The sequence below is a fragment of the Canis lupus genome, chromosome 21 (genome assembly GCF_011100685.1).
Source record: "Canis lupus familiaris isolate Mischka breed German Shepherd chromosome 21, alternate assembly UU_Cfam_GSD_1.0, whole genome shotgun sequence".
Taxonomy (NCBI): Eukaryota; Metazoa; Chordata; class Mammalia; order Carnivora; family Canidae; genus Canis; species Canis lupus.
Genome location: NC_049242.1, coordinates 4195252 through 4339430, shown reverse-complemented (window position 1 = coordinate 4339430; position 144179 = coordinate 4195252). Strand labels below are relative to the sequence as shown.

General features: G+C 35.8%; 1 long non-coding RNA gene across 1 annotated transcript; it reads right to left on the bottom strand.

Annotated features, from left to right (window-relative positions):
* Nucleotides 1-39153: 39153 nt before the first annotated feature.
* On the bottom strand, nucleotides 39154-141403 carry LOC111091515. The gene is made up of 3 exons (XR_005375341.1): nucleotides 141288-141403; nucleotides 51645-51781; nucleotides 39154-39280 (listed from the first exon to the last, which is right to left on the bottom strand). It is a non-coding gene; the product is annotated as an uncharacterized LOC111091515 (long non-coding RNA).
* Nucleotides 141404-144179: the final 2776 nt, after the last annotated feature.

Below are 144179 nucleotides of genomic sequence, written 5' to 3'. Positions count from 1 at the left end.
AACTTGTATTGGGAAAAAGAGAAAAAGAGAGGAGAGAAAGAAGGAAAGAAAAGAGAAAGAGAAAAAAAAGGGAAGAGAAAAAAAAAGAAGAAGAAAAAGAGAGAAAAAGAAAGGAGAAAAAAGGTGGGTGGGGGAAGGAAACAAATCAAAAAGCAAAACAAAACAAAACAAAACAAAACAAAACAAAAAAAGAACCACCGGGGAGTATCTTCTGATTCTTTGTACTTTAAGTCCCTTGGCTTCTCCTGGAAGTTGTCAGTCTAGCTGGTGTTCTGGGGGAGGGGCCTGTTGTGCTGATTTCCAGGTGTTAGCAGTTGGGGGAGCTGCTGTGCCCCTGCCTGGTGCAGGGCTCAGTGGGGTTGTTTACCCCGTGAGGCCGCAGGAGGAACAGCCCCAGTGGCGGGGCCAGCTCTGCAGCCCTGGAGTCAGCCCCCCGCAGTAGCTCCAGAGCTCTCCGTCTGCAGGGCCTGGAGGCTCCGGGCGGGGCCGCTGATCTGCTCAGCTGGGGCAGGAGCGTCCTCGCTGTCCTGGGCCCTTCCGGCCTCTGCCTGTCCCGGGGGAGGCCGGATCCTGGGCTGTGTCCCGGCGCCCTGTGCTCTGGGGCCTGCGCTGTTGGATTCGCGCTCCCGGGACGCAGCCCCCTCCGCGGAGCCGCCCCCAAGCCCCCCAGAGCTGCTCCGGGTCCCCCATGCGCGCTGCAGCCCTTAGGGAGCTCGGCGCACTCTCCTGGGGCGCAGGTGTCTGTTAGTGTCCCCGGGAGCCCGAGGGCATCCCCGTCCTCCTGGGTCCTGCTCCACCTCCCCGCGAGCCCCTTTCCCCCGGGAAGGTCGGTGCAGCTCCTGCTCCTCCGGGACGGGGCTCTCCTGTCCTGGGGACACTCGCCCCGGCCCCTCCCCCTTGGAGGCCTTTTGTGTCTTTATTTCTTTTTCCCCGTCTTCCTACCTTGATAGAAGCGCGAACTCTTCTCACTGTTGCATTCCAGGTGTTCTCTCTTTAATTCTCAGGCCGAATCCATAGATTTTCAGGATAATTTGAAGGTTTTCTAGGTAATTTGGTGGAGACAGGTGATTTGGAGACCCTACTCTTCCGCCGTCTTGCTCCTCCCCCCCACCTCTATTTTCTTTGTCAGAATTGGGAAACAATTAGGATACAGATACTGAGGACAGACACTTAAAGATAAAATATTTAACTACTGATAATGATTTTTAGACAATGTACTTTAAAAATGCTGATGTAGATCCGGTTAACTCGTGACCCTGGATTAGGCACCCCAAGACTATCCACCTACCCTGTAATAGCTTTATGTCTTTAACAATGCAATGTGTGCCCTTTGCACCCTAGCAGTGCCCCAGGAGAACACAGAAGAGAGCAAGGCATGTATACTTATTTATATGAGTCAGGAATTCAAGAAATTCAGGAAAAGTCACTATTACTACCCTGAGAAGTCAGGAAGTTTACTAGATAGAAATTCTTTCTCACAGAAACATGAGGTCAATGGAAAAGGAAAGGTAGGTGTAGTAGATGGAATGTAGTCCTCTAAAGATACTTAAATCCTAATCCCTGGAATCTGTGAATGTGTTATGTTACACACACACACACACAAATGGAATTAAGGTCCACGTGGAATCAAATTGCTTATCAGATGATCTTGAGATGAGATAAGTATCCTAGATTATCTATGTGGGCCCAATGTAAAAAAAAAGGCAGGAAAGCAAGAATCAGAATGAAATAAATGTGAGAAAGACCAGACTGATCATTGCTGGCCTCAAAAACAGAAAGGGGACACTAGCCCAGGGAAGTGGAAGCCAAAGAATATGGGCAGGCTCTAGAAGATGGAAAAGACAAGAAAGTAAATTTTCCTCTAGAGCCTCCAGAAAGGAATGCAGCCTATTAACACCTTAATTTTAGCCCAGTGAGACACATTTTGAACTTCTGTGCTTCAAAACTGCAAGATAATAAATGAGTATTGTTTTAAGCTGCTAAATTTGGGTAATTTATTGCAGCAACAATACAAAACTAATTCAGTATCCGCAATATCCAGCAGTGCAGTCACAGAAACCATTCATCCTCAAGCAGCAAGAAATGTAATGTAAGATTTTGGTGATTGTAAAAATGTTGGAAGGATGAGAAAAACTGAATAAAGTGATATCATTAGACTATTGGTTTCAAAATGACACGATGTGAACTTTCACTATCGCCAATACCACCCTGCACTGAGGATGTAATAGCTGTGCAAAATATTCATTGTTTTTTACTTTGGTGGGTGATGTCAACATCCTCAGGCAACTAACATGGAGGTAACACTTTGTGGGGTTTACCTCTCATTCCCTAGCATATGGATATGTGCATACATAGGCATTTAGAGCATTTCTGCTTACCAAATTCAGCCCACACAATGTTATCAGTGCAGTGAGCCATCCACTGTAGGCTAGTGAGATGGTCAAGATGCTTGAAGCCAGTTTATGCAGAAAAGCAGAGGTAGGGCAGCAAAGATGTACTGATGACCTTACAGCAAACTGCATCTGCTTGATAAGACAGAGGAAGAAAAAAGAATTTTCATGCTGGAAACTGCTTACCAGTTGTTAGAAAAATGTTGATTAGCTGGAATAAAGAGACACAAGGGCAACAGCAATTCCAATTGCATTTAATTCCCTGATCAAATTTCAAATAATTCACTGTCACTCTCTAAGACTAACATATCTTCTCTTTTCCTCACTAATCCATCTTCTGCTACTTAAATGGAGGCATGATAAAAATCATCACCTTTCTATCCTTCAGAACTTCTGGTGGCATGAATATCTGCAATGCACCAGGGCTCTAGGATTGAATTTGATTTATTATTTTGGTATAGAGGGGAAGTTGGAGGGTTTTTACTTAGGCCTTAACAAGCAAAATAATCCTCATTCTGTAAGTGAGGGAACCAATGTGGAAATTCTTTAGTGGCTGAGTTTGTTCCAGTTATGTAATCAAAAATGGCAGGAAATAAATAGAGGTTTGTTTTTACAGACCTGCCACAGGAGCTGTGCTCAAACCAAACTCCATTTATCACCCTGTTTATTCTGACTGGTAAACCTCAGTCACATAAGAGACCCCAGATATTACGTTTACTGGAAACAACAAATAGTAATCCTTGAAAAGTCATGATTGTTCTCTTTCCTCAGTGTGAAATGTATTTTCATCTTGGTAAAAGGCCACAGATCCCTTTCGGAAGCCTAGACTAATATTCGATAGACTCCCAGGATGATACACGCACAGGGGATGGATGAGCATGTCACACATGAAAAACACCCCGGTATTCCTATTCCAGCAATGTATTTCTTCCATTATATTATTTAAGGAATTTCTAATATCTCAACTTTATTTAATTCTGGCTACTGCTGAATCCAAGTTTCACTGAAATACTGAGACAAACTGTTAGTTGTCTCTAGCTGCCCAGGTCCTTTTTATTTGTTAGCACTCTTGTATCTACTATATTCTGAATACTTATCTAAGTAGATACATTATAAATTTAATTTTCACAATAATAACATGAAGTAAACAATCATTATCCTCATTTTACAGATGAGCAAAATTAAGCAAAGAGCAGTTAAGCATCTTGTCTAAGTTCACAGAGCTTGTAAGTGGTAGAGTTGGAATTGAATCCAAAATTTCTGCTACATTCATCTTAATGATAAATTTGGCTTCTCTAATGTTGTATTTATTATTCCCTATCAGAAGCTGTAGAATCCATTTCCATACATATTCTGTTGGTTTTTTACAATATAAATCAGAAAAATCTTATGGCTACATTTTCTGATATGTAAACCATCTCCTCTCAAGTCAGCTTTTACATTTGTCTTCCTTAAGTATGTTAGGATATGACTCTGGTTATGGATGTGTAAACCATGGGGGGCGGGGTGATAGGAACAGGGCATGAGGACAATAGGCAAGTGCTCTTGAGGTTACTGTCTAACATGACGTGCCAGTGCCCTTCTAACCTGTTTGTGATGCTGGAATTCTGTTGCTGCAGATACATTTCTGCTTGGCCAACTGGCTCTATTTTAGAATCTGCAATAAAGAGTACTAGGAGACTGTAAGGCTAGAGAAGAAGCTTCTTGATTCTTCCAGATTTTTCCTTGTGAGTTTTCTTTTAGCTTCTAGTTTTTATCAGGGTAACCTCATTAATCCTTCCAGTAACAGTAACTGAATCAAATTTGCAATTTTTCCAACACTGGCACAACCAGCCTTAACAAGCACCTGCCTCAACACACAGCCCCAGCTAGATAGTGTCCCCTCTTCAGAGGTCTGGACTCCAGATTCTCAGGACCCTCCTAAGGTCTCTAAATTTTAATAATTCCAACCTCTTCATTTTCCCTGAACATTTAAGGAGAGTAACTGTGTCCTTTGCTAGAATTCTCTTTTATCTTTTTACTTATTTGGCTAACAACCTTATTTTTAGTTAACATTTTTCCTTTTTTTTCTTTTTTTTTGTTAGCATTTTTTCATATAAATTCTCCCTGTTCAAATAACTGCTATCATTTCAGTGTTTTCAAGCAAGTTATGGCTTTCTTCCCAACAAGGTAAAAATTAGTTACTTCTATAGGCATGGGAACATTAATGGGATTTGGAGGTTTACCAGGCTTATATTTATTGTAATTTACTCAAATGTTCAAATGTTCCCATTATGATTCTGCAAGCCTAATTCTTCCCCCATAAGTCCCTGACTTTCACATGAGAGACTGGCATAGTTGGGGACTCAAATTAATTTGTATTTCTATGACTTTTTGAATTGATTTCTATGTCTGATTTTTTAAAGATTTATTTATTTATTTATTCATGAGAGACACCAAGAGAGAGGCAGAGACATAGGCAGAGGGAGAAGCAGGCTACTCGATCCTGGGACTCTGAGACCATGCCCTCAGCTGAAGGCAGATGCTCAACCGCTGAGCCACCTAGGAGTCCCTCTATGTCTGATTTATTGTCGTCTCAGTCAGTGACTGTCAGTTATAAGAGATACTGTTAGAGACTCAAAGAAGTCTAAACCTATTGGTGCAGGTGAGTTTGGGAAGTTGAGTAGAAGGTGAAAGGAAGAGGTAAAGCCAAGTATTTAAGACTCTGTACTGTAATAACATTGTTTATGCTATCCAGTTTAATTAGAAGAGGCCAGCCAGACTCACAGTCTTTGTATTCCTCATTTGCAATTGGTGATCATTTGCAGCAGCCGCTTGAATTCCAAATCCCACCAAGTGCTAAGAAGTGCATGTTATAATGACCCCATGTCATGGGCCATCTACAATCCACTTTTCCTAGTATGAGGTAATCACTCCTTTTTTACCAAGGTTACATAAGGAATACAAAATGTCCTTCAGGGTCTTTCCTTGGAACCGCTCTTAGTTCTATATATTTAATTAATTATAATTTACTCTGAGAAACAAATACCACTCTAGATAATTTCAGTACAATGTGACTTAATACTAGAAATTGAGTTCAAGGAATGCCTGGATGGCTCAGTGGTTGATCCTCTGCTTTCAGCTCAGGGTATGATTCCCGGGTCCTGGGATCGAGTCTCACATTGGGCTCCCCTTGAGGAGTCTGCTTCTCCTTCTGCCTATGTCTCTGCCTCTCTCTCTCTCTCTCTCTCTCTCTCTCTGTCTCTCATGAATAAATAAATAAAATCTTAAAGAAGTAAAATAAAAGTTGAGTTCAAGATCCAGGGACTTTACATCTACACATGAGCATCCTTTACTCAGGAACTCTAAGAACATTAATTTTCTATATTTGCTGATAGCTCTTCCCTACTACCATTAGCCCAATGTATAAACATAAATTTCAACATCTGACAATTGATATATCATACTAAAACTTATAGACTCTGTTTTCAGTTTTGTTTGCTTTATTTTATTTTCCTGGATGCCTTTCTTATGGGGGTATAGTGAGTCAATTTGAGATAGGAAAACTGAGGGACTCCATAAAAATCTGATTTTTGCTCCTTTTCTCACTTCTATTCTTGCTAGGACCTGCACCCCCACTTTACACATACTTCATAGTGCATAGTGTATGTCTTCTTTGTAAGGGACAAGGAGTAATGATTTCTTTAGAGTCTTCCAGCATAATAGATAACATCGAGAAAGGACCAGGTGAGAATGACTAAAGTCATTATATGCACATCCAGACCACCTGCACTAGACATCTCCATGCTGAGATCCCCAAAGGCTCCAAAGAATAATTGAGTTATAAAGGACCTCTGAGTCCTTGTTTGTTCTAACCAGTCTCTGGTTGCCTGGGAGGACATGTATGACAGAGCACAATCCTCAGTAAAAACCTCAGATCCCAAGCAAAGACAAGACTTTCTCTCTTTTCCTTTCTGAGTCTCCCAGATGCTCTATCTACACCCGCACTCTCTCTATACCTTCAGCAAACTGCTCTCACTTCCGGTTTGCTCACATTTGATTTCTATCCTGTGCATAGCCACTGACCTTCTTGGCTAGTCCTGTGGGACCTCCTCTGGGTCCTCAGCCCTGGCCCACCTGCATCAGGTTCTTCCCTCTCTTACACTGGATCACGTAACAGTTAAAGATATCAATTTGGAGTCAACATAAACTTGAATGTGAATTCTACTTTTAACACATACTGGCTATGTGATATTAGAGGTTACTTAGCCTCCCTGAGCCCTAAATCATTCATTTGATGAAAGATTGATATTTATTTAGAAGTTTGACATGAGGACTACCTAAGACATTTAGCACAATGCTTAGCACATAAATGCTAGTTATTAAAATGAGGGAACACTTTTTTTAAGCATTTTTTTTTTCAGAAGCAACTGAAAACTACTTTTTATACTTAAAAAAATATATTTTTAAACTTGTTGCTTTGAATGCACCATCCTTCAGAGAAGAGGCAGGGAAGAAAGGAGTGAAGCAAGCCATTCATCTGTGCTTTTATTTCCCAATTCTGCCTTACTAACAGCTACTACATAAAAGCTGCTTTCCCATGGTGTAGTCTCCTCTGGGAGAATCTTCTCACTTGTCCCTGGGCCAGTCCGGTGTGGCGTATGAGTGATTATAGGGAAAAAGAGATTGGTCAATCTAAGACAGTGCTCCTGGCTTTCCATGGCCCACTGGAACTCACAGAAAACCCTGGAGTTTTTTCCTGTTCCTGTGGAGAACACAGATATGCTAAGTAGACTTATAAACTGATAAGCCTGGAGTGAGGCTTTGGTAGATTACAGTGAATAAAAACTTTGTGGCCAAAAGGAGAAAAGTTGAGGATTCATAACACTGATTAAGACATGAAGCATCTCAAAAGACATTAATTAAGGGTTCAAAAATTGGCAGACATGGCTGCCTACACACTCTGCTTGGGAAAACAGAACAAGGACCTACAGTAAGAACCTTAAGTCTTCTTTGGCCTCCCTGCCATTTGCCCTCCTCATTCTTCCCCAATTGTTAGTTTCCCACCATAAACACTTAGAAGTCTTATACAGGGACTCGTGGGCAGGGAAATTAAATCTGAAAGCCTGAGCATGTACCCACACTCCTAAGTCAATTAGAAAGTATTTGAAACCAAGAGAAATAGAGGATATTAGATGGAAAGTTTGAAGATTTTTAAATTTAAATTTAAAACATCATTCTACAGCAAGTTAAGAGCTTGTGCAAACCATTTGATCAGTTATAGAAAAGAAACTTTTGTAGACATCTGAGTTATAGCATCTCTAAATAATATGAAACTGACATTAACTATATTATTTCACTAAAGAGTATGGGATATTTTTTTAGTGTCACTTATGTGAACTGAAATCATGTGTAGAATGACAATGTTCCCACAAAAGCAGAAAGGATAGGTTCCAAAGCACAGGATGGATATACATACAATTTGGAAAGTACAACAAATATATATATATTTAAAAATAACTACATATATTCAATCTAGGGAATAAAACAAAGTAGAACCATTCATGCATTTACTGTAAGAAATTGACTGAATCATTCCTTATGGGCATAATACTTTGCAAAGCATTCTTGGAAGAATGCAAGTTATCTAAAAGAAGCCAGCATTCCATTGTCTTCAATAACTTCTCATTGTAGTCCTCTACAACCTTCAGCTTTACTTTATTTGTGTTTGCTCTTTTTTGGTTCTTAAAATAGACTCTGGTTAAGCCAGCTGTTCATGAAACTGAGGAGAAAGAAAAGCAAGCTCAGGAAAGCATAGTGTCTGGCTTACATTTTGCATAGTTGCTATACTAATCAATATCACAGTAATTAAAATCACCCATGATTAATGGGCTAGCATTTTCTTAGGGCTTTGTTGTCTACAAAAGCATTTCACAGTCTATTTTTGAACTGCTTAGTAGGAGCAAACCCCAAATCTCCAGGCTACTTTTTGTCCTTAATTTTCATCTGAACTATTCCTGTCTAAGGGAATACCTTGCCTGAGGATGTAGCTGTGGGTTCCCCCTCTCTGTATGAGAGGAAAAAGACCTTTTCTCTCAAAAGCAAAGACTGAAGCTGGAAATTAGGGATTTCCAGTGACTTTAATTTTCATTCACTGAATTCACCTTCTCTCCACACAAAGCCCCGTGGGACACGAGGATTCTGACAGGCCAAATGGATTGGTTGCTACCATAAGGCTGTACCTATTTGCATTATTTCTCTCTATAAGACAGAGTAGTCAATGCTATTATTCTTCTCTTGTCTAATCAATCCTAGGCTGAGACTCTAAATCTTGAGTTCCAATCCTGGCACTAAGATTAATGTTATTGTGGAAAATTGACATCTTAACTTCGCATTAAAACATTAGCTTATATTTTTAGGGAAGTAATTGCCTTAAGTAAACAGTAATACAGGCTGTTACTTGCAGTTATTTAAAAAGGCTAAAATGCCTAAAATAACTATTCCTTGCATCGGGTTATATTTCTGATACCTCTTTATCTTGAATGAATTTCAACAAGGGTTTTTGTACTTAATAGCTGGTGAGGAAAAAATGATTGCACAAAAGCTTTTGAAGATTGACTATACTTCATCAGAAAATACTTCATAAAGAATTTAAATTTGTAATACTAGATACAATGCTTCTCATCAGGTATCAATGAATAGTCAAATTGGTTAATCTTAACTCCATTCTTTGTCTGCAAATGATTTGCACATTGCATTCCAGATTGTGCATACCATCCCCTTCAGCTTTTAAATGTTCATTAAGAAAACAAATAATTTGGGAATGGGATAGCCTCTAGAGCTTTATTAACATAATTTTTGATAATTTGCTACAGAATTTTTATAGTGCAGTACTATAAAATGCGATCTATTCTGAATCTGAATGAACCTGTAATTCATTCATCTATTAATCCAACATGTATATGCAGACATTCCATATTTGAATTGCAGTGGTAAACTCTCTCATGGCTTTTGAATTCTGGTTCCATGAAAATGTCACTGAAACATCTCCTGAGTAAAAGCTGGTAAGAGAGATTATTACTTTGACAGTTATTGGCATCCCTAAATTGGCGGGGGGGGGGGGGGGGGGGGGCACAAATTCAGGACAGTCACAAGGTTTTGGGCAATGAGTTTTATTTATTTTTTCTGTTTGTATTTAAATTACAGTTAGTTAGCATACAGAGTAATATTAGTTTCCATTGTACAAACAATACCCACTTATTACATCAAGTGCATTCCTTAATCTCTATTACCTATTTAACCCATTCCTCGGCCCACCTCCCCTCTGGCAACCAACAGTTTGTTCTCTATAGTTAAAAATCTGTTTCTTGGTTTGCAACTCTGTCTCTTTATTTTCCCTATGCTCATTTGTTTTGTTTCTTAGATTCCACATATGAGTGAAATCATGTCGTATTTGTATTGCTCTGACTGACTTATTTCACTTAACATTATACTCTCTAGCTCCATCCATGCCATTGCAAATGGAAAGATTTCATTTTTATTGCTGAATAATATTCCATTGTGTGTGTGTGTGTATATATATACACACACACACACAATGGAATATTATATATATATATATATATATATATATATATATATATATGCTGCATCTTCTTTATTCATTCATCAGTTGATGGACATTTGGACTGTTTCCATATATTTGCTATTATAGATAATGCTGCTATAAATATCAGGGTACATGTATCACTTTGAATTAGTATTTTTGTACTTTTGGGGTAAATACCTACTAGTACCATTGCTGGATCATAGAGTAGTTCTATTTTTTAGCTCTTTGAGGCAACTCCACACTGTTTTGCCAATTAGTTTTAGGTGGATCTTTCAAGACAAGGGCTTGATTAGGATTGGGGAAAGATCATGAATGCTAGTTGAGGATTGGTGGACATAGCAAGATGAGAGACATAGCAAGATTAGAGTTTGGACCAAGAGTGTAAGCAGTCTTGGAATCCTGGGAAATAAGCTCTTCTTTGATGCTGTTGAAATGTTGAACAGTTTGATATCCATTAAATGGTTTCCTGGGGAGTTCCTGAAATGGACAATAAAGCCATTGGCAGTGTTTGTCTTCTTGGGCAAGAATTCCCTGGAAAAGACATATTAGTGAGGGGTAGGGGAGTTCAATTATAAAGTCACATCACTGTTATCTATAAGCTATATGGACAAAGACAACAAAAATGACCAAAGAATCACAAAAAAATATGCACTACATAATTTATAGAACATAAGAAATAATATTAAAGATAAAGACTAAGAAACACAGCAATTTGGACTATTCATCTAAATAGCATAAAAGGCATAATAGCTACTATATGGGAATGCTTTCAACCAGTTATTACTTTTAACACTTTTCCATAAAAGTAGAAACTTAAACATTTTAATTCCATTTAGTTTTAGTCTACATTTTGAATTCTGTCTATCTTTCAATTCTAAATATTTTAAGTACCATTTTCAGTACAGCTTATTAGCCACTTGGCCCCATGCTGCCTATGAATTTGAAAATGAACAATATGGGAAATGTAACATAGAATGTAGGGCTCATTTCAATGCATTTGCCTTCTCTCTGAGATTCTGGATGACTAGAAATAGAAATCCATGATCTGAATAGATTATCTCCCTACCCCACTATCTAATATGCATGAAAGCTAAATACATTGATTATTTAGTGCTATATCCCAGTGCCTAGTACACTGTTTGGCTCATGGACAGTTGTCAATAAAACATTTGATTCATGAGAAAATCCACGATTCTGCTGCCCAACCTTCATTAAATCTAATTTAAGAAATTGTACCCTGAAGTTTCTGCACTTTTCCCTTACTCTCTCTTATGTGTTTCATGTTACTAGACGTGGAACAGGTAAATTGGGTTTAAGTCAATGTATTTCATTCATTGGGCAATTGTTGCTAGTTTAGGGATGAACATAGAGCCCAATTCAGGCCCTTTATGCCCTTGAGATCTAGGCTGAAGATGTTATATTTTGCCACGTCCTGAGCAGGCAGAATGTTGAGCAGATGGGCCATAGTACATGTCACCCTGAAGGGAAACACTCTTCTGAAAAATGAAAGCGATGCATGGAAGAACAGAATTCATGGATCAATACAACTGGATCCTCAAGCTGTTTTTAGATCCTGAGTCAGCCATGCCTGAAGGACTTTCCAACTTTATAAGCCAATGTATTTATTTGAATGCTTACGTCGGTTTTAATGGAATATTTTTGAGGGTAAAATGAAATAATATGACTAAAATCACCATAAGTAATACATAACATAAACTAGGCATGCAATGAATGTTTTTTTTCCTTTTTAAAAATTCCTTCTTTAATACTGTCTTTTACCCTCATCCTAGAACACTAGTATTTTCTCAAAATTAATTTAGACCACTGAAATAATTACACAGACAACATAAAATGTTGCTTCTCTAAGGAATTAAATTATTGGGCACAGCCTGAAATCCCTTTTCCCCAACTCTCTTGTTTACATTAAAGAAACTGAAGATCAGAAAATAAAAAAAGAGACTGGAGATCAGAGAATAACTTGATAATAGATTCCTAAGCAACTGACTCAGGAATTGAATCTTGGTCTCCTACCTCATTGAATGAAAGCCCCTTCCACTATATCATACTGATACTATTTTTTATTTTGCAGACTTTTAAAAATATACTTTTCTCCCAGCCCCTCACCATAGACAAAGATTAAATTGTAATATCCTTCTCTAATAACCTACCAACAATAATATATTAATCATCTATTGCAGACCTGAACTCTGTTAGGCCCTGAGGATGAACATGAAACATTCCTATTAAGTAAGAGTCAGTACTTACAGGAAAACTAGCAAATAATTAAAACAAACAAATATATTATGGATTTGGTTTTTGTATGGTAGCATAGTATCCATCATAGTTTTTGCCTCTGAACATATATCTTTCTCATCTCCCATATTAAGGCCTCTGGTGAAGGTGAAGTGACCATATTGGTAATGAGTAATCCCAGCTTTTTGTTCACAGCTTACTGGACCAAGAGTGTTCATCTAACCCAAGCTAGGCCAATCATATTCTCTCTTTCTCAGGAAATTGAACTCAAGGATACCTAGAGATTGGACCCATTTAGTGATCTGAAACTGGTCCTCTAAATCATATGTTGATTAGCTAGAATAGTTTTTCTTCTGGCTACTTGCTCAAAGTACTGGTATATTCACTTTTTTTGATGAGAAATTGTCTTTGGATACATTTGGGCATTCAAAAACCATAACACTCTTTGAGTTAAAATTTGTGACATATGAACTAGACCAAGGATTACTTTCTTTTGTGATTAATGACTAAGAAATTATTCCATTTTTGCTCATTTGAGCACTTAGAAATAGGTCACTCATACACAAGGCATTTTTGAGTAGGGGCAGAACTCTATTTCCCATGGGAAGAAGGTTCACACTCAGAGCCAATCATATTAACAAATTTAAATTTATTGATGTTTAAGATGCTTAATTGTCACATGGAAGTTTTAATTTTAGATTATACTGTGGATTTTAATGGGCTAAATAAACTAATTTTCATCTAGAAAACAAGGATTGTATATTTTATTTTCAGAACATTATGGATGTTAATTTGCTTTTATTTTCAGAACATTAAGGATGAAAGTTGACCTACTTTATGTGCAGGAGAATTCTTTGCACTGCATGTTGAAACTTTATGTATATTGGAAGGGAAGGGAAGAGAACTACTTTTATCACTGAGAAACTGCCTTAACCAGGAAAGTAATTCTTTATTTAGTTTAAATCCACTACTTAGTCAAAATTTAACAAAGTTCCCAGTGGTCCCTGGGGTTTTCCTCCAATTCCAGTGGATACAATGTGATCTCTGATAATATTTATTCCCCAATGGAAAAGGTTAAAATATTACAAGGATGGCTGCTAAATCAAAGCCTTATATAAAACAAAATTATGGGAAAGTCAAGACACAATATAAAAAAGCAGATCTGCAACAATAAAGATGAGTGTTCTGACACCAAGTGGTATAATGCAATTCAACACTGGCACTAACCAACTGGTATTAGCACAAATCTCATGAATTAAGGGCAAGACTGCCCTCCCTTCAGACACCAGCTACATTATAGAAGTTTCCAGAATGCCCACTCTTCTTATCAACTGTTTACAAATTTGAGGATTCCCAAGATCCTCTCAGATTCAGTAATTCACTGGAGAAACTTACGACTCAGGAAATCGCTATTCTCTTGACGGTCTTATTATAAAGGGTGCATAACAAGACCAGCCAAATAAAGAAGCATAGAGGGCAAGGTCTGTGAAGGTCCAGAATGCAGAGCTTCTGTGCCCTTTCCCCATGGAATCTGGGTGCATCACCCTCCTAACACATCAATGTGTTCAACTAGGTATGATTGATTGACTGTTTGGCCATGTGATTGGAGTCACCCTCCAGCTCACTATCTTCCCCAGACGTTGGGAAATTGGACTGATATCAAGTGACTCAAAGCCCCAACCTTCTCACCTTATGATTTGCCTTTCTGGCATAACCAAATCTCATCCTGATTAATCTCTTTAACATAAACTCAGGTGTGGTTCAAGGGCTCACCATGAATAATAACACTGATGTAATTCAGGAAATTCCAAGGATTTAGAGGTTATCTCCCAGGAACCAGAGGTGAAAACCAGATAAAGTCTATCTTATACAACAAAGAGAGTATGTAGATTTTCAGATACATCAGAAAAGATTCCATTAGAGAAAAACTGATAGTCTCACGAGAATCTGTTATTTTTTGATATTAAATATCTACAAGGTCAAAAACTTCTCTACTTAGTTTCCACTCCTTGCAATCAAGTGATTCTTTTCATTTAGTAGAAGTTTATAGAAAAACAAACAAGACTCAGCTGACTCAAATAATTTATAGGGATTTTAACTTTTATAAGGTTTTTTGTTTTGTTTTGTTTTTTTTACAATGTTTACCTTTAATTTTCAAGTATTTGTCCTGGAATACCTCCTTCTTTTGAACACCTATTTAATTATGACATGCAGCTCAAAATCTTGACACTAGAATAATTTCCTACTCATGGCCCCATCAAGCATCAATATTTCAGCTAAATATGTAAATTATAATGATCTTCCAACAGCAATGAAGAAAAGCGAACACTCCTCAAGACAAATAACACAGCAGATTATTAGAGATCTCTGTGTGTAATACATAAGAAATAGCAAAATAAAATGGTAACTCTGCAGTTAGGGAAAAAATAGGAAAAAACCATCAGTCACAAATATTTGACATTAGATTCCTAACTAAAGAGAGGATCCAGAATGTTTCCCCATCGCATTTGACATCATCTCATTAGAATGTGGGAATTGCATTAAGCACATAGCCTTGAGTAAAAACAATGAGAAGAAAGCATTTCAGGAAATAATAGAAAACAGATGAAAATTACAGGTGGAGTAGACTATAGAAACTTTGAAGGCCAGCCAGATGATTTAAACCTGGTATGATGCATGTAAAATAGTTTTTCCCAGAGTAACTAATTAGAGTAATTTTAGGATCAGCCTGGAATGAATATGAAGGATAGATTAAAAGGGAAGGCAGAAGATAGCAACAGGTTAAATGGTTGCAGAAGGCTGGATAAAATTGTGGAAATGTATTCTAGGAAGATATAGCAATGATGTAGTTCAGCATATAGGAGAAGGAGGTGATTTTAATAAAGAATGATATCTTTTTCTCTGAGTAGTAATTACCATAATTATTAGTAACAATTATTTCCCCATAAATCTAGTTTTCTCTGGATACTTCTGTCTGCTGAGACTCCTCTGGTTCCTTAATGCTGCTTCTCTAGGAAAAATAATTTATGCAGTAGCTAAAAGGCGTTTTCAGCATGTTCAGGTTATAGGGCAAGTATAAGCAGTTTGTGAAGGCAGTTAGGCATGATGGACATATTCCAATACTTTTTTCTTCAATCATCTGCCTAATGAGATGGCAATCTTGTTTTCCTTCTACTGCCTGTCTTTTTTGCTCTCCATTTTCTTTCAGGACAAACTCAAAGGTAGGGAATTTTGGAATTGCTTATTTCTTAGACTATAGGATAACCTGGATGCACCAAGAGAGGAAAAGTAGATTATTTATAACTCTAATACCCTGAGAATTTAAATATATACTATAAGTACCCTATGTAAGAACTTTCTGCATTCCTATTATAATTCTTAAATATTAATCAAGATGACTATAGTCCAGAATCCAAGGAGACCAACTATTGTAGCTCAGGTTGCAAATAAAGAAGATTTTCTGTTTGTTTGTTTTTTTTTTTATTTTCTCCCTTTAAATTTACTTTGACCTTTCTTCCTTCCATTAATTATTGTAATTTCTGTTTCTGCCTATAATATTAAAATGTTACTATTTTCTAATTGGCACCTTTCTTGCTGTCTGGAATTTTTTAGAATCGTGAATACCACAATTCTCTTATACATATGCATGTAAGTATAAAAATTAGACCTGTAAATAGAACATTATACTCCAGTTTAGACTGGTAAAATAGCATGCATTTACTTATCAGGTATCTGTAGTGTTTTGTCGGCTTTTATATTATACATTAACTCCATACTATTTTAACAATCATTTCTTCAATATATCTGTATGTGTGTCTGTGCAAGTCTTTCTACAGCCTTCTTGGAATTTGTAGAATATGGAATATTTTGTCATGGAACATATGCCCCAATCCATTTACCCAAGATTAATGCTTACTGGTGTGGTTCTGTACCCTGAAGAAATTTTAGAAAAAAAAAAATTGGCTGGGAGGGGTTGGAAATTTCTGACAGGAATATGTTCCCGATAATCAAGGATTATTGTTCCCAATAATCAAGAGGGAATATTAGATGGAGACTTAAGAAAACTAACTATCAATGTGCAGACAATCCCTAAATGTAGAATATGCCAATGTCTTCATAATTTTCAAGTGTCCCTCTGGAAATTTTGAGAATGAAATTCTTGTTTATCATTACTAATCCTGCAATCTAACTCTGTTTTATTCATCCAGAGCATTTTTGTACAGTTTTAACATACATTGAATTTTTTTAAAAAAGTAACTACTGTGTCATTTGAAGAAAGAATGCCTTTTTTTAATTCAGAATTTCCCCAAGTTTTAGGTACATGTTAAAAATTTGTGTTTATAAAAGCAATAGCATTTGTGGTATTTGAACACCTCCACACAATTCATTTGTATCAGCTTATTATCCATCGCTACTGCATCCATAGTAATTCTATGAATAGGTTCAAATATCTGAATATTCTATTTTGTTTTTAAGTGTAATTGTACCTCAGAATTTATATATTAAATGTGTGTTATATTATTATAATTATAAATTTCTTTCTGCTGGCTGCTCCTTTGCCCATATTTTCTTTCTGTGGCCTATGCTCTCATACTCTTGCTGCCATGGAAGTTGGCTGCTAACTGCTTAAAGATGCCCTTTTAGAGATTGCTCTTAGCTAAAATGGGAGATCCTTCAACCTCTGCTATAGTCTGAATGTTTGTGTTACCCTGAAATTCACATGTTGAAATATCAGTACCATGTGATGGTCTTAGAAGGTAAACCCTTTTGGTGATTCTTAGATTCTAAGGCTGAAGCCCTCATGAATGGGTGTAGTGCTTGCATAAAAGAGAGAACTTCTTCACCTTTCTACCATGTCAGGACAAGTTGAGAAGTCTGCAACCCTGAAGAGAACCCTCATCTGGTCTTGCTCTAATTCTGATCTTGGACTCCCAGCCCCCAGAACTGTAAGAAATAAATTTCTATTTATAAGCTACCTATCAATGGTATTTTGTTACAGATACCTGAACTGTATAAGATGAGCCCCCAGAGAAAGTTCTCAGCCAATGACTGACTGCCACTGAGGTTAAAAAAACCCAACCTCTTTTCTTTATGTATGACCAGTTCTGTTGTGCCATGCATGCTTTGACTATATTGCTTAAGATGGTAGCCACTGGCCATATATGGTTATTTAAACTCACTAAACTTAAGCTAAATAAATTATTATAATTTCAGATCCCTGGTCTTACTGACTACATTTCATGGGCTCAAGAGCCACATTTAGCCAATGGCGACTGTATTGCACACTCTAGATATGGGGCATTTCCATCATAACATAAAGCTCTATTGCTCAGTGTTACTTTAGAACATTGTTGTATAATAAAAATATAATGCAAGCTATACCTGAAATTTAAAATTTTCTAGTAGCCACATGGAAAAATTTTAAAAAGGAAACAGGTAAAACCAATTTGAAAAATATTTTTATTTATGCAATATATCCCAAACATTACCATTTTAACATGTAATCAATATTAAAATCGTTGTTGATTCATTTCAAATTATTTTTTCATACTAAGCCTTAAAACTGGTTTGCATTTTAAACGTATAGCATATGTTAATTTGCAGCTATAGTTTCATCAGAAATACTTGATCTGTATTTATAGTTCATAAAATTTACAGATGAAAAGTAGACTGACATACTCCAGTTTTTCCAAACATGCTTAAAAATTTTTTACTAATTGAATGGAGACAATTTTTAAATAGAAGTTAAAATAAAATCAAAGAAAAATTCAATTCCTCAGTCACATCAGCCATACCCAAGTGTGCAACCGACACAAATGACTGGTGGCTGTTGAATCTTAAAATACAGGTCCAGAACTCCTCTTAGTATGGGGCTGATGCCTGATTCCGGCTGAGATGATATCTTAATTTAGCTCCTACTTTTTCCCTATCATGCTTCCCTCACTTCTCTGCAAGCACTCCCTCACTAAATTACATGTGCCTGAGTCCCCATGCCAGAATCTGTTTCTAAGGAACCTGACCTAAGACATTAATTTTTTATTCAACTCATATTATTGTTAACGTATGACATTATATTTTATATTAGCTACATACTTCATTTCAAGAAATAAAAGGGAAAATTTCAAAACAATTTTATTTTCTTAGAAGCCATTAGGTCTGACTCTTAGATATTTGTTACAAATATAAATGTGAGTTTATACGCTTACATTTTTACTGCAGTATATTTTATCTGCAGATCAAATCAATTAGGAAATCTTCAGGTATTTACTAAAATATATAGATTATTACTATTAAAACATAAAATTTCTAGAAATAATATTTTGCTACTGTCAGAGGCATTAAATACACAAAGGCACTACTAACCATTTTTTTGAGCAATCAGACCATAAATTAATTCCAATGATCAAAAGTAAGGGTTCAGCATTGCTTAGGTCTTCCCCCAACTAACAAGCTCAAAATCAAATTATAACAATAGTTGATGTGGCACTTTATAAGCAATTTACAATAACTGAAAAAAGGACATTTTTATTGTTGGTAATCATACTCCTCCCAAAAGTGCCTGTGCACAGAAGAGAAAAAGGAAGGGGCAGATGATATGGAGAAACAAAATACTGGGCCATTTGGGAGAAAGTAGAATTGGCTCTGACTTGCACTAGTACAGCCCTAGTAACAGTCAAGGCCCCTTTCTGACCTCCTAAATGTTTTTCTTCATCATGGTTTTCTTATGTTCTAACATATCATAAGGAAAATATGTGGGTGCAGTGAACAGAGTTTTGAAACAAATCACTTAAACCTGTTTGTACCTCAGTCTTTTTTTTAAAGTTTTATTTATTTGAGAGAGAGAGATTGAGAAAGAGACAGCACAAGCACATGCACAGAGGTGAGGAGCAAAGGCAGACAGAGGAAGAGCAAATCTTAAGCAGACTCTGCTCTAAGCCGGCGGAGCCCAAAGCAGGGCTCGATCTCACTACCCTGAGATGACAGTCTGAGCTGAAACCAAGAGTTGGCTGTTTAACTAACTTGGCCACCCAGGCAGCCCTCTGCCTTAGTCTCATATTCAAAAGGAGATAATAAGAGCTGTTGTACAGTTGGGTTCTTTAATGTGAGAATAATGTAAAAATTTAGATTAACTTATACTTGCATTGTTACCTAGGGAGTTCACTGAGGAATAATATAGGCATAGCAAGGACTTGGGCTTTCAGGAAAATAGGCTCTACCAAGAAGGGATAGAGATTGTAATGATTTGGCAAGATTTTTGAAATCTCTGTAACTTTCTCTAAGTCTCAGAGATAGGAAAACCTTGAGAAGTAAAATGAGTTGGTATGGCTCTTCAAAAGAACATATTGGTAAACAAGATAGCATAAGTCTGCATGATCTGCTCACTCTGTAGACCTCTGTGAGGTGCTCAGAAGGGAGTAACTCTAGAGATAGAGAAGACATTGCTCAGATATGGATACAATGAGGGGGTGGAAGTGATTGGTACTATTGGAATTCAATGGGTGAGAAGCTGATGAAGGGCATTTAAATGAAAGCATCGACCCAGAGATAGTCAATTTATGGGAGTTAGTGATGATTAAAACTCTTAACTTTCTCTGTCTAATAACAAAATTGACTAATTTCTGATGTTCACGAAAATACTGTATCTCTGAGCTCATCTGAGCTGACCTTTGAGTTATGCCATCACAAAGAGGCTTGCCTGGCCTTTCTATAAGTGTGAATTCAGGAGTGACCATCTGGTCACTGCCAGAAAAGGCTGTGCCAACAGAGCATTTTGAAACTGATGGGGTGTTGCAAATTCAGTCATGATGTGTAGTCACATGGGCAGGCAAGTCATCCTCCAGCAGCATGGTACATCTGCCACTTGGCTCTGGGAATATATTGAAGACACTGATGGGCATATGCAGTTCCAGAACGGGCAGATTCTACAAATAAAGGAACATTTTATGGGATAGGGTTTTTATTTACATTTTATTGAAAGTGTCATGATAAAACACAGTTGGATAAAATCTGCTAGCAGTAAGCTTACAAAAATATTCACCGATGATTGCTCAGAAAATTCCTTTGGTTCTTGTTCTTTTCCTTGACTCTTATTTTTAATCCTGAATCATGTAGTCTAGTAAGAAAATTCCTTTTATGTGCCAATATTTTCACAGCTGAGTAGTAATGATTTTTAATGTCTTATTTTGGGGTAGTTATTAGAAAGTTACATTTCTGCAATTCTGCCAAATTTTACAGATGATAAAAGATGTCACTATTATATCTGAAGAGTAAAAGGTCTGTATAACTATTATCTGCTTTGGCCTATGCAAGCATTTATAGTTTAATAACAGATTTTTTAAAAGCACCATGATAAATGGCTTTATATAGTAACTCATATAATCCTCCTAACAGCCTTACAAGGGAGTGTAGAGTACTATAGGAGTGTAGTATCTGGAGTCCAAGTGTTTGGCTTGAATTTTCAGGCTCTCTTTGCCTTTACTATTCTCTTTTACTGATTTCTCTTCCCCCAAAACCCACATGGCTTCCTGTGTCCTTTCTTCAGATTTCTACTCAAACTTCACTCTACAAGTTTGGGCTTCCCTGATTGTCCTGTACCCATCACACCCCAGTACTCACTCCCCTCACCTCTTTCTATCCAGAGCCCTTACTATCATTTAGTATACTTCATTTTTGTGTGTTTATTTGATTATTGTCTGTCTCCTTTTAATAGATTATAAATTCCACAAGGTCAATGCCTTTTTTTTGATAATTCCATCTTTAGTAGCTAAAATTATGCCTCACTTATATATAGCACACCAGAAGAATTGTTGAGAAAAATAAATGAATAAATGTTTCTCTAGCACTAAAAAATTTCCTATGGAATCATCTCTTTCTCTTATTGCATTATTATAAATACTTACAGAATTGTTTCAATTTAGAGCCACAGACATATATAATTTAGCAAGAATAAAAACACTTTGTATAAAATCAAAAGGTTATTTTCCCAGGCATTCAAATCAACTGCCATTTGAAGAGATGCCATTCTGATTTTAATCTCTGATCCTTCTTTTTTTTTTTTTTAAAGATTTATTTATTTATTCATGAGAGACAGAGAGAGAGGCAGAGGTACAGGCAAAGGGAGAAGCAGGCTCCATGCAGGGAGCCTGTTGTGGGACTCAATCCTGGATCTCCAGTATCAGGCCCTGAGCTGAAGGCGGCGCTAAACTGCTGAGCCACCTGGGCTGCCCTCTGATCCTTCTGATATAGAAATCTGCCAGTCTCCTTTTGCTTTCAGGTGATTGGGTGAGTCCTTTATTTTTCTTCTTAGTTCTCATAGTTTTATATTTTAGTCACAGAAAATTTGCATATATCCATTTCCTAAATAATTCTTTTAATGAAAAATTATCTCTTCCCTATCTGAAGACTTTGAACTATTTTCCTCTTTTTTGACTTTGAACTATTATAAGCCATGTTACACAGTTCCAGAATCATGGACTCCCATCTTCAATAAGCCACTATTTTTTCAGGGTATACTCAATAGGAACAATAGGACAGAAACTTATACAAAAGTATATTAAGAAGTCCATATTCCATGTAGGCATACAAACACATGAAAAACTGAAACAATAGAAAAATGTTTGATGGGAACATATTAGAAGGAGAGATTAGTCAATTATACCTGGGTATAATGGCCATGAAAGAAGGTATGATAGGGTGCAGATTTATAAAATTCTAGAGATGATGACATTTGACTTGTCTATCAAGTTTAGACAATGTCATAGACATATGAAAGAGTGAGCATGGAAAGGCATGGCAGATAAAGAAAACATCACAAGTAAATCATATTTATAGGTTATAGATAATTACAAAATAGTCAATACAATACCTGACACACAGTAATACTGATAATTTTATTAATATAATTATTTCCATCAATGTATTAGCAGTGCATATAACAGAGCTGGGAACTAACTCAGAATATGAGTTCAGGCTGTACTATGATTTCATATCTTCTGGTTTTAACCATCATGCCATTTAGCCTCTTCATCCTAATACGTTAATACATAATGGTATTAACATCCTTGCTACTGAAATCTTGATATTTTCATCAGTATCCTAACTGAACCTAGCCCTGATATCTCTGTATAGTAAGGTTTTTTAAAAGTTATGTTAGGATTTTAAAATGACCAAAGATTTTTTGAGGATGATTGCTACAATGATTGATATACTAATTTGGACATACTTGTTTTCTCATCTGGCAATCTTGTGTAATGAATGATAGGACATTTCAATCCCTCTGTTAGGATGAATAACTTCTTGTTTGTGGTCTATGCTAATGATTGATTCCTATTTAAAGTATGATACTTTCCATATAATACCTTTGATATTTCATTTTTAGCTCAGAGGTATTAATTCACATTGCAGGTTGTGTTTTCACAACTGTGCAAATTTGAGGAACTATCTCAGACTGATTCAGTCTAATCTTGCTCGAGTGTAAGGTTATATGTTTATAGATCTAATAATCTTCAGGGGAGAAAACTTAGCCTTTGATAAAGGAGGAAGTTGTTTGTAAAGGGACAATTTGTCTTGGTCCAAGCAAAGCTTCAGGTCACTGAAAGACTTTGCTCCACCTGGACAAATGAAACTGTGATGTATTGATTGCTTTCCATGAGAAGGTATTTACAAGACAAAAACAAGAAAGATAGGACTCCTGGATGGCTCAGTGGTTGAACATCAGCCTTTGGCTCAGGTAGTGATCCCGGGGTTCTGGGATCAAGTCCTGCAGGGAGCCTGCTTCTCCCTCTGCCTATGTCTCTGCCTCTCTCTGTGTGTCTCTTATGAATAAGTAAGTAACATCTTTTTAAAAAGACAGCTAATAAATGAACTCGTTTCAGGTGATGTGCAGTCCTCACTCAAGTGCTTGATGGTCTCCAGATACCACATGGCTCTTTGCAGCTCTTTGGTCATTGAAGCACACAGTGCTCACTAACATGGGATTTGGGCAGTCCAGCAAAGCTATTCCATTTCTATTTGTGTGGATTTTTAAGTTTGGATTCCATGGACATCTTCCTTTGGAAGGCCTCTTCTTACATTCCCTTCCCAGACCAAAACTCCAAAATCAAAGACAGCAATTTTATTAACCTACCCAACATAGTACTATTGATATAAGGTAAAGGAGGGAAAAGTGGCTTATTACTTTTTTTATAGAAGATGTACAAGTTTATAGTTGTCTTTCTTCTGATTGTTTTTGTGGTCTTCAAACTATAAAACTGTTCTCTTGACTTTTTATTATCTGTATAAATACAGACATAGTTAAAATATATTGTTTTCTGTTATTATTCAAACATACTGGTTTCCTTTCCAGCCTGTAAGAATGATAAGGCCGAGTAAAGGTGAGGATTGGGAGAGCAATTAACATTGATCAAGGAAGAGCAATAGAATGATATTTTCTTCAAGCGTAGCCCTGGCCCAGAGGCACAAAAGCCCTTGGCTCTAGGGGTCCCAGGCACACCAGGTTTGGCCACTCATCACTGACAAAATCCAAAGACAGAGAAATGACTGGTGGCGGAACAAGAAAGGAATTGATTTCAGTGAGGCTAGCACTGGGAAGACAGTAGAATAAGGTCTCCACAGTGCCAAAGAGAATAAGGTCTCCACAGTAGAATAAGATTGTCTCCACAGTGCCAAAAATGCTTCCAGGTTTATATAAGGAAAATGTGGGGTAAAGTGGGTGGTTACAGCTAGGTGGGCAGCAAAGGTCAAATCCATCCATCATTGTCTTGGAGTCAATTGTGGGTGGAGTCCTGCTGGCTCTGAGTACTCCTTCTGCTTGACGAGGTAGTTTCCTGTCTCTTCAGGGGATGCTTTGTCCTCAGGGCTTTCCACCTGAGTCAGAAGACAAGCTAGAGAGAAAAATCCAACTAGAAAGTTTGAGGTCAAAATGGAGGCAGCCAAAGTCCTCTTTCACATGCTCAGGATGGTAAAGAAAAAAATAAAGGAAGGAAAAAATGCATTTTGTCCTATTGTCCTTTCAAGTATTCTTTATCTTGATTTTTTTTTAAATCAAAAGGTCTTTTTCTCAGTTGCTTTTCCATCAACTTGATTTTTATCAAAGATTGGAATACACCTAGATCCTTTCAGTAATTTCTGCTTAATATGTGCAACTGTGAAAACTAGTATACTTCAGTTTGAAAATAATTATAGATAGGAGATATTAATGTGTAAAAAGGAAGAAAAGGTTGATAAAAAGGAGCTTTTTGCAATGCACTTCCTAACATGCAACTAAAATTTAGTTCAGACAAAATAGAGTAACAAATTCTGAGAAACCCTTAAAAAAATGTAAAATTCTGCACCAAACAATCAGTTGCAAATGAATTTGGGAGTTATTACAAAACTATTCCCAATGGCTTGAAGTTCACTATAATTCTACATTGAAAAAGGTAAGCAGAATTCTAGAGAAATACAGTATAAATCAAAGAGATGGTCTTATTGTATCTAACATAGTTAGACTTCACCTGGAGTATCATAAAATATAGTGCACATGATACTTGAAGAAAGATGTAATTGTCTATAAAGGTGTAACACAAAGTAGACTGAATGGGTCCTAAAGATGCCTGTGTGAGGAACATGGGAGTTTTTAGAATAAGGGAGGAATTTGTGCTGATACACAGGGCATATTTCAATTTTAGTCAGCAATTAGTGGAATTGAGTCTAACTAGCTATGTTTCATCAATCTTGATACAGAAGCTAGTTTCTAAAGAGTTTTTTTTTCTTTTTTTTTTTAAAGAGTTTTCTATGTCAATGACAAAAAAAAAAAAAAAAGAAAAGAAAAGAAAGAAAGAAAGAAAGAAAATTGATCTGGAACCTTCCACCAAGACTTTTTAGCAAACCTTCTTTGACTGAACCACACCTTTCAATCTTTGCCTATGATTTTTGCAGTGTGTACCTCCTGCTCTATGAATCATCTTATTGTCTGCATCCTTCTGTAATCTGCCCACTTTAATCAAAACCTAATCCAAAAAGGCCTCATGAGCATAAGAAACCATTTAGGGTATGTTGCAAGGATATTTATACTGAACAATTTTAGTTGGTAATAAAATAAGTTGATAATGAAATAGAACACATTGCCATAAATCTGGGATAGAGTTAAGGCATAGTCATTTGTCTTAATTTGTTAAACTACCTCACCTGATGCAAATACAACAAAGTAATTTACATGTCAATTTCTTTCCCTGTTCCTGGATTCTTTGTGATAACTGCAGTTAATTCTGGTCAATAGCATTTTGATATCACAAATATTTTCAAAAATGGATAAGACTTTAATACCATTTGAAAATTTGGGGGACTTTTTCTATTCCTTTCTTCCTCTGATGTTAGTTATAGACCTACAGTTCTCTTCCAAACTGAGGTAGAGGCTGAAAAAGAAATTTCTGGTAACAAATTGACTACAGCAGCCTGAAGGTGTCAGTGACCATGGATCATCTTTCTTCATCAAGTTCTTGGCGTGTGGAGGGAAGCCATTTAGTCATGGAGATGTTTTCAGGAGCAAGGTTCCATAAATAACAAAACTTTTAGAGTCATTCAAGATGACACAGGCAAAGTCTGCATTAAAGCTCTTGGTAGAAAAACACTTTACTCTTAATAGTTATAGGGCAATACAGCATAAATTCTTTGGTGGGCTTCATCTTAGATTAAAGGGACCTCCCCCCCCCCCCCCCCCCCCGCAAGGATGCCTGAGTGGCTCAGTGATTGAGCATCTGCCTTCAGCTCAGAGCGTGATCCCAGGTCCGGGGATCTAGTCCCACATTGGGATCCCTGCGGGGAGCCTGCTTCTCCCTCTGCTTATGTCTCTGCCTCTCTCTCTGTGTCTCATGAATAAACAAATAAATCTTTTAAAAATAAATAAATAAGTAAAGGAACCCCCTGAAAAACAAGGGAGAGGGCATTGCTACAATATCTCTTCACATTTGAGCATACTCCTATCTCCTGGAAGATGAGTATACATCAATTTTAATATTGACTGCAAAATGGAACTACCTCCTCCAGCAGGCAGACTAATGCTACATCCCAAAGTTGGCTACATCTCAATCTTTAGAACCTGTGAATATATGAGGGAGCAAAGAGAAATTAAGGTTGTAGATGGAAGAATAGATGCCAATCAGCAGACCTTAAAAGAGGGCAAGTATCCTGGATTTTGCAGGGGGGTCCAATGTAATTACAAGTATCCTTAAAAGTCGAAGAGGGATTTGAAAGAGAGAGTTGATAAGATGGCAGAATGAGGACTCAGTCTGAAGTCGTTGGCTTAGCAGACCGAGGAAAGGGCCATGAAGTCAGGGAAGATAAGGAAATGAATTTTCTGCTAGAGCCTCAGGAAGAATGTAGCCCTGCTGATACCTTGAGATTCGCCTATTAAGATCCATGTTGGATGCCTGACCTACAAAACTGTAAGATGATAAATTTGTATTGTTTTAAGGCACTAATTTTGTTACAAATTGTCACAGCAGTGATAGAAAACTAATATATTCTCCAACTTTATCTCTTTGTTTTAATCATTCAGTTAAGCTGAAATTTGAAGGGAAGCCACTTGCCATAGAAATCATTCATTAACAGTCTGGCTGGAGAGTCCTTTTGGAAATTTTGTTCTTTTCTTTAAAACCATATCTTTAAAATTTCTAATAAGCACAACCAATGGTGTGGTATCAGGTTAACATTGATCTATTTTGGTGTGTGTGTATGTGTGTGCCAAACTTAAAAATCTTTTATTAGCAGTAGCTGATCGGCATCTTCGCCAAAATCGAGAGAGTTCTTCCTAGCTTACCCTGTACAAGGTACTCCTCAAAATCCTCAAATAAACTAGCTTACTTAATTGATTAAAGCTCTATCTCTATGAGGCTCTCCTGTTTTTCTCCATCAGAATTGTCCATTTTTACTAATTAATGCATTGGTATTTCTATTACAGTACTTTCCACAATCAGTCTTCTGTTTTGTGGAGCCATTTACTTTCCAAATATCCCAGAGATACTAATGAATGCAACACCACTATGCAGACAGAGAAAGACAGGTAAATGTATTGATCAAGAGGTGCTTGGCTGCATTGTAAGAGACCCCCAAATCTTGGTAAATTACAGATGACAAGGTTTATTTCTCACTCATGGTAAATTTCCATCATGGAAACATTATTCATAGCTATGACAGAGGGAATAGTGAGCACTAGCAAACCATTGTTCATGATGGTTTTTAAATCTGCTGCCCTAACATGACGCACCACATTTGTGATTATTTCATTAGCTAAACAAAATCACATTACCATGTCTGTGCAATAAGGTTAAAGAAATACAATCATCCTTTCAGGTAAGGCAACAAATATTTAAGAACATAGACTCAGTCTTTCACAATGACCCTAGTTTCCCTGGAAGGCTGCATCAAATGAGTACCTGTGTGGACACGTTAGAAATACAGTGTGTTTGGGTAGCCTGATAGAAAAAGAAATGTGGGTAGACGAGCATCATGATTCAAAGGTCCTTGCTGTGTGATATTGATCTATTTGTGCATGGAGAGTAGGATGGAGCCTGTGGGGGAAAAGAGAGAAAGAATAAGAAAATTTTTAGCAGTTTCTATGTCTAGGCATACTTGTGACAGAGGGAGAGATGCCAAAGGGGAAATTTATGAAGTTGTCCAGGGGATTGGTTGTGAAACCACAGTGATGCCCCTATAAAGAAACCAGCTACAAAGAGCCACATTATTTTTCAAGTTCTCTAGAGTTACACTGCTGCTTTCGAATGCATAACCTGCCAATACTTGGCCCAAAGTGGGGCCTACTGTCTGACTTCCATGCATTTTTTTTTGGAGTTAATTGTCATTAAATTGTGAATGCTTGGCAAGTAAGAAAAAAAATCAATAATCAAGTACAATAAGTGGACAATGTGAAATAAAAATGGCAAAATAAGTCCTACTATAACAGTAACTATACATGAGAAAATAAATTTTCTATAGAAGATCCTCTCATTGTGAGTGTTTAAATGGCCAACGGCTTATATGAGATAAAAAATAAGGAAAAAGTCTTAGAAAAGCAGAAAATCATGAAAAAGAAATACCAAGATTATATGAACCAAAATGTAAGCCAAAATAAAGTTGAAATCACAAAATTCCACATTCCACAAAATTCCACATTCTGCAAAGGCATTTGCAAGCAGCTAATGCCTGGTTTTGGTGAAGAAATAAAAAAGAACAATGCAGCAGGAGGAGAATGAATTTCTTTTTGCAGCTGAAAGGATTAACATGTTAACAAGTGGTATAATCCAACATGTTTCTCAAAGCCCGGTTCCCCAAGAATATGCTCTAGTCATGATTTTTAAAAAATCCTCTATATATTGAAGATTTATTTATATCATTGTTATTTCATATTACACTTGGTGAAAGCAGTGGTAAGATTTATTTTTTTCAATCATATGTCCAAGGTGAAATGAGGAAACATAAATCTGAATTAACCATTGAGGCTCAAGCATAAAGCAACCGCATCCGTTTGACAATTGAAATGGAAAGGAAAAAATACACATAAGGATATAGAGAAGAAAAATTCTACTTTTCAGCTGGACTAATAATAAAATTTACATAAAGCTCTAACGGGCTGTAAACAAGATTTTGATACGTGCCTATGGAGGCCCAATAGTGAAATTGAACATGCCACCCTCCCCACGCATGGCTTAAGACGAGTAGTTCTTATGATACACATTTTAGAAAGATAATACATATGTAAGAAATTGTCAGGTTAAAGAAAACAGGTGATTGGAGCTTTAATTACTAGGGAATTCTAAACAGAATTTAGGCTGAGGTAGTAGATTAGAAAAAAGTAACTAAATTTGTTTCTATAGCTTTCTTGGCTTTGAAGTTCCTATCTCTGGTGGTGAGGATGTCTTCTATTTCATACGGGTTGGATATTTTTTATATGAGAGATCTGTTTCCTGATTTCAAGGGGACAGAGGAGGGTTTGGGTGTCCTTGCACTGGCTGTTACTTTCTTTTTTTTTTTTTTTTTTTTTAAGATTTCATTTATTTATTCATGAGAGACACAGAGAGAGAGAGAGGCAGAGACATAGGCAGATGGAGAAGCAGGCTCCCCACAAGGAGCCCGATGTGGGACCTGATCCAGCATCCTGAGATCACGCGCTGGGCCAAAGGCAGATGCTCAACCGCTGAGCCACCCAGGTGTCCCTGGCTGTGACTTAAGAACATTTTTTTAAAGTAATCAATATGTCAAAGTGGCCATCAGTATGCTCTTGGCCCCTATAGGGACAATCCAGAGACTGGGAGTTGAATTAAGAGATAGTCCCAGCATATGGTGAAAAATGCTTGGTTTAGATATGGATAATCCCTGGAATATACAATATTAAAAGTATTTTGTTTTTTATTTTAAGTAGGCTCCAGTATATCTGACTGCTAAAAATGACCTTTAATAGAAGGACTGTCTAGGCAATGGCCAGACATTCTCCACAGGTTTAGGCTTGAGGATTTACTAGTAAGGTAAGTAGTAACTAAATTCTTCCTTTTTTTTTTTTTTTTTCCACCAGGTTCAACATGAATAAACTAATTCTGTTTTCTTTAACCTGTCAGGGAGATATAGATATTAAGGTGAGTGATATTAGGAAACATATTTTTATGATAATAACTGAAAAACCAGTGGATGCTCCACAACTCTCTCTCTCTCTCTTTTATTTTTAACATTCTCAGTGCTAAAGTCTGGAGACTTATCTGTGGGGAAGGTGACTAATCCCAGAACACTGAGATAATGGTATTCAATTTACCTAAATTGTTTCTTCAAGGTGATTCCCCATTGTTTGTATTAGGAGAAGCATTGAAAATTACTCAAAACCTGGTTTTTGGATTTATTACTTGCTTAGAGGATGGTATTCTGGAAAGAGCATATTGTTCTTGAAATTTAAACTGTTCTGAATAACTTTTTTTCATTGTAAAAAAATTCACCTTATGACTTTCCTTTATCTAAAAAATGTTTTATTTTTATACAAAGATTGGTTTCTATCAGTCATTCAAATAGAAAACAGAGACCTTGATGCTTTTCAATTACATTGCTTTTAAAATAGCCTTGTGAGAACCCTGTTGAACTCAACAAGGAAGATCTGAAGTCTGTGCAGAGTTGGTTTTCATCCTTGACTCTGGCACGTGGGGAGTGGGGTGTGTCTCACCATGACTACTTGGTATTTTTAAAAATACCAATGAATGGAATTTGTAACAAGAATTAGCCTTGGCTTACTCACAAGTGTCAGTAAAATAATTCACAGAGAGGCAGTCAAAGAAAAGACAATAGAAAGAGGACAGACAAGCTGTAGCTTTTTTTCAATGTCTCTTTATTTTGCACTTTAGATTTTTTTCACACAACAGAATTTAGCAAGTGTACAAAAGTGATGTGTGTGTGAATGTGTATGTGTATGAGACTGAAGCAAATGGTTTAAAGCAGTGGGGCTGTCTTTCAAAAAAAGTTAAGTTGTAATGCATAAAGTTAAGAAATGACTTTCAGTTTTTAATATTATCATTTTCCATTCAGTGTCTTCACCTGTAGAAAGATAGGAGGCCCTAACTAATAGTCTTAATGTTCTTTGAGGACTTACTAAACTTGTCATATACCAAATACAAAAACAAAGCATTAATTAACATTAAGATTTCTAACATTTTACTTGGCAAGTATTTCAACCTTATAGGAAAGGTTCAAAAATAAGTGCAGTACAGAGAACATCTTTATCCCTTTTATACATATTCACCTACTGCTAGCATTTTACCCTATTTGAATAGTTTGAGTGACAAATGGCCTTTTGCTACCAGATTTTTCTGTGCATTTCCTAAAAATAGGAGTATTACTATAATAAGGATCCAATAGTTCCATGTAACCTATGATCTATAATGCAATTTTTCACTGGAACAAATAACTTCCTTTGTAGGATTTTTTTGTGCCACTATAGGATATAGGTTTTGAGTTGCCTCATCTATTAGTCTCTTTAAAATTTTGGAACATTACCATAGCTTTTGTGTTTTATGACCTTGACATTTTAAAAGAATATAGTTGTGTCTTCCTTTATATTAAAAGTTTCCTCAATCTGTTTTCCTGATTTTTTTTATAATTACATACTCATTATGTATTCATGGCTAGCATAATGTTTCAATCATCAGATGGCACTAAAATATTAACATTCAAATATCTGAAAAGTTCTTTTGCTAAAGGAGCTACTGTGTTAAGAGCTATCACTTCATGTTTGAAAAGTGCATAGGAATACTTGGAATAAATACCCAGGAAAAATTCTATCAAAACATCATACTTCACAAAGTAATATATAAATGTACCTTCTGCACGTGTCCTTATTTATCCTATTCATATTCTTCTTAAAATACTTTTTAAAGTTTCATTTGAATACATGTATGAATACATATACATATTATATGTAATTTTTATGTAAGTTCCACACCGAGCGTGGAGCCCAATGTAGGGCTTAAATGCACAATGCTGAGATCGAGAGATATTGAACTAACAGATCCACCCAGGTGCCCCAGTTTTAATATATTTGAAATAACATTGTATAAATTTAAGATGTATAGCATCTTTGATACATTTATACACTGTAATAGGATTGCCAGGGTAGTGATAATTAGCATCTCTATCACAGCGCCTCCATCACATTAACTTTCAATAAGAGAGCAAATACATTATCTAGAAATTGAAAAATACTTGGGCAATATCTCAGGAAAGGAGGAGGTATATGATATATTTAGAAGATATGTTTTATATTCAATTTCAATCACAAATTTTAAAATATTCACACAGTTGCAATAACTAACCCTTGATCTTATTGGTTTTTGTTTGTTTACATCTTTTTATATGGAAGGTAGATGAAGACAGCTGTGAGATTTCCAAACATGTACGTTTCGAGTATAGACTTAGAAATTATTTTTGGTAAGCCTCTAGAGGTTCATATTGGATATTATGAATTTATATGGTCAGGAAATTTAGAAAAGCCCACATTTCTAACAGCTACTTAACTCCAAACAAATCTCCGTCACATTCAATTCAAGCACTTATGAATTTGGGGAGATTCCCTTGGATTGATCCTGGCCATCAACCTAGATATTAGCATCTAGATTGGAACTCATTAATTCACCTTCAGTCTTACACTGCCTCCCTTATTTACATGTTCATGCTTTGCTTGGCTACATATCCCTGACCTTGCCTTTCAGTCTTGCCTCATGCAACCCTCCCCATCCCCTTTTATTTGAAATGTCCTAAAGAGTCTAGAGGTAAGGTTCTAGCAAGTATTAGTTTGTATCAGACTATGATAAGATAGTATGTGAAAATCTCTGGGACAAGCCCAAGAATAAGAGTTCCAGAATGTGTAACAAACAAGATCTAGTGGAGAAAAAAAGATACGTGGTGAATGGAAAGCAAATCAAGAGGGACTTAAAACATGCTGGTCAAAAGGAAATAAAAGGAAAAATATAAACCCCACGTATGTAAGTAGTAGCACTAAATATACATTGACAAAATAATACCTATAAGAAATGGAGGTTTTTAGACTGATTTAAAAAAACAGCTACATATTTCATATAGGATACATTTCTTACATATAGAGACACAGGAAGTTTGAAAGAAAAAGGATGAAAATATCAAAACACTAAAGGTAATTGGTTATTTATATTGACTTGATCAATTTACATAGTATATAATGTACATATAGTGGTTATTAAATTACATTTAAATTTATATAAAATTGTATTTCCTCAGCTGAACTAGGCATATTTCATATTCTCAAGAGCTGTGCATGAAGTGGCTACTGTGTTTGAATGCTCAGATATAAAATGTTTTCATCATCAGAGCTAAAAATAATTCATATACTCAAGTGATACTAAGCCTAAATGCAAATTTTAATTTTTTAATGTAAGCTATGAGCATTTCCCAAAATTGACCATATGCTAAATCATAAGACAATCCTTAATGAAGTGGTTTCTTCTCCAACCACAATGGAATTAAGATAGAAATTATGGACATAGAGACAACTGAAAATCTCTAACTCCTCTGAAACTGAACAATATCCTTTGAATTCACTCCAGGTGGAAAATGAAATCAAAATGAAAATGAGAAAACAGTTTTAACTGTTGGCTAATGAAGATTTGATGCATCAAAACCAGGGAAATGTAGCAACAGCCGTACTCAGAAAATGTGGTGTTTTAAATGTGCAAAATATAAAAAGAGACTGAAAATTAATGATGTATAATTCTCCTATAAATAGAAAACAACAGCAAATTCAAATCAAACTGTTAACATGGAAAATAAAAAAAATAGGAACAGAAAGCAAAGAAACTAAAAACAGAGCCTAAAACTTCAAATTGGCTCTTTAAAAAGATCAATAGAACTGAATAACATTTGGCGAAACTGACGGTGGGTGGAAGGGGATAGGACAACACAAGAATGACTACCATTGGGAATCAAAAGGGAAACTTTCAAAAGAAAGTACAAACAGTAAATAGATAATAAGAGTATTATGAATAACTTTAAGCTAACGGTTTTGACATTTTTGTTTAAATAGAAAAGCTCATTGAAACAATTTACTTGCACTGACACAAGATGAAAAGAAAATTTGAATATTTATTTAAATACCTTGAATTTATTTTAAAAGCCTTTCTAGAAAAAAAACTCAGATCCCAGGCAGCCTAAAAAATAAGCTTTTCAAAGATTTAAGGATCATAAAAGTTCTCAAAAGTTGAGAAAACTAAAAGACACTTTCACCTTGTTTTATTAGGCTATTATAACCTTCATCCAAATCTTGATGAAGTTATTACTAGAAAACAAAATGTTATACCAGTATTTGTCATTAAGATTCATGTTAAATTGTTAAATGAAATACTGTATCAAATTTTATTATATATAAAAATTACACAAAATTTCGTGACTTGAATCCAGGAAAGCAATCATCACTTAATATAGGGAAAATCTAATATTACAATTCATCACATTACATAATTATATATGATCCTCTCGAAATACACTGAATCCACATTTGATAAAATTCAATAGTCACTCATGCAAAAGCAAAAACAAATTGGCAAACTAAGAATTGAGGAAAATTTTCACAATCTAATATGAAAATTTTCACAATCTAATAATTATATGAATATATTATATATATACATATATATATATCTCCAAGAACAAACATCATGTCTAATGGTGAATTATTGAAAATTTTTGCCTTAATGAGGAAAAAATGCCTGCCATAATCACTTCTCTTCAACATTGTACTGGAGTCCTAACCGGGGCAGTAAGTGGTTATGAGGGCTTCACTCTTGCCTGCTGCCCACACTGGGCCTCAAGAATTCATTAACTATACTAGTGTATTTCTTTTCACCACTCTTTGGTTTTGCCTGCCCCAGGTAAACATGTCCTGCAGTCATTTGTCTTTCTGCAGATTTTGGGTTAGTTATCCCAATACCTCACTTTTTTGATGGATTCAAGAAAAGTGGTGAACTTGCATTTTGTTTAGTTTTACTTGCTACAAGTTTGGGAGTAATGGTATTTCTAGCTTTCTAGATCCCCACACCAAAACTGGACTTTTTTTTTTAAGTGATTGTTGAAACAGTTTTGAAATATTTATTTTTTATATAAATTTATTTTTTATTGGTGTTTAATTTGCCAACATATAGAATAACACCCAGTGCTCATACCATCAAGTGCCCCCTTCAGTGCCCAACACCCACTCATCCCCACCCCCCGACCTCCTCCCCTTCCGCCACCCTTAGTTCGTTTCCCAGAGTTAGGAGTCCTCATTTTCTGTCTCCTTCTGATATTTCCCACTCATTTTCTCTCCTTTCTCCTTTATTCCCTTTCACTATTTTATATTCCCCAAATGAATGAGACCATATAATGTTTGTCCTCTCTGATAGACTTATTTCATTCAGCATAATACCCTCCAGTTCCATCCACCTAGAAGCAAATGGTGGGTATTTGTCATTTCTAATGGCTGAGGAATATTCCGTTGTATACATAGACCACATCTTCTTTATGCATTCATCTTCGATGGACACCGAGGCTCCTTCCACAGTTTTCATATTGTGGACATTGCTGCTAGAAACATCGGGGTGCAGGTATCCCGGCGTTTCACTGTATTGGTATCTTTGGGGTAAATCCCCAAGAGTACAATTGCTGGGTCGTAGGGCAGGTCTATTTTTAACTCTTTGAGGAACCTCCACACAGTTTTCCAGAGTGGCTGCACCAGTTCACATTCCCACCAACAGTGCAGGAGGGTTCCCCTTTCTCCACATCCTCTCCAACATTTGTGGTTTCCTGCCTTGTTAATTTGCCCCATTCTCACTGGTGTGAGGTGGGATCTCATTCTGGTTTTGATTTGTATTTCCCTGATGGCAAGTGAGGCGGAGCATTTTCTCATGTGCATGTTGGCCATGTCTATGTCTTCCTCTGTGAGATTTCTGTTCATGTCTTTTGCCCATTTCATGACTGGATTGTTTGTTTCTTTGCTGTTGAGTTAAATAAGTTCTTTATAGATCTTGGATACTAGCCCTTTATCTGATACATCGTTTGCAAATATCTTCTCCTATTCTGTAGGTTGTCTTTCAGTTTTGTTGACTGAAACTGATGAAGTTTCTTGATGAAGTCCCAATAGTTCACTTTGCTTTTGTTTCTCTTGCCTTCATGGATGTATCTTGCAAGAAGTTACTGTGGCCGAGTTCAAAAAGGGTGTTGCCTGTGTTCTTCTCTAGGATTTTGATGGAATCTTGTCTCACATTTAGATCTTTCATCCATTTTGAGTTTATCTTTGTGTAGAGTAAAAGAGAATGGTCTAGTTTCATTCTTCTGCATGTGGATGTCCAATCTTCCCAGCACCATTTATTGAAGAGACTGTCTTTTTTCCAGTGGATAGTCTTTCCTCCTTTATCGAATATTAGTTGACCATAAAGTTGAGGGTCCACTTCTGGATTCTCTATTCTGTTCCATTGATCTATGTGTCTGATTTGTGCCAGTACCACACTGTCTTGATGACCACAGCTTTGTAGTACAACCTGAAATCTGGCATTGTGATGCCCCCAGCTATGGTTTCCTTTTTTAAAATTCCCGTGGCTATTCGGGGTCTTTTCTGATTCAACACAAATCTTAAAATAATTTGTTCCAACTTTTTGAAGAAAGTCCATGATATTTTGATAGAGATTGCATTAACGTGTAAATTGCCCTGGGTAACATTGACATTTTCACAATATAATTCTTCCAATCCATGAGCATGGAGTGTTTTTCCATCTCTTTGTGTCTTCCTCAATTTCTTTCAGAAGTGTTCTGTAGTTTTTAGGGTATAGATCCTTTACCTCTTTGGTTAGGTTTATTCCTAGGTATCTTATGCCTTTGGGTGCAATTATAAATGGGATTGACTCCTTAAATTCTCTTTCTTCAGTCTCATTGTTAGTGTATAGAAATGCCTCTGACTTCTGGGCATTGATTTTGTATCCTGCCACACTGCCAAATTGCTGTATGAGTTCTAGCAATCTTGGGGTGGAGTCTTTTGGGTTTTCTATGTAGAGTATCATGTCATCAGCGAAGAGGGAGAGTTTGACTTTTTCTTTGCCAATTTGAATGCCTTTAATGTCTTTTTGTTGTCTGATTGCTGAGGCTAGGACTTCCAGTACTATGTTGAATAGCAGTGGTGAGAGTGGACATCCCTCTCATGTTCCTGAACTTAGGGGAAAGGCTCCCAGTGCTTTCCCATTGAGAATGATGTTTGCTGTGGGCTTTTCGTAGATGACTTTTAAGATGTTGAGGAATGTTCCCTCTATCCCTACACTCTGAAGAGTTTTGATCAGGAATGGATGCTGTATTTTGTCAAATGCTTTCCCTGCATCTATTGAGAGGATCCTATGGTTCTTGTTTTTTCTCTTGCTGATAATATGAATCACATTGATTGTTTTACGAGTGTTAAACCAGCCTTGCATCCTGGGGATAAGTCCTACTTGGTCATGGTGAATAATCTTCTTAATGTATTGTTGTATCCTATTTGCTAGTATCTTGTTGAGAATTTTTGCATCCATGTTCATCAGGGAAATTGGTCTATAATTTTCCTTTTAGGTGTGGTCTTTGTCTGGTTTTGGAATGAAGATGATGCTGGCCTCATAGAACGAGTTTGGAAGTACTCCATCTCTTTCTATCTGTCCGAACAGCTTTAGTATAATAGGTATGGTTTCTTCTTTTTTTTTTTTTAATTTTTATTTATTTATGATAGTCACAGAGAGAGAAAGAGAGAGAGGCAGAGGCATAGGCAGAGGGAGCAGGCTCCATGCACCGGGAGCCCGATGTGGGATTCGATCCCGGATCTCCAGGATCAAGCCCTCGGCCAAAGGCAGGCGCCAAACCGCTGCGCCACCCAGGGATCCCTGGTTTCTTCTTTAAAGGTTTGATTGAATTCCCCAGGGAAGCCATCTGGCCCTGGACCTTTGTGTCTTGGGAGGTTTTTGATAATTGCTTCAATTTCCTCCCTGGTTATTGGCCTGTTCAGGTTTTCTATTTCTTCCTGTTCCAGTTTTGGTAGTTTGTGGTTTTCCAGAAATGTGTCCATTCTTCTAGGTTGCCTAATTTATTGGCGTATAGCTGTTCATAATATGTTTTTAAAATCGTTTGTATTTCCTTGGTGTTGGTAGTGATCTCTCCTTTCTCATTCATGATTTTATTAATTTGAGTCTTCTCTCTCTTCTTTTTAATAAGGCTGGCTAATGGTTTATCTATCTTATTAATTCTTTCAAAGAACCAACTCCTGATTTTGTTGATCTGTTCCACAGTTCTCCCGGTCTCTATTTCATTGAGTTCTGCTCGAATCTTTAAAAGTCTTTAAAAATAAATAAATAAAATACCTATTCAGATTTCGTAGATCTGGATGAGACCTGAGAGTGTACATTTTTGATAAGCTCTCAAATGATGTAGATGCTGTTGCCTACTGGGCCACACTTGATTACCTAGGCTCCACATTGCTAGTCATCAAAGAAATTCACATTAAAACCACAAAATGACTCTATTCCCAACCCACCAGAATGTCTAAAAATATAAAGGACTGACAGTGCTACATATTGACAAGGAGGTGGAGGAAAGGAACTTTCATATGGCTTTGGTAGGAGAAAATAATCATTCTAGAGCCTGTTTTGTCAATATCACTAAAGCTAAATAAATGCACATCCAATAGTCTAATAATTCTAGTCTCAGGTATACATTCAAAAAGAAAAGAAGTGGGGGACATATGCTTACCAAAGTATATATGTGAGGTTGTTAATAATAATACTACTGAATTAGCCCTAAAGTAGAGCAACACATATGCCCTTCAATAGCAGAAAGCAACATAAATTGTGGTTTGCTCCCACAGTGGCTTATTCTCCTGCAACCAGACTGAACTACAACCACCCAGAATAGTAGATGAAGCCAGGTAGAAGGTTATATAAGTATGATTCCATGTATAGCAAGTTAAAAAAATGGCAAAATTAACTCACAGTATTAATTCAGGATAATCATCATCCTGAAAGCAGAGGTTGTGCCTCCCTTTTAGAGTACAATTTGGACTTTTAGATTGCTAGAATTTTATGTTCTGATCTGGGAGTTTGGTACCTTCTTTTGGTTTGTTTGCTTTGTTTTTACTTTTTGATGAATTATCTAGCTAAACACTTAAAAGTTGTATTCTTCTTTGTAGTTGTTTAAGTATACTTACTTTAAAATCACCCAATTACTGATAGGTACTGAAACTAAAGAAAAGCAATGAAGCCTCAAAAGAGTAATGTCCCCCTTCCAATATTATTTTAAGAGTACATAAAACAGGATTCAAAAAAGTAATTTTCAGTTTCTGTCTCCTCTGAAAATGCAGTTTTTCAAGATCAGTAAATTCTTTGATTTATTGTTACATTCTCTCTGAATTCATAAATTCTCCTCTTCATGAAAGATTTTAATAGTATTATGTTCAATGTCTGTAGCACTTCACAGGCTTCAAAGCACATTCTTCTATATCCTCTTATTAATCTCTTCAGACTTTGCAATATATCTGTAGGGGAAAAGTGGCAATTATATCAGTTTTACTGTTTTGAAATTGTCCTTCCCCTTGCAGACTCAGGTTCCTTTACAATACGGGAGATAGGGAAGAACCAACCAAGGCAGAGCCTCATGCCCTTCCTCTAGCAACTGCTATTCCTTTCCAGAAGGCCTGCACTATGAGGGAAACTTTCTCAAGACTCTCCTTTGTGTTCCCCGTTCAGAATGGATCTTAGGCTAATCTAATCGTTCTCTAAATTTGGGTCTCATAATCTCTGAGAACAAGTCAGAAAAGACTGGAAACCTGGCAAAGTCATCATTGTCATGATTTTAGAATAATATTTAACATTTATGAACTGTATACCTAAAGAGCTTATGAAATGTTAAGGCTCTGTATCCCCAGGGACAGTGCCTGTCTGCTCTGGAAAGATATTCTTTTTCTCTGAACATACTCAGACACCTTCCTTTCAGGCAACACAATTTTTAGGCCACAGTAATCCTTACAAAAAAATGTTTCTTCTGTCCTGAACTTCCTTGCTATTCTCTCTTCCTAGCTAAGCTTCCTGCATTCTTCAGGTTGCTGCTTAAATGCTGTTCCAGACTGTCTTGCCAGTAAACTCTGAGTAGGAGACCTTCCTATCTATTCTTGCACAGTATTTCAGGATCCAACGGTGTGAATGATGCATAGGAAGTGTCCAGCTACCTTTTTTGAATGGATGAAAAGTAATAGCTTTTCTGAAGAAATTTCCAAACTGCTAGAATATTCTTAAGCTACAATTTGAATTGACAGAAAGATTTAAAAGTCACACTTACCAAAAAATCTCACGGAGATGTTCAATTATTAGCTAACAAATGCATTTTTAGAATAAAAGAAAAAATGGAAAATTTTCCTCAGTGAGGCACAATAAAATTCTAAGTTGGTATCTGCTAAATGGATCTCAGAAAATAATAGCATCCCTCTCCTGAGCACTTAAAAAAATATATCATGGTGTAAGAATCAAGAACTCAGAGCAAAGATTCATTCAGCTTCTTATTTGTCTGAAAATTTTAGAGTCAGAATTGGGGTGAAGAGAATTGTGTGAATTTAACTTTGTAGGTGTTATATGGTACCTGACAAATTTGTAAGGGACTATTCAGGAAAGAAAACTATTGAAATAAAAGTGGGGAGCTGCCCAGTGGGGAGACAATTACTAGCTTCAGCTAACAAGTAATATAATTAGCATGCTTACATGATTTGTTTATTTGGGAATATAATTTTATTAATCAAATATAAGCCATAATGGTGGCTACCTGGTGATTTGTAAATGTATACACCTTGCAGAATAGTAATTTGAAGTCCATTAACTTTTAAAACTGTCAGACAAGTTTCATGATGAGTTTGCAGGAATATACCCAAAATGGAAGCATCAGCTCATTAATGAAAGAATTTGAGAGGAGTTGGCTTCAACTCTGTTTGAAGGTCATAGAGACAGGGTGGGAAACCCAGCAGTGTCATCCTCAGACCACTTTGGTTCACTATTGGGAGGAAGTGATCAGTGTCAATTAATATCTTGCACAGCCAGGAGAAAACAGTCACCTGCAGCTATCAAAAGAAATGATCTTAAACCCAAGACTGCATCTTGCTGCATAAGTTCCAAGTGGGGAAGTGTCACTGCCTTAAAGATAAGGATAACTTGCATGGATTCTTTGGATTATCAGCAATATTTTATTTGAAAAGATGCTGAAGTTACTTTTAGAATATGAATACATGAATATTAAATTTCTCGAGTTTTTAAAGATTAGTTTTAAAATTCATCATTTTATCTACTCTATTTAGTATCATTCCTGCTGCTGAGATTTCAAAATGATTCCCTCTAGTATGAATTAGGGAGAAAGGTCTTTAAGAACTTGGAACTGTTTTAAGGCTCTGGTGGTAATAGTAGCTATTATTTATTGAGCACTTAGCCTGTGTCAGGATTTTTAAAGCCCTTTATATGTATTATTTAATTATCTAAACAATCCAAAATATGTCATCTCCCAGCCCTCTGTAACAGTAGGTATGGGCTTGTGACAAATTCTTGCCAGCAGAATGTGAGAGGAAGGTGTATGTCTAACTTCTAGTCAAAGCCTTGAAGAATTTCGTGTATCTTCTCTAGCACTTTTTCCTTTTGCCAACTGGTATGTAAAGGATGGCCCTCCTGAATGGCAGAGCTACATGTTGGAAGGAACAAGCTTTCTCAGTTATCACAATTAGAACTGTGGTTTACAATCTGCACCTCTGCCCTGGACTACTATGTAAGTGAAAAATGAATTTTTACTGTGCTATGAGCTCTTACACATGTAGGTTGATTTGCTATAACATTTTATTTATTTATTTATTTTTAGTATGACATTTTAGACCAATACTAGAGGATACTATTATTATCACCTTTTTAAAGTGGAGGAAATTGAGGCACAGGAGTTTTAAATCCCTCAATTTGCTAAGTAGCCAAATGGGTTTTTGAATCCACACATTCTGCCACCAGAGGCTGTTTAACTACTTTGCTCTGCTTGCTACTCAATTTTGAGTGGTGTCTGCCTAAATATTTTGCAGAGAATAGTATAACTGTTGGTGGTCTAGAGGGAGTAGCTGGAAGCAGCACAGTTAGCATGTTGTGTAGAAACTAGCGGGCTGTTGTCAGCTGCCTTTGGAACCTACCCTTGTTGCCATGAGGAGGTAGTTGATGGATAGGATATAGGGGTCGATGGGCAATAAAACTGCCCATCAAAGGAAGGACTCAAACTTAATAAGTAACACTATTCTTCTCACCCCTTCTCATTGTGCAGTGCATTAGAGGAGGTAGCCAATTAAGGAGAGGAAGTTGGAGAATTTGTAGAAAGGAGACTTCCAACGCCTCTCAATTTCTGGAGCCACACACAGCTCTACCAGGTTTGAGGGAAGGGAGAACTTTGAATTAATTTTCAGATGAAAGGTTGTTTATCTTTTTATGATGATAAATAGAGAATTTAGATTTGAACTGAATCCATTCCATTAACCAAGTGTGAGGGCAAAGCTATGAAATATGAAATACCATTAAGGAAAATTTAATATAGTGCAGATTAATATATGGTTAGAGAAAACAGCATCCGTTTATATTGACATTAGGATGACCAACCATTTTATTCCTCTGGGACTGTCCCAATTTTACCATTGATATCCTGTGTCCTGGAAACTAAGGCAGTTATTTATTCTGATTTCTATCAGTTAACATTCCTTAATAAACTCTTCATATCTGTATTTTATCTTCTAATTCAACAGTACTTTTTTCCATTATGCTCCCAGCCCTTCCTATTTATTCCTTCATGTTTTCTTGCTCAGCACTTTCATTAACCCTATAGAAATATCATAAATTCACTACATATGCTGCTGTTCCATGACTTTGTGCCATTGTATATTTATCTCACTGCTTCCTTTACCTAGAGTGCTTCCAATCAATCATGCTGTTGGTCTGTCAATACTGTCTCATCTTTCAGAACTTAGCTTAAAAATCAATTTCTCTATTAAACCTTTTCTATCTCCCCAGCCCCAGCTAGAATGAGCAGCTCTTTTCTTTGTGCTCTATACAGCCTTTCATATCAATAGACATGACCAGTATTGCACTTTGTTTTTATATGTCTATATCCCCTTTATCTAATGTCTCTCAAATTGAGATCTGTGGTTAACTACTGAAATCTACAAATATATCTTTAAAACAGTCTGTTTTCTTTGCTTTTTGCATTATTTTTTAATGTGAATAAGTATTTTCATCTATTTAAGAATAAACTTTTCCTTTGCTGTGATAATTTGCGATCGAAATATATTTTCACAGAATAAAAATGTAATTTCTGGATTGGGGGTTTCATAAACCCCCAGTGTGTCTTATGACCCATTTCACTAGTCTCTGGAATTTCTTTTAGCTTTAGAAAGGAGCTGTAAGTCATTAACATACACTTGAATTCCAAATGTGATGATCACAGCAATTTTTACTCACTTTCCACTTCTTTATGGGTTTTCATGAAGCTGACATTTCCTGAATTCTCTCAAGAATTTGCCTGTTAATACTAAAGTGGTATTTTCCCATCAATCACTGGTGTTCTATAGCAGAGATATCAGTGAAATAGTTTATTTGCGAGTTGGACCAGTCATTTAAACTCAAGAGATTCAGCTTCATTACCTTTCATTGAAGATGCCAGGACAGAAGGGCATTAAAGTTCAATCAAGCTCTAAATAGGTTGCTACAAACAGTGAACCCATAAGCCTGCTTGCTTGACTGATATCAATGTTTTGCCCCAGGACTGTAAGGTCACCAGAATAAAGATCCCACATATGCTTAATCTCAAAAACAAGGTGTCATAGATAAGATTATGGTGAGAAATTTAAAATTTTATGGGAGATAGTTTATCTTTAGACTAGTGAGAAGAAAGAACCTACTTCCAAATAAGCTAGATATATAATAAGAAGATTGTGATAATTGCTTATAAGCATTTGGGTAGTATAAATATGGGAGGGAATGAGGAGTCTATCAGGGATATACATAAAAGAAACAGACTAAATTCAGGGTACATAGTTTCTTTTTATATTCAGGATCCTCTTTATAAGAAGGATGTTGATAATGTGGTAGGAGATAGAGAGGTCTTTCTCTTTTATATTTCAAAAGAGGTCTTGCTCCTTTATATTAGTATAAAAATAATATCTCTTGAATATATTGAGGGAATTATATGTATATTAGAACACATTTGTTCTTTAAGTTTGTTGACCATTTGCTGAAAGTTTTCCTACCTGCTTTGCTTCTTAAAAAATCTGTAGTGCCTCTGTAATAACTTGTATTACACAGGATGTAGAAAACAAAGAGCAAACTTTTTCTAGTACATAGACTGTGAATGTGAACAGTTCTGAGAAATCACTATTTTTCTGGTAATTTAATTAAATATTTAGCAAATATAAATATTTGCTATATTTAAATATAAATATTTAAATATTTAAATATTTAGCAATAAGACCATATGCCCAGAAGTCAGTACAAAATAAATACTTTTCCTAGTCCAGTAATTTGTTCTTTACAATTTTAAAAATAGCCTTAATTTCCTTTATCCTTAGAAGCTCACCCTTCATCATGACCATTCTTTCTCATTTTTGTTTTATATGGCGATAGTTTTAAGAACTGTGAAGGTTCTTGGATTTTACCCTATTTCTAGTTTATAAATCAGCTTGCCACAATTTTATAGGTACAGATTATATTACTCATGATACAAAATCAACGTGGGATTTATATACACTTCAGATCCCCTTGTCTCCCAAGTCCCATGCGGGCAAGATAGAGAGGCCCAGGTAGATGCTCAGCACAGCTGGAAAAATGTCAAACTTAGGAAACCTAAATCTTTTATTATTTTCGACTGCAAGCAAATCTATTAAACTTGTCCTTGAGAGTGACATTATCTTTATTATACTAGATAGCATATATATAAAGCAAAAACAAAAGCCAGCCAGAAGGGAAGGTACTCTGCTCTGAGGGAAGGTACTACCTTCATCTTCCAAGGCTGTTAATTATACCAATACCCCTAAATACATACTCTAAAATAAAGGCTACTAGTTCAAATTATCTTCTTATAAGATGTTCAAAATGAGAGAAACCATGAAAAATTGTCTCACTATAGCAACAGAAAAATAATAGTACCTAAAAGAGTATGATTATATAATTATTTGTTTAGAAAAAAACAGAAAGCTATTTGGAACCCATAAATTTCCATTTGTTGCTTTCTAGGCTCTAGTGAGGATGACCAAAATATTATCTCTTCAAAACAAGACACTTCCAGAAAAGAATCTTTTCTTTGTTTTGTCTAAGAAATAATGGAATCCTGAAATACATATTAAACTTGCTTTGACAAAATCTATAGTCCATGAAGTAGGAAACAATTTCATATGTATGAAGGTATTTCTATAGCACGCTGTTTAGTCTACAAATGTAAATTATTAAAGCTGATGAGTATACATTATGACCTATCCATGTTATATAGTATGGTAACTAAAAGATAAGTTCCCAAATGGTATTTAATGACACAGAAAAATTATAAAATATCATCATGCCTAAAATATTTTATTTTTCTAATAAATCTAAGTTTATGTCTATGTGCCCATATACAGAAACAAATATATACATATGTGCACACACAAAGTTAGGAGGAAACACAAGAATAACTTAAAGTAGGCAATTCTAGGTGATATTATGAGTATTTCCTTCCTAGATACCCAACTTCTAAATGTATTATAATAATATAAAAATTAATTTTATTAATACTAAACAATAAAATTATTTAAAAATCAAGTTGGACCACTGATTCTATGTATTCCATTTCTCTTATCTATAGTTTAGGGACATCATTTTTAGGGGCTTGGCCAAGGTTCAGACCACAGTTAGATTCCAATTCTCTTGATTCTTAACCCAGGGATTTTTTTAATTAGTACACTCATATCCTTTTACTGTAGTCTCTTAATATCTATATCCTATGGACTTTACAGATTTCTTTTGGGAGCTAACTTTAATCATGGCTTGGGAGCTCTTTGGAATTTGAATATTTAAGTCTGGTAGTAAATCCATGGAAGGATGCCTGGTATGGGGTTCTGCAGAGAATAGCCCAGACATCCCTGGCAGGCAGAGATGAGTACCTGGAAAGTCTGTGAATGGAGCTTCCAAAGCACCTGAGGAGGCCAGGCTAGGGAGGACAAAAAGACAGATTTAAAAACTGGCTTCACAATAGATAGCAGATGGGAATCTTCAAGGGTGCTGATTCAAGTTGGAAAATTGATAGACTAGAAAGAATGGATTTAATTTGGAGTAACATAAAAATCAGTTTAAATAGCAGCAGGGGGGAATCTTTATAGGAAGAGCTGGTTTTAAGAACCACCAGGGAACAGAATAACCCAAAAGACTGTAGAAACAAATAAAAATACTTCAGCTCTTGATCAAATCAGAGATTAACAAATAGTTTAGCAGCACAAGAATCATTGAAAATTGTGTTGAAAATTAAAACAAATAAATATAGATAAATTGAACTACAAATTAAGTCAGTTTTTATGTATTCATGAATTATATGGGTGGCAAGTTATTTTTGTTCTTTTAGAATATTAGCATACCATTTTTCGAACATGAAGAAAATATGAAAAGACACGAAAATGAACATGTGTATATCCACCAACTAGATTTAAAAATTAAATACTTAAACTCATGAATTTTAGATTTAGAATTCTATATTTAAAAACAAGTATTTTGACATTTTACTTATTATTTTTATTCCTAATCCTTTGCAACAATTTTTGGACATCGTGACACCTCATTTCTAAGTACTTTATCATACATCTAAAAATAAAAACAACTAAGAAATTTAACAATATCACTAACCAAAGTCATCCCTTCTATTTCATTATTTTTCTCTTATTACTTTAGTCAGTCTGCAATTAAATAGCCATTTGGTTATACCTCCATTAGGGGAAAACATGTTAGTTCCTCCATTCTGCAATATTCTATTCTAGTATTCTGCAGATGATAAATACTGCAAATTATGCACAGGAATATCAAAAAATCTTTCGATTTGAAAAGCATGTAAGTCTGTATTGAAGAGGTGATCTGCCATGCTATTGAAAGCAACTTTCCTATAAGCTTTGTAGAAATTGGAGCATGATTCTTGTCCTTTGCATCTTGTGTATTTGAAAAACACAGATCTCTGCAGTTACTCTGGAAGAGGAGGCAGCTTTGCAAGCTTTGAATATAAAGAAATGTTCCATCACATTGCTGTTTTTTTTCCCCTCTGCAGCCACTGTGAGCATCTTCACTCTTCACCCTTTGCCAATCTTTAAACAGCATTTATGGTTGTTAAACTTCTTAACCATCCTTCCTGTTCTATAGCTGCCTGTTGGCTCCTGAGACAGGTGCTGCAGCCTACTACCATGGAATAGACTGAAATTTGCCAGGGCAAGATTTCAACAGATCCAGCTAATCTTGGAGTCTGCAGTGGTGGACATGCAGGGCACATTGTCTCCATCCCTCCCTTCATTCTTCCTTTCTCTTTTTTTTAATAAAAAAATCAAAACTAACAGAAGGCTGAAAGAACATTAAAATAAATGACCACATAGCCTTCAACAAGGTTGAATTTGCCACATTTGCTTGTCTTGGTTACAAATGCATACATGTTTATATGTATACTCTGAAAGTTTGAAAATTTGGTTCAGACATTCTGAAACTTTATGAACTGGATACCTAATGACCCTTCATGACTCCATTATGGTTGTTTACTCCTCATCTGATAACAAATTTCAAAGGAATAATTGTACAGAATTAATTTTAATATAAATTTTCTTGAGTTTGTTGAAAGGCAACTTGAATTTCTCAAAAGGCAAATTTTTGTTGACATTTTAGTAAATCTATAGTAAAATGTACAAAATCATTAATATAAGTCATTTCAGAGTAGAAATATAATATGCATTAAGGCATAAGATAATATAGACAGTTGATAAAATTTTTAGCATTATTCCAACTATAATTTAACAATAATATACAACCTGGCCTTTCCATGAACCCAAATCCTGGGTCTGCTCATCATTGCCAGGTTAGCTGGTTATAGACCTCTGATGGCTTCAGAATATTCACTGATCTTCTGACTCTATGTTTATAGATCCTATTATGGAGTTCGGGGTCTCTTGGAATTAGACCTGCACATCAATATTCCCTTAGCTTTTTTTTCCCCTTTGAGGATTGCATGTAAAAATTGTTACTCTGAGGCTGCTGCTTTTAAAGGGAATAAAAACAAAAAAATTATGCTTCTAGAAAGTATAAAGAATAACTTCATTCTTCTCCTAATGGACAAAGGAAAGCCCAGGGAAAGAGGAAATGAGGGATGGATGGATTGGAAAACAAATGACTGGATCTTGAGATTCACTTAGGAAAGAAGAAATCCTACAGACTCAAGTTAAAATAAGAATTTAAAGCCTAAGGAAGAGGGAGTAGGAAGGAGGTAAGGAAGAAGAAAACAACAATAGACAGGACAGGAGCTGAAGGGTTGAGTATCCATGAACATTGGTCAGTGATTAAATGACTCACTGAAAGGAAGAGAAGTAAGACAGTTTGATTTACATTTGTCATCAAGAGCATTCTTCTAAAGTGGACATTGTATATAAATACCTATACTTCTATCAGGATTTTATGTAAGTGGATCATAATAATTGACAAGTGTTCATTAATTTTAGAAGTATGTTTACCTGTGAAGTACAGGTGAGGTCGAAATGAGAATCTACTTTATAGGAACCTTCTTAGCTTTACTAACCATTTTATATCTCCTATTGCCCCCTGGATCCTACCGTATACTTACTAATACCAGAGGAGTTGAGATGTGGAAATCACAGGAGTCAAACTGGATTTGCCTTTGTGTCTTATTTGAAATTTATAAACTACCTTGCATTATGCCTAACTTTTCATTCCTATAAGTCTTGCTTTTCCCAGTAGACCTTAACCTTCTTGGGAAAAGCAACTGCATGGATTTTTCTTTTCAAAGTTTTAAGATTTTATGTATTTATTTTTAGAGGGGGAGAGGGTCTTAAGCAGATTCCACTCTGAGTGCTGAGATAGACGAGAGGCTTGATCTTACAATCCTGACATCATGACCTGAATGGAAACCAAGAATCGGAGCCTTAACTGACCATACCACCCAGGTGCCCCTGCATGGCTTTTTCTCTCTGCACATGTCCAGAGTATTTCTTCAACTAATGATTTCTAAAAGAATAAATTATGACAGGAAATAAGGGGGGCAAACATTTTTCTAGCTCTGTATAAACCCGAGAGACACTAGAACATGAAAGTTTAGTGAATCCCTTATTGGCCACAGGATACATTTTAAACATATTGATATGGTCCTCCCACCTTCGCATCACACATTTTAGCATTCTTGACCCTGTCCCCCCTTTTCCCTATATTCTCAAACACAGGACTAATTGTCATCCCACAATATGCCATGGACTTTCTTACTTCTATGGCATTTTCTCTTCTTGAGATTTTTTTAGCACCACAATTTTTTCTGGCATCCATAGTCCTACTAATGTTTCAGTCTTGCTCAAATGTCCACTCCTTTGTGAGGCCTTCCTGACACTCCACCAGCAAAATTAATTTCTCTTTCATCTGCACAACCATATGACTATAGCTACTATCATATTAACACTATAAATAAGTTCCTTTGTATGTTTCACCTGGATGAAGGATTCAGTCTCTGTGTTTAATTCCCAATTTTATCTCATGTGCATATTTTATGACAGGCACATAATAGCAACATCAGTCAGTGACATCAAGCCTACTTCTGTCTCCCTTTCCTCCTTGGTATCAATTTCCAGACTTTACTTTAGAAAACAAAACAGAGGAAGGCTGTTTGAGAAGGGGAACAGGTGAATGCTGCATTTGCCACATTCCCTTGATAGCTGTGACCTTGCAGGGGCAATACAATATAGTTCCAAAGTCACCATTTGTTATCCTCAACAAGAAGACTGTACCCTTATTGAATGTCCTGTATGACATGCAGCCTGAAGAGAGCCAATCCATTAAGTTTCAAGATCAGTTTAGTTTCTACCAAACTTCATGGAACTGCACAAGGGTACCTGACCTCTTGTATCAGAAAGAAATATGATAAGCCTTAACCGACCTTGAAAGAATTATTTGGCTTCAAAGATTTGGGTCTTCATATTTTAACTGTAGTATTTCTTAAGTTATTATTGATATTTGTCTTTTGACTGTTAGTTTTATTTGTATATATTTATATAAAATGCAAATTAATAAAATTCGTATTGAGAACTATAAATGACAAGCATTGAATATTTATGATGCCCTTTAAACACACACTTTTGACATTTGCACTGCCCTTGTAGAAAAACAAATTAAAATCAGAAGGTTTGTTTGTAATCTAATTTAGACTAGGCAGATTTGGGACTGTTTCATCAACACTTTGATATCTCAGTGAATTTTTTTCCTAAAGTCATTTTATAATATTTTATTGGATTTTTTAACCTCTTATTGCTCAAGATTTGGACTTACTTGTAGAAACACTGATGAAAAACAAATTAATCATAATGATGGGACTTCAGACATATTGGTGCCAAAAGGCTAATCAAGCAGTTTATAGGGATCGTACCCACTGCAGTGACAAGAAAGATTGATGATTTACTTCTTTGCCCACAGGGCCTTGATTTGATTTCCACCACCCCCACCCCAACAACACAGACTTTATTTGTAGGTTAAAGATGTAAAGCTTTGCTGTTTGTTGCTTTTAGGAGAAAGATATGAGAACACTACTAACACTTGTGTATGGAAGTAGAGACTAAGAAGACAATTTATCTGGAAGAGATTAACATCTTACCAACACTTTGATTTCCTAATTTACTTGAATTATTTTTGTATCATTTATATAGGCCAAAAGCAAAACAAAACAAATGACAAAAACCTGGATTCGATACCATATCAGAAAAGCTTTCTTCTCTCACCACTGGATTTCATTCACTTTACTTCCTTGCACTCTATTTCTCATTTGTCGGTCTTACAATGTTCCAGGTCATATAGAATAAAACAAGGATTTTGCAGTTCTGTTTTCAGGGAACACAGAAGGGCTTTTGTCACACCCAGTGGGAACTCTCCTGGGTTATAATAGGACAGGATGTTTAGACAATTTCTCATAGAACCTTATTTTACATTTCATGGATATGTGCAAACTTAAAATCCATAAAGGATATGATGGAGGGCTGAGTCTGGAAGGATAATCCCTTGTGATGAAACACACCAATTTACAATGAATCTATATCACATTCATCTCCTTTCATCATCTGAGACACATAATCCTGTAACCACCACTTTAGATTTAGAGAGTGGATATTTAATTATTATTTACTACCTTGTTTCATGTTAGTAATAAAGAAGTAAGTCCCAGAGAAGTAAATTAATTTTCCAAAAATCATAAACTATGAGAGATACAGGAATAGATTTCACATCTTCTATTACCCTCATCAATGTTGTTCAAATATTACTCTACTTTGCAGTCTCCTTGGAGGATCTAGATACCATCTCTCTGATCACTTTCTTCTCTTCTCATCTTAAATGTTTAGGAATTAGAAAGGCAGGACACCATCCATGGACATGATTTGAAAATTGGCTCTTAGAAAACTACATGCATTTATCATATCTGCTTCCTTTATTTATGATAGAGATGTATATTAGGGTTCTCCAAAGAAACAACTGGGTATCCATATATGTCTATTGTCTGTGTCTATCTCTGTTTCTATTATCTACTTATCATCTATCTAAATCTAGATCATCTACCTAAATCTAGATAAGATTTATTATAAAGAATTGACTCACATGATTTTGGAGGCTGAAAAGTCCCATGATCTGCTGTCTGCAAGCTATAGACCATGCAAGCCAGTGGTGTGCTTTGAAGGCTTGAGAGCTGGAGAACCAAGGCTGTAGATATTAGTCTGAGTCTGAAGACCTAAATACTAGGAGAACCAAGGGAAGGAAAAAACCATGTGTCAGCTCAACAGTCAGGAAGACAGCAGATTCATCCTTCTTCCACCTTTTTGGTCTATTCAGGACCTCAATACATTGGATGATCCCCACCTACCTTGGGGAGGACCATGTGCTTTACTCACTTCACCAATTGAAATGTTAATCCTTTCTAGAAACACCTTCACAAACACAGTAAGAAATGATGTTTAAGTAAACATTGGTGGTCCAATCAAGCTGAATACATGAAGGTAACCATTACTAAGATGGTAAGAATTTTAACTACTTCCACAGTATTTTCATTGAGATTAAATGAATTAATATACATAAAACATTTAAAACTGAGCATGGCACTTATAATAAACACAGTGTAGATACTACCTGTTAATATTAGAAGTACATAGACTTACTTGAACATCTACTCAGGCTGTCTCCAAGGACATTTTACTTAGAGTGTACTGGATTGCCATCTAGTTCATCTAGAACAGTCTCTGCTTAGTGTATTCAGTATTTGGATACTTCTTTCAGAAACCTTGTCTTTTTAGTTTTCCCATCATTTATGAACTTGCCAAAGTAAACTTCTTTATGATCTTACAGAAAACAGGCTTTGCTATCAAATTTTTAGGCCCTGGTTTAGGTAGGAATGTCCTATAGGCTAATTCTTTTGAAATTGAAAATATTTGTGTTTGTTGATAGTTTCAAAATTTCAAACATTTTAGGAATTCAGAAATTTAATATGAAAGCAAAGTATTGAAAAGCATTTCTTTTTTCTTCTCTGTTGTTAAACTAGAACTGCAAATTCCCTTATTACTGGTAGATGGCAGCCCTGTGCTGCTGGTAAGAAAAAACAAGGACTGAGTTACAGCCAACAGTTTCTTTCATTCTGGATTTGATCAATGAGCAGGTTACTATCATGAAAACCCCAAAGATGGGAGCTTTTAGATAGCCTGACAAATTTCATTGTTGAAATGGATAATAATGAAGAGATAGCTTACATTAGTGTTTTCACAAAATATTCCAAAATGATAGGGATTTAGAATGAGAAGGCATGAGCTTATGTCTGGTGTCCTCCATCTAGAAGCTGCAAGTCTTTAAAAGGAGTCACTCTGAGCTTAAAATGTATGCAATCTATAAAGTAGATTTAAAAATAAGAACTTTCCTCATGAGCTTGTTTATAGGGTTAACTTAGTGGTTGCTGGAAAGTATTGCTGTTAAGCTTTTTCATCAAGAGTGCTTATTTTAAACAGAATTAATTCTTACTTGTCAGGGTAGAATTGTAGCCCTAAATAAAGTTTAGAAATAAAATGTCAATAAGGTCTTCCTGTGTGGTTTTGCAAATGAATCTCTTCCACTCCAGAGGGTACTATTTGTGTATATGTAAAACTGAAGGTTCAAGTGACTTCCCATTATGTAAATTTTCTAAGTTTATTTACTAACATAAAATCTTGAGATCTGTGTCTTGTTTATAATAAGCATTCAAAACCTGCACATTTTTATCAATATGCAGGGGCCAGAAACTTCATAAGACTGGTAGCATTTTATCATCTTCACAAAACCCTTTTGAAGTTGTATCAGATCTCCAATTCATATTTGTGAAAAATGGTCTTTGCAAAGGTAAAGAACTTTCCTAAGGTCACCTACCTTGTAAATGGAAGAGCCAGATTTTAAACTCAAGTCTTATCTTCCGTGACACAAATGAATTGTGATTTAAGGAAAATTGCTTCATGTCTATGAACTTGCAGAGATTAATATATCATTTGAGTGGACTACATTTTCTGGCCAACCATAATACTGTGCTGCCTCTCTAAGATAAGTAAGACTCTATAGCTATTTTGCTACTAATGAAGGATGTTGAATAAGAGTTTTCTATTGACTGACATCCTAAACCATGAATAGAGATGCCTGATGCTTCTTTTACTAAGAAATGACCAAAATGTTCTTTTGAGCTTTCAGACCAATATCTTTCAGTTTCTATACAAAGAAAGTACAAATGGGGGAGTCCTGGAAGAGAGTCAAAAGCCTAGAGAGCATGTTCTTTGGCTGTTGTGTATCTCTCTCAAGCAAATAGAAGAGTTTGTAGAGATCAAGGTTGCATATCTGAAAAAGACATTGAAAACATGTTCTCTTGGTGGATGCTTGCTAAGGTATAGAAACTCTGCAATTTAGTGAAAGCCATTTGAAGAATTTCACTTAGGCTGGAAGCACAAAGTACAGGCAATGTAGGATATACTTAAACACAAACTGGTGTCTGTTTATTGCCTGAGCAGTTTTGAAGGTGGAGTAGTTGAACAAGTCCTATAGGGCTTTATATTCTAAAGTAAATGTTTTGATTGAATTCAAGGAATATGGAAAGCTGTAGACTTTTTTTTTTTTTTTTAAGAGAGAGAGAGTTGGCATGATTTAGCCACTGCATGGAGGTAAGGCTATCACATAGAATAAAAACTAGGATATCTTCAGGAGATTATTGCAATGAATTGTATGGTTTTACCTAGGGTGGCAGCGCCTCATATTCACATTTCTTCCTCTTCCCATTTTTTAACATTACCTTAGGAATTAGATGAAGATAATCATAATCATATATTTTTAGTCAAACTAGTTCTTACTAGCATATGAATAATCAAAGATTTAAAATAGTCAATAAGAGAAAATGGGTTATGTGATTTTATGCTTACTGGGTGAAGTGCTTTTGATTTGAAGGAAACTTGACAATATACAAAACTTTCCCTTTCTCTCCTGCCAACAGATTAGGCATTTGTCATCTCCTTGGCACTCCACACTTGCTAGGAGAGATGGGAAGAGATCTACAGTTGTCCTAAAGATAAAGATACTTTTGATGATCGTAACTACGTCTCCATAGTTAAGCAAAACCAAAGCCTTATAATTTTAGAAAAACACTTTTCTTACACGAGAATTTCACTGACTTTGTTTTGCTACGTCACTTATTGGCTTCAGCTCCCATTTCAAATTTCTTACTGAAGTCTTTCTTCCAGCTATATATTTTATTTTTACATCTCTTTTTCTTGGCAACTTAATATTATTGGTGATGTTATCAGGTCCCTTATAGGTCAGTGCTTGTCCTTCAGTCTAACTGGTCTAGTTGTGTGCTGTAGCTACTAGTGTGCTAGTTTTGCCTATTCACTTTATATTTTTGTGTTTAAGATGGACCTTGCACTATTTATTTGACCAGTTGTTAAATATAAGCTAGGATATATCCAAGTCTTCAATGAGATAATGGCCCTGCAGAGAGTTGGTCCATCTGGTATTTTCAGGGCTATGTAAAAAATAAGAAAGCTCTCAGCTATATTTTGTTTGAATATATTTAATTGGCAAGCAAGGATAATTTTCCAAATGGAACTAGGATCAACCAAAAACTTCACAGGATTCATCACAAGATCAGGCAGTATTATTACTCTTCCTGCCTGCAGTAGTTTTGAATAAAGAAATTCTTTGGTGTTGAGTATGTGTTATATAGGATATCAGGTACATGATATTCATTTTTTTTTAGATTGTATTTATTTATTCATGAGAGACACACACACACACAGAGAGAAGCAGAGACACAGGCAGAGGGAGAAGCAGGCTCCATGCAGGGAGCCCGACACGGGACTCGATCCCAGGTCTCCAGGATCACACCCTGGGCCAAAGGCAGGTGCTAAACCACTGAGCCACCCAGGGATCCCCGGTACATGATATTCAGATAGAGAAATTAGACAATGGGAAACATTTTCCAGTTGATATCCTCCTGAATCAGTATCCTCAGTTGAGTCCTACTGACAGTTTAAAAACCATACAGATATTAAGGATGTCAAGGAGAGTCTTGCAAATTAACTTCTATTACATGATCAGGAGAAAAGAACTGAAGAAAGTAAGCAGATCATTAATCTTTGAATTTGTCTTGAGGTCACCTCTGTTGGAGGTGGGAGCTTGGGAAGTAAGTAGGAAGTCTGAGAAACCTCACATATAGATATGCTAATGCAGAAAGCCATAGGAAAGGAATGTTGTATCATTCACTACTAATTGCATAATACTGAATTTTATGGTGGAGAAAGCTATAATTTTCTTTTAACATAAGTGGTCTTTAAGCAAAAGAAAAAAGTAGCATTGTCCTCTTCTACTCCCTGGATGAATGAAAGAATTCATATTGTGTTTCTGGAAAGAGAAGCAGTAGTTACCAGCATGAGCTTTGTAGTCAAGTGAATATGGCTATGCTCCTAACTCCCTGATGTATTGCATAGAAAAGTTACTTAACTTTCCTAAAACTCATTTTTCTCATCTGCAAAATGAGGATTATAATACATAATCACATTATTTTCAGGATAAGTGAGAAAATACTTGTAAGTTGCTCAATGCAGAGAATAAACACTAGCTGTTAACAATCATTAAGTTAATCCTTTAACTATGAGATGAAAATTGTTTCTCTCTTTGCTGGTTAAGAACATTCAGAATCAGAAAACTCAGGAAGAGAAAATGAATATCTTGGATATGACGTCTTTGTTGCAATTTGCTCTAATCAGTCTGTCCTTCAAACTTAGTGGTTATCAACCCTAATATATACTAAAATTACTTGGGTGGGAGAAGTCTTAAAAAACACCAGTGCCAGATCATTCTGATCAAATAAAACGTGAGTTAGGTGATTGTGCATCAGGGATCAAGAATCACTACTTAAACTCACTATGATTCATTTGTGCCCAGCATCTGAAGACATTCTGTTTACAGCAGAAGCACTTTTCCTATGAAGACTTCACTCTCAGCAGGGTTGCAAGTGTAGGATGAATAGTTACATTTTCAGAGGTTAATATTTTAAAATAGTATTGGTTTTGAAGAGGAAAAGAGGGAATTGTTTCTATGGCTTCTGAACTAGGTGCCATAAACATTACGATAAATCCTGGTTATCCTCTTCCTTCACTTTTTGTTTTTAGAAATGTTTCCTTAACATTTCTAACCTATTCACTCGTCTCAAAATGTAGTCAATGAAATAAATAAATATGAATGTACAATGTCATGGGTTATGGTAAAGATGTGTTCAAATGCCAACACAAAGAAGAGGTATTAGAGAAGACTTTTGAAAGAGATCATACTAAAGTTCACTTATTCACTTATTTATTAAAAACAAGTTCTGGTAGACTCTGACATGAAAACTACCAGGAAGACAAATGTTGTCCTTTACATCATGGAATCTATAATTTAGAAATCTTGACAGAAGTGTAAAGTTAGTTTAAAAAGTGAAAAGAAAGAACAGCATGTGGGTTAGTTAGCATAGATATGTAAATGCAAAGGGTTTTGGGGAGAAATAGTATAAAATGGAGAAAGCGAGGAGGGGCAAGAGGATGGAAGAGTAGGGTCCTCAACTCACCGGGCCCCACCAACTTACCTGGATAACTTTCAAAACATCCTGAAAACCTAAGAATTTGATCTGAGATTTAAAGAGAGAACAACCGGAATGCTACAGAGAGAAAAGTTTTCCCTTCTAGGTAGAGGTAGAAAGGCAGAAAATAAATAAATAAAAAAGAATAAAGTGGGGAAGGGGCACCACAAGTAGCCAGCCTAAAGCAGAATGGTGAGAGCCTGAGGACAGGAAAGCCCAGCCCTGGAGAAGTGGGAACTTTAAAAATCTGCACTGGAGTTTTCCTGGATGGAAAAGTGCTTAGAGGGGAAATTGGGCAGAATGGCAGGAAGGGCAGTGAAACCTCAAGATTCCCCAAGTCACTATTAGAGGAGGGGTGGCCTGGGGAAAGCACATCCACAAACTGCAGTCCAATATCGGTAAAAGGCTGGAGCACTGCAGCCCTCCGGGGCATTGGAAGAAGCCAGTCAGTGTACCTCTGCCTGGGTACACACACACCTGAGAATCAGGGCACCAGACCCCTCCCTCAGAAGACCAGCTGTAAGAACAAGGGAAGAGCAAATTTATTTACCAAACAATTTTGGAAAGCTCCAGGACCGAGAGAAAATAGTACATAGAACTAGAGGGTACTTTCTTTTCTTTTCTTTTTTCCACTACAACTCATTTTTATATCAGACTAAATATTTCCAATATTTTTTCCTTTCCACCTTTTCAATATTTTGCCAATTCTTCATTTTTAAGCTTTTTTCCTTCCTGACTTTCATATTTCTACAATTACATGTCTTAGAGGTATTTTCCACTTCTGAATTCCCTTCAATGTAGTCAATTTAATTTGGGGAGATATATGAGATTGAAGTTTTTGTTTTGTGTTTTTTTGTTTTGTTTTATTTTCTCTGCCTCATTTTGTACTACAATGTCAGAAGTTAATACCTAAAACATGACCAGCATGCACCCAGAACCAAGTGGAATACCGTGTTGATTCATTCTGTGAGATTATATTCTCTCTTCCTTCCCATTCTGCCCTTCTCTTTTATCTCATTTATGTTTTTGTGGGCAGTGTTGGGGCTTTCTATAAGTATTGCAGGTTTATATAAATTTTGTCTTGAGCATCTTCTAACACACAGAACAAAATACACTCAGAACCAAGATCACCCTCTAGGACCCCTCAGGTAGACTACATTCCACTACCACTTCTTCACTACCACCATCCCCCAGTCTGCCCCTCCTTTTCTCTTTTTTTTATCATTTTCCTCTTGCATTTTTTTTCTTTTTTTCTTTTTTTTCCTTCTTTAAGACTTTTGGCCTTTTATTATTTACTACTTTCTTATAAAATCTGTTTATCACTTTAGTGGTCCTCTTGTTTCATTTTGTGCTGATCTTTTTCATTTTCTGGCCTCTGAACTCTTTAGAATCACCTAGGATGTATTTTCTTAGGTCTTGTTTGATATTTTTGACTCAGCCCGCTCATATAGCCACTCTGCACTGGACAAAATAACTAGAAGGAAGAATTTACCACAAAAGAAAAAAACAGGAACAGTAATCTCTGTCACAGAGTTACAGAATATGGACTTCAGTACAATGTCAGAAAGTCAATTCAGAAGTACAATTATAAAGCTATTGGTGGCTTGGAAAAAAGCATAAAGCACTCTAGGGACTTCATTAGTGCAGAATTGACATCTAATCAGGGTGAAATTAAAAATAGATTAAATGATATGCAATCCAAACTGGGTGTCCTAACTGCTAGGGTTAATGAGGTGGAAGAAAGAGTGAGCAACATAGAAGACAAGTTGAAGCTGAGGAAAAAAGAAAAAAACAAGAGACTGAGAAAAGGCTTAGGGAAATAAATGATAGCCTGAGAAGGAAGAATTTAGGTATAATTGGGGTTCCAGAAGAGACTAAGAGGGAGAGAGGACCACAAAGTATATTTGAACAAATCATAGCTGAGAACTTCCCTAATTTGGGGATGGAAACAGGCATTCACATCCAAGAGATAGAGAGGGCCTCTCCAAAAATCAATAAAAACCATTCAACACCTAGACATTTAATAGTGAAACTTGAAAACTCCAAGATAAAGAGAAAATCCCTAAAGCAGCATGAGACAAGATTCTTAACTTATATGGAGAGAAATATCAGATTAACAGCAGACCTCTCCGCAGAAACCTGGCAGTCCAGAAAGGGCTAGCATGATATATTCAGGGCACTAAATGAGAAGAGCATGCAGCCAAGAATACTTTATCCAGCAAGCCTGTCATTCAGAATAGAGGGAGAGATAAAGAGCTTCCAAGATAGGCAGAAACTGAAAGAATATGTAACCAAAAAACATACACTGCAAGAAATATTAAGGGGGACCCTGTAAAAGAAATAGGAAACCCAAAGAAATAATCCACAAAACAGGGACTGAATAGACATTATGATGACACTAAATTGATATATTTCAATAATTACTCTGAATATGAATAGACTAAATGATCCCATCAAAAGATGCAGGATATCAGACTGGATAAAAAAGCAAGACCCATCTATATGCTGTCTACAAGAGACTCATTTTAGACCTAAGGACACCTCCAGCCTGAACAGGAAGGGGTGGAGAACCATTTACCATTCAAGAGGTCCTCAAAAGAAAGCGGGGGTAGCAATCCTCATATCAGATAAATTAAGGTTGGTACCAAAGACTGTAGTAAGAGATGAAGAGGAACAGGCACTATATCATACTTAAAGGATCTATCCAACAAGAGGAACTAAGAATCATGAATATTTATGCCCCTAATGTGGGAGCTGCCAAGTATATCAATCAATTAATAACCAAAGTAGAGAGATACTTAGATAATAATACACTTATACTGGGAGACTTCAACATGGCACTTTCTGCAAATGTCAGATTTTCTAAGCAGAACATTAGCAAGGAAACAAGAGTCTTAAATGATACACTGGATCAGATGGATTTCACAAATATATACAGAACTTTCCATACGAATGCAATAGAATACTTTCTTCTCAAGTGCACATGGAACATTTTCCAGAATAGACCACATATTGGGTCACAAATCAGGTCTTAACCGATAGCAGAAGATTGGGATCATCCCCTGTATATTTTCAAACCACAATGCTTTAAAACTAGAACTCAATCAGAAGAAGAATTTTGGAGGAAACTCAAACACGTGGAGGTTAAAGACCATCCTTCTAAAAGATGAAAGGGTCAGCCAGGAAATTAGAGAATTAAAAAGATTCACGGAAACTAACTAAAATGAAGATACAAACGTAAAAATTCTTTGGGATACAGCAAAAGCGATCATAAGAGGGAAATACATCACAATATAAGCCTCCCTCCAAAAATTGGAAAAACCTCAGATACACAAGCTAACCTCCCACCTAAAGGATCTGGAGAAAGAACAGCAAGTAAAACCTACACTCAGCAGAAGAAGAAAGTTAATAAAGATTCTAGCAGACCTCAATGAAATAGAGACCAGAAGAACTGTAGAATAGATCAACAAAACCAGAAGTTGGTTCTTTGAAAGAATTAAAGAGATAAATAAACCACTAGCGAGCCTTATTAAAAAGAAAAAAAAAAACACTCAATAAAATCACGAATGGAAGAGGAGAAATCACAACCAATACCAAGGAAATACAAATGATTCTAATGACATGTAATGAGCATCTATATGTCAATAAATTAGGCAATCTAGAAGAAATGGACCCATTTCTGGAAAACCACAAACTACCAAAATTGGAACAGGAAGAAATAGAAAACATGAACAGGCCAATAACCAGGGAGGAAATTGAAGCAATCATCAAAAGCCTCCCAAAACACAACAGTCCAGGGTGAGTTGGCTTCCCAGGGTAATTCTATCAAACGTTTAAAGAAGAAATGATACCTATTCTAGTAAAGCTGTTAGGAAAGATAGAAAGGGAAGGAATAATTCCAAACACATTTTTTGAGGCCAGAATTACCTTGATTCCAAAATCAGACAAAGACCACACCTAAAAGGAAAATTATAGACCAATTTCCCTGATGAACATGGATGCAAAAATTCTCAACAAGATACTAGCCAATAGGATCCAACAGGACATTAAGAAGATTATTCACCATGACCAAGTAGGATTTATCCCCGGGACACAAGGCTGGTTCAACACTCGTAAAACAATCAATGTGATTCATCATATCAGCAAGAGAAAAAACAAGAACCATAGGATCCTCTCAATAGATGCAGGGAAAGCATTTGACAAAATACAGCATCCATTCCTGATCAAAACTCTTCAGAGTGTAGGGATAGAGGGAACATTCCTCGACATCTTAAAAGCCATCTACGAAAAGCTCACAGCAAATATCATTCTCAATGGGGAAAAAAATGAGAGACTTTCCTAAGATCAGGAACATGAGAGGGATGTCCACTCTCACCACTGCTATTCAACATAGTACTATAAGTCATAGCCTCAGCAGTCAGACAACTAAAAGAAATAAAAGGCAATCAAATCAGCAAAGAGAAGCCAAACTCTCCCTTTTCACAGACGATGTGATACTGTACATAGAAAACCCAAAAAAACTCTACCCCAAGATTGCAAGAACTCATACAGCAATTTGGCAGTGTGGCAGGATACAAAATCAATGCCTAGAAATCAGTGGCAACTCTCTACACTAACAATGAGACTGAAGAAAAAGAAATTAAGGAGTCAATCCCATTTACAACTGCACCGAAAAGCATAAGATACTTAGGTAAGATACCTAGGAATAAATCTAACCAAAGAGGTAAAAGATCTATACCCTAAAAACTACAGAACACTTCTGAAAGAATTTGAGGAAGACACAAAAAGTTGGAAAAGCATTCCATGCTCATGGATTGGAAGGGTAAATATTGTGAAAATGTCTATGGTACCCAGGGCAATTTACACATTTAATGCAATCCCTATCAAAATACTATAGGTTTTCTTCAGAGAGCTTGAAAAAATAATCTTAAGATTTGTGTGGAATCAGAAAAGACCCCGAATAGCCAGGGGGAATATTGAGAAAGAAAACCAGAGCTGGGTGTATCACATTACTGGATTTCAAGTGGTGTTATAAAGCTGTGATCATCAAGATAGATGGTATGGTGCTGGCACAAAAACAGACACATAGATCAATGGAACAGAATAGAGAATCCAGAAATGGGCCCTCAACAATATGGTCAACTAATATTCAACAAAGCAGGAAAGACTATCCACTGGATAAATGACAGTCTCTTCAATAAATGGTGCTGGGAAGATTGGACATCCACATGCAGAAGAATGAAACTAGACCACTCTCTTATACCACACACAAAGATACACTCAAAATGGTTGAAAGATCTAAATGTGAGACAAGAATCCATCAAAATCCTAGAGAAGAACACAGGCAACACCCTTTTTGAACTTGGTTACAGTAACTTCTTGCAAGATACGTCTATGAAGGCAAGAGAAGCAAAAGCAAAAATGAACTATTGGGACTCCATCAAGATAAAAAGCTTCTGCACAGCTAAAGAATTAGTCAACAAAACTAAAAGACAACCTACAGATTGGGAGAAGATATTTGCAAATGACCTATCAGATAAAGGGCTAGTTTCCAAGACCTATAAAGAACTTATTCAACTCAACAGCAAAGAAACAAATAATCCAATCATGAAATGGGCAGAAGACATGAACAGAAATTTCACCAAATAAGACATAGACATGGCCAACAAGCACATGAGAAAATGCTCCTCATCACTTGCCATCAGGGAAATACAAATTAAAACCACAATGAGACACCACCTCACATCAGTGAGAATGGGGAAAATTAACAAGACAGGAAACAACAAATGTTGGAGAGGATGTGGAGAAAGGGGAACCCTCTTGCACTGTTGGTGGGAATGTGAACTGGTGCAGCCACTCTAGAAAACTGTGTGGAGGTTCCTCAAAGAGTTAAAAATAGAGCAACCCTGTGACCCTGCAATTGCACTACTGGGTAGTTATCCAAAAATACAGATGCAGTGAAATGCCAGGACACCTGCATCCCAATGTTTCTAGCAGCAATGTCCACAATAGCCACATTGTGGAAGGAGCCAAGAAGTCATTTGATTGAAGAATGGATAAAGACAATATGGTCTATACAGAGAGGATGAATACACACCATCTGCTTCAACATGGATAAAACTGGAAGGTATTATGCTGAGTGAAATAAATCAATTAGAGAAGGACAATCATCATATGGTTTCACTCATATGGGGAATATAAGAAATAGTGAAAGGGATTATAAGGGAATGGAGGAAAAATGATGGGGAAAAATTAGAGAATGTGACAAACCATGAGAGACTCCTAACTCTGAGAAATGAACACAGGGTTTTGGAAGGGGATGTGGGCAGAGGAATGGGGTGAATGGGTGATGGGAACTGAGGAGGGCACTTGATGAGATGAGCACTGGGTGTTATACTATATGTTGGCAAATCGAACTTCAATTAAAAAATTGGACAAAGGAAATAAGAAATGGGGATTGGCTATCATTGCTAATCTGTGAGATTTAAACTTGATTCTAAAGGTTTGATCTATGGGCCTTTAATATTCTTATGAGAATTCCTAATTTACAAGTGAAGTAAGTAGATTTTACAGAAGGCCATAGACTAATTCTGGTGGGATATGATGGACCCATACACTAAGGCAGTGACAATAAATTTGGGAATGATTGAGATTACTTTAATGTGTTCAGAAGTTGAAATATAATGGATGTGATAAGTGCCTATAACTGATGGGGACATGAGAGAATAGAAAACTTTAAGGTTTTTGGGCGGACTTCAGAGTAAGTAGTGACCAGAATAAATGGCAACAAAGAAAACCAGATTAGGAGCTGAATTGAGAGAAAATGAATCGCACATCAAATGCCTGAGGAGAAATAACATGGTTAGTATCCCTAGGCATCAGTTTTAGTGCTTAGAGAGAGGGATGTAGTCAGGTAAGTGATACAGATTTCTTAAAATTAGCCCTCTTTGTTAGATATACAAATACTACTTGGGGACATTCAAACTCTACAAAAACAGATAGTCTACATGCAGAAACTGTGGCCTAGTTTTTCTAAGAAGCTTCATTTAGATACAAACCTTGTGGTATATGTGCCAGATATTAAACATATAAACTGCACATGGACCTGGAGAATTCCTAAAAAGTCTTAAATTACAAGCATTGATATGTTAATACAAGTGGGTAAAAGTGATGACCTTTATTCTGCCTTCACATGAAAGTGCCACCTCTCTTTAATTCTTGCTTTGTAGTTGTCCTAACACGGGATTGAACTTTAGTCCTCTCCAAGTACCACACTGGGTAAATCCTTATCTAGGTAATTCTTTGTTTTTTTCTTAGGCTTTTTCTCATTATCAGCATAAATTCAATGTTATGTGTTGTTGAAACAAGAAAAAGATCCTCTGAGGATTATTAAGGGCACTGCCATTTCATATTGGCATATCTGATAATCTGATATTCTTATTTTTTAAACTATTCTGAGTAACAATCTTGAATGACAAAAAACTATATTACTGTGGCATAAGTCCCAATAGAAGTATTAAACAGGCTACCCCTACTCATTATGATGGACTAACTGAACACATTCACATTACAACCTGGCCAGTTTTCCATAATGGTAATTCCATGTAGAGTTACCCTTCTTTGCTTTCACAAACACTAGTTGTTGGCTGTAGTAGGTGTATACCTACGTGGATCACAGTATGAGTGTATTTACATACCAATAAATACTTGAAATAGTAGTATTGATTTCATATTGATTTCACATATTCTTATATTATCTAATCAGTAAGGTCTTGGCTGAGAAAGATAATAATATGACAATATCTTTTTACCCATATTTTGTATTGAAAAATATTTATGGGGATGCCTTGGATGGTTCAGTGGTTGAGTGTCTGCCTTCGGCTCAGGGTGTGATCCCACAGTCTGGGGATGGAGTCCCACATCAGGCACCCCATGAAGAGCCTGCCTCTCCATCTGTCTGTGTCTCTGCCTCTCTCTCTGTGTCTCTAATGAATAAATAAATAAAATGTTTTAAGGGAGGAGCAAGATGGCGGAAGAGTAGGGTCCCCAAATCACCTGTCTCCACCAAACTACCTAGAAAACCTTCAAATTATCCTGAAAATCTATGAATTCGGCCTGAGATTTAAAGAGAGACCAGCTGGAATGCTACAGTGAGAAGAGTTCGCGCTTCCATCAAGGTAGAAGACGGGGAAAAAGAAATAAAGACACAAAAGGCCTCCAAGGGGGAGGGGCCCGCGAGGAGCCGGGCTGAGGCCGGGGCGAGTGTCCCCAGGACAGGAGAGCCCCGTCCTGGAGGAGCAGGAGCTGCACCGACCTTCCCGGGGGAAAGGGGCTCGCGGGGAGGTGGAGCAGGACCCAGGAGGGCGGGGATGCCCTCGGGCTCCCGGGGACACTAACAGCAACTGCGCGCCCAGGAGAGTGCGCCGAGCCCCCTAAGGGCTGCAGCGCGCACCGCGGGACCCGGAGCAGCTGGAGGGGGGCTCGGGCGGCGGCTCCGCGGAGGGGGCTGCGCGGCCCCGGGAGCAGCTTGGAGGGGCTCGGGCAGAGGAAGAGGCTCCGTGCGTAGGGGGCTGCGCGGTTCCAGGAGCAGCTCGGAGGGGCTCGGGGGCGGCTCCGCGGAGGGGGCTGCGGCCCGGGAGCGCGAATCCAACAGCGCAGGCTCCGGAGCACAGGGCGCCGGGACACAGCCCAGGATCCCGCCTCCCCCGGGACAGGCAGAGGCCGGGAGGGCCCAGGACGGCGAGGACGCTCCTGCCCCAGCTGAGCAGATCAGCGGCCCCGCCCGGAGCCTCCAGGCCCTGCAGACGAGAGCTCCGGATCTACTGCGGGGACTGAATCCAGGTTTCCAGAGCTGCCCCGCCACTGCGGTTGTTCCTCCTGCGGCCTCACGGGGTAAACAACCCCCACCGAGCCCTGCACCAGGCAGGGGCACAGCAGCTCCCCCAACTGCTAACACCTGAGAATCAGCACAACAGGCCCCTCCCCCAGAACACCAGCTAGACGGACAACTTCCAGGAGAAGCCAAGGGACTTAAAGAACACAGAATCAGAAGATACTCCCCCGTGGTTCTTTTTTTGGTTGTTTTGTTTTGTTTTGTTTTGCTCTTTTATTTGTTTCCTTCCCCCACCCCCCTTTTTTTCTCCTTTCTTTTTCTTTCTCTTTTTCTTCTTTTTTTCGTTTTTTTTTTCTTTTTCTTCCCTTTTTTTTTCTCTTTCTCTTTTCTTTCCTTCTTTCTCTCCTCTCTTTTTCTCTTTTTCCCAATACAACTTGCTTTTGGCCACTCTGCACTGAGCAAAATGACTAGAAGGAAAACCTCACCTCAAAAGAAAGAATCAGAAACAGTCCTCTCTCCCACAGAGTTACAATATCTGGATTACAATTCAATGTCAGAAAGCCAATTCAGAAGCACTATTATACAGCTACTGGTGGCTCTAGAAAAAAGTATAAAGGACTCAAGAGACTTCATGACTGCAGAATTTAGAGCTAATCAGGCAGAAATTAAAAATCAATTGAATGAGATGCAATCCAAACTAGAAGTCCTAACGACGAGGGTTAACGAGGTGGAAGAACGAATGAGTGACCTAGAAGACAAGTTGATAGCAAAGAGGGAAACTGAGGAAAAAAGAGACAAACAATTAAAAGACCATGAAGATAGATTAAGGGAAATAAACGACAGCCTGAGGAAGAAAAAACTACGTTTAATTGGGGTTCCCGAGGGCGCCGAAAGGGACAGAGGGCCAGAATATGTATTTGAACAAATTCTAGCTGAAAACTTTCCTCATCTGGGAAGGGAAACAGGCATTCAGATCCAGGAAATAGAGAGATCCCCCCCTAAAATCAATAAAAACCGTTCAACACCTCGACATTTAATTGTGAAGCTTGCAAATTCCAAAGATAAGGAGAAGATCCTTAAAGCAGCAAGAGACAAGAAATCCCTGACTTTTATGGGGAGGAGTATTAGGGTAACAGCAGACCTCTCCACAGAGACCTGGCAGGCCAGAAAGGGCTGGCAGGATATATTCAGGGTCCTAAATGAGAAGAACATGCAACCAAGAATACTTTATCCAGCAAGGCTCTCATTCAAAATGGAAGGAGAGATAAAGAGCTTCCAAGACAGGCAGCAACTAAAAGAATATGTGACCTCCAAACCAGCTCTGCAAGAAATTTTAAGGGGGCCTCTTAAAATTCCCCTTTAAGAAGAAGTTCAGTGGAACAGTCCACAAAAACAAAGACTGAATAGATATCATGATGACACTAAACTCATATCTCTCAATAGTAACTCTGAATGTGAACGGGCTTAATGACCCCATCAAAAGGCGCAGGGTTTCAGACTGGATAAAAAAGCAGGACCCATCTATTTGCTGTCTACAAGAGACTCATTTTAGACGTAAGGACACCTACAGCCTGAAAATAAAAGGTTGGAGAACCATTTACCATTCGAATGGTCCTCAAAAGAAAGCAGGGGTAGCCATCCTTATATCAGATAAACTAAAATTTACCCCAAAGACTGTAGTGAGAGATGAAGAGGGACACTATATCATACTTAAAGGATCTATTCAACAAGAGGACTTAACAATCCTCAATATATATGCTCCGAATGTGGGAGCTGCCAAATATATAAATCAATTATTAACCAAAGTGAAGAAATACTTAGATAATAATACACTTATACTTGGTGACTTCAATCTAGCTCTTTCTATACTCGATAGGTCTTCTAAGCAAAACATCTCCAAAGAAACGAGAGCTTTAAATGATACACTGGACCAGATGGATTTCACAGATATCTACAGAACTTTACATCCAAACTCAACTGAATACACATTCTTCTCAAGTGCACATGGAACTTTCTCCAGAATAGACCACATATTGGGTCACAAATCGGGTCTGAACCGATACCAAAAGATTGGGATTGTCCCCTGCATATTCTCGGACCATAATGCCTTGAAATTAGAGCTAAATCACAACAAGAAGTTTGGAAGGACCTCAAACACGTGGAGGTTAAGGACCATCCTGCTAAAAGATAAAAGGGTCAACCAGGAAATTAAGGAAGAATTAAAAAGATTCATGGAAACTAATGAGAATGAAGATACAACCGTTCAAAATCTTTGGGATGCAGCAAAAGCAGTCCTAAGGGGGAAATACATCGCAATACAAGCATCCATTCAAAAACTGGAAAGAACTCAAATACAAAAGCTAACCTTACACATAAAGGAGCTAGAGAAAAAACAGCAAATAGATCCTACACCCAAGAGAAGAAGGGAGTTAATAAAGATTCGAGCAGAACTCAACGAAATCGAGACCAGAAGAACTGTGGAACAGATCAACAGAACCAGGAGTTGGTTCTTTGAAAGAATTAATAAGATAGATAAACCATTAGCCAGCCTTATTAAAAAGAAGAGAGAGAAGACTCAAATTAATAAAATCATGAATGAGAAAGGAGAGATCACTACCAACACCAAGGAAATACAAACGATTTTAAAAACATATTATGAACAGCTATACGCCAATAAATTAGGCAATCTAGAAGAAATGGACGCATTCCTGGAAAGCCACAAACTACCAAAACTGGAACAGGAAGAAATAGAAAACCTGAACAGGCCAATAACCAGGGAGGAAATTGAAGCAGTCATCAAAAACCTCCCAAGATACAAGAGTCCAGGGCCAGATGGCTTCCCAGGAGAATTTTATCAAACGTTTAAAGAAGAAATCATACCTATTCTCCTAAAGCTGTTTGGAAAGATAGAAAGAGATGGAGTACTTCCAAATTCGTTCTATGAAGCCAGCATCACCTTAATTCCAAAACCAGACAAAGACCCCGCCAAAAAGGAGATTTACAGACCAATATCCCTGATGAACATGGATGCAAAAATTCTCAACAAGATACTGGCCAATAGGATCCAACAGTACATTAAGAAAATTATTCACCATGACCAAGTAGGATTTATCCCTGGGACACAAGGCTGGTTCAACACCCATAAAACAATCAATGTGATTCATCATATCAGCAAGAGAAAAACCAAGAACCATATGATCCTCTCATTGGATGCAGAGAAAGCATTTGACAAAATACAGCATCCATTCCTGATTAAAACTCTTCAGAGTGTAGGGATAGAGGGAACATTCCTCGACATCTTAAAAGCCATCTATGAAAAGCCCACAGCAAATATCATTCTCAATGGGGAAGCACTGGGAGCCTTTCCCCTAAGATCAGGAACAAGACAGGGATGTCCACTCTCACCACTGCTATTCAACATAGTACTGGAAGTCCTAGCCTCAGCAATCAGACAACAAAAAGACATTAAAGGCATTCAAATTGGCAAAGAAGAAGTCAAACTCTCTCTCTTCGCCGATGACATGATACTCTACATAGAAAACCCAAAAGTCTCCACCCCAAGATTGCTAGAACTCATACAGCAATTCGGTAGCGTGGCAGGATACAAAATCAATGCCCAGAAGTCAGTGGCATTTCTATACACTAACAATGAGACTGAAGAAAGAGAAATTAAGGAGTCAATCCCATTTACAATTGCACCCAAAAGCATAAGATACCTAGGAATAAACCTCACCAAAGATGTAAAGGATCTATACCCTCAAAACTATAGAACACTTCTGAAAGAAATTGAGGAAGACACAAAGAGATGGAAAAATATTCCGGGATCCCTGGGTGGCGCAGCGGTTTGGCGCCTGCCTTTGGCCCAGGGCGCGATCCTGGAGACCCGGGATCGAATCCCACGTCGGGCTCCCGGTGCATGGAGCCTGCTTCTCCCTCTGCCTGTGTCTCTGCGCCTCTCTCTCTCTCTGTGACTATCATAAATAAATAAAAATTAAAAAAAAAAAAAAAAAAAAAAAAAGAAAAATATTCCATGCTCATGGATTGGCAGAATTAATATTGTGAAAATGTCAATGTTACCCAGGGCAATATACACGTTTAATGCAATCCCTATCAAAATACCATGGACTTTCTTCAGAGAGTTAGAACAAATTATTTTAAGATTTGTGTGGAATCAGAAAAGACCCCGAATAGCCAGGGGAATTTTAAAAAAGAAAACCATATCTGGGGGCATCACAATGCCAGATTTCAGGTTGTACTACAAAGCTGTGGTCATCAAGACAGTGTGGTACTGGCACAAAAACAGACACATAGATCAGTGGAACAGAATAGAGAATCCAGAAGTGGACCCTGAACTTTATGGGCAACTAATATTCGATAAAGGAGGAAAGACTATCCATTGGAAGAAAGACAGTCTCTTCAATAAATGGTGCTGGGAAAATTGGACATCCACATGCAGAAGAATGAAACTAGACCACTCTCTTTCACCATACACAAAGATAAACTCAAAATGGATGAAAGATCTAAATGTGAGACAAGATTCCATCAAAATCCTAGAGAAGAACACAGGCAACACCCTTTTTGAACTCGGCCATAGTAACTTCTTGCAAGATACATCCACAAAGGCAAAAGAAACAAAAGCAAAAGTGAACTATTGGGACTTCATCAAGATAAGAAGCTTTTGCACAGCAAAGGATACAGTCAACAAAACTCAAAGACAACCTACAGAATGGGAGAAGATATTTGCAAATGACATATCACATAAAGGGCTAGTTTCCAAGATCTATAAAGAACTTATTAAACTCAACACCAAAGAAACAAACAATCCAATCATGAAATGGGCAAAAGACATGAACAGAAATCTCACAGAGGAAGACATAGACATGGCCAACATGCATATGAGAAAATGCTCTGCATCACTTGCCATCAGGGAAATACAAATCAAAACTACAATGAGATACCACCTCACACCAGTGAGAATGGGGAAAATTAACAAGGCAGGAAACAACAAATGTTGGAGAGGATGTGGAGAAAGGGGAACGGTCCTGCACTGTTGGTGGGAATGTGAACTGGTGCAGCCACTCTGGAAAACTGTGTGGAGGTTCCTCAAACAGTTAAAAATATACCTGCCCTACGACCCAGCAATTGCACTGTTGGGGATTTACCCCAAAGATACAAATGCAATGAAACGCCGGGACACCTGCACCCCGATGTTTCTAGCAGCAATGGCCACTATAGCCAAACTGTGGAAGGAGCCTCGGTGTCCAACGAAAGATGAATGGATAAAGAAGATGTGGTTTATGTATACAATGGAATATTACTCAGCTATTAGAAATGACAAATACCCACCATTTGCTTCAACGTGGATGGAACTGGAGGGTATTATGCTGAGTGAAGTAAGTCAGTCGGAGAAGGACAAACATTATATGTTCTCATTCATTTGGGGAATATAAATAATAGTGAAAGGGAATATAAGGGAAGGGAGAAGAAATGTGTGGGAAATATCAGAAAGGGAGACAGAACGTAAAGACTGCTAACTCTGGGAAACGAACTAGGGGTGGTAGAAGGGGAGGAGGGCGGGGGGTGGGAGTGAATGGGTGACAGGCACTGGGTGTTATTCTGTATGTTAGTAAATTGAACACTAATAAAAAAAAATGTTTTAAAAAATATATATTTAGTATATTTCTGATGAGGAGGAAAGAGCAGGAAACATGGAAAATCCTTATAGAATAACTGAATATCCTATTTAACTTGGTGATGAGAACATCAGGGTTTAAATAAGAATTCATTCAAAATTCTTTGGAGATGAAAAACTGAGAAAAAATATGTCATATATATATATGAATATGAATAATTTTTCCGGAAGTTTCACTGAGATAAGTGATACCTCAGAATAATGTGTTTTGAGATTTTAGTGAAAAATATTTTTATTGAAAATAATGGATAGCTTGTTCATTCTATAGTCAGGAATAATTCACATATAAGCAGTACCAGTATATCATAAATTTGGTGTCTTTATTTTTTGTCCTTTTTGTTTTTAAAGATTCAGTGTTCATATATGAGGTTTGTAGCACAAGAAAAGGAGTCTAAAAAACAGGCCTGGTGCCAGTCTAGAAAAGACCCCACAAAGTGGTATTTATATTGATAAATTAGCCACACCTCATGGTCTGTCTGGCTTTTAGAAACCCAATTTTGCTAGCACACTGAAGAGTGTGTGAGAATGAGTATAAGGCGGGAAACACTATCAACTAACCAACAAGGTTCATGGATTTCTCAGCTTCTATAATCTGTCTTCTTAACATCCAGCCCATAAATGGAAATTAGAGGGATTATAACCTCTCTGAAACAGTGCATATTTCTGAAGTACTAGTAAAATTCTCAAAGGAGTCTGTGGGGAAAATAATAGGTTAGAAATAGTCAAGACAAGGAAACTGCAACATTTTCAATCAAGACTTTCCCTCTCAGAAAGATACCTGGTAATAATTGCTTCTTTCTTGGTTTTTCTCTCCATCTCTGTCACTCTCTCACTTTGTTTTCCTAAATATTTTTTTCTCTTTCTTTTTAGAATAATATTCCTATTGTCTGTAATAGCATATAATGCAGTTGATTAGATTTTTATGTCATTAAATTGTCATATTCCAATTATACAACCCTGAGGTTACTTCCAGATTATCTTGATAGGTGTTTGGGGGGTATTCCTAAACTTCTTAGTAGTTTACATTATATACAAGTTACAAGTTACATTATATCCAGTACTTATCTATTTCACTATTTTAAATCCAAGTATAATCTGGTTTCTGAGTATTCTGATGCATCTCTATGTTGTCATTTGGGGTAAAATTTAACTTTGCCACACAGATAATTTTTCTCCCTTTTAACATAAAATGAATTATGATATACCAGAGAATTTATGGCATTTGTACTAACTACAAAGATTAATGTTTTCATACTGAATTACATTTTGGTTTAGCTCTAGATAGGGATGTCATGATTGATTTCTTTATGCTAGACATAAAATCAGGGAAAAAATGTAAGGAATTACAAAGTACATCATCTATAATCTAATTGAGAACTTTTTTGTTGTTAATTTATAGATGCTGTTTTGAGACTCAGCCATGTTTGTGCATCTCAGTCTGATGTATCCTTGGGGTAAGTCACAGTTAAAACATATTAATTGTTGTTAATTTTACGTTAGATTTAGAAGCTATACATCCTATAATTACAGCATGCATCTACGGCCTCTAACCAGTATTCATTTAGCAAACGTGGAAAAAAATTACTATAAAAATTTAAATGGACTTTGATATATCATAGTTGTGTGGATGAACTAGCAAACTTTATGGAATCAATATATCCAAAGTAACTGCAGTTTTAATATAATATTGAACAATAGAAAACTAAAATAGCAATGGAGAAAGTCTTTTGCCTTATTCTCCTTAAAGATATTATCAGAACATATTGTTTGTACTTAATAGCATTTATTGTTGTCATCCTCTGTATTTATGTAATGTCTACCTTTTCCACTAGATCCTAAAATGCTAGAAAAGTTCTCTTTGTTAGTGTCTCTGCACTGAATAAAGTGATATCATATAGTTGCTACATTTTATAGAATTTGTGTTGGAGTAAAATTGATTGTTCAGTTCATATAGAATTATCCTTTGAAGTTCCATGAGAAATAAGTAAGGCTACTTCTTTAAGTTAGAATTTCACAATTGTATATTTCTTGGCAGACAGTATAGAGAAATGGCTAAGAAATAGAAAGCCTAAGTTTATTTTATAATTATTTTGTATTTGCATATAGTTGACACACACTGTTAATTAGTTTCAGGTGTACAACATAGCGATTGGACAATTTATACATTACACTATGTTTACCAAGTGTAGCTGTCACCTTATGCTACTACAATATCATTGACTATATTTCTTATACTGTGACTGTTATTCCCGTGACGTGTTCATTCCATAACTGGAAGCCTGTATCTCCCACCTCACTTCATCATTTTTCCCATCCCCCATGTTTCTCCCCTCTGGCAACCATTAGTTCTCTGTATATATAGATCTGATTATACTTTTTGTTTGTTTATTCACCAGTTTTGCCTTTTATTTATTTCATTTTTTATTATTTCTTAAGATTTTACATTTTATTTATTTATTCATGAGAGACACACAGAGAGAGGCAGAGACATAGGCTGAGGGATAAGCAGGCTCCCTGCAGGGAGCTTGATGCAGACTCAATCCCAGGACCCTGGAATCACAACCTGAGCCAAAGGCAGATACTCAACCACTGAGCCACCAGGCACCCCCTGTTTTGTTTTTTAAGATTCCACATATGAGTTGAAATCACTATGTATTTGTCTTTCTCAGTTTGGCTTATTTCACTTAGTATAATACCCTCTAGGTCTATTAGTATTGTGGCAAATGGCATATTATCCTTTTTTTATGGCTGCAGAATATTCTGCTGTGTTTATCTTCTTTTTTATCAATTTATTTATCAAAGGACATTCAGGTTACTTCCAAATCTTGGCTAATGTAAATAATGGTGCAATAAAAATGGCGGTGCATATATCTTTCCAATACTGGCTCTGGAAGGGGCAGGGCAAGATGGTGGAAGAGTAGGGTCCTAAGTCACCTCTCTCCACCAACTTACCTAGATAACTTTCAAATCATCCTGAAAACTTACGAATTCGGCCTGAGATTTAAAGAGAGAACAGCTGGAATGCTACAGAAAGAAGAGTTTGCACTTCTAACAAGGTAGGAAGATGGAAAAAAACAAATAAAAAAAGAATCCAGTGGGGGAGGGGACCCCTTGAGGAGCTGGGCTAAGGCCAGGTGGCGAGAGCCTCCAGAACAGGAAAGGCCAGTCCTGGAGAAGCAGGAACTTTAACAATCTTCCCGGACGGAAAGGCACTCACAGAGAACTTGGGCAGGATCCCAGGAGGGGCAGTGGAGCCCCCAGGTTCCCAGAGTCACTAACAGAGGAAGTGCACCCTCGGAGAGAGTACGCCACATACCCCAGCCAAGCGCAGTAAAGGGCTGGAGTGCGCACCCAGCAGGGCCTCAGGAGCAGCTCAGGCCGGGGCTCCAGGCAAAGTGCGCTGCACGTCCCCGGAGCAAGATTCCACCAGTGCAGGGCCCAGAGTGGAGGGCGCTGGGGGACACAGCCCAGGATCCTGCATTCCCCCCCCCCCCCGCCCCACCCACAACAGGCAGAGGCTGGGAAGGCCCAGGACAGTGAGATCATTCTTGCTGCCGGGAGCCCCGGAGCTGTGCAGATAAGAACCCCCACCCCTGGAGCATCCAGCCAGTGCGGACTGGGAGAATGCAGTAGTTACTGCGGAAGCTGACTCTAGAGCTGGAGAGCTGGCCGCGGCCAGAGGGGTTGTTCCTCCTTGTGTCACCTTGTGCCTGGGAGGGTCAAGGCCACTGGGGAACAGGGGCCTCATGGAATAAACAGCTCCCACTGAGCCCTGCGCCTGGCAGGGGGCAGAGCAGCTCCCCCAGGTGCACATACCTGAGAATCAGCACAGAAGGCCCTTCCCCCAGAAGAACAGCTGGAAGGACAGGGGAAGAGCAAGTTCTTGACCCAGCAGCACTGGAAAGCTCCAGGGAAAGTCAAGGGATTTACAGTATATAGAACCAAAGGATACCCCTCCTTGTTTTGTTTTTGTTTTTGTTTTCTGTTCTTCGTTTTTTTCTTTGTTTCCCTTTTTCTCTCTCTGTCTCTTTTTTTCTTTCTTTTTCCACTACAACTCATTTTTAGCCACTCGGCACTGAGCAAAATCATTAGAAAGAAGAACTCACCACAAAAGAAAGAATCAGAAACATTACTCTCTCCCAAAGAGTTTCAGAATTTGGATTACAATTTGATGTCAGAAAGCCAATTCAGAAGCACAATTATAAAGCTACTGGTGGCTCTGGAAAACATAAAAGATTCAAGAGACTTCATACTGTAGAATTTAGATTTAATCACGCCGAAATGAAAAATCAATTAAATGAGATGCAATCCAAACTGGAGGTCCTAACAATGAGGGTTAATGAGGTAGAAGAAAGAGTGAGTGACGTAGAAGACAAGTTGATGGCAAGGAAGGAAGCTGAGAAAAAAAAAGAGAAAAACAATTAAAAGAGATGAGGAACGTTTAAGGGAAATCAATGACAGCCTCAGAAGGAAAAAACCTATGTTTAATTGGGGTTCCAGAGGGCTCCAAAATGGAAAGAGGACCAAAAAGCATATTTGAACAAATCATAGCTGAGAACTTCCCTAACTTGGAGAGGGAAACAGGCATTCAGATCCAGGAGATAGAGAGATCCCTCCCTAAAAACAATAAAAACTGTTCAACACCTTGACATTTAATAGTGAAACTTGCAAATTCCAAATATAAAGAGAAAATCCTTAAAGCAGCAAGAGACAAGAGATCCCTAACCTTTATGGAGAGAAATATTAGATTAACAGCACCCTCTCCACAGAAACCTGGCAGGCCAAAAAGGGCTGGCAGGATATATTCAGGGTACTAAATGAGAAGACCATGCAGCTAAGGATACTTTATCCAGTAAGGCTCTCATTCAGAATAAAAAGAGAGATAAAGAGCTTCCAAGACAGGCAGAAACTGAAAGAATATGTGACCACCAAAGCAGCTCTGAAAGAAATACTAAGGGGGACTCTGTAAAAGAAAGAGGAAGTCCAAAGAAACAATCCACAAAAACAGGGACTGAATAGGTATTATGATGACACTAAATTCTTATCTTTCAATAGTAACTCTGAATGTGAATGTGCTTAATGACCCTATCAAAGATGCAGGGTTTCAGACTGGATAAAAAAACAAGACTCATCTATTTGCTGAGTACAAGAGACTCATTTTAGACCTAAGGACACCTACTGCATGAAAATGAAAGGTTGGAGAACCATTTATCATTCAAACGGTCCTCAAACAAAAGCAGGGGTAGCAAACCTCATATCAGATAAATTAAGGCTTATCCCAAGGACTGTAGTAAGAGATGAAGAGGGACCCTATATCATACTTAAAGGATCTATCCAACAAGAGGACCTAAAAATCATGAATATTTATGCCCCTAATGTGGGAGCTGCCAAGTATATCAATCAATTAATAACCAAAGTAGAGAGATACTTAGATAATAATACACTTATACTGGGAGACTTCAACAAGGCGCTTTCTGCAAATGACAGATATTCAAGGCAGAACATCAGCAATATTCTAAGCAGAACATCAGCAAAGAAACAAGGATAAATGATACACTGGACCAGATGGATTTTGCAGATATTTACAGAACTTTCCATCCAAATGCAACTGAATACACATTCTTCTCAAGTGCACATGGAACTTTCTCCAGAATAGACTACATACTGGGTCACAAATCATGTCTTAACCAATACCAAAAGGTTGGGATTGTACCCTGTATATTTTCAGACCATAATGCTTTGAAACTTGAACTAAATCACAAGAAGAAATTTGGAAGAAATTCAAATATGTGGAGGTTAAAGAGCATCCTGCTAAAAGATGAAAGGGTCAACCAGGAAATTAGAGAAGAATTGAAAAGATTCGTGGAAACTATTGAGAACAAAGATACAACCATTCAAAATCTTTGGGATGCAGCAAAATCAGTCCTGAGAGGGAAATACATTGCAATAACAGCATCCCTCAAAAACTGGAAAAAACTCAAATATACAAGCTAACCTTGCACCTAAAGGAACTGGAGAAAGAGCAAATAAAACCCACACCCAGCGGAAGAAGAGAGTTAATAGAGATCCGAGTGGAAATCAATGAAATAGAGACCAGAAGAACTGTAGAACGCATCAACAAAACCAGCAGTTGGTTCCTTGAAAGAATTAATAATATAGATAAACCATTAGCCAGCCTTATTAAAAAGAAGAGAAAAGACTCAAATTTAAAAAATCATGAATGAGAAAGGAGAGTTCACCACCAATAGCAAGGAAATACAAATGATTTTAAAATTATGAGCAGCTATACACCAATAAATTAGGTAATCTAGAAAAAATGAACGCATTTCTGGAAAACCACAAACTACCAAAACTGGAACTGGAAGAAAAAGAAAACCTGAACAGGCCAATAACCAGGGAGGAAATTGAAGCAGTCATTAGAAACCACCCAAGACACAAAAGTCCAGGGTGAGATGGCTTCCCAGGAGAATTCTATCAAACGTTTAAAGAAGAAACCATACCTATTCTACTAAAGGTGTTCGGAAATATAGAAAGGGGTGGAATAATTCCAGACTCGTTCTATGAGGCCAGCATCACCTTAATTCCAAAACCAAAGATCCCACCAAAAAGGAGAATTATAGACCAATATCCCTGATGAACACAGATGCAAAAATTCTCAAGATACTAGTCAAAAGGATCCAACAGTACATTAAGAAGATTATTCATCATGACCAAGTAGGATTTATTCCTGGGATGCAAGGCTGGTTCAACCTTCGTAAAGCAAACAATGTAATAGATCATATCAACAAGAGAAAAAACAAGAACCATAGGATCCTCTCAATAGATGCAGAGAAAGCATTTGACAAAATACAGCATCCATTCCTGATCAAAACTCTTCAGAGTGTAGGGATAGAGGGAACCTTCCTCAGCATCTTAAAATCCATCTATGAAAAGCTCACAGCATATATCATTCTCAATGGGGAAACACTGGGAGCCTTTCCCCTAAGATCAGAAACACGACAGGGATGTCCACTCTCACTACTGCTATTTAACATAGTGCTAGAAGTCCTAGCCTCAGCAACCAGGCAACAAAAAGAAATAAAAGGCATTCAAATTGGCAAAGAAGTCCAATTCTCCCTCTTTGCAGATGACATGATACAGTACATAGAAAACCCAAAAGACTCCACCCCAAAGTTACTAGAATTCATGCACTAATTCGGCAGTGTGGCAGGATCCAAAATCAATGCCCAGAAATCAGTGGCATTTCTATACACTAACAATGAGACTGAAGAAAGATAAAGTAAGGAGTCAATCCCATTTACAATTGCACCCAAAAGTATAAGATACCTAGAAATAAACCTAACCAAAGAAGTAGAGGATCTATACCCAAAAAACTACAGAACACTTCTGAATGAATTAAGGAAGTCACAAAGAGATGGAAAAGAATTCCATGCTCATGGATTGGAAGAATAAATATTGTGAAAATGTCTATGGTATCCAGGGCAATTTACACATTTAATACAATCCCTATCAAAATACCGTGGACTTTCTTCAGAGAGTTGGAACAAATCATCTTATGACTTGTGTGGAATCAGAAAAGACCCCGAATATCCAGGAGAATATTAAAAAAAAAAAAAAACAAACAAAAAAAAAACTATAGCCGGGGCATCACAATGCTAGATTCAGGTTGTACTACAAAGCTGTGATCATCAAGATAGTGCGTTCTGGCACAAAAACAGACACATAGTTCAATGGAACAGAATAAAAAATCCAGAAATGGGCCCTCAACTTTATGGTCAATTAATATTCGACAGGGCAGGAAAGACTCTCCACTGGAAAAAGGACAATCTCTTCAATAAATGGTGCTGGGAAAATTGGACATCCACATGCAGAAGAATGAAACTAGACCACTCTCTTGCACCATACACAAAGATAAACTCAAAATGGATGAAAGATCTCAATGTGAGACAAGATTCCATCAAAATCCTAGAGGAGAACACAGGCAACACCTTTTTTGAACTCGGCCACAGCAACTTCTTGCAAGATACATCTATGAAGGCAAGGGAAACAAAAGCAAAAATGAACTATTGGGACTTCATCAAGATAAAAAGCTTCTGCACAGCAAAAGAAACAGTCAACAGAACTAAAAGACAACCTACAGAATGGGAGAAGATACTTGCAAATGACCTATTAGATAAAGGGCTAGTATCCAAGATCTATAAAGAACTTATTAAACTCAACACCCAAGAAACAAACAATCCAATCATGAAATGGGCAAAAGAAATGAACAGAAATCTCACAGAGGAAGACATATACATGGCCAACATGCACATGAGAAAATGCTCCACATCACTTGCCATCAGGGAAATACAAATAAAAACTACAATGAGACACCACCTCACACCAGTGAGAATGGGGAAGTTAACAAGGCAGGAAACCATAAATGTTGGAGAGGATGCGGAGAAGGGGAACCGTCTTGCACTGTTGGTGGGAATGTGAACTGGTGCAGCCACTCTGGAAAACTGTGTGGAGGTTCCTCAAAGAGTTAAAAATAGAGCTACCCTACAACCCAGCAATTGCACTGCTGGGGATTTACCCTGAAGATACAGATGCAGTGAAACAGTAGAACACCTGCACCCCGATGTTTCTAGCAGCAATGTCCACAACAGCCAAACTGTGGAAGGAGCCTCGGCGTCCATCAAAAGATGAATGGATAAAGAAGATGTGGTCTATGTATACAATGTATACAATGTATACAATGTATACAATATTACTCAGCTATTAGAAATGACAAATACCCACCATTTGCTTCATGGATGGAACTGGAGTGTATTATGCTCAGTGAAGTAAGTCAATTGGAGAAGGACAAACAGTATATGGTCTCATACTTTGGGGAATAAAAAAAATAGTGAAGGGGAATAAAGGGGAAAGGAAAGATAATGAGTGGGGAATATCAGTAAGGGTGACAGATCACGAGAGATTCCTAACTCTGGGAAATGAACAAAGGGTAGTGGAAGGGGAGGAGGGTGGGGGGATGAGGTGACTGTGTGACTGTGGCATCGAGGGGGGCATTTGACAGGATGAGCACTGGGTGATATGCTATATGTTGGCAAATTGAACTCCCATAAAAAATAATTAAAATAAAAAAAATACTGGGTCTGACAGTCTTCTTATATGACAATGAAAAATTATAAAAGCTACCAGAGTTTTGGTATCTTTAGAATAACAATGATATTTTAAAATGGGTCACAGCTCATAGGCTCTTAGGTCACACTCATTTTTCCTCTGAAGTCCTCATCAGCTCAGTACACTTCACAATGCCCTCAAAGATTTTGTTATACTACATTCTCCTACTATGTAGTAAGGAGATCTACCAAGCCACTAGATGCACCATAATTTCTGTGTAAATTGATTTAAGGCCATTGCTTCAGCTTTAAGTAAATGTGAGAGACTGACAGAAATTTCCCTGTTAGATTTACCAAGTATGTATGGCCATATTAACTATGATAATCAGCACTTTTCCTTCTTTCTATAGTATCTGGAAAAAAAACACAACTTCAAGTATCTGGAGTCTGAACGTGTTAGCAGTCAAGACTTATGAAAGTTTTGCATATAATCATAAAAGTTCATCTTAGCCTTCACCTTTCCATTGTTCTAGTATAGCAATTAGTACTTCATTAGACTGTTTTGAGAATTAAATGATATATGCTTAAAACATTTTACACATTGCCTGTCATAAATGGCCAACAGTCATTATTAATACAGTAATATTTGACAATGCCTAATAGTAATAAAAAATGATTTTCAACAATGGTGTATTCACTTGGAATAAACTATTAAAAACATTAATATTAGAGCACCTATTATATTCTATCCATAGTACACAAAATTCCATGAGCATTACTACATTTTAAAGTTGAACAAAAGAGACACAAAAAGGTTAAGTAACTTATTCATAATCACACAAATGATCAGTAGTAGAATCAGGATTTGAATCCAAGAAGGTGGACAGCAGAGCCCATGCTGTTTATCAATAATGTACTATAGTGTAAGTACTTTAGGTTTATGAGTCATATGGTCTTTGTTACAATTATTCAACATTATTTGCAAAGTATAAACAGCCTTGTACATAAACAATTGGACATAGCTATTTTCCAATAAGACTTTATTTACAAAAACAGCACAGCTCATAAGCTGTAGTTTGGTGATATTCCCTATACAAAACAGTTCTCAAGGTTTTAGAATATCATTAATATTTTCCACAAAATAAAAAGGAGATAATTATTAAAGATCATTTAAAATATTATTAAAATTATTATTTAAGATGAGATAATTATTCAAGAATTATTAAAATAATTGTTTTTAAAATTATTATTTTTAAATTTAATAATTTTAAAATTATTATTAAAAAGGAGATAATTATTAAGGAATTATTCAAAAATTCAAGATGACCCCAGAGTTGTATCCATAGTCTACCTGATATATATCAACTGGTCCATCTTTTTATTGATCCCAGGGATGCCAAAACATGAATTTTTGTAAAATTTTTTATTGGAGTTCAATTTGCCAACATATTGCATAACACCCAGTGCTCACCCCGCCAAGTGCCCCCCTCATTGCCCATCACCCAGTCACCCCAACCCCCCTCCATTTCCCCTTTCACTACCACTTGTTCATTTCCCAGAGTTAGGTATCTCTCATGTTTTGTCACCCTCACTGATATTTTCACTCATTTTCTCTCCTTTCCCTTTATTCTCCTTTCACTAATTTTTATATTCCCCAAATGGATGAGTTCTCAGCTATGATTTGTTCAAATACAGTTTCTGGACTTCTGTCCCTTTTGGCACCCTTGGGAACCCCAATTAAACGTAGATTTTTCCTTCTGAGGCTGTCATTTCTTTCCATTAACCTATCCTCATGATCTTTTAATGGTTTTTCTTTTTTTTCCTCAGTTTCCTTCTTTACCATCAGCTTGTATTCTGTGTCACTCACTTGTTCTTCTACCTCTTTAACTCTCGTTGTTAGGACCTCCAGTTTGGATTGCATCTCATTTAATTGATTTTTTAATTTCTGCCTGATTAGATCTAAATTCTGCAGTCATGAAGTCTCTTGAATCCTTTATGCTTTTTTCTAGAGCCACCAGTAGCATTATAATTGTGCTTCTGAATTGGCTTTCTGACATCAAATTGTAATCCAAATTTTGTAACTCTCTGGGATACAGTACTGTTTCTGATTCTTTCTTTTGTGGTGAGTTTCTCCTTCTAGTCATTTTGCTCAGTGCAGAGTGGCCAAAAACAAGTTGTACTTGATAGAAGTACAAACTCTTCTCACTGTAGCATTCCAGCTGTTCTCTCTTTAAATCTCAGACTGAATTCATAGGTTTGTCCGGATGATTTGAGAGTTATCTAGGTAAATTGGTGGGGACAGGTGACTTGGGGACCCTACTCTTCCGCCATCTTGCCCCGCCTCCCCCAAAACATGAATTGGAAAGATCTAGTGTATCTGCTATCTGAAAAACTGGAAGAAAACCAAAAACAATAAACCTAATAATTATAATATACATATTTAGAATACAATAAATTCCAAAGGGTAAGAAAGGTGATCTTGGTTGCCACCCCTCCAAGATTTGTTGTCAAAGTTGAATGAATCATTCAATTATATGATCAGCAAGAATAGAGGTCCCTTTTAGACTTTAGGAATTATCTTATGACTCTTAAAGAATCAGGTCTTGGAACTAAAATTCTCATATCAACTGTTCTGTCAAATCTATTTGTAGCTAAGTTTAAAGAAAAGTCTTAGTTAGAAAATAAAGAGAAAAAATAGTAAATCACACCCTTCAGGAATTAGAACTCTTAGTTGAGCTTTTAGGAGAGATTCTATAAATAAAAGAGAGATTTAGTCCAAACCAAACTCATGATAATTAAAAGGCTAACGAGAGAACTCTTATTGCTAAAGACACTAAATAGGGATCCCTGGGTGGCGCAGCGGTTTAGTGCCTGCCTTTGGCCCAGGGCGTGATCCTGGAGACCCAGGATCGAATCCCACATCGGGCTACCGGTGCATGGAGCCTGCTTCTCCCTCTGCCTGTGTCTCTGCTTCTCTCTCTCTCTCTCTGTGACTATCATAAATAAAAAATTAAAAAAATATATTTAAAAAAAAGACACTAAATAATGAAAACTATGGTACAGTGGAAAAATAACTATTCAGTTCTCACCAGTACAAATGGAGCAGTCCAAATTAAGAATAGTCAATACTAACTATTCTTAATTTTGACTCTGCCCCTACAATTACCTTCTGAAGGACTTGGTCTATTCTTTTTTAATGCTATCTTTCAACTCTGTATCTTAGAAAACAGACGTATTTTATTATAAATATAAGCTACGATGTCAACTGCAATTCTCACCAGTTTCTTGTTCTATCTTCCCCTGAGTCAAAAAATATGTTTTGACATATTGTTACATCCCTCAACATCTACCTGTCTCAACTGTCTTATTAGGATTTTTGGCATGATATGTTCTCAGTAATTCAGTGCTTTGGATGAAGGAAATATATATATATATATTTTGTGAAAATGGAATCCTCTAATCAGATATAATTCTGATGGCCTATTTTTAGATTTTCTTTAAGTGGGAAATTTAGTTAATTCCTCCTTATTGTCATCTTAAAATTATTGTCAGGATGTTTCACCACGTTCCAGATAGAACTTAGGGAAGTTCCAGAAAGCATGTGGGCTAGAAACTGTTAAATACTTGATGTACATTCAAGTGAAGGATCACTGAAGGTTGCCATTGACCCCTCTAGACTACTATATAAACTTCAATACCTTATCCATGAATAGATTATATATGTTAGTTTTCTATTTCTATGTAAAAAAAAATTTCTACAGCATAAAATAACACAACTTATTATTGCATATTTCTGTAAGTCAACAGTCCATATAACTTCACCTGACTCTTCTATTTAGAGCTTACAAGGTTAAAATCAAAGTGTTGGCCACACTGGGCTCTTATCTGGGGGTTCTAGGAAAGAATCTGTTTCTATGCTGATTCAGGTTATAGGTTGAATTCAGTTTCCTATGGCCTGAAGACAGAGATCCCTGTTTTCCCTCTGGCTGTCAGTGAAAGCTGCTCTCAAAGCTTGAGGTTGTCATGAGCCTTCTCCACCTTAGTAATGAAAAACCTTGTAGTACATCTTTCTTATGCTTCAAATGTCTGAGTTTCTCATCAGCTATTACCTGGAGGAAATGTTTTAACTTTTAAGGGTTGATGTGTTTGGATTAGCACATCCAAATGCTCTCTTTTTTGCCATATAATGTAACATAATGATAGTAATATTTCCTTATTTTCATCTAATTTGGATGAGGCTCTGCCTATGTTCAAAGGGGAGGTGTTACACAGGGTGAAAATAATAGTAAACCATTTTTAGAACTCTGCCTATTAGTATCCAAGAAGCCCTTGACTATAGAGCAGGAATTGGCAGTCCAAATCCACCCAAATGCCTGTTAAATAAAGTTTTATTGGAATACAACCATGCCCATATATTTATATATTGCTTAGGGCTGCTTTCACACTATAATGGCAGAATAGAGTAATTGCAAAAGAGGCCAGCTATATGCTCTGCAAAACCTAAAATATTTACTATCTTGCTCTTTATAGAAAAAGGTTGTCAACCCATGGCTCAGGATGTTTGAGAGGTTAATTTAGAGAGGTTAATTATCCATGTCTTATGTTTTGCTTGCTAAGAACACCACCACTACTAATAGCCTAGGATATTGCTTTGGTCAGTATCTTCAGGCCATTAACTGAATTGTCATTCCTCATTCCCTTATCATTTAATATCCAGTGTTATTCTCTTTGCCTCTCCATCTAATGCTGTTTATTTCACTGTAGTTGACTTAAGCTCAGCCTTCTTTAGAAACACTTTCCAGCCTGATAGCCAGTATATTTGTATTCATGTTGGAAAGTCAACAATCATGTCCCAAGGTTTCACTGAAGCTACCACAAGTTTCTTACAAATGTTAAGCCAATATATAAAGAATAAGTCCAGAATTACCCAGTATTGGTGTTTTACTCTTTTACTCAATAGCTGAATGTGATGACTCCCTATTTATACTATGAAACCTGGCACAAAAGGGTTTTAGAAAGTGCTACCAGGCTTACAGTATAGCATGAAAAATGTCACACAGATAGATAATATTTTACTCATGTTTGACAAACTTGAAATTATCACAGAAACAGACAAAGAGTTTGGTATTAATTTGTATTAATGAAATAGATTGACCAATCAAAAAGACTATTAGAATATAGCCTTTTGCCCCTGTGTACCTGTGATGAATGATTTTAAAGAGGCCTGATTTGGGTTTTTTTTGTTTTTTGTTTTTTGTTTTTAAGAGGCCTGATTTGTAATCAAGTTCTCTATGCTATGGTTAAAAGAGAATCAACCAGACATACTATAAAAAACAAAACAAAACAAAACAAAAAACAGACATACTATGTCCCAGGAACTATAGACTTATACCTCTAGAGGTAGCCATTAAAAAAAAAAGTCAAGTTGGAGTACACAAAAGCAGTAATAGATGATATTCTAGCCTATAGATATGGTGACTGGACAATCCTAAGGAAGTATCTCTGTTTTTATATGCTTTGAGATTTATCCTGGATCTTTAACACCATCAAAATGATCTGGGAACTTAATGCAAAAATTAGAAAGTACTGTTGAAAAAAACTTACCTTACAAAAGGTGTTGGAAAATTTTCTGGCAAGGAACAGGATCACTCCATTCAGCTAAATCTTGGAACTCTTAATATGGATAAAAGGACTTATATAATGACTACCAATAATTATTTCCTTTACTTATCTAGCCATCCTCTTAAGGCAATACCCAGAGTCTTATATATGGTTGTTTATTTGCTTAATTGACAGATTTTACAGAAAATAATCTTGTAATTTAAGGTATCCAAATAATACTTCATAACCCAGATAGAGACTACTGATACTGTGGTTTGACAAGGTGTCTGAATAATGCAGGCCTGGACATAGCCAAGGAAGAGACTTCCTTTTGGTAAAAAGGAAGAACTGTAAAAGGTTTCTATTTCTGCAATGCCTCAGTGACTTGCAGTTGCTTTCTTCAGCCATTGCATGTCAAAGAATCACAATCTTGAGCCAAAATTATTTATCTTTCTTCCTGAAACTGAAACAGCAGAATGTACTTTCCCATATTTGCTTACTCCTCAGCCACATATTTCTGCAAACTGAGAATGCTTAATTTAATTTTATTTTTTTGAGAATGCTTAATTTTAGCAGAACATATGTCTCACATCCCTCATCATTTACTGTTTTTATACCCTTTTATTGAAACCAACATATGAAATCTCTATCAATTTCCACAAGCAGGGCAACCTCACTTGATGATCATATTTAGGATTCTAGAAACTTCTCGTGGGCCCCTTCTCTCTATATCTTAAAATTCCTGAAACCACTGTACAAATATTAGCCCTTCTGTGAAGTGTTTTCTCACACAGTATGAGGTCATCAACTCTATCATCACACTTAACGTACTATATTTTATATGCTGCTTCCATGTTTCTTTTGTAGGTTGTGGGCTTCTCAAGGAAAGGGAGAATGTCTTTTTACTTATTTTTTAAGATTTTATTTATTTATTCATGAGAAACAGAGATAGAGAGGTAGAGACACAGAGGGAGAAGCAGGCTCCATGCAGGGAGCCCGACATGGGACTCAATCCCGGGTTTCCAGGATCATGCCCTGGGCGGAAGGCAGCGCTAAACTGCTCAGCCACCCAGACTTCCTGGGAGAATGTTTTAATTTTTATTTCCCTAATACCTAATACAGTGGCTGATAAAGTGGTTACAAGAATGGGTTTTTGAGTCAGTCTGATTTATATGACAGTTCTGTCTCCAAATACATAATCTATAAAACCTCGAACAATTCCTTAAACTTTTTAATGTCAGTTTTACTACCTGTAAAAGAGGGAAGATAATTAAACCAACCTAAGTAATGTCATTGAGATTAAAATAATTGATGCATATAAAGCAATTAGCACAGTTTCCTGGCATGTAGCAAATCCTCAATGTATGTTAGCTATTATAATATTTTTTTAAATCATGAATTACAAAGTCTAGCAAATTTTCTACAGCCTATTCCAAAATTAATTTGTGTTCAAACTGTATCATTTTTTGTGTTGCCTGGCTTAATCGTATGTGGATGCATAAAATTTTGCCAGCCCATATGTTGAATATTTCTTTGTGATGCATGGGTAGTAGTATCAACATTTCTGAATTTTAGAGATTCATACTGAAACTGTAGAACTGTAGTCCTGCAATGTAAAAGTTAAACTGCAATGCAACATCATGCACCAGAGTTTTAGGAGATTTAAATATGGTTCCATGCATATGTACTTTCTATTTTGATTCTGTAGAGTCTTATCTTTTTCACTCTGCCCTTTTGATCTGGCCATTCCAAATGGTAGGTATTCTTTCTCTCTCATTTTATATTCCAGTGAGAAATTATGCTGTTGGATTTAATTTATATTTTTGTAAGCATAAAAATGTTTATAATATAAAACTGCTTACACGAACATTGTACTTATTTGTTGAAAAGTGGGATAAGATTCATCTCCTAGTGTTTTCTGACTTCTCTCTGCAAAGAAGACTATCTGCATATGTGAGTAGCAGAATTTAGAGTTAACTCAGTATGTTACACATCAATGAAGATAAACATTAAAATATAAGATCTACTTTCAAAGTCTGTAGGTTCTATGGCTTGCCTCTCCTGTGGTAGTTAAAGGTGAAAATTATCAGGTGTCACTAGTATAATATCTGTAATTGATCATTTCTTTGACCATTTCAATTCTGTTGGCATATGGAGAACAATTGCTATTTCATTTTTGAGTCCTCTTGGCAAAAGATTTTAGTCTTGCATATGTGTTAAGCATATTAAAGGCTCATAGATATATATCTAAGATAATATGAAGACAAGGTGAAATATAAAACTTGGCACTGTGACCCCAAGTTCTTAAGTGCTTATGATATAAGGGCATTTATACAGTTTGGGTTAATGATCTGTTATAGATCATTGTTGGTCATTACAATTCTAAAGTGAAAAATGTGCTGCAGTTTAAAATATTTGTGAATCTTTGAATCTCATTTGTAATTCTCCTATTTGTTATATAGAATTTCAATATATATTTATGATCCATGCTGCTACAAATATGCTACAACATTGAAGTAGGATTCTTTGGATAAAGTTTTCTTTTTTTCCTCTTTAGTGAGAATTTTAAAACATTTATGAGGAATAATGCATATAATATACTATTTTAAGGGTCTACCAGCTGTTCTTCACACTGAATGTCTATAAATACATATTTTTTGGCCTGTTTTCAAACACTTTATTATATCTAGTAAAAATTAAGATAATTTGGGAAGTTGGTTTAAAGCAAAGAGAGCTAAACTGTTGTGGTATTGAGTTTAATATGTGACATTCAGTGATCTCTAAAATGTATTCTTATGACAATCTACATTAAATAAGTAAGAGTTATAAATACTAAAGTTATTTGCAGGTTGATGGCTGTGTTTCTTATTCATACCTTTTATACTATAGAGAGTTTTCAAAATGGTTTCACAGACCTCATATAATCCCCATGATGAGTGCAGAGCAGGGATACCTCTAGAATGTGGCTGAATTGGTACTAGGCCCCTCCATTCTCTCTCTCTCCACCAAGTCTTTTCACTCCTGTTCTTGTATTACTGGAACTACAGTCAGATGTAGTTAGTGTACTGTGTGCTAGGTCCTACCTTAAATCTTTTTTTTTATTAAATCTTTTTTTTTTAATTTTTATTTATTTATGATAGTCACAGAGAGAGAGAGAGAGGCAGAGACACAGGCAGAGGGAGAAGCAGGCTCCATGCAGGGAGCCCGACGTGGGATTCGATCCCGGGTCTCCAGGATCGCACCCTGGGCCAAAGGCAGGCACTAAACCGCTGCGCCACCCAGGGATCCCTGCTAGGTCCTACCTTAACATTAACTATACAGTCTATTTAAATATACATAATACATAATTATAAATAAAATATAAATATAATTTAGAGGGAGGTTTCCAATAAGTATAGAAATAAAGAGATAAATATAAATGGAGATCTTAAAATACAATTTTTTAAACCAGAGAAGTAACATTTAAATCTTATAGAATATGCACAGGATCTGTGTTCAGAAAATTATAAATCACTGATGAAAGAAATCAAAGATCAAAATAGAGATAGTCCATGTTTATGAATTAGAAGACTCAATATTACAATGATGTCAATTTTTTCTGATTTCATTTATAAATTCAATGTAATCCCTACAAAAATCCCAGAGAGCTATATATAGACATAAAATAAACTGTTTCTAAAGTTTATATAAAAATCAATAGACATAGAATAATCAACACTATACTAAAAAAAAAAAAAGTTGTAAGAGTTACACTACCTGATTTCAAGACCTACCATATAAATCTATAGTAATCAAAGTAATGTGGCACTGTTGAGAGATTATGCAAATAAATTAATAAAACAAAATAGGAGAACCCAGAAATAGACTTACACACATATATTTAATGAAATTTGACAAAGGAGCAAAGACTACATAATAAAGCAAATACAGACATTGAAGAAAAGGAACTGAAACAATTGAATGTCAGATGAAAACAGAGTCTAGTCACAGATTTTATAATTTTTCCTCAAATTAACTTAAAATGAGCCATAGACCTAAATGTTAAATTCAAAACTATAAAACTTCTAAATGGAAACATAGAAAACCTACATGTGCTTGTGTTTATTGAAGAGGTTTTAGATGTAACACCATCACAGGATTCATTAAATAAAAAAATTTGTGTTTGTCTTTATTAAAGTCAAAATTTCCTCTCTGTGAAAGACACCATTAAGGGAATGAAAATGAAAGTGATAAACTGGAACAAAATATTTGCAAAACACCTATATGACAGAGGACTTCTTAAAACTCAACAATTAAAACAAAACAAAACAAAACAACCGATGATTAAATGATGGAAATAGGACCTGGACACCTCACTGCAGCAACTGATGGTTCCCTTGGTCATTTCAATTTACTTAGAATATGGAGAATGATTGTCATTGAAGTTTTTTGGTCTCCAGCACGAATATAGATGGCAAATATGTATAGGTAGAGATAATCATCTTAACCTTCATTAGAGAAATATAAATTAAAACAATCATATTACTATACACCTCCAAGAATGACTAAACTTCAAACATTGATAATACCAAGCTATTGAAATACAGAGCAACAGAAACTCTTCTTTATTGTTGGTGAAATTGCAAAATGGCACAGATACTCTGGAAGACAGTTTGGCAATTTCTTTTTTTTTTTTAAGATTTTTAAATTTTATTTATCCATGAGAGACACACACAAAGAGAGGCACAGACATAGGCAGAGGGAGAAGCAGGCTCCACACAGGGAGCCTGATGTGGGACTTGATCTCAGGAGTCCAGGATCACACCCTGAGCCAAAGGCACACGCTTAACTGCTGAGCCACCCAGGTGTCAGTTTGGCAATTTCTTAAAAAACCAAATATAATCTTACCATAGGACCCAACAATGCTCTCCCATGTATTTACTCAAATCAATTGAAAACATATATCCACACAAAAACCTATACACAGACATTTGCTGAAATTTTATTCATAATAGACCAAAAACCTGAATGGGATGTGCTTCAATAGGTTTTAATAGGTGAAAAAATTGGGGTTCATCCATCAAAGGGCACTCCAGCAATAAAAAAGAAATGAATGATCAAGTCAGGCGAAGACATGAACTAACCTTAAATATATACTGCTAAATGAAAGAAGCCAGACTACAAAAGCCACGTACTTTGTTTCCAATTATAATATTTTGGAATATGTAAAACTACAAAGACAGTAAAACTACCTTAGTTATCAGGGGTTCAACAGTGACAAGTCATGCGTCTTCTTCTCAAAATTCATGAATCTGACCTAATCATGAGATATATATTACAAAAATTCCAGTTAAAAGACATTTTATAAGCTACTTGATCTTATTTGTCAAAACTGTCAAAATTGTCAAAAACAGGGAAAGTCTGAGAAATTCTCACAGCCAAGAAGAACCTAAGGGAGCATAATCCAGATGCCAAAGAGACACATTTTGTTGACATGGGGCATAGCACAAGTAACTCCATTTTGGACCAGTTTTCTTTTTACTGTTTAATCACTGAGAGGACAAAAGATGTAAGAACTGACTCCAGCTTTAAGAAGTTAGGGGTATGAGGACATAAAAGCAAGAGTAACTGAATAACTAAGTGGGTAGGGAGAAAAATGAAAGTATTCTAAAGAGGAGGAGATGATTAGCTGTGCCAAATGCTGTAAATAGATCAAGGAAGGGAAAAATTTGATAGCATTAATAATAGTAGAACTTAAATTAATTGCATCTTTTACGTTATACATTACAGTTTATAAGTCACTTCAAAATAATTTTCCTGATTTTATTTTGCAGTAATCCTGGGTTGTACACATTTTGAAGCTTTTTTTTTTTAAGTTGAGGAAACTGATAGAAAATTAAAATTACTTTCCAAACACCATTCTGTTCCAAAGTGGCATAGTCCAGGTTTAAACAAGACTACATGGTTTTATTTTTTTTAATTTATTTTTTATTTTTTATTTATGATAGTCACACAGAGAGAGAGAGAGAGAGAGGCAGAGACACAGGCAGAGGGAGAAGCAGGATCCATGCACCGGGAGCCCGACGTGGGACTCGATCCCGGGTCTCCAGAATTGCGTGCTGGGCCTAAAGCAGGCGCCAAACTGCTGTGCCACCCAGGGATCCCCGACTACATGGTTTTAAATCTAGGGAGATAATATCTTTTCTAATATGTTTTATGCAACATGATTAGTACTCAATAGATTGTTATTCTAATTTCCTTTTTTTCTTTTAAAGAATATTATTATTCTAGCTGTATCTATACCAAATAGTGATAAAACTCAAAATTATATCCATTACTAATCAATTTTTATTTAACAGTCAGTAGGCTTGCTCAAGGGAAACAAAGCTTAAGTAAGATATAATCCAATCTTTTGAAGAGATTACATTAAAACAGGAGAAACATACAAGCATTCATAATACAGTGTACTAAGGATTATAATAGGGATAATTGGAAAGGACTACGGGAACACCAAGAAGAAATAATTAGCTTGAGTGGTTGTGTTGAAGTGGCACATTGTAGGAGAATGTCATGATGATTGAAAACATAAGGATAAATATGATGTTTTTCTCACTTTCAGCACACTGGGTTGTTCAAGCCTTGAGGTAGTTAACATATCCATCAAAGGCTTTACCTCAGCACCAGACATACCAAGGTCAAGACAACAAGGAAACCACACATCCGAGCAACCATCAGCATTGATGGATGACTTAATTATTTTGGTCTCCTGATTAATGAATAGTGTAGCTATTTCCAGGAGATATTTTACAGTTTCCAAGTTGAAATGACTTAGTTAAGTGGATATTGTAACCATGATTTGATAAGATAAAAACATTTCATACACTACAGAGCTTCAATGGTTTGCCCTTAGTAGGCTGTACTATGGGCTTGACAATGTACTAGTGACATGCCACTAGTACAGCCCACTTATAAATGGATGTCACTGGTATCCATGTGGATAGGCTCAAAGAAAGACATATTTGTCATTCACTACAGCAGATATTTTGTCAGATAAAACAATGGAAAGTTCAGTAGAGAGGATTGGCTAATTGAATGCCTTGTTTAAAACACACACACACACACACACACACACACAACTGTAGTTAAACAAAGGAAAATAAAGAAACACTTCTGTTGGGACTGGGGAATCTAAAAATAACAAATTCCGATTAACTTTCAATAAAAGAACAAACACATTGTCTAGAAATTGAGAAATACTGTGCAATGACTCAGGAAGTAGTAGATATATGGTATATCTAGGAGAGAGTTTTATGTTTAATTTCAATCATAACATTGAAAATACTCACACAGTTGTAATAACTATCCCTAGGGCTTTTTTGTTTTTTTCTTAGTCTTTTTAGATATAAGATGGATGAAAACAGGGCTGTGAAATTTCCAAATAAGTACATTTCAAGTATTCAAGACTTAGAAATATTATTTTTTTGATAAGCTTGTAAATGTTTATGATGGACATTATGAAATTATATGGTCAATGAATTTAGAAAAGCTCACATGTCCAAAATATACTTAACCCCAAACAAACCTCCTGTCATATACATTGTAAGCCCTCGTGAATTTGGAAATCTTCCTGCAGGTGGATCCTGGCCATGAGCCTAGATATCAGCATCTAGACTGGAGCTCATTAAGTTAGCTTCAGCTTCACACTGGTTCCCTTATTTACATGTCAGTTTTTTACCTTACCACAAATCCTAATTGAATTCTATAAATATAATTTATTTTGTAATGATCTTAATCCTGTAGGCAAACTGGTAAAGTACAGATCTTAGTTCAGACAGTTATTAGCTATGATTTTCAGTACCATACTTAAGCCTCTGAGCTTGTTTGCTTTTGTTACTGAAATATATTTGACATGTAACACTAAAAATTTAAGGTGTACACCATGTTAATTTGATACATTTATATATTGTAATATTGCCATCATACTGAAAATTAGTACCACCATCATGTTACATAATTATTTCTTTGTAATAGAATAAATTAAGCTCTAGTCTCCTAGCAAATTTCATAATTATAATACAATATTATTGTCTGTCTTCATTATACCATATATTGGATAGGTAGGACTTAATTACTACTCATAGCAAGTTTGTACCCTTGTACAATGTCTATATTATCCTCCCACTTCCCATCCCATGGTAACCATCATTTTACTTTGATTTTATGAGGTTAGCTTTTTTAGCTTCCACATATAAGTGATATCATTTAGTATTTGTTTTTCTTTGTCTGATTTACATCACTTATAATGTGCTGAAGATCCATTGATGCCACATATGGCAGGATGTCTTTTTTTCTCCTGAATGATTATACCACATCTTCTTTAAAAAAAAAAAAAAAAAAAAAAAAAAGAAGGAAAGGTTTTAAATTTATTTATTTGACAGAGAGAGAGAGAGTGCAAGCAGGGGGAGCAGCTGAGGGAAAGAGAGAAGCAGGCTCCCTGCTGAGCAGAGAGCCAGATACAGATCTCAACCCCCTGCTAAGGAAAGACCTACTGAGATACAGGTCTCAATCTCAGTGCCAGCTGAGCCACTTGGCACCCCTATAGCACATTTTCTTTTCCATTTATTCATTGATGAGAGGTTAAGTTACTTTCTTATCTTTACTATTGTGAATAATGTTGCAATGAACTTGGGAATGCATGTTTCTCTTTGATATCCTGTTTTCATTTTTTGTTATCCAGAATTGCTGGATATATATGTGGTAGATCCATTTCTTAAATTTTTTTGAGAAGCCTCCATATTGTATTCTATGTTGGCTGAACTAATTTACATTTCTAACAATGATATACAAGGATTTACTCTTCTCCATGTCCTTACCAACATTTGTTATCTTGTCTTTTTGATGATAGACATTCTAATAGGTGTGAGGTGATAGCTCATTGTGGTTTAGATTTTCATTCCAAATGATGATGTTGTGATGTTGAACATCTTTTCATATACCTATCTGCTATTTGGATGTCTTATTAGGAAAATGTGTATTTAGTTCCTCTGCCTATTTTTTAATTAAATTGTTTTTGTTATTGAGCTGTGCGATTTTTTTAAAATGTATTTTAGTTTGCTAATTCACTATATGGTTTGCAAAATTTTGTTCTCATTCAGTACATTACCTTTTTATTTTGTTGATTATTTCTTTTGCTATGTAGTAGCTTGTAAGTTTGATATAGTCCCACTTGTTAATTTCTGCTTTTGTTGTTTGAGCTTCTGGTGTCATATCCAAAAACTCATTGCTAAAAAAAATGTCAAGAAGTTTCTTTTCTATGTTTACTTTTAAGAATATTATGATATCTGGTCTTATGTTTAAGTCTGATCCATTTTGACATAACTTTTGTGAATGGTGTAAGGTAATAGTCCAATTACATTGTTCTACAAGTGTATTTTCAGGTTTTTCACACCTTTTATTAAAGAGACTAACCTTTCCTCACTGGGTGTTCTTGGCTTACTTGTCAATTTTTAGCTGGCATTATATGCAGAAGGTTAATTTTGGGCTCTCCAATTTGTTTTATTGGTATATGTGTCTGTTTTTATGTCAATCCTGTGCTGTGTTCATTATAGCTTTCTTGTTTAGTTAAAATCAGGAAGTGTGATACCTCTGGCTTTGCTCTTGTTTCTCAGGATTGCTTTGGTTATTTGGGTCTTTCATGACTCCACACACATTTTAGGATTTTTTAAAAATTACTTTGAAAATGGTTTTGGAGTTTTGATAGAACTTTGACTTTTATTGAATCTATAGGTGACTTTGTGAAATATGGACATTTCGCCAGTATTAATTCTTCTGACTCCTAAACACAAAATGTTTTTCCATTTGTGTTGTCTTGATTTCTTTCAACAAAGTCATATAGTTTTTTATTGTACAGATCTTTCACTTGTTTGGTTGCATTTATTCCTAAATATTTTGTTGTTTTTGATGCTATTTGAATAGGATAGCTTTCTTTTTTTTTCAGATGTTTTATTATTAGTGCATAGAAATGTAACTGATTGTTGTATGTTGATTTTATATCCTGCAACTTTATTGAATTCATTGATTAGTGTTTTGGTTGAGTCTGTGAAATTTTCTGCATACAAAATCACATCATCTGCTAATACCAATTTAAATTTTTCCTTTCTGATTTGGATGCTTTTTGTTTCTTTGTCTTTTCTAATTGCTTTACCTAGGACCTCCAGTACTACATTGAAGAAGAAAGGTGAGGATGGGCATATTTGTCTTGTTCTTGATTAGAAGAAAAGCTTTCAATGTTTCAGTATTGACTATATTGTTAGCTGTGGATTTGTCATTATGTTGTCAACATATTATGTTGAAGTATGTTCCTTTTATGCATGATATGTTGTAAGTTTTTTTATCAGAAATATATGTTGTAATTTTTCAAATCCTTTCTTGTATCTATTGAAATATCATGTGATTGTTATCTTTGTTCTAATGTATGATGTTTATTGATTTTTTTAAAAAAAATTTTATTTATTTATTCATGAGAGACAGAGAGAGAGAGAGAGAGAGAGGCAGAGACACAGGCAGAGGGAGAAGGAGGCTCCATGCAGGGAGCCCAACGTGGGACTTGATCACCAGGACTTCAGGATCACACCCTGGGCCAAAGGCAGGCGCTAAACCTCTGAGCTACCCAGACGACCTGACTGACATTCATTGATTTGTGGTTGTCGGACCATCCTTGCATCCTAGTGGTAAATCCCACTTGGTCATGGTGTAGTATAATCCTTTTAATGTTTTCTTGAATTTGGTTTGCTAATATTCCACTAAGAATTTTTTATGTATATTCATCTAAAATATTGGTCTAGTAGCCCTGGTGGCTCAGGAGCTTAGCGCCACCTTTGACCCGGGTTGTGATCCTGGAGACTCGGGATCAAGTCCCACATTGGGCTCCTTGCACAGAGCCTGCTTCTCCCTCTGCCTGTGTCTCTGCCTCTCTCTAGCTCTGTGTCTCTCATGAATACATAGAGCCTTTAAAATATTGGTTTATACTTTTCTTCAGTGTCCTCACTTGTCTTTGACCACATAGAATTTGGCACTATTCTCTTCTATTCAAATTTTTTGAAAGTTTAAGGAGGATTGGTGCTATTTCTTCAAATGTTTGGTAGAATTCTCTAGTAAACTCTTTTCTGTGTTGGAATATTTTTTACTACTAATTCAATCTCTTTACTCATTAGTGGTCTGATTTTCTATTTGCTCTTTTTTTAAAAAATTTTATTTATTTATTCATAAGAAATGGAGAGAGAGAGGCAGAGACAGAAGCAGGCTCCTTGCAGAGAGCCCGACATGGGAATCGATCCAGGGTCTTCAGCATCATGCCCTGGGCTGAAGGCAGCACTGAGCCACTCTGGCTGCCCCTTTTTGCTCTTAATTTGATCTTGGTAAATTGTGTGTTTCTAAGGATTTATCCATTTAGGTCATCTAATGTGTGGCATATAATTGTTTAGAAGAGTCTATTTTGATCCTATAAATTTTATTTATCAGTTGTAATGTCTCCGCTTTTATTTCTAATTTTATTTGCATCTTTTTCCTCTTTTCATAGTTTGAATAAAGGTTGGTCATTTTTTTAAACTAGCTCTCAGTTTCAAAAATAATTTCTATTGTTTTACCAGTCCTCAGTCCGCAATATAACTACGTCTGCGCGGAATTTCTTTCGTGTGTTCTTCGGATTTCTGGCGTGAGGGAGGGGTGCTGGGGGCGGCTAGGCGGTTCTTAGGGAGGGTGGGAGGGAGTGGATGTTGTATGGGCGGGCGTTTTCTGCGGGATTCTTCGTCTGTCTTTCTGTGGTCTTTCTTTTAGGGATTTCTTTCTTTCTTTCTTTCTTTCTTTCTTTCTTTCTTTCTTTCTTTCTTTCTTTCTTTCTTTCCTTTCCTTCTTCCTTTCTTTCCTTTCTTTCTTCTTTCTTTTCTTTCTTTCTTTCTTTCTTTCTTTCTTTCTTTCTTTCTTTCTTCTTTCTTCTTTCTTTTCTTTCTTTTCTTTCTTTCTTCTTCTTTCTTTCTTCTTTTTTTTATATTCATGAGAGAGAGAGAGAGGCAGAGACATAGGCAGAGGGAGAAGCAGGCTCCTCACAGGGAGCCGGGTGCAGGACTCAATCCCAGATCTCAGGATCACGACCTGGGCCAAAAGCAGGTACCCAACTGCTGAGCCACCCAGGTGTTCCTCTTCTCTGATCTTTATTATTCCCTTCTTTCTGCTATCTTTGGGCTTAATTTGTTCTTTTTCTAGTTCCTTGAGGTACAATGTTAGGTTGTTTGAGATCTAATTTCTTAATATATATTTATTACTGTAATTGTCTATCACTTCAGATCTGTTATTGTTTGCTTAATAACAGAGCATCTTAGATGCACCAAGGTTTGGGTGCATATATATTTGTGATATATATTCTTGATATATTGACCCCTTTTTCATTATATAATGACATTCTTTGTATCTTGGTAATGTTTTTAAAGTATATTTTGTCTGATACACATATGGCTAACTTCACTTTTTGGGGGAGAGGTTCCAAAAAAATAGAATGTTGTCTTCCATCCTTTCAATTTGAGCCTGTGTGTGACTTTTGAACTAAAATGAGTTTCTTATAGGCAGCATATAGTCAAGGCCTTTTTTTTTTTTTTAAGGCCTTTTTTTAATCCATCTATTCACTCTGTGTCTTTCTATTGGTGAGTCACTTCATTTGCATTTAGTGTGATTATTCATATGTAAGAACCTACTACTGCTATCTTATTGTTTGCTTTCTCATTGTTTTCTATACCCATTATGTTTTTTCCCTTCTCTTTTTGCCCTTTACAAATTGGTGGTTTTTCATGATGGTATGCTCTGTTTCTCCCCCACTCACCCACCCCTTTTTTTGTTTGTTTCATGAGTTTACTAGTTTTTTCCTTTACAGTTACCATGAGGCTTACATAAACCTCTCATAAATAAAATAGTCCATTTGATCCATTTTTATTCATCTATAAAGGCTCTACTCTTTCATTTCCATTTTTATTTTTGATGTTGTAATTTACATATATTTATGTTGTGTATTTGTTAACAAGTTATGGTAAATATAGTTACTTTCATTATTCTTAGTCTTTAATTTTTACACTATACGTAAGCAGTTACCACACCATTCTAATGTAATTGCAGTTTTCTACTTCTATTTTTTATTTTTACTAGTGTGTTGGATACTTTTTTTAAAAGTGTTTATTTATTTATTCATGAGAGACACAGAGAGACAAAGGCAGACACATAGGCAGAGGGAGTTGCAGGCTCCACACAGGGAGCCTAAAGTGGGACTTGATTCTGGGACTTCCGGATCACCCTGAAGGCAGGCCCAGAGAGCCCACAGAGGTGCCCCAATGTTGGATACTTTCATATGTTTTCATGTTGCTGATATGTATCTTTTCATTTCAGTGTAAAGAACTTTCATCATTTCTTATAAGGCAGGTCTAGTGATGGTGAACTCCCTCAGCTTCTTTTATCTGGGAATACCTTTATTTCTCCTTCTCTGAACACTCACTTTGCCAGATGAAATATTATTGGCTGGCAGTTTTTATCTTTCTACATTTAGAATATGTCATTTGACTCTCCTGGCCTATAGAATTTTTTGCTGAGAAAATTTTTGCTGATAGCCTAATGGGGATTTCTTTGTAAGTTATTTTCCTTTTCTTTTCTTTTCTTTTCTTTTTTCTTTTCTTTTCTTTTCTTTTTCTTTTCTTTCTTTTCTTTCTTTCTTTCTTTCTTTCTTTTCTTTTCTTTTCTTTTTTTCTTTTCTTTTCTTTCTTTCTTTTTTTTTTTGGTTATCTTTAAGATGATTTCTTTATCAATGATTTTTTGACAGTTTTATTGTAATATATCTGGGAAAATGTCTTTTTGCATTGAGATGACAGGATATTCTATTAGCTTCATGGACTTATATAATGCCAAGTCTTTTTCTAGGTTTGGGAAGTTATCAGCTATTATAAATTTAAATAAACACTCTGCTTCTCATTATAAATTTAAATAAGCTCGGCTTCTTTTCTCTCTCTTCTTTTTCTAGAACACTGATTATTCTAATATTTCTGAGCAAATCCAAAGTTCTTACAGTTTCTTTTTTAAAATATCTTCGTTTTTCTCCTTTTTAAGCAGAATACATCTATTTTCCTATCCTCCAAGTTCCTTATTGTTTCTTCTATCAAGTCTGCCTTTTATTGATGCTTTCTATTACATTCTTCATCTCCTTTATCAAATTCCTTACCTCTAGAATTTTTGTTTGGTTCTTTGAAAGAATTTCAATCACTTTGGTAAAGAACTCCTTCTGTTCATCAATTTATTCCTGATTTCATTAAATTTTTTTGAGATTTCTTATAGCTCATGGAATGTCTTCATTATAGCTATTTTGAATCTTTATCGATGAGATTGTAATATTCCATGCTTTTGCATTTGATTGCTGGAGCATTATCATTTTCTTTTTGTGATTCCATATTGATTTTTCACTGTGTTTATAGGTATGTTCTTCTGCTTTTGCACTTGAAGTAGCAGATATGCCCTTAACTAAGCTTTTATATTTTATTTGGTTCTTACAATTGAACCATGGTCCAGAAAGCTTTTAGGTCCTTTTCTGCAAAGTGCAGAAACACTTTTGTTTGGTTACAGATGTCTAATTTGTTTACAAAAAGGGGAAAAAAAGGACATGGACTTACTGTTCCATGGTACTGATATCACCCTTTGAGCTACTTTTTTTTTTTTTTTAAAGATTTTATTTATTTTTTCATGAGAGACACATAGAGAGAGAGGCAGAGATACAGGCAGAGGGAGAAGCAGGCAGAGGGAAAAGCCGGCTTCATGCAGGAAGCTCGATGTGGGACTCGATCCTGGGACCCCGGGATCACACCCTGAGCCAAAGGCAGACACTCAACCATTGAGCCACCCAGGTGTCCCTCTTTAAGCCCCTTTTTAAATCTTTAAAATGACTAGGGATCCCTGGGTGGCGCAGCGGTTTAGCGCCTGCCTTTGGCCCAGGGTGCGATCCTGGAGAACCAGGATCGAATCCCACGTCAGGCTCCCTGCATGGAGCCTGCTTCTCCCTCTGCCTGAGTCTCTGCCTCTCTCTCTCTCTCTCTCTCTCTGTGTGACTATCATAAATAAATAAAATTTAAAAAAAATAAAATGGGACTAAAAGTGCTACCTTTCAGACTTCTTGAAAAAATAAAATAAAATAAAATAATAATAATTATTGCATGCAAACAATTTAGCTGTGTGATTTGTATATAACTTTCAATAGCTATTTTTGTTATTTGCTTCTGTTATCTCGAGTCTCAATCTTATTTCATTCAAGTTTATGTTCTCTTCTTCACTACCTACTACTTTTTACTATTCTCTGGGATTGTGGTTTAAGAATTTAATCATAGTTTCAAGAACTATATATTTGATAAAGGTTACAAACTCCCACTATAAAGTGAATAAGTTCTAGAGATCTCATATTCAGCATGTGGACTGTAGTTATCAACACTGTCTTATATACCTAAAAATTGCACATGACACCTGCATCATGGCTACGTAAGACATTCCTCATTTTTACCCCACCCAACAAATAAATTCAGCATCCAGCCATGAATAAAAGTGCCTTTGTGGGAACTGAGAAGTTCAATACCATATGCCAGGGGACACAGGCAGAGAATGTGTATCAGTAATAGGTAAACAGATATTGATACCAGCTGTGGAAACTGCTATAGTCTGTGAACATGTTCCAGCTCCTTTTTGGCTATGGTCTGGAAATACCTGGAGGATATGGACTTAAACAGTTACCAATGGACAAGCCTTTGTCAAAGTCCAGATTTCTAGAGAAGTTCTAGTTTACACTAGAACTGTGTGTGCATGTGTGTGTGTGTGTGTGTGTGTAAAAACATATGTAAAATTTGACTTTGCCTGCATTACCTTTTCCCTAAGGCAGCACAGTTTAGAGATAAGCAAGACTTTCTGGGCCTTTGATTTCTCCTGCAGGGGAAAAGGAGAGTGAGTTGGGTATATATCTGGTATCCTCATCTGTACTGAATACTGCCAAAGAGACTAATTTCTACACTACTAAGTTGAAAGCTTCTTGACTGGGGGGGAAGGAATAGGAAGAATAGCAGATAAGATTCTCAAAGGATATTAAAGGGGATGGTTCTTGAGAGCTGCATTGTAGATTCTAATATGAAGCATGACAATAAATCTCTGAAAGCCTCACAACTGGATCCCAGAAGTGGCCTATGGGCCCACCCAATGCATTTTGTACCACATCCACATCTCCCTATACTATGAACTGACTCAGATTCCCAGACAGAAGATAAATAAGTTCTGGGGATCTAATGCATAGCATGGTGACTATAGTTAACAATATTGTATTATATACCTGAAAGTTGCTTAAAGAGTATATCTTACATGTTCTTACCACAAAAAAGAAATGGTAAATATGTGAAGGGGATGTTAGCTAATGCTATGGTGGTAATCGTTTTGCAATATGTATGTATCAAATCAACACATCGTATGTCATAAACTTAAATGATAGTATATGTAAATTATACTAAAAAAGTTGGAAAAGTGAAGTGGCTAAAAGAATAGATCTTAAATGATCTCAACACACAAAATTATGTGAGATAACAGATGTGTTAACTAACCTTATTGTGGTAATCATTTTGCAACACATGTATGTATCAAATCCTCATTTTGTTCACCTTTAGCTTCCTTCATGTTATTCAATTATATCTCAATGAAGCTGGAAAAAATATACATTTGAAAATAAATCTCATTAAGCAGATATAATCATTATGAAAAAATCTGAAACATGTTTTTGAAGAACTTTTCTAATGCAATTAAATAAATAAAAATACAAACTATAAATGTTATTAAAATGAGATAAAACTATATTTAACATTTTAATGTATTTTTTCTCTTTTTAGTTAATAAATATAGATTCCTCCTCATTATTCTAAATCTCTTCATAGCATCCCTTTGTAGAGACAGGTCATTATTCATTTAACTAGTTCTCTATTTTTGATTATTTAAATAGTTACCTGTAGTGGAAATCATAAACAATTCTTCAGTGGACATCTGATCTCTATCATGTACTTTTGCTTATTAATTTCTTAGGATGAATTTCTAAATGTTAAATTTCTGAAAGTTTGTAGAGTCTGTGATACATGTTGCCAAAGATGGATGAAAGTGCCTCTTTCTCAAGGTGCTTGCCAACACTAGGTATTATTCGTTTAATCTTTATCTCAGGAAAGGTGCTGATATCTAATTTTGTTTTTATTTTCATTCCCTTAAGTACTAGTGCAATTTAATGTTTGTTGGGCTTTCATCTTCCTTTGTTTAGAAATCCCTAAGGATGACTCTTTAAATACTAAGATTTATTATTTTATCATTGTAAAGGTGGAAAGATTGATCGACACCAATCTTACTGAAGTAATATCACAATGTTGGCAGAACTCCCTTCCTTTCTGGATGCTCTAACAGAGAATCCATTTCCACTATTCCCAGCTTCTAAAGCCTGCCTGCATTCCTTTTCATGTGGCCTTCTCTATCTATCTTTAAAACCAGAAACAATGACTCAAGTCTTCCTGTGGCACCTCTCTCACACACTCTTTGCCTCCCTGTTTTACTTTTAAAGTTTTTTTTAATCGAGCTTTTAATTTTAATTCTGGTATAGTTAACACAGTACTATATTAGTTTCAGATATATGACGTAATGATCCAACAGCTCTACGCATTACTTAGTGCTCATCATGGTAAGTGTACTCTTTAATTCTCATCACCAATTTCACCCAACCCTTCTGTTAACCATCAGTTTGTTTTGTTCAGTTAAGAGTCTATTTCTTGGTTTGTCTCTCTCTTTTTAAAATTTTCCTTTGCTCATCTGTTTCTTAAATTCCACATCTGAGTGAAATCATATGGTATTTGTCTTTTCTGACTTATTTCACATAGCATCATATACTGTAGTTCCATCTATGTTGTCGCAAATGGCAAGATTCCATTCCTTTTAATAGCTGAAAAATATCCCACCATACATATATACACACCATATTTTCTTTATCCATTCATCTATTGATGGGGACACTTCAGCTGCTTCCATAATTTGGCTATAGTAAATATTGCTGCTATAACATAGGAATGCAATTATCACTTGGGATTAGTGTTTTCTATTTTGAGGGTAAATACCCAATAGTGTGGTTACTGGATCATAGGGTAGTTCTACTTTTGACTTTTTGAGGAACTTCCATACTGTTATCCACAGTGGCTGCACCACTTTACTTTCCCACCAACAGTGCAAGAGGGTTCCTTTTACTTCCATTTCCTCACCAGCACTTGCTATTTCTTGTGTTTTTGAGTTTAGTAATTCTGTTAGGTGTGAGGTGGTATCTCATTGTAGTTTTGACCTGCATTCCTGTAATGATGAGTGATTTTGAGCATCTTTTCATGTCTGTTGGCCATCTGTGCGTCTTCTTTGGAGAAACGTCTGTTCATATCTTCTGCCCATTTTTTAAATTGGATGATTTGTTTTGGGAGGGATTGAAATTTCACTATTTGCAGATAATGTGATACTATGTATAGAAATCCCTAAAGACTACAAAAAAACCCTACTAGAACTGATAAATGAATTTAGTAAAGTCATAGGATACAAAAATCAGTGTATAGAAATCTGTTTATAGATTAATGATTAATTATGAATAAATTGAAAAATTGAGATAATCCCATTTGCAATTGCACCAAAAATAATAAAATACATAGGAATATACCTAACCAAAGAAGTGAAAGACCTGTACTCTGAAAACTATAAAACATTGATGAAAGAAATTGAAGACTACACGAAGAGATGGAAAGACACTGGGTTAAAAGAACAAATATTGTTAAAAATGCTTATACTACAAAGCAATCTACAGATTTAAGGTAATCCTTATTAAAATACCAAGAGCACTTTTATAGAACTAGAACAATCCTAAAATTTGTATGGAACCACAAAAGACCCCAAATAGCCAAAATAATCTTGAAAGAAAAACAAAACTGGAAGTATCACAATTCCAGACTTTGAGTCTTATTACAAGCTGTAGTAATCAAAAGAGTGTGGTATTAGCACAAAAGCAGACACATAGATCAATAGAACAGAATAGAAAATCCAGAAATAAACCCACAATAATATGGTCAATTAATTGTCAACAAAGGAGGAAAGAATATATAATTGGGGGAAAAAACAGTCTCTTCAACAGATGGTGTTGGGAAAAATGGATAGCTATATGCAAAAGAATGAAACTTGTTCCGCTTTTTAGAACTCATATAATTAGGTTGGGCCCACCTAATTCAGGATGATTTTCCCATCTCAAGGATATATCCTTAATTACATCTGAAAAATTCCTTTCTCCATGTAATGCAACATATTTACAGGTTCTAGGGTTATGGCATGAACATCTTTGGGGAACTATTATCCTGCCTATCACAACCCCTTTTTATTTTAATAGATATCTCATTTTATATCAATAAAACTTTATATCAGTATATTTATCACTCTCCTCTCTCTCTACCACTGATCAAAAATCACTGCTATATCTGCACAGACATCACAGCACAGAGTCTAAGCATGAAGACATGTAGCCAAATATCCAGACTCAACTCCAGCTTCAATTTTTGTGAGTTTGGTGCATCAATGAGCATGATGACATATAGTTTAAAATGGAAATATCCTAGAACCTACATCCTATTTTTTGACAGTTAACTCATGCAAAATACTTGGTATGTCATAGGGTTTCAAATAATTTATGTCATAAAGAATATTTATACAACATGTAGAAACGTTCTTCTGTAATTAGTAAGATTGGTTGCTATTCTCAGTAATTGAAATATATCATTGAACAAAACATGGAAAAATACTGTCTCAGAGACTATATGCTAGTGATGAGTGTGGGCATGGGAGAGACAATAAATAACCTAACAGGAAAGTTATATAGTGTTATGGACTGAAATGTGTCTCCAAAATTTATATGTTGAAGTCCTAACCCCTGTACCTCATCTATCTAAATATAGTAACTGTATTTAGAGATAGGATCATCAAATTGAAATGAGATCATTAGTGTAGGCCCTATTCGAAATGGATGTTCTTATAAAAAAAAAGGTAATTTAGAGGCACTTACAGAGGGAAGACTAGATAAAGACACAGAGAAAAGATGGCCATCTATGAGCCATGGTGAGAGGCTTACCCTACATTCTTCAGAAGCAACCAAGCCTGCTGACAACTTAATCTTGGACTTCTAACCTCTGGAACTGTAGGACAATAAATTTCTGTTGTATAAGCCACACATCCTGTGGTATTTTATTATGGCTGCTCTAGCAAACTAATACATATATGTTAGAAATTGATAATTGCTATGGGAAAAAATAGAACCAGGTAAGGAAGTTGATGAGTATGTAGGAGTACACATTTTAGTTTAGAGAAGGAACCTTTGCCTGGTTATTGCTCCTGCTCACAAGTAGGGTAAAATGCCACCACAGAAGAATTCTACCAGTATGTCATCCCTTTGATTACTTTTCCAAGTGGGTCCAGCCTGACCAATAAGGATTGCAGCTATTTCTGTATTTTTCTTATCTAATTTAGTAAATAGGTATCCACAATAGGCATTATATTGACAATTACAAGTTATGAATGGCTGTTTTTAATAAAAGTTTCCTAAAGTTTGGAATACAAGATAATTTCCCCTTAGAAACACTATTTCTGGCTAACCACTCCCTCAACAATCAGTACCACAATTGAGTACATTTGTTTTCCTAATTTTATATTAATCCCTGTGTACATCCTAATATGGCTAGTTGACTAATGGCAAATCACTACCCTGTAGTTAGGATACAATCTTTAGTTCTTTATTCCATATTTATCTATAATTATTTAGGGTGACAGCGTTGTGGTGAATACAGATGCAACTGAATCCCACCTTCTTTCTGTGTTAATTTATATCAGCTGTCTATCACAAGTATTATGCCAACAGTTTCCAATCTAAAATCTCTGGTTTTTCTTTGTTTGTAAGGTGACTGAAATACTAAATTTTCACTTGGAATCAAAACTGTAAATATCAGATTCTTAGGCTACTTTGAGAAAATAATTTTTACCCAAATGAAGCCTGAGATATACTGACAATATTAACTAGATCAAATATTCTGGAGCTTTGTGAGGATCAGTTGAAATCCTATGTGGAACAAACTTCATAAAAATGATTATTCATATGCATGCCCCGAGTTCAGTCCCTGGAAACCTGGACTATGTGCTATAGGACAGAGTTAATTTTCTCCTACCTACATAATTCTTGGAGTAATGCAAAATGGTAGAAATATTTAGTCAGAGGATATCTGGGTTGAATGAGATAAATTACCATAACAAAGTTTCAACTCCTTTTTTAATGGTTTCTGAGTGGTCACCTGTGATGGTGAATCTGTAGGGAATCCTAATATATAATCCAAACTTGGATTTTAAAAAGTCAGTGAAAATAGCTCCCTTTATTCTCAGGTAGCACATTGCATCTTTGAAGAGCTCTTCCCAACTCCGTTTTCTTTTGAGATTTGCATTTTTAGAACAAGTTTACATTTACAGAAAACTTGAGAATGTTTCCTTAATCCCCTACCCAGTTATTAACATTAACATTTTACGTTAACATGATACACTTGTTAAATTAAACTGATACAGGGCAGCCCATGTGACTCAGCGGTTTAGCGCCGCCTTGAGCCCAGAGTGTGATCCTGGAGACCTGGAATCGAGTCCCACCTCAGGCTCCTTGTATGGAGCCTGCTACTCCCTCTGCCTGTGTCTCTGCCTCTTTCTCTCGTGTCTCTCATGAATAAATAAATAAAATCTTAAAAAAAAAATAAACTGATACAGATATATTTTATTAACTGAAGTTCATAATTTATTCAGATCTCCTTAATTTTTACCTCAAGTGTTCTTTTCTGCTCCATGATCTCACCTAGGATATCATGAGATAAACAGTTCATGTATATCCTTAGGCTTCTATTGGTTATGGCATTTTTTCAGATCTTCCTCATTTTTAATGACCTTGAGAATTTTGACAAGTATTAGCCAGGTATTTTACCGGAAGATAAGATTGGAATAATGAGTTATTGGAAAGAAGACCACAGAATGAAAGTGTTATTTTTATTACATTTTATCAAGGATAAAAAATGTCAATATGGTTTATGGTTGTTGATGTTGACCTTGATCACATACCTGGCTGAAGGTAGTGTTTGCCAGGTAAATGTGCACCATAACCATAAACCTTTTCATTTTTGGGTGTGTTTTTTTCTGTTGTTTTTTGTTGTTGTTGTTGTTTTGGCTTTTTTTGAAGGAGGTACTCTGCTCAATCCATACCTGAGGAGTGACTAGTCATGCTAACTTCATAGAAAGTGGATATCCATATAAATTATTTAGAACAATATGGGAAATTTGTCTCAGCCATTCAATAACATGTTCTATCATTGTACTCATGTATATCAGTATGGATCATGGGTGTTTATTTTATACTTTGGGCTATGACCCAGTGATCCTTTATTTATTGTTTAAATTGGTTGCTTAAATTGTTCCAGCTTTGGCCACAGGAGTTCTTTCAACAATGTGGTTTCTTTTATTCTTTTCTTCTCTTTTCTCCTTTTTTTCTTTTTCTTTCCTTTGCCCCCCCTTTTTTTTCTACCCTCCCTTTCTTAGCACTTTATTATGTTCTGGCCCTAGAGAAAGCTCTCCAGGCTCATCTTCTATGTATTCTACCCCAACGTGTGGATTAGCCATTTCTCCAAAGAGTCTTGATTCCTTTCATTGAGAATGGTATTGGAAACCAAGATTTTGAGACTAGATGCACTTTTTGTACCTGAACTGTCATTTCCTTTAGATGCTCTCAGCTGACAGCACATAAATATGTATTATAACACTTATACATATACATATTTCTAAATGTAACCATCTATCTATATTAATTAAGCTAAAAATGAGTTTGTATTATTTATGAAACTCTAATTCACTGCCATCTGGATTCCCTTGCTTATCTGTAAATTCTCATGCCAACAATGAAAAAGAAGTCTAGCTTCCAATATGCACCAAATCTTTAATTGTTCAATACCAGTATACATACAAAGCAGTATCGGAGTTTTAACTGGTGCCCTATGGGAACCAGTTTTATCAACTGGATGTTAGTACCTGTGCACAGATTCTTTTGTCTTTAGTCACACAGAATCCATTTTGTAAGGTTAGCACCATTTCCCCAATGACAATTTACTTCAGTGATATTATTTCATATATTTGCCATATTATTACATTCTTTTGTTATATTCTGCATTCTATCCTGTGATCTCTCAACTTCCTAAATTACATTTTTAAATTGTATACATTAAAGTACACTTTTGTGCTTTAAAGTTCTATGAGGTTTGACACATAGGTAATGTTATGTATCCATTATTATTATTTAATGCAGAATAGAATTATGGACAAACATTTCCTTCACTTTACCTATTCCTTCCTTCTACAGTTGGCCCCTGGCAACCATCAATCATTTTATTTTCTCTGTAGTTTACCTTTTCCAGAATATCCAATAATTGGAATTATACAGTGTGTAGCCTTTTACAATAGACTTCTTTCACTTAGCTCCACTCATTTAAGATTTATCCATATATTTGCCTGGTCAATAGTTCATTCTTGTTTATTGTTGAATAGTGTTTCATTCAAAGAATGAATCCCACTTTGTTCATCTACTAATCTGTTGAAGGATATCTTCATTACTTCCAGTTCTTGGCTGCTATGAATAAGGCTGCTGTAAACATCTGTGTACAGGTTTTTGTCTGGACCTAAATTTTCAAATCATTTGTGTAAATACCTGGGGGGCAATTGGTGGATTATATGGTATCACTATATTAAGCTTTGTAAGAGACCACCAAGTCCTCTTCCAAAGTGGCTGTATTATTTTTCATTCTCACCCACAATGAATGGCAGTTCCTATTTTTCTGCATTCTTGACAGAATTTACTATTGCTGGCTTTCTGAATTTTACACACTCTAATAAATACATAGATATATCTTAGTGATGTTTAAATTTATAATTCCCTCATGACCAATGATGCTGAGGATCTTTACATGTGATTATTGCTGTTTATATATATATATATATATATATATAAAAGATTTTTTTATTTATTCAGAGAGAGAGAGAGTCAGAGACACAGGCAGAGGAAGAAGCAGGCTCCATGTAGGAAGCCCCATATGGGACTCAATCCCAGGTCTCCAGGATCACACCTCGGGCTGCAGGCGGCGCTAAACCGCTGAGCCACCGGGGCTGCCCTGCTGTTTATATTCTTTGACAGCATGTCTGTTCAGATCTTTTCTTTCTTTCTTTCTTCTTTCTTTCTTTCTTTCTTTCTTTCTTTCTTTCTTTCTTTCTTTCTTTCTTTTTCTTTCTTCTTTCTTTCTTTCTTTTCCTTCCTTCCTTCCTTCCTTCCTTCCTTCCTTCCTTCCTTCCTTCCTTCCTGACAGTAGACATTTTTTGCTTCTTGTGCCTTTGGTATTATATTCTATTCAAGAAATTATTCTATATCTAGTGTCATGAAGCTTTTGGCCTATCTTTTCTTCTGAGAGTTTTAACTTTAGGTCTTACAATTAGGCCTTTGATCCATTTTGAGTTAATTTTTGCATGAGGTCTAAACTCGTTCTTTTGCGTGTAGATAGATATCCACTTTCCCTAGCACTATTTATTTAAATAATTGTATTTTGGGATCCCTGGGTGGCGCAGCGGTTTAGCGCCTGCCTTTGGCCCAGGGCGTGATCCTGGAGACCCGGGATCGAATCCCACGTCGGGCTCCCGGTGCATGGAGCCTGCTTCTCCCTCTGCCTGTGTCTCTGCCTCTCTCTCTCTCTCTCACTGTGTGCCTATCATAAATAATAAAAAAAAAAAAATTAAATAATTGTATTTTCTCTCATTTAGTAGTCTTGGTGCCCTTATCAAAAAAATATTTGATAAAATATGTGAGCTCTCTGCTTTACTCCTTTGATCTATATGTCTTTATGCTAATACCACACAATTTTGATTATTGTAGTTTTGTTGTAAGTTTTGAAATCAGGATGTATGAGTATTTCATCTTTGTTCCTCTTTTTCAAGATTGTTTTGATTATTAGGAATCCTTTAAGATTCTAAATTAATTTTAGGATGGCCTTTTTAATTCCTGAAAAAAAGTGTCATTGCGATTTTGATAGCGATTACTCTGAATCTATAATTACAGATGTATATATTAGCAACGTTAAGTCTTCCAATCCAGGAACATGGGATATATAATCATTTGTGTAGGTCTTTTAAAATTTCCTTTAGCAATACTTTGTGATTTCTATCACACAAATCTTTCACTTCTGGTTAATTCCTCAGTGTGTTATTCTTTTTGATACCATTGTAAATATTTTTTTTCATAATTTTTTATTTTCAGATCATTTATATTTAGTGTCTGTAAATGTGGCTGATTTTGTGCACAAAATTAATTATTGCTGAAACATCAGTGTTTTCTACATATAAGATTATATCCTTTGTGAACAAAGGTTATTTTATTTCTTCCTTTGCAACTTGGATGCTTTCATTGCTTTTCCTTGCCTAATTATTCTGACTAGAACTTCAAGTAGTAAAAGTGGCATTTTTGTCTTGTTTCTGATCTTAGAGGAAAATCTTTGTCTTTACCACTGAGTGCAATGTTTGTTGTTTGGGATTTTCTTATATGGATTTTTATGTTAAGATAGTTTCCTTTAATCCTAGTTTTTGTTTGTTCTTATTTCTTAGTGTTTTTATCATGAAAAGCTTTTTAATTTTGTCAAATGCTTTTCCTATATCAAATGCAATTATATGTGTATTTTCCCTTTATTATGTTAATGTGACATTGCATTGATTGATTTTCATATGCAGAACCATCCTTGCATTCCAGGAATAACTGTTACTTGATCATGGTATATAATTCTTCTAATATGCTGCTAAATTCAGTTTGCTAGTATTCTTGAGAATTTTAACACCAATGTTCATGAGGGATATTGGTCTGTAGTTTTCTCATAGTATCTTTGTCTGGCTTTGGTATCAAGATAATGCTAACTCCATAGAATGAATTAAGACATGTTCCCATTGTTTTCTTTCTTTCTTTTTTTTCTTTTCCTTTCATTCTTTCTCTTTCTCTCTCTCTCTTTCTCTCTCTGTCTCTCTGTCTCTCTCTCTCTCACTCTCTCTTTTTTTTTTTTTTTTTTGGCAAAGTTTGAAAAGGATTGGTATTAATTTCTCTTCAAATGTTTGGTAGAGTTCACCAGTGAAAGCCATCATGTCCAGCATTTTTCTCTGTCAGAATAAATCTGGTTACTGATTCAATCTTCTTACCAGTTATAGGTCTATTCAGATTTTTAAATTTCTTTATAATAAGTCTTGGTAGGTTTTCCACTTCTAGAAATTTGTTTATTTTATATAGGTTATCCAGTTTTTTGGTATACAATTATTTTTAGAACTGTCTTATAATCCTTTTATTTCTATAGAATTAGTAATGTCCTCATTTTCATTTCTGATTTTAATAATTTGAGACTTCTCTCTTTTTTTAGCTAATCAAGTAAATGTTAATTTTCTTTATCTTTTCAAGCACAGATTTTTGGTCCCATTGATTTTCTTCATTGTTTTTCAATTTATTATTTTATTTATCTCTGCTCTAATCTTTACTTTCTAGCTTTTGGTAGCTTTAGAATTAGTTTATTCTTTTTCTGGTACCTTAAATTGAGAAGTTAGGTTGTAAACATGAGATCTTTCTTGTTTTTTAATTTAAGTGTGTACATGTATAAATTTCCCTTTTTGCACTGCTTTTGCTTCACCCATCAATTTTGGTATGTTGTGTTTCTATATTTATTTCTTTCAAGACTTTTTAAATTTCATTTCTGGGTTCTTCTTTGACCCATTGGTTATTTCAGAGTGTGTTAATTTCTAGTAATTTGTGAATTTCTCAGGGTATTTTTTTTCTGTTATTGATTCTTTTTTTTAATATTTTATTTATTTATTCATGAGAGACACAGAGAGAGAGAGAGGCAGAGACACAGGCAGAGGGAGAAGCAGGTGCCATGCAAGGAGCCCAACATGGGACTCGATCCCGGGTCTCCAGAATCACGCCCTGGGCTGAAGGCTGCACTAAACTGCCAAGCCACCCGGGCTGCCCTCTGTTATTGATTCTAACAGTGTTCCACTGTGGCTGGAGAAGATCCTTTGTAAGATATCTATCTTAAAATATCTGTTGAGTCTTAATTGGTGGCTTAACACATGGTTTATCCTAGAAGATTCCTCATGTGCACTTGAGAATGTTTATGCTTTTGTGTGGGGTAAAGTGTTCTGTATAGATCTGTTAGATCAAACTGATTTATTATATTGTGTGAGTCTTCTATTTCCGTACTTATGTCATGCTGTATCCATTATTAAGAGTGGGGTACTGAAGTTTCCAACTATTATTGTAGAAATGCCTATTTTTCCCCTCAATTCTATCAATTTTTACTTCATTTTTTTTCAAACTGCTCCATTCCCATGGTGAGGCTTGACTTATGACCTAGAGATAAAGGGGCGCATGCTGTACCAGCTGATCTAGCCAGGCACCTTTTTATATCATATTTTTATGGTCTTTCATCATATGTGTAAATGATTATGGTTATTTATGGTTATTACATAATTTTGCTATGTTAAACTTTTTATAAATACATAATGTCTTTTTCTATTGTAACCTATTCTGATTTAAAGTCTGTTTTGTTCATGATTGTACAGCCACTCTTGCAGTTTTTGGTTATGATTTCATCGAATATATTTTTTCATTCCTTCACTTTCAATCTATTTGTATCATGGATCTAAAAGCAAGTCTCTTGTAGATATAGCATTTAGTTGGATCTTTTTTTTTTTAAACCACATTGCCATACTCTGTTTTTCAATTGTGGAATGTAATCCATTTACATTTAAAATAATTATTGATAAAAAGAGACTTACTTCTGTCATTTTGCTATTTGTTTTATATATGCCTTATAATATCTCTTGCCCTTCATTTTCTGCATTTCTCTTGTCTTTTGTGTGTAGTTGATATTTTTTCAGTGAAATGTTAAATTCTCTTCTCATTTCCTTTTGTATATATTTTAAAAGAATTTTCTTTGAAGTTATCATGAGGATTACATTTAACATCCTAAAATAATAACATTCTAGTTTGACTCTTTATCAGATTAACCTCAGAACTATATAAAACTTATACTCCTTTACAGCTTTATCCTTTTTCCTTTTGATCATTGGTGTCACAAATATTATATACTTATATATTGTGTGCCCTAAAATATAAATTAATAATTATTTTAAATTCACTAGTTCCTTAAAGTAAGTAGAAAACAAAATATTGAGTTACAAATCAAAGTAAAAAAAAGACTTACATTTGGACGACTTAAAATGTATCTAATTAAAAAAATATATATACAAAATTAACAGTGCACTTATCTTGAAGAACACTAAGAAATGTATAGAATTGTTTAATCATTATACTGTGCACCTGAAACTATAAGAATGCTGTATGTCAATTATACTTCATTAAAATAAATAACTACATGAAAAATCATTAAAATGTAGTAGTTCCTTAATCATTCAGACAAATATTTTCTAAAAGATTTTATGTATTTATTTATTCATGAGAGACACAGAGACATAGGCAGAGGGAGAAGCAGACTCTCAACAGGAAGTCTGATGTGGGACTCGATCCCAGAACCCCAGGTTCATGACTTGAGACAAAGGCATAGATGCTCAATCACTGAGCCACCCAGGTGCCTCAATCATAGATAATTAATAGTAACATTACACACTATTATTACAATAATGCCCATGTATTCACCATTATTGAGACATTTATGGCTTCATATTGGTTTCAGTTGCTGTTTAGTGTCCTTTCATCTCACCCTACAGGAATTTCTTGAGCATTTCTTGCAGGGCAGGTCTAGTGGTTATGAGCTCTCTGTTTTTATTTAACTAGGTATCTTTAAGTTCTTTTTTATTTTTGAAGAGTATTTTCTAGATGTAAGATTCTTGGTTGACAGTATTTTTTCCTTTAATGCTTTGGCTTTAACAGCAGACTGCCTTCTGGTCTCTAAAATTTCTTTTCTTTTTTTTTTTTTAAGATTTTATTTATTTATTCATGAGGGACACACAGAGAGGGAAAGACATAGGCAGAGGGAGAAGCAGGCTCCCTGTGAGGAGCCCAATGTGGGACTCGATCCCAGGATCCTGGGATCATGACCTGAGCCGAAGGCAGACACTCAATCACTGAGCCATCCAGGTGCCCTGCCTCTAAGGTTTCTCATGAGAAAATCTGTTGATAATCTTACTTAGGATCCCTTATACATGACTAGTCACTTCTCTTCCATTGCTTTAAAAATTCTTTGTCTTTGAAAATTTTAGTATAATGTTCTCAGAGTGGGTCTTTGTATTCATTTTATCTGAAGTCTGTTGAGCTTTCTAGATGTCTATATGCCTGTATATCATCACATTTTGGAAGTTTTAGAGCTTTATTTCTTCATTTATTCTCTTTGTCTCTCCCTCTTTTTACAGGACTCCTAAAATAACTATGTGGATCTACTTGGTGTTACTTCACAGGTCACTCAGGCTATGTTCATTTTTTTTGAATCCTTTTTCTTTCTTTTCCAAATTTATATTGAATATATTGAATATTCAATATAATTTTATTGTACTATCTTCATATTCAGTATTATTTTCTTTTTCCTGCTCCAGTCTGTTTTTATATTCCTCTAGTTAATTGTTTATTTCAGTTTTAATGATTTTCAGGCCTACAATTTATTTTTGGTTTCATTTTAGATTTCATTCTCCTTTTGATATTTTCATTTTGTTCATGCATCATTTTGTTGACTCTCACCACATCTTCCTTGAGTTTTGAGCATCTTTAAATTTTTTTTATTTTTAAATATTTTAAAATATTATTTATTTATTTATTTATTATTTGAGAGTGAGAGAGAATGGGAGGGAGGGGCAGAGGAAGAGAATCTTTGAGTGGACTCCCCACTGAGTATAGAACTTGATGTAAGGCTCTGTCCCAGGACCACAAGATAATAATCTGAGCAGAAATTAAGAGTTGGTTGCTTACCTGATAGAGCCATCAAGGCACCTAAGTCAGTTGTTTTAAAGTCATTTTCTAGTATAACTTCCTTCATTCTTTTTCAGCAGTAGTTTATTTTCCCTCCTTTGAGTTGTCCAAACTTTCCTGTTTCTTTGTATGCTTTGTCATGTTTTGTTGTTGAAAGTTGGGCATTTGAATTTAATACTAGTAGTATTACTGTGGAAGTTAGATTCTCCCCCTTCCTACAGATTTGCTATTTCTTGTTATTGTTTTGTTTTTTGTAGGCTGTTTCTGTGGCAAAGATCTTCCTGAGTGCAAAATTTAGGTTCTCTCCTGTCTTTCTAGCTTTTTCTTGGATGTGCATCACTTTCTAATTTTTTCTATATAGGCAGAAGTTTTTGAGTGCCCTGCACTTTAATGTATGACTCCTTAAAGGGAAAAAAAGAGAAACATGAAAGGAGGAAAAGGGAAAGACACCAGATCTATACAACACATGAAGTCACTTCAACTTGAGGGGGAACTGCTTGCAATGATGTCCACCTGCCTCTTTTTCTGCACCTCTATAATCAGAAGCAGAAATCAGCTCAGAGCATGGATCCCTGCTGCTTGGAGGACAGGGTTCTATCTTTGTTCATCCTTACTCTTGCAAGATGTGCAAGCTGTACAAGGAGCACACACATAGCTTCTTGCCATGCAGCTGAGATATTGGGGAATGAGTAGCCGCTCCTGTGCTGAAAGCTGAGGTTAACTGAAAATTAACTGCAGTTTACCAGAAGTTGCATGCCTTCAACAGACTCCAGAGTTCCATAGTGATTACATAAGATGATTCTGTCAGTATAATTGTTGTATAGGTAGAGAAATAGATTTCTGATGCTTCCTATTTCACCATCTTCCTGGAAAATTTCTGCTTTACTATTTTTTTAAAGGTTTTATTTATTTATTAATGAGACGCAGAGAGGGAAAGAGGGAGGCAGAGGGAGAGGCAGGCAGGGAATCCAATGCAAGACTTCATTATGGGACCCTGGGATCCTGACATGGGTAGAAGGCAGACAACTGACTGAGCAACTCAAGTGCCCTTCTTTACTTTTGAAGGATTTTTTTTTGGGGGGGGGCTAAAATATAAAATTCTAGGGTTGTAGTTTTCTTTTTTTCTTCATCTTTTTAAAAATACTTAACATTTTTTTTACTTCACTCTCTTTTAGCTTGCAAATTTTCTGAACAAAAGTCCAATGTAATTCTTATTTCTCTAGGCAAGGTTTTATTTTCTTTCTACCTGCTCCCCTGATTGTCTCTTGTCTTTGTTTCTGTTTGTTTGTTTTTTTTTGCAGTTTGCATATGACATGCTTAATTGTTGAATTTTTAGTATTTTTCCTCTTTTGCATTCTTTGAGTCCCTGGATATGTAGTTTGGAGTCTGTCATTTCTTGTTAAAAAAAAAATCTCAAACATGTATTTAAATTTTGTGTGTGTGTGCAGTTCATTTTCTTTCCATCCGCTTTTGGCATTTCATTATATGTTTGTTACACCTTTTGAAAATTTCCCACTGTTTTTTGGATATTCTTTGACATTTTTAATTATTTCTTGTTTTTCAGTTTCAGAAGTTTCTGTTGATATAGCTTGAATCTCATGTACTCTTTCCTCATCTGAGTTCAGTTGTTTACTGATGAGTTCATCTATGCATTTTTTTAAAAAATTTTTTAAGGATTTGATTTATTTATTCATGAGAGACACACCAGAGAGAGGCAGAAACATAGGTAGAGGGAGAATCAGGCTCCATGCAGGGAGCCCAATGTGGGACTTGATTCCAGGACTCCAGGATCATGCCCTGGAGCGAAGGCAGGTGCTCAAGTGCTGAGCCACCCTGGCATCCCACATCCATGCTTTTTTAAATTTCTGTTAATAGTTTTTTAGATTTCTAGCATTTCTTTTACTATTGGTTAGAACTCCCATCTCTGTGCTTACATTATCCATTTGTTGTTGCGTGTTGTTCACATTTTTTCCATTAGAGTCTTTAATCTGTTAATTGTGGTTATTTTTAATACCTTATCTGATATTTTAAAAATCTGTCTCACATCTGTGTCTGATTCTTTTTTAAAAAGATTTATTTATTTAATTTCCTAGAGAGAAAGAGAATGTATGTGAGTGAGAGGAGGGACAGAGGGAGAGAAACTCAAGCAGACTCTGTGCTGAGTGTGGAGCCTGACTTTGGGCTCAAAACAGGGCTCCAGGTGGGGCTGAACTCAGGACTTGATCTCACAACCCGCAGATCATGATACAAGCTGATATCGAGTGAGAGGCTCAACGGACTGAGCCACCCCCACACTGCTTATATCTGTGTGTGGTTCTGATGCTTGCTTTGCCTCTTCATAGTCTGTTTTTAAATTGTCTTTGGTATGCCTTTTAATTTTTGTTGAACTCCAGACATGATGTATTGACTAATAATAACTCAGGCAACTAGATCTTTAACGTGTGATTTAACGATGGACTAGTAGAAGATCTGTGTTTAATACTTGTTATAATCATGGGGTCAAAAGTCTTTCTTTTAATCTCTTTTTAAAATAGAGTCTATTCCTTAAGGTCTTTTAAGTATAATCCAATGTTATTTCATTGGGGGTCTTTTGATGTCGTGGTAAATTGAAGTGTAATGGGAAGCATTTTGTAATCCTATGATTAAATCTTAATCTTTTGGTGGGTCTGTAACCCTGATTGCAACCTTCACAAATGTTTATTTGTTCTTTTTAACCCTTCTGTTAGTAATGTAGTGGTTCAAATGAGCTACAGTTGAGTAATTTCTCCTTTCCCCGATCAGATAAATTATGAGTAAAGATTTTTCCCTTGCTGAGTACACTTTTATTATGAAGAACACTCTAGAAACTCCGGGCATATTTCAAGTGTTTGCTATTTCTGCCTCCCTACTAGAAACAGAAGGATTTTTTCTTAGCTTTTCATCCTGAGAAACTAGTGATGTTTCAATAGGTAAAACCCATGAAAGTGTCCCCTCACTTAAGACTGTGTCCTCCAGGAGATTCTTACTATAATGCTAGCCTACATTACACTTCCAGCATTTACCATTTAGGTACATATTGCTAGTTAAGTCTTCCTACCAACTTATGCCTTCCAGCAGCTTTTGCTCTGAGTAAATTGATCTCAACTATGATTCTCTGTATTTGCCTTTCTCTCCAGATTCTGGAGTGATGCTTGTCATCTGACCTAAATTCTCTAATGGGCCTAAGAAAATTCATTGATTTTTAGTTTGGTCAGCATTTTCTTGTAAGTATGGGTTGGAAGCTCCCAAAGTCTTTACCTGTTGAAGGTGGAATCAGAAATTTCCCTTTTTCTATTGAGCCAAAAGCTGTCTTTTTATAGCTTCTAGACATTGGCTTAACATTAACCTTTAGATATAACACTTAGACTATTTTTATTCATAATTTTACTGGAATAATGGAAGAAAGATAAATTAGAGTTGCACTGTAATTACTGGGTCCCTGGTTGTCTGTTAGAAATTAACTTATTTCATCATACAACTTTCCAGGTCAATAGTAGTATGCCCTTTTTATAAATGTGGAAATGGACATTAGAGAGGTGAAATAACTTACTTAATGTAACAATTAGAAAATGGAAGAAATAGGATTAGAATCTGGGCTACAAGGCCTAGAACTCAAACTCCATGTTCTTTCTCCTGCAACACGCTGCAGCCACATCAGTGTTAGTAGTGTAGTGGGAGTAGTGGTCAGAGGATATGATACAGAATTTCTTTCCTGATACATTTGAGATTTGAGAATGATCCTTTGATTTAAAATGTACTTGACAAATAAAATAAAATATTCTTGATATTTTGCTTTTATTCAGGTGTGATGAAGCCAGTGGATCAGGAGAACATTACCATGAAAAGATATTTTGTTACAGTTCCCAAGAGGAGAGGCACTCCATACCACAACATTCAGGACTATACAAAGAACTACAGCAACGTTTGGTCAGGAGGCAGAAAAAGTGATAGAAAAGAATGGCTGGAGTCTTTATTGTTGGTGTTCATGATAAAGAATATGCAAAGCAAAGTAGAAAGAAGAGTAGGTTTAGGATTGTATAGTTGGAATAATTTTGGCAGGCTCTAGGCTGTATGGTAATCCTTCATTGCCCAGCACCTGGCCCCAGGTGAGTTAGGACAGAAAGATAGTGTCCTGGACTACAGGAGCCTGATAAAAGAAGGTAGAAGGAGGATATGGGTGTAGGATTGGTTCGTTTGAATAGTTGTTTGCTATCTCTGGGAATTAGCTAATCTTGGAGAAGGCAGTCCATCCCTGGGTATGCAAGGCCCTCACAATGTCAAAACATCATAAAATCAAAAGAAAAATGATTAATACACTCTTCCAGCTAATTCCATGAAAATAGAGATGTATTTTAAATTTTCACCATTACTTTGCCTTTCCTGTGACCAGCCTATACCTTATTTTCTCTGATGTAGCTGTCAGCTATAATCAGTTCATGGGTCTCATCCATTGGCATGTTCAACATTGTCCTAGATTGGGAGGCTCTACTGACATCAGTGTACCTATGGCTCCCATCAATCAATGAGAATTAAAATTAATTACCTATAGTGAGTTTGAAGATTTTGGAGTTTATCAAAGAAAAATGCATGATTGCAACATGACAATAGTACAAAATGAGCTGTATAGGGTAGTGCTTTGATAGGGAATGCCAGGGAAAGCAAGGTCCCCTAGACCTGGAGACATGAAGCCACCAACCAGAAGGGGATGAGGGTAAGGAAATTCCTAGGGAAGGGGCTTACATGTATAGGTAATATTGCTCAACAAAAGCCTATGCATCGCGGAGCTCTGAAAGAAGCTGCTTGGGATCTTTTATAGCTCAGGTCTTGTTTTATCTATGACTAGCAAATGTGTGTAGTTTTACAAATTACAGGCTCTAAATAGCTTAAAAAATATGCTTAATTTGGCTGTATTTAAAATAAGTAGATGTAAAAATAAATAAATAAATAAATAAATAAATAAATAAATAAAATAATTAGATGTATAAAATTTGCCTTTTATATCTGTGAGTTTTGAGCTAATGGTCCTAGCCTGCTGTGAAGAAACAATCAAAATGCCAATATATAAGACCATCTTTGTCTCATTTACATAATATTAGCATATCTATTCTATCAAAGTTTTGCATGTTGAAAGTCACATACAGATTGTCTTCTCAAAAGACTACACCAGATTCATAGTGCCATGTATAAACTCTTTACCACGGTGCGCTTATTCTCTCCCTTACTCTGTGCTTGGCTGTTTCTGATTTTTACCTGTGCATGAAGACAGTATATTACTCTTTAGTCCCTGTTCTGAAATCCAAACCAGTGACTGAGTCCCTCAAATCTATTAACTCCTGCCTTCTAATTTTTCTGCATTCTTCTTTTGTCTTCTTGCTTCCTCTCTCCATCCTTTGACAGAAGTATTGATAACAATTAATTGATGCATTTAATGATGTTGCCTATCCAGTTCTTCCATATTAGGGTGGGGAAATGTTGTTTATCTTTTAGAATCTTCAAAAATGTTTATTTCTATTCATGTGGTTCAGAAAAATACAGTATTTTGGTTGTCTACATGCTACTAAATGATGTGATGATAGAAATAGCATGGAAAAGTTGAGAGAATTGATATATAGGTTAATAATACAACATTTGGAAACCCAGGCATTTACACACAAGGTAGGCTTTGATAATTTACATAAGGGAAATAGAAGTGATATATTATAAGACTCCATAGAAGGAGTAAATACTAGTAAATACGTTTTAGAAAGTATGTGGTTCTAGAGAAGAATGTTACTATAGGTAACATATGAATTTGGCTTAAAGGATTGACTATAGGGAAATAAGAAAAGAGCATACTAAGCAAAAGTCAGAAATGAGAAATTATAGGTAAAATACATATTTTTGGAGAAATAGATACAATTGGAAAAGTAGCATTAAGTAATTATGAAGAGATCTCTACCTTTATAGTTATTTATGAACATGGCTTATCCCCACTAGTTAGTTTATAAGCATTCATATCTCAGTCATTATTATAACCAGAGCACCCATGTTAAAGACATTCAGAGCTGGAGGTCTTTTAAAATTTGGGGGAAATTTGGAAATGTGGAATTGTATATAATAACATAAATCTGAAGTCAAGAGGAGTTAATGGTATTCTAATTACATTACTTGCTCATCTATATAATGAGTATAAGAGTTTACCAATTTTTAAAATTACTTTGGGATTTAAGTTAATTAGATGACTCAATTTTTATCATGGGGTATGTCAAAATTGAAACAGAATGAATGGAGACTATTAAACCTGTTTTGTATACAGTTGTCCTATTTTAAGCTCATATTTATTTTTCATTCATACTTATATAATAAAAATCCTGTGGTCTGTAAAAGCTACCTGTACTTAATACCTGCCTAGAGAGTCAGAATATGAAGTAAGAAGAGTTAATGTTAGTTGTATAAGGTTCAGCTCTTGGCTTTGCCATCTTTTCATTATCTAAAATTGGAGAAACTAATTAAGGACTGAACTTCAGTTTACTCATATGTTAGAATGGGCACTGCCTAGATAATTGTTTTGCAGAATTGACATAGCTATAATGTCAAGAATAGTTTATTTGGTATATAATAGGTTCTCCTTGAATTTTGTTTACTAACACACATTTATGTATTTTCACAATGTTGAAAATAACATGAAGAGCCTAAGAGGAATCTGGATGTGTTGAGTCACTCGGGTCTTTAAGTACTCTCAAGTTATAACAAAATAGATACCTGCCAAGTACTCTGGAGAGGCAGATGGGCAGTTTTTATCTCACCCATGTTGCTGCCCGTACTTCTCTCCCAGACTGAAGAATAGTAGAAGCACATGCAAGAGAGGCAAAAGACCATGAGAAGACCTTAGTTTGACTTTTGCATTTGTCCTTTCAACTACTGTCACACAATGTTTATATGAGAAATATTTTAAAAATCTTTATTCTTTGAAGTAATAGCAGTCAAGAGTAGGTCTACCCAGTACCTTTGATGGAGTTTATTATCTTATTAGTCAACATTTGTTTCAAATGTGTATCAGGATGTGTTTACAACTAAAGACTAATATAACAATATCTGAGGTCATAAAGGATTATGTACTAGGAGGAATTGGAGAACAGAAATAAGTTAATTTTGTATTCCTTTTATAAGGGAAATACTGTTTTTAAAATAGGCCAGTTTGCTATGGGTTCTACTGTTGTGGTTTTCAAAATGAGTCATAGAAAAATATTTAAAAGTTTGAACATAATGCATGAGCATTATGAGACTTATTGCCTGTTATTGCCTGTGCACCTACCACCTGAAGTCATGGCTGGACAGTACATATCAGGGCATACCTGGTGAATAAACCAGAGAGATAAACCAGCTCTCAGACCAGATTCGGATCAGTAGAGGAAAGATGTTCATAAGTTCCAGTTCTCTCAAAATTTTTGCATTCAGTGTATATTCTTTTGACATAAAGTCTTTCTCTTTCTTGCTTGAAAGAGAATATTTCACTTATTCTTTAAAATTTAGTTCTCTCCTGAAATACTACTAAAATGGCAGAAAGATAGAAATCCACAAAATCAAGGAAAACTAGAGCATGTGCAAGAGATTTCCACAGAAGTTTGGAAGCCAGATTTAATAATATTTCTAATACTTGTGTTTTGGGAGCTGATTCCCTCATCCTAAAATTGGCGATAATTTTTGCCTCATAGGGTAAATAAATGTAAATGACATGAGAAAATGAATATAAGGAGTATAACATAATGCTTGGCATGAAAAAAATAGAAGTTAACAACAAGGAGTCATTACATTCTTTTTCAGGTGATTCTCACATCATTTTCCTTTTTGCACATTCTTTCCAACATGATTCATACTACTTACTAAGCTATCCTTCTCATCCATTATCCTTCTCTGTCTTTATCATTGGATTTATCTAGAAAATTCTCTACATTTCACTTCATCTATATATTTTAATTCAATAAATCTTTTCCAGTAGGGTATACTTCTTCACAGTTCTCAAACTCTGTGACTGAAATAATTTTCCTACAATTCAATCTGATCATAACTGTTACCAGCTTAAAGATCTTTCTGGGTCTCTAGTATTGACACTGTGCTGGCTATGTTCTTTCATATGAGCTTTACATAATTGCCCTTATCTTCTCCTTCCTTCTTACCTTCTCCTCCCCTCAGTTCTAGCCTACCAGACCCCAGTGAAAATCCATCTCCACCAACCACCTCTTCCTATTCACAACTATATACCTGTATATCTTGTTTGTCTTCAATAGATCTCCTCATTTCAAATACCTCTTAAATGTTCTTTCAAGATAGGCAAATAAAGTGTTATTTTAACTGAATTTCAAGTAGAGTTGGTAACTTCCTCTGTGATTATGCAGAACTTCTTTATATTTCTCTGTGGCACTTGTCATTATGCTGTAATTAGACTTATAAGGAAAGTAAAGTTCAAATTGTGCTGCCAACAAGAGTAGCTAAAAACAATCCTTTCCCCACAGGAGACCATTTACAACAATCAGTATCTATGCACCTCTTTCAGAGCTTAGTCACATTTCTCCTTCTGACATCTCTTGAATGGCCATCTTTTAAGGGCCTTGTTATTATTTAACATTTTGTGTCTCTTTCTTATTGCTCTAACAAGGCCTTTATCATTGCTTCTAAATCTCTATTCTGGTTACCAGCTTAAAATTCTGTTCCCACCTAGAAATAAACCCTACCATGATTTTCCCAATTCTAGTCACAGATGTTGAGGTCTGTCCCTGAACATCATTGGATCCCTACCACTGCTTAGACCACCTCCCAGTCTTCCTGAGCATGTAATGTTATATGCATGCTGGGTTCCCATCCACTGTTATTACATAAAATAGAATTTCATTCTGAACTACCAGTTGATAACATTTTGTCTGGACAATAGTCAGAGAATACAATAATCCTAAACACATTGTGCCTATCAATCAGACTCAGTAAATATCAGTCTCCATACCTATAGCTAGACCAGAACCCAAAAGATCTTCTCTGCCTCTTGGGTATATTTTATTCAGCTTTTGATCTTTGCTTCTTTGCTCTATTTATATCCTGCTCAATCCCCACATCTGACAGGTATAAGTGATCACTCCCATGGGAAGGAATAAAAGAGTCTATTAAAAAAAATCTATTCAGTATTGTTTAAATAATGGTTGTGAAAATGTGATTATTTAGGAAAAATAGAATTTGTAGAGGCTTTTGTTATTTCTCTATAGATACACACTTATATAATAAAGGCACATAAAAGACGGAGTGAAGGAATATGAAGTTACTTTTTCTAGTCTTTTCAACTTTGGGAAATTGTGTGTGAAGAAGAACAATAAGGGAAACAAGCTTTCAGATCAAACCTCTCACATTTAAAAGCTCTGATTTCTTTCATTTGGTAATTTGTCTGGAGTTTCATGATGAACTCCAGCAGAGCTTGCCCCTCTTAGCACAAGGTTACTAACACGATGAACCATTTTCACTTTATTACTTTCCTCATCCCATCTAATTTAATGCCTTTAATTTAACCACTCCCTCTTTTTCAAGAGTTCATGCTTCCTCCTTGCCCATTGCAGAATATCTATGGCTCTCCTTTGAAAAAGACCCCAGGAAGTGGACTTGTAAAGGTTTAATAGACTCATCAGATATGGTTCTCAAATGTTAAATGCCACACTGACATTCAAAAATTCATCTTGGGTCCCACATATGGGGGGGAAAAAAAGCCATGACACTCAGATTCAGAAAAGCATATCATCTACTGAGTGAGGTTGTGAAATCCACCTAGTTCTTAGCAGCATTTTCATATATTGGTCAAGGAATAAAGAATTCAGCATATTCTGTGGCAAAATTTATATTGAGTTTTCTTTTGAAGGAATTCTAGAGAAATCATTTTTCATCGATCTCTGCATATGACCACAATTAAATTTACAATTATGTTTAATTATCAAGTCTGTTTGCCTTTGATACATATTTATCATGGATTATAGGATTACAGAACTAGGTAGAAATACAAAAGTAACAGTGTCTCCATCCAGTAATGAGATACTTAAATAATAGAGAACAGCTATTCTAATTTTAAAATTACTCTACCACACTCTGTCTTTTGCCTTTACAGAAAAGGAGTTCCTGTACTCAATACTTCTCTGTTTACGTGACAATTCTTCTCAAGGGAATGTGAATTCTTAAAGACAAAACTATCATTTATCTTTGTATTGATGATTCTAGAACATGTTACAGTTAATTTTAGGTCCTTGATAAATATTTATTGGAAGAATGAATGGAAATAATCTTGAACACAAAGGTTTCAAAATGTAGGAGTCTTTCTTTCCTTGAAATATGTATTTATACTGAAATAGCTTCTCTCCTTTAATATTCCTCTGGCCTCAGCTTGCCTACCAAACCCACAATCTTTGAAGGTATTGATATTTTGATGTAGTTTGTGACATCCTAGACATCCATCCACTCATTGACACAATAAGCATTCACAAAGTCTCTTCTATATATCATGCAGGTGATACTCAGCCACTGTTCTTTCACACATAATATTGAAAATTTATTATGTGAGGTCAAGATAAAGACATTTCATCCTCAGTTTTAAAATAGCCCATAGTTCACTTATTTAAGCTAGTGTATAACCTAAGTCTGCTGTGGTTTCTCAAGCATGTGCATGTTACTGTTATATATGTTGTAGCAGAAATAAGATTGGGAAAAACTGCTAGAGACCTCAGATAATCTCAATAAATACACTTAACTGATTGATATGCTGTGCTTAAAAGCTTAATTTTTAAAAAAAAAATAGTTACCATTTTAGTATATTTTCCCTCCTCATCCAACTCGCTGCACACATTTTCACATTAATAATTCAAACACAATTGTCCCATTCTACCCTTTTTGAACTTACTACAAATAACAAGTAGAGTCACGATCCCCTCTTGCGCTTAGGGTATTTAGGTTGGGCCAATACAGAGCCAAAATTCATCCCCTGAGAAGTTTTTTTCTTCCACAGTTCAATTTTTAAATCCTGTAAATGTTATTGCAGTTGAACCCTATCTTGAATGGGAAGCAGACTTTCCTGAAAGATTTATCCTTGTCATATAAGATGGCTTTATAGCCATGCATACCATTTATTGAGCTGATACTGAGGTTGTAATTTTTCTTTGGGGAAAAATTAAAAAACTTTTTAGGGAATGTGATGAGTTAAGGTGATGCTGTGTGTAGTTGCATCCATTGTAAAGGGGATAATTAAGAAAGGTTTTCTGACAGGGAAACCCAGATAGGATGACCCTCGCCCATTGCTCTCCTTTCCTGATTATTTTACTCTTACTTTGTCTTTTGGGGCTCCTGATTTTTATGCAGCTCCATATAAAAACCTATTATCAAAAACAGTCAAGCTAAAGCCACACTTCTGTCATAAAGAATTATATTTTTGGAGAAATTAAAGTCTCCAGCTGAAGGAATCAACTACTTGGTAGAATTTCAAGCATGTCAAATGTACTAATTAGCCTCTTAGGGAAGTTTTGTTAAAGAAACCTTTTCCTTTGCATATACTGTAGAAGAAAGTAAGTAAAAAAAAAACAATAATAACACTAACATTTCGTCTCTCTTTAAGGCTAAGAACTTTTAATGTAGTATTCAAGGCATCGATTCAACTTCAGCTATTAAAAGTAATGGTGCAGGGACACCTGGGTGGCTCAGCGGTTGAGCGTCTGCTTTTGGCCCAGGGTGTGATCCTGGAGTCCCAGAATCGAGTCCCACATTGGGTTCCCTGCGTGGAGCCTGCTTCTCTCTCTGCCTCTCTCTCTCTCTCTGTGTCTCTCATGAATAAATAAATTATAAAATCTTTTTAAAAAATTAACAGTGCAGAAGTGGACAAAAGGAATTTATGCTTCTAAGATATCCCTTTTCCATTTTCCTCTGTTCTACCTAGAGACTCTTCCTCTACTCTGCTAATTCTTTAACTGTATCCTAAACCAGGTTTTGGCATGTATTTGAAGTGGATAATCTAATAAAGCCAATGATTAAAATACTCTTTGGAATAATTCTTTTTTGATCCTTTTCTTATCTTTTTTTTCTAAGTTACTACTAGCTTTCTAATTATTCTAGGATACTCATAGTTCAGGAGGAGAAACAAAAAGTATTTACTTCAAGGAGTTTAAGTTTAGGTTCATAATATATTAGAGCTAGAGGCTGCTACTCCTCTGCTAACCTATACATCTGGTAACACAGATGAAGAAACTGACTTCTAGAGTGGTTAAGTGGTTGGCAAAAGTTCGAATGACTGCTTATTGGAGAATTGGTTCGTTTTATTTTATGAGATTATGTGCATGAATAAAACTGAGTTCTAGTTTGGTTCTTACCACCTTTCCTACTCAGATGTTCTACTCTTGTCCAAGCCAGGGCCACAATTCACCCATTTTCTATGGGAATTCTCAATGCTCTTGAGTGATGATTACTTGTAAGAATACAGGAAAGTATAATTAATTAATCCTGCAGAAAGCCAAACCAGATATCAAAATGTGGTTATGCCCACAAGATAATTATGCATGTGAACATACGTGAGATAAAATAAAGCTTAGAAAGAATGAATTGAGTACATCTCCGTCCAGCATCATACTTAGCAGAATGTTGTTAATAGCAGGGAAGGTAGTGAGTGAGATTATAAATTATGAGAGTGTAGAGTTATTAGATGGTATCAAGCTCAGAAATACATAAATCATACCTTGACTCAACTACCCTTTGCTTTATGCTTCATCCAGGATATAAATGCATAAGAGACATTATAACACACAAAAAACCCCATTATTTTACCTAAGCTTGTACCCCAACTGTTTATTTAGTTTTCAAGGTTACAAAGGTTACTTAAGCCCAAGAGATCTCCTTTCATTCCTTAAAGCCTAAACCTGAATTCAAGGATTTAGCTACCCTCTGACTGCCAATGAAAAGACATAAAGAAGTGCTAGAACTAGCTGGGTCAGCTTACTATTTATGCAGAATTCATAGTTCTTTACTCTTCTCAGTGAGAGAGAAACTAAATGATGACAGAGTCAACTTTTGCAGATGCAAAATAAAAGGTACTATATGAAAGGAAGAAAAGAGCATCTCTGCTTTAAGGATTAATATTACAGCCTTTAAGGATACTTCAGAAGATGTGAGATTTAAATAATGTACAGTGTGTCAAGATAGTTTCTGTTGCCATAATTAATAGGACAAGTCAGCATCACAGAATCAAGCCAGTCAGAATAATTTCAGAAGTGGGGAAAAAAAAATTCAGAAGTGGGGTGAGAGCATTTAGGAGACAAGGAAAAGACTAGTACTCTTCTCATTGTCTATAAACGTGTACTTATTTCCGGATAACAGGAATTATATTTTTAATACTCAATCTGTTAGTGTTAATGGAAAGGAAACTTTTACCTCGATTAACTATTGAGATTCAATATAAAATAGATAATTCAGTGCAAACTTCATTTGTAATATAAAATTAGTTGTACAGTATAATATCCTTGTCACGGATATGTGTGTTCTATACATACTTAGTTTACAATTTACAAGGCTAGTTCTACTACATAAAGACTAGAATTAAAAAAAAAAAAAAAAAGAATTAAAAAAAAAAAAAAAAAAAAGACTAGAATTAGAAATTCAAACTCTAACACTAAGGCCATTTCCCCCACAGAAGAGAAGTTTCCAGGCAATAAACTGAGGTCAACCAGTGTCTGTGGTTTTTATTTTTAGCACAGGTCAAACAGTGGCCTCAAATATCCTATAATGGCAAACATATTATGAAGGAGTTCGGAGTTCAAACATTTACATTTCATCAAGAAATATGTTTTACTCTGATATGTTGGCAGTGGTTCAGTGCAAGTGACCTGCTTTCACACAATGACGTTTTGTAAGACTTGAGAGCAATTGGCTTGAAATTTGGAACACTTATCTCTGAGTTTCATGCCTCTGGTATATGAAGGAGTGCTTTTGTGGAATTTTGTTCAGTTATTTTTATTAAACTCCCACCTCTTTAAGTCCTAAGAAATGAGAACACTGTTTAACTGTCAAGTACAGTTTTTACTTTAAACAAAGGCAATTTATTTTTAGCCTATTATATAGGATCAGATTTGGAATGGAAACATGGTTTATGTATTGCCCTCATTAAATCATTTTAATCAACAAACAACACCTTTAAAGCAGCACATTCTATTAAAATGCTACAACTAGGAAAGAGAGGACATTAATGTGAAATTAACATGGAAACCAAGCATTGTAATTGTTTATTAAACTCTTGCAATTACAAGTTCTACCATTTTTAATTTTCCCTCCATTACATTGAATGTCACAGATCAATCTAAATTCATGTTAAGCTTTTTCCTATTTCGAAAGTTTCCCAAATTGGTGAAAGTTAATCTACAGGGATGCCGTTGAATTTTGATTGTACCATGTACAATGTGGATAACTGAGAAATCTCCTTAAATTCCCTGTCTTAAGTTTTCTCATTTTAAGAAAAACGGGAAAAAGACAACTTCTAATACACAAGGTTGTTAAAAAGATTAGATACGATAATGTATTTAAAAATACATATTTAGAGGGCTCCTGGGTGGCTCAGTCAGTTAAGCAGCTGACCCTTGATTTCAGCTCAGGTCTTGATCTCAGGGTCATGAGACTGAGGGGGTCCCATTCAATGTAGTCTGCTTGTCCTTCTCCCATTCTCTCTGCCCCTCCTCCCATTCATGTGCACACATACTCTCCCTCTTTCTCTCTCTCTCAAAAAAAAATCTTTAAAAAATAATTTTTTATTCTAAAATTATATTTTTATCCTAAAAAATTAAAATGATTTTATCAATAATTTTATTGAGTCATAAGTGTCCAATGACATTTCAGAATTAAAGTATAATAATAGATGAAGAGATCATTTTTCCAGTATTTTTTTAATCCTATGAAGTATATGTGATTTAGCTTTTAGGAAATTATTTTAGAAAACTTAAGACTGTCATCAAAAGTCAACATGAGTAGTACAGAACATGCTCTGGGCTTTTAAGAAAAATAAAGATCAATGTAGACTAGAATCTGAGCCTAGCTTCTCAACCTAGCAATTGAATGCTTTTTAGGTGAAATTAGTCTTAAGTTTCCTGAAAATTTCTCATCTTTAAATTGAGTGTAATTATCTGTATCTTCCTTACAGTATTATTATAAAAGTGTCTTCAGCTGGAAAGTTTTATTGTAACTTAATATTACTGCCTTTAAGGATACTTCAGAAGATGTGAGATTTAAACAACTTTGAAAAATAGAGGGATTGAAGAATCTCTACTATGTAATGCATCTTCAGAGTATTAGTATGTATCTTCACTATTACATATCAAAATTGTATTTTGAAAGTTAAAATATTGAAACCAGGGTAAGAGCTTAACAGTTCCATGGGCTTTGATGTTAGTTAGGTATGTATAAATCTGCATAAATGCTCTTATCAGATGGAAGACTTAATCAAATTAAATTTTGTAATTACAATGCAGATCTTTCATCCACAAATTAAAATAAATTATGTAAAAAACTCTAAATTAGATATCAGGTTTATTATAATAAAGATTCATTCATGGCTAATGAGACAATATGACATTATATTTGCATATTGTATTAGTTTTGTGCAACACTTACACAATTATCAAATTCTGTGCAAGGTTTCATAATTTAAGTAAACATACTCTGAAAAAGTACAATCAATGCAAAAGCTTGATGTCCACGTAACTTTAAAATGTTACCCTATTTAGCTAAAACTGACACTTGCTTGTATTTATCCTAACTGCTCTGATATTTAATTTAGATGGTGTGTGACACTGCATGAAGATGGTTCTGAGCTCCAGTTCATTTTGTTCATATTTTCCTGTCTGCCATCCATGTTTGATGAGGGGTACACACATCGTTCTCTAGCTTTTTGTATTTATGAAAAAAAGAAATTACTGTCTTCCCTTAGTCATTAACTTGAGATTTATGCACAGAATGCAACCCCTGTAAGAAGGAAAGTGGGGCCTATTGGGATCAAATATAATCAAAATCAGCAATGAAAATAAACTTCTTTCTAACATATTCCAATTACACTGTGAGAAATCACACCCACTGTTCTGAAATACCATGGTTTTCCTCTGAGCTCCAAAACATTTTAATCAAAAAGAACTCCATTTATAATGGTCAATTTTATACATCAGTTTGATTCAGATTAAACATTTTTGTCTCTGTCTGTGATGGTTTTCTCAGAAGAGATTAGTATTTGAATTGGCATATTCAGTAAAGTAGATTGCCCTCCCAAGATGTGGGTAGGCATCATCCAATACATTGAGGGACTATGTAGAACAGAAAGCAGAGGAAGTAAGAAATTACCTTTTATTTCCCTGTCTGCTTACTTGAATTCAGACATTGGTCTTCCGTTGCCCTTTGACAGGCATTTGTGTCATTGACTTCCCTGGTTCTCAGGTTCTCAGGCTTAGACTAAATGATATTACTGGTTTTAGGTTTCTAGCTTGTCAACGGCAGATTCTGGTACTTGTAAGCCTCTATAATCACTTAAGGCAATTATTCATGATTATTTATCTATTTATCTAATTAGTACATACGCACACATCAATAGGAGATAGATCAATACATAGATACATACAGAATAATATAATATTAGTTTCTGCATGAAATTCACAGACCTATATGGATTAAATACATTCTGATGACTAGAATTTGCTCTTAGCTTTCATTTTGAACAAATAACTTTTCTCCCATATGTGTTTCTATCCACTATTTCTTGCTTTCACTATAACATAACGTTTTTCATCATTCCAAGCCTCAGCTGTCCACAGGTTCTCTGTGTTCAGCAAATATCCAGTGCAATCCTGGGTGAAATAAAACTGTGAAATTCATGCAGAAACCAAATTGAAGTTATGAGTTGGATGACTTCTATAGATTAATTTTAAGAATGGGTATATTGGTCAGGGTTCTCCCAATAAACTACATATATATCCATATAACTATCTATCATCTCCATATATAAAAAATATACATATTTTATTCTGTATGTATCTATGTATTGATCTATCTCCTCTTGGTGTGTGTTAATGAAAAATCAAGTTAATGAATAATCATTAAGCATATTCTTGTTTATGATTTCCAAATTTCTAGAATGTTTACACTGTAAAATAAATCTGGAATGTTGACAATCCCTTGGTATTCACTTGGGTGGTTTAATGCTGGAGTACATGTGCTTAACTATTACATTATGATCCATTTTCATGCTGGCCTAACGGAGGTGAGGAATATTGGAATCTAAACTTGACAGTCTTTTTTTTTTTTTTTTGAATGTGCTCTTTGTTGCTATTTTATATCATTATTCTGTAATTTATTTTCTGGAAATCTATGTTAGGTTCCAACTAAACACTTTTCATTAACTTGATTAACATGATTTTTCCATTGAAAGAGATTCTAAAAGACAAAAATTGAATAAAAATGGAAGCAAAGCATTTTTAGTTTTCTTCCTCCCTACCCTAAACTCTTCATCTTTATTTATCCATTTATTTTGAACAAGCAATATATACATAGCATTATATTTACAATTTTATTTAATTCTAACAATAACTATGACAGAGTTAATACTATCTACATTAGCTAGATGAAGAAAGGTAAAGAAATTAACCAATGTCACCATAGAATCAAGCGACCAACATGGTAATCTAATCTAGATAGATCTAGCTCTAAAGCTTCATTTTTAATAGTTTTATTGCTTTCTTCTTTGTTTTTTTTTTTTTTTGTACCTTCTCTGTTTTTAAGTTGAATTGTCTATTATCTTTTCATTTGAGTTGCCTAACCACAATTGTGCCTTCTGAAGACATGGGAGAGCTATTAAAACAATTCAGTTTATCCTCTTATCAATGGGTGAATTATACTAATTAAACCATGTGTTTTCCATTCCCTGCACATGTAGCTCTTTTTCCTTTGATCCTCTCTTCATCATCACTAGTCTAGACAATACCTACTGGCAGTAATACATATCACTATCTGTTCTTATCAATGGTGCAGCAGGAACAGGGGCAACATTTTAAAGGCATAATTATTAGTGCCATTGCTTAGCTCTAAGTATCCCTTCTTTGTTTTATTTTTGGTCTTATCACATCTAAGAATAAACTATTAGGGCCTAAAATAGGTCCTTCTCAAAATGATGAAAAATAAAAATACAATCCCAAGCACACAACTGTAGTGTTTAATTGCTGTTGCTATAACTATTATTGCTGTTACCAAATATCTCAGAACAAAGTCAGATACAGCATCTACAGTGTCCTCCCACTCACTGTGCTGGACACTTTCTACTGCTTACATGGAGGAGTTGCAAAATTTTTAAGTAGTCATTTGTTACCTCATATAAAAATGTGCTAAAATAAAATGAAGAAATTATTTTCTATGACAAAATGCTAATAAGAGTCTTTGCTAATGAAGTTTTTGTCATATTAATGAAAACAAATGCCAATATGATATAAAACTATTATGAATAAAAATTGCTAATGTGACAGTTCTTGTAACATGGGGAAGATGCTAAAATACAAATAAAAGGAAAGTGTGTGTGCACATATGCATGCACATGCTCAAGAGAAAGAGGCTGAAAGTGAGAGATTATTTCAATAAACATCAACAGTATAAAATTAAAAGCAATGAAGAAAGGAAAATGATATTAAATATAAAAGAAATGCAAAAGAGATCCAATGGAAAAGGATCTCTTCATATCATGATCATAAAATACGTTGGGGTAAAAATTAATCTATAATTTATATTTCTTTATAGAAAAGGAGTAAAATAAAGAATACATAAAGCACTTAGCCAAGAAAGTATATCGTCAATGTTAATATTATTCATAAGAAGATATTCCTATGAGCTGATGTATCATGTCTTTGAACATATCAGTGGTTTTTTATCATGATGAACATAATTTTCCTTACTATGAATTCGTTTGCATCAATTTAATTATTTTGAGAACCTGAAAGCTGGAGTGTCCCAGAATGGCTTTTATTCATGTTGTACTTTAATGTTGCTGTAACAACATTCCCTATCAAGAAAAATACTTATTTTGCACCTGTCAATAAATTACATGTTATAAATATATGTAAGGATCATGTATCAAAAAAGTTTTGACTACTGACTAATATCCATTTGAAAAGGCATGTATTACTTCTGAAAAATAAAGCATAACAATTTCTCAATGATAAAAGTGGAGTGTTATAGCTTGCTATTGATAAATAAGAATTAGGTAATATTGAACTTGGATGGGACTGTGGAGATAATATGAGCATCATAAGAATCAGCCAACAGCATCTCCCATACATGGTTTACAACTTTACAATCATCTCCATTCTTGCTTCTTAGCAAAATCTATCCTTAGATACAGTCCATTTCCAGTAGTTTCATAAGAAAAGGTAAAAGATGGATGGATTCTTAAAATACTCAACAATATTTTTATATTTCTCCCTAAATTGATTTGTAGTTTCAAAAGGCATAAGATACTGGTATGTTAATAATTTTCTCTTGAATTTTGAAATAATTTTCTCTTGCTTCTATTGTTGTTGTGGAGAAGCCTGTGGCATTTTGGTTTTTCTTTTTTTTATAAGTTATTTTGTTTTTTCTTGAAATTTTTAGGGCCTTTCATTATTAGTTTATCCTCAGTGTTCAGAAATTTTACAATTATGAACCTTATGGCCATATATGTTTGTGTGTGTGTATGTGTGTGTGGATGCCTATGTGTACTTTCTCCATATTGAATGGGCCCAATCAATTCCCTTGCCAATCTTGAGATTCATATCCTTCACTATGGAAAGTGAATTCTTTTTTTTCTTTTTTCTTTTTTTTTTTTTTTTTTTAAGATTTTAAAACTCTATTTGAGTGAGAGAGCAAGAAAGAGAGAGTGTATGTGTGAGCAGGGGGGAGAGCAGAAGGGGAGGAAGAGTGAAGGGTAAAGAATCTCTAGCAGACTCCATGCTGAGTGTGGAGCCCCATGCTGGGCTTGATCTCACAACCCTGAGATCATGACCTGAGCTGAAACAAAGAGTCGGATGTTCAACCAACTGAGCCACCTAGGGTGCCCCAATCTGGGAAACATATTTGTTGATAACTTTATTTCTTCCATTTTCTTTGGTTTCATCCTGTAACTACTAATGATAACATATTGGTCCATCTGTAATAATACTTCAATATTTTATTCTCTTTTATTGATTCTCTTTTTAAAATTTACTTTCTAGAGATTTTTTTCATAGGAACACTGTGCTTTACCTTCTTCTTCCACAGTACTGGGTGCCTCCAAGTACTGAGCCTTCCATATTTCTTTGGGTTAATCATTTTTCTTTATATCAGTCTTCTACTCCATGACCATTGCACCCATAGACTGTAGCTTCTTTGACATTCTTAAGACAGCCATAATTCCTTCCTTCTAAATCTGCTTCAAATTTTCATTTCTACTACAGTGATAGTAACTACTAAACTATTATTATTTTCATGGAATTGGAATCTCATTGTAGAGGTAGTATGTTTTCACAAATAGGATTAGAAACATAACAAGGCGGGAGATGAGGAGATGGTGTGAACCATGCAATTATAGAGATCTCTGTTAAAAGCATTAATTTGACACTCAATTTACTGAGAAAGAAAAAATAATTGTGCCCTTTAAAAAGCCTCTTTCTGATGTAAGGCTGTGACATCTGTAGCCCCATTGATTGCCAAGGTTGACTCAGCTGATCTGGCTAGGCGGGTATCCCTTTCCTCCCTTACCTCTACATGTGCATTCCTCCTGAAACTGTACACTAGGTCAAAGAGGACGACCATCCCTGATAGAGGAGGACCGTTCTTACTTCTTCAGAGGTATACGCTGCACTCCCCTGCTAGAAACTCCAAACAAGCTCTCAAAAAGCCTCTTTCACAGATGGAGTTATAAGTTCTAGACCCTTTTTTTCTTCTGAGAAAGAAGAATCTGAAAGAATGATCAGATGACTTCAGGTGATAGAATTTTATGTCTTTGTTTAGAAAGAAGCAAAGCCAAGTGTTAAGTTTGGGCCAATTGTAAAGTTATGGAACAGGTGGATCAAAAGGGAAAGGAATAAGGTGATAGGAAGTTAAATCACTATTAACATCATATAATTAAACTCATCTCTTTTTTTTAAGATTGTATTTATTTATTCATGAAAGACATGGAGAGAGAGGCAGAGATATAGGTAGAGGGAGAAGCAGGCTCCCTGCAGGGAGCCTGATTCAGAACTCAATCCCAGGACCTGGGGATTATGCCCAGAGCCAAGGGCAGATGCTTAAGCACTGAGCTACTCAGGCATCCCTCATCTTTATATATATATATATATATATATATATTTATTTATTTATTAGGGAGAGAGCTCACAAGCAGGGGTAGCAGGGAGAGGAAGAAGGAGAAGCAGACTCCCTGCTGAGCTGGGAGCCTGACCTGGGGCTTGATCCCAGTAACCTGGGACCATGACCTGAGCAGAAGGCAGACACTTAACCACTTAACCAACAGAGCCACCCAGGCACCCCTTAAACTCATCTTCTTAGTGATATTTATGAGAATGAGACCTAGGTTTGTGAGGCTGGTAAAAATGTTAAGTAAAAGTACTATGTTTTTCTGCATAATATTTCTTTTTTTTTTTTTATTGGTGTTCAATTTACTAACATACAGAATAACACCCAGTGCCCGTCACCCATTCACTCCCACCCCCCGCCCTCCTCCCCTTCTACCACCCCTAGTTCGTTTCCCAGAGTTAGCAGTCTTTACGTTATTTCTGAATGTAACTTTGAATGGAGCCTAGGGGTATAGATTGGGGGTTTTCTGGGACTAATTCCACAATATAGGTCAATTTAGGTTTTTAACTCAGACACACCTCTAGATAATTACGTCTTCTGAAATTGGTAGATGCTTGATAAATATTTGCCCTAATATCTCAAAGTATCCAAATGTGGTCATTTTCGTTTACAAAGAATGGCTTTCATTGGGGCACCTGGGTGGCTCAGTGGTTGAGCATCTGCCTTCAGCTTGAGTCATGGTCCTGGGGTCCCGGGAACAAGTCCTGCACTGGGATCCCCACAGGAAGCCTGCTTCTCCCTCTGTCTATATCTCTGCCTCTCTCTCATGAGAAATCTTTAAAAAAAGAGAATGGATTACATTATAACATATACCTCTATTTTTTTTTAATATATACCTCTTTTAAATATATTTTTTTCAATTTTTATTTATTTATGATAGTCACAGAGAGAGAGAGGCAGAGACACAGGCAGAGGGAGAAGCAGGCTCCATGCACCGGGAGCTCGATGTGGGATTCGATCCCGGGTCTCCAGGATCGCGCCCTGGGCCAAAGGCAGGCGCCAAACCGCTGCGCCACCCAGGGATCCCTATATACCTCTTTTAATTGCCAACCTCAAGCTAGAAATCTGGGAGTCAATCACCATAATCTATTGAATGTACTCCCAAAGTATACCTAATGGATAGCCTTTTTTTCTCCCTTTTATCCTCTTTGTCACTGCCCTGTATATTTATAGTATTGCCTTTTAAGTAGTAAAGCATAGTAGTTAAGAGTACGTATTTAACAGCCCAAATGCCTAGGTTTCTAACCTAGCTCTACCATGTTACTTAACCTGTTTACCTCAGTTTCCTCATCTGTGCAAAGGTCTACTAATATTAGTGATTTCAGGATTATTTTATTAAATAAAAGAGTTGCTTAAAAATGTAAAATAGTCTTACACCAGACACAAAGGTAAACTCAAAATGGTTGAAAGATCTAAATGTGAGACAAGAATCCATCAAAATCCTAGAGGAGAACACAGGCAACACCATTTTTGAGCTTGGCCATAATAACTTCTTGCAAGATACATCTATGAAGGCAAGGGAAACAAAAGCAAAAATGAACTATTGGGACTTCATCAAGATAAAAAGCTTCTGCACAGCAAAAGAAACAGTCAACAAAACTAAAAGACAACCTACAGAATGGGAGAAGATATTTGCAAATGACATATCAGATAAAGGGCTAGTATCCAAGATCTACAAAGAGCTTATCAAGCTCAACACCCAAGAAACAAATAATCCAATCATGAAATGGACACAAAACATGAACAGAAATTTCACCAAAGACGTACACCTCTCCAACAAGCACATGAGAAAACACTCTGCATCACTTGCCATCAGGGAAATACAAATCATAACCACAATGAGATACCACCTCACACCAGTGAGAATGGGCAAAATTAACAAGGCAGGAAACAACAAATGTTGGAGAGGATGTGGGAAAAGGGGAACTATCTTGCACTGTTGGTGGTAATGTGAACTGGTACAGCCACTCTGGAAAACAGTGTGGAGGTTCCTCAAAGAGGAGGAACCTCAAAGAGTTAAAAATAGAGCTCCCCTATGACCCAGCATTTGTACTACTGGGTATTTACCTCAAAGATACAGATGTAGTGAAAAGCCAGGACTCTTACACCCCAGTGTTCACAGCAGCAATGTCCACAATAGCCAAACTGGAAAGAGCCTTAGTGTCCATCGAAAAATGAATGGATAGAGAAGATGTGGTTGTATATACAATGGAATACTACTCAGCCATCAGAAAGGACGAATATCCACCATTTGCTTCAACGTGGATGGAACTGGAGGGTATTATGCTGAGTGAAATAAGTCAATTGGAGGACAATCATCATATGGTTTCACTCATATGGGGAGTATAAAAATACTGAAAGGAATTATAAGGCAAAGGAGGGGAACTGAGTGGGAAAAATTAGAGAGGGAGACAAACCACGAGAGACTCGTAACTCTGGGAAACGAACAAAGGGTTGCAGAAAGGGAAGTGGGTTGGGGGATGAGGTAACTGGGCCATGGGCATTGAGGGGGACACTTGATGGGAAGAGCACTGAGTGTTATACTATATGTTGGCAAATCAAATTTAAACAAACAAATAAATAAAAATGAAAAATACATAAAAATATAAAAAATGCAAAATAGTAAATAATAAGTACTAAAAAATAATTAGCTCTTACAAGTTAGCCCCTTGTCTTTTCTCAAGTTTCTCTAAGCTTTGAATCTCATTACTCTCTAACATATTTCCTATGTCATAGAAATTCTTAGCATTTGCAAATCTGATTGTATTTCTACCTCAAAATTCTTCAAGACTTCTTTTGTTTAAATAAATTACTTGAACACTAAACATTTTAGAAGATAGATTAGGCTCTTCTGTCCCTCTTTACTATGTAGCACTACTTTCTGGTGCTGCTCAGAATTCATCCTTTCTCACTAGAATTTTCCAAAATTTAACCAGCTTTTTAACCTTTCAATGTATTTGTGCACCAAGTTCTCTCTAGAAGTGAGAACTTTTTCTCTGTCCCTCCCTTTTTCCCTCCCCTTCCTGTTTATCTCTTTTCTCCTATTTCCTTTAATTTTTTGTTTGCTTGGCAAATAATTCATCCTCAGACAATACTGAAATGCTTTCTCAACAACTCTCCTTTGCCCCTACAGACCTTTTAACTTGCCTGACCTTTAGTTGTCATTTTATTAAATTAAACTAATTTGCTTGCATATCTGTCTTTGTACAAATCCCAAGCACTAATATCTTCTATTCTCAGCTAGCACATTGTTTGGCATTTAATAGCTACTAAATAAATATTCGTTGATTAAATCAATTCTTCTACTCAATATTTCTCTAATTCTATATGAGAACACTGAAGTCTAGAGATTAGGTAAAGGCAATTTAGTGGAATTTCTGGGGCTATTACCATCTCCAGATGTAGGATCTTATGTGGTACTTGTTAGTTGTCAAAAGCTCTCAGATAACAGCAGATTCTGTAATGCTGAAAAGTTATCCATGACATTCATTTGTTTTGTATTGCTTGAACTAACTTAGAGTGAAGTCTTAAGGCTTAGTCATAGGCACCAGATTATGTGTTCAGACTATTAATTATGACATTTTAAGATAAAGTAGTACAGTATAATCAGTGGTTTAGTAATTAAGATCCGTCAAACAGCAACATTTTCATTAAGCAAATCATTAAGGACCAAGTCAATTTTACCAAATCTGTTTATTGGACAGTGCCTAAATGCTGGCTTTCTTTCTCTGTGTTTTATTTCAATTTCATAGGAGATATTTGACAAAATAAACGTTGGTTATCTGAACTAAGTCTGAATATTCACAGCACTTGGGGGATTTTCTTTTCACTTTAATTGGGAAAGCATTTATAATTATTTTACAATTGTCTTTAAATACCCACTGAATGAAATGAATCACCTTAGCTCCTCTCCTACATGGCCAGAGCAGTCAGTGCATCAGCAGAGGCAACACTTACACAGTGTTCTTGATTCCCTAGGCTCTGTGCTAAGAGTTTTACATCTCTTCACTCATTAAGTTTCTAAACATTCTCAGAGCTCAGCCCATCACCATCTCCAAATCATCCTATTTGTAACATATATTATTCTGATCACTATATGTTCACTTACATCCAAATAATACTCTTTGCTGCTATAAAAATGAATGCAGGGAAAAGATAAATGCCTTAGATGAAAATACTTAAATAAGTTGCTCTACATAAATAAAACCTAGAAATGCAAACAATCCTTAAACTAAAATAAACATAGAAAAGTGAGACTGATTTTTTTAAAAGTAGATACTATAGAAACTAAATGTTTAATATGTGGCTATAGATTGTATTAGGAACAAAATTTAAATAGATTTATATTTTAATATGTAAATTTAAAAATATATACATATATATATCCACAAATAATTAGATATTCAGATATTCAGCTTTAACTCAGATCTATGTTTCTGACATCAGGCCATAGCTTGGTAGGGGAGAGGTGAAATTCATATTTTAAAAAAATTAGATTTCCATTGGTATAGAAAAATTAAATGTAAGTTAAAGCTTGAATATCTAAGGATATATGTTTTCTAATGTTGTCATTTGATTCTGAGATTTCCATGATGTAAACACAAATAATTAGAAAGACAAATATTTTGACTTTTGGAGTCTCTGTGCACTTACAGTTTTGAGAATTTGTATAACTACCAAAAGCCATTCCAAATTTGTTTTTGCAAAGCAAATAGTCAACCCATTTTAAGAAAATTCATCCTAGAAATTGACACTGGTAACAAATTTGAATTAAATATTGTCATTTATTTCCATTTTCAAGGTGTGAAATCTGTGAGAAGAAATGCCAAATCATGAGGCAAAAATGCTAGAAAAGTGTAATACCTACTAAGCTATAAATTATCTGTTTTGGATTTTTTCTTCCAGTGCTTAGTAAGACAAATTCTTTATGTGAAATAGGTACAGTAATTCATCAATTCTATATATATCCTATTTTTCTGATATGTGGAATCTCACATAAAACCACATAGTGCCTAACTGGAGTAAAGGAGCTAAATTCTTTCTCAAGTAATTTAAAGAAACTGGAGAGTTAATGGGTCTTGACTATTAGGGGAAATTAGGATGAGAATCCATTTTGATTCCAAGTGACATGATATCCCTTATTCTTCTTTTAAGTGACATGATATCCCTTATTCTTCTTTTACTGGGCTTTATCTCCCTCACAGCATTATGAGCTAAACAAGTCTGTATTGTGACTCATTTTATTCTAAATCCTTACCTGAACACCATTCCTTTATTCCATTTGGAAGGTTGTTTTTTTTTTTTTTTTTCTGACTTATTAAGAGTCGTATGAAGAAACTACCATATACAGACTGTTTTTGCATTTCCTGTAGGCATGGTGTTAAAATTGGAAACTCCTTTCATCAGGTAAAAGTTTAAACTCTGGGACACCACAGAAAACAAAACAGAAAAAGACCCCTGTCTTCTTTAAGCTTACATTCTAGTAATAGGAAATCAATGAAAAATAAGATAAGTAAAACGTATCATAAATTAGATGGTAAGACTAACACTTAGATGTAAGTGTTGTGGAAGGAAGGGCTTTCTTAGAGGGTTTGTATTTGATCATGTGGTTGGTGAAGACTACACTAAAAAAGGAATATTTAAGTAAAGACTAGAAAGAAATGAGAGAACAAGCTGTTAGATATTTGAAAGAAGAGTATTCCAGGAAGTAAGGACAACAAATACAAAGGATCTGGAACAGAAATGTGTCTTGAGTGTTAATGAAGTTTAGTTAGAATGGAGTAAAGAAAGGGAAGGTAGTTGAGAGTGGTAGGAGATGAGGTCGAAGAGAGCAGGAGCTGCTCTTTGTAGAGAATACAGATTACTGTAGGACCTATGACTTGTTTTAAGTGAAATGAGAAGACTTCAGTTTTGAGCACTAAGGGTGATATGATACTAGTTTCTTTTAGCAGAATTACTCCCACTACTGTACTGAGAATAGCATGTAGAAGGGCAACTGTGTCTGGAAAGGAGGATGCTCATCTCTAGGAATGAGGAAGTTCCAGAGACTGGCAGAATAGAGACTGCAGGGATAGAAGTTTGTAATATAATTTGAAAATAAAAAGATATGCTGAGAAATTACATGTGAAATGTTAAAAACATCTTTTCCTAGGCAACTAGAAGATTAGAGTTAGCTTTTACTGCAATAATCTGAGGGAGGGACAGTTTTGGGGCAACTGTAAGAGATCAAGTTCAGTTGGTACAGTATTACCTTTGATAGAGATTCTTGATAGAAATCTATAG